We start from the raw sequence: 121,896 nt of genomic DNA on the forward strand, positions 1-121,896 counted from the left end.
AAGATACTATTATTTTGTGTTGATGAGGTCTTCCAGACCGATTTCAACGGCAATTAGAAGCGGCCAATCTCGAGAAATATTACCAATTCCAAAGCACAGGAAATATTGATGTACATACTTATGCATCAGAGTGAGGGAATAGGAGTGCACTTATACGGAGGTATATATACTTATACATACCAACACAAGTGCACGGTTATCTAACACAACAAAGAACTTATAAACAGGAATCGTGACTTTCGAACCACGTGTATACTTTTTTCTATTTCTATAAAATAGTTAGGTGAATTGCAAATCGGCCTATCGGTGAGTAGTGACTCAGAACAATTTACAGACTTACATACATCTTTATGTATCTACTTTAATTTAAAGTACATATACATACATACTTACAGATACAAAGAATGTTTTCATGATTAACGACGAAATTTTTCAGAGTCGATGGTGAACACATCACCATCGCCTACAAACTATTACCTTTTTAAGAGTCACAAGATTCAAGTGGCGAATTTATACGGTGGCAGAATCCGAGGTCCCCGAATCGATTTCCAAATTTCAAGTAGTCCAGAATTGACCAAGTGGGGTATTAACCTGTATTTGGGCTTGCGAAGTATAACACCTTCTACGTAGTTTTTTACTTTGCGATTTCCTACTCTGTGGCAATGGCAATGTCGTAATACGAAAATATTTTAACCGAAGGGTGCTTGGGCGTTTTTTTAAATAAGCTTTAAATTACGCATTATTCATTATTAATATTAATATTTAATTTATCAGGATTCTCAATAAAATCCTGTAGTCACGTTAAAAGTGCACGTAACACGTATCGACCATTTTGCCCTAGAGACTTGCACGTGCCCTCGGTCTTATAAACGAAACCCGAGTTTAAAGTCTATGTTGCGACATTTAATATAATTTTAAAACTTCTTGATTGAATATTGCTTCAATTAAAAAGTTATAGCACAAGCGTTCTTTGTTTAATCTTTATGTTCTAATTTTAAAAAGTTTTTAACTATTTAGCTGAAGATTAGCGTCCTTTTGTGTGTGTTAACTTGGTATTTTAATACGTTTTTTTTAATTTTTAAATTAGATTGGACGATTCTCGTAGAGGCAGGCAGGCAGGGGAACTCGCTAAACAAGGATGCGCAAAAACGGCGTTTGTCGAAGCTATTCTATGAGGTGTTAAGATCAGGAGAACTGCGGATCTGGGACCTTCTTACAGGCTTGGCTACGATGAGGGCAGCTAGTCTCTAAAGTTAAACAAATTGGATCCACAATCCATGATCCACGAGAAAATAAGACGCTACAACTTGTGTCCCGGCCATAGCGATTCAAACCTAAGTCTACCTCTGTATTCTTACCTCAAGTGCGGATTAATGGATTTTAATGTATTAAATGTAAAAGTTGATAAACTCATGGAATAACACTACTTTTTATTTAAGACTTTATTCAAATAAGCTATAAAAATAATTTACATCTTTTGCATCAGATGGGATGGATTTAAATAAAACGAATTGTAATTTGTACAGTTGCGTCGCTTAAATATGTCTCTATATGCTTGGGTGGTCCCACTGCAAGCGGGAGAATAAATGTCAATTTAACTATAATCAATCAAGTTAATAAGTTTATTTTATGAGATTTATTCTCCATCAAAGAGTTTCTATTCGGTTATAAATTTACAAATAAATGTTTAAAAATAAAAACCAAAATTAATTAGAAATTTTATTTTAATTTCGAGCGATAAATACTATTTAGATATAGTCATCGTTGTTATAGTGTTACCAATATTTATTTTATAAAATGATCTGTGAAATTATTAGATGGGCGATGCGTAAATATAAAAAACGCACCTTTAGACGTTGCAAATATTACTTAAATTAAGGGAACTTGTAATATGAAAAAAGGAGACCCTCAGGAAATCAATTTAATCTCTCGCCAACACTACGACCGTATCTCTAGTATAATTAAATACGTAAAGTGCAAATACAGCGCCGTGTGCACGGGACCCTAAAAGGGCTTTGCATGACCACCGTTACTGATCGCTGTATTTTAGGGTTAAGCCCGAAGACCTAGTTTAAATGGATTAAGCTTTCGTTTCATTTCAAATTGGCATAACTGCTTGTACAGCCCTGTTTATCCTCTCTTAATTTGGGGTATCAACAGAATCGGGTATCAGTATTTCGTGTGAAAACTATTTTGGGTCCATTGGTTTATTTACGGTTGAATGCTATTTAAATACATTTAAATAAATGATACAAAGATTTATGTAATAAATAGTTATTAATAACATAATACTCGTATATTTGAATATACAAATACAGTATTCATTTTTATATATTAAATCATCAGATAAACTAAAATACACTTTAAATTGTTAGAATCTAGACTCTTGTTAACACTAATAGTGCTGTCTTTAGATATTTAATTGTCTATTGAAGACGTATCTATCTATCACTTGAATAAGTTTGCTTATTCTGTTCGGTAGTCAGGGCTGGATTTAGGGGAAGGCAACCGGGGCAACTACCCTGAGGCCTCCACAAGAGAGGGGCTCTTACAATAGAGAATCCGACGTGTTAACAATTATAATATAATATATGTTTAGATATCTAGATATAGTCAAATTATAATAAAATTATTAATTGATGTTTTTAAAGATACCGATACAGAAAGTAAATATATAATTAACAAACCTGACAGAAATAAAAATGTTCAATTTAATTTGTAACATAATATGGCTTCCACTCCTCTGTTGCTGCCGGGGCTGCAGGACTTTAAATCCGGCTCTGGGAGGACTCATTAAAATGTGATTCTATAATCATTTAAGATTACAGATATTCAAAGAAATAGGGTAATTAAAATTAATCACTTATCCTTAACTTATCCTTAACTGACACACTTTACATTTTAACTTCTAGTAAAATGCAAAGGCATGCAAAGGTATAAATGCATAATGCCTGCTAGAGACATTATCATGCCTTTGCATATAGACCATTTGTCATGATAATAGATTGAACTTTATACTAGGAGAAAATGCAGTGCTAAACCGCCATCTAGAGGCGAGTCACGACAAAGAAGATTACGAAAAAAAGCAATGAAAAAATACATACATAATTATAAATGCCTGCTTTTATAATGATCGATGAAACAGTGCTCCAAATATTTTCATTCAGTCTATCTTCAAATTATGGGAGAAGTACGTTTTCGTATTAATAATACTACAGACTTATTATAAAACGCTGATAAATATTCATTTTAACCAATACAAAATCTTGAAAACACTTATTTTCTACTGTTCTTGTTAACATTAACTGGTCCAATAGAGTAGTCATATTTAGTTGATACAATTGACAAGTCCAAAAAAGATACATTAATTAAATGGATGTATTACATGACGATGACTGAAAGACATGCATGTGGCGGAGATGAGAATGTTGAGAGGAATGTGTGGTGTTACGCGAATGGATAGAGTAAGGAATGAGTACATAAGAGGAAGTTTGAAGATGGCACCGAGAAGCTATCAGGAAACCGGCTGAATCGGAGGAATGAGGACCATGTTGTGAGAAAGGTCTTGAGCATGGATGTGGATGGACATAGAGATAGGGGACGACCAAAGAAACGATGGATGGATTGTGTGAAAGACGATATGTTTAGAAATAATGTTACTTGTGAGATGACGTCCGACAGAGAAGTATGGAAGAATAAGACATGCTGCGCCGACCCCAAGTAAAATTGGGATAAGGGCAGGAGGATCATGTATTACATGCTTAGAACAGAGTACCATAGAAATGTCTACCTTAATTAAATCAGTATAGCTGTGAATTGGATTCATGTGAATGGCTCATCCAATTGTATCATTTCATTCAGTCACCTTATTTATCTTTTATTTTCAACCACAACAATTATTAACGCCAGAAATGTAAAGTTACCGCCAATATCATAAATATGATGGTCATGCCAGCGGGATCCACGGTATCGCTACTGTTGCAGAGATCGTTGAAGCACTGACAAACGGTGCCCAGGTGGTCACTGTTGTCGTCCTTGTAGCAATCTCGTTCATCTCGCACCCATCCACATCCTCGGGTTACGCGTACTTCGGAATCACGGTGAGGATGGAAAACTGGAAAAATTATACTTATTTTTTAGGATCACTAGCACATCCCATATGCTTATTATTTGGGATTTTAATCTTTGTGTCAAATGTATTGACAAGAGTCCGTCAATACACGGAAGGCTACTTATTTGACGGACTATCCTTCTTTGTTTACTACATAGATTGTTGAGATTCTAAGTCCGTAAGTGAATAATAATTTTTATTTGGTGGTTGTAAAACCACGTGTTAAGTTAGGGTCACGTAGCGAATTTTCTACTTATTTTTAAATGTTTTTTAGTGAGAATAGTTTTAGATTTCTTTTTTAACTATATTTTTATATCTTTATTTCTCCAGTAAATGAAACAAAATTGCACTAATTGCAAAACCGACTCCAATGACCATTTACTATACAACAAATTGAAATTTAATAGCAGTTCTGATAAGGGAAGTTGGCAAAATATGGCACCATCGTGTCTAGGAATGTACTCTATTTTCCGTATCCTATTAAGATATATATTTAAGTGGTGTTATATATCGTAAAGCAACTTAACACACGCCTGCACTGCAATATATCCTATACACCAGACTTCATTAACAATGGCTGCAGTCGAAATCAGATAGACATCATCATTCGAACAAAAAATTAATAAATGTACTTACTAGTTTGAACAATTTTCCTGCAAAAGAAACTGGGGGCTATGGAACTAGGTATAGCACTATCACATACAACGATCGGAATGAGTCGTGACCTGATCTCTTCTTCGTACATGTTGACGTCCAAACAGGCGGTATTATTGGCGCTGTTGCAATAATAGCAGCTGATACACGTGGCTGGAAATTAATTAATAATATAATTATGTTTTAAGTATAAGATCTAGTCCTTATTTGGCAAAAAATAATTAATAAATATGTATAATTAATATCAATTGTATTATATGATTAAAATAAAAATATGAGAATACTTTTAAGTTACACACTTTGACTTTCAAATTCAAAAATCATTTGATATTTTATTTTTTTTAAAAAAACTAGGAACGGTAATTTCGGTGTCATAATTACTTAGTTTAAATTTATAAAAAGTTTTTCACACAACAATAATAAGAGGTTAAAATAAATTTTAGCTATGAATAAAATAAAAATGTAAAATCTGATAATTGCCTACTGCTAGACCTTATTCCAACACGCTGCTCTAAAGTGGATTGGTGAATACACATTTCATCCGAAACATACAGGTTTCCACAAGATGTTTTCCTTTACCACGAGCACGTGATTACACAAATTAAACACATAAAGACCCAGTGCTGCTTGCCGGGTTTGAACCCGCAATTATCCATAAAAAAATATTTACGAAAAGTTCAGGTCACCTAGATTTATGAATGTATGTTTAACATACATTAAATATTAGTATTAAGTTTGATAAACTTTTTTAGACAAAACGAAAATTGATGCAGTATTTGCGAGTCTTTATATGCAACGTCGTTGATCTATTTGCTCTGTCTACCTATCTTAATCCCATTAACCATTCGTGGTATTTATTCGGAAGAAGATCTTTCTATGCTCTTCGCAAATTCATGAAGAACTTTTCACATCGGCAATTGATAAGATATTTCGTTGTTAAAACCAGCCCCAAAACTTTTATGAACTACAAAATGTAGTCTGTATATGATTCTTATAGTGAATACGTAGATGAATAACTAAATATTATAAAGGTTAAAACACACTTACATTTGTATACCAGTGATAACAGTATCACTAAGGAACAGAATATTCTAACCGAAGAAACCATATCTGGAATTATAAACACACAAAATGTATTATTTTCATTTAATTAAAACTATTTAAAATTAGAACATCCGATATATGTGTAGCGAGTTTATATTTCGAATTAAAAAACAATATTATTTGCCTCAAACTTTATTATCTGTAGCAATAAAAATAGCATCCGCTATGTATAGGTAGCAATTTATTTAAAAAAAAAAACAATCATTGAAAAGTTATCGCCAAATTTAATTAAGCAAACACACACATTAAAAATATTTAGTACACACATATGTATGTATAGAATTAAGAACGAAACTAGTAAATATGAAATAATTAAAGAAAAATTACTTTACCTAATAATTACACAAACAATAGCACGAGTAAATTGAACGTAATTTGTTAGTAACTGGACAACTGGTATATAAAAGTTACATATAATAGAGTGTATGTTTACATGTGATGCTATTAGAATGTACAGCGACGTTGAAATCTTGATACTTTATAAAAAAAAGTACAAGTTATTCTTTTGAGTTGGATTTTGTTATGATTATCTAATAAAATGTAAATAATCTCTATTTGTAGAAGGATTACTTGTGTACTTAAAATGGGCATTAATTAAAGATTTCTATTAAAGTTTGTAAATTATATGTTACTAGCGACCCGTCCCGGCTTCGCACGGATGCAATCTGGGTTATCCCTAAAGAATAGACATATACCATCGAGGACTTTTTTAAAGATTGTTTTAAGGTGTACAATACTGTAGTACATTATTTTGATGTATCTCGTAGGGTTCAGCCCACGTTTGCAATTTAAGCGCAAAAAAATGTATTTATAAACTACGTCACATTAGAATCCTCTAAAATTATCAGTATTTCTCAACGATATAATGCATGTGTTATATATATCAATCTTCCTCTCGAATCACTCTATCATTAAAAGAAAAGTTTTTAAGATTTAAGCATACATAGTGACAGACAGCGGGAAGCGACTTTGCTTTATACTATGTAGTGATTTCAGTTTATTGGTAATATAAATGTAATTATTATCAAAGTAAAATGTTAAATCAAATAATTCTATTCAATAATTAATATATTTTTTTATCATATTAATTATTCAAATGTTTTATTATTGATTTTAAAAAAACAGAAAACGAGCAATTTATTTTAAAATAAATGTGTTTTCTTTAAACTATTCTAACTCTCAAGTGTTATTTGATCCCCAAAAGTTTTATCGTTATCATCTCTCAATGACCCGAGATGACATCAACATATAATATTAACAAATTACGCAAGACAACTTATTAGAACGATTCGTAACATATCGTTAAAACATATGAAGAATTAATTAAAACATTAAGTAGGTATTTATTTTCTAAAATCGATTTTATCTTCCCGACTTCGCCTAATAGTTCAACAATAACTTTTTGTGTGTAACAAAACTTTTTTTATTTATTTCCAATTCACATAAAACTATTGATCCGATTTATATGAAAATTACACGTGGTGGTAGGGCTTTAAGCCCGTCTGGGTAGGTACCACCCACTCATTAGATATTATACCGCCAAACAGCTGTACTCAGTATCGTTGTGTTACGATTTGAAGAGTGAGTGAGCCAGTGTAACTACAGGCACAAGGTACGTAACATCTTAGTTCCCAAGGTTGGTGGCGCATTGGTGATGTAAGGAATGGTTAATATTTCTTACATCGCCATTGTCTATGGGCGGTGGTGACGACTTACCATCAGGTGACCTATTTGCTCGTCCGCCTACTGATATCATAAAAAAAAGTTGTTTAAAATTATATATATGTACATTCAGAAATTATCTATATTGTATCTCAATTTATTACATATTTTGTAAGTTATATGATATATGCTAAAGTACTCCAAGAGGGAATTATCGTCCCAGGCGCTTTGAAACGAATGCTGCTTTAAATATAAAACCAAAAACTTTATATATGAGAGGTTTATAAATCGCTAAAAAATCTAAAACATTAACTATTCCTTACATCGTCCCCAACCTTGGCAAAGAAGATGTTATGACCCTTGTACCGAACATAATAATACTAAGTATTGCCGTCTGGCGGTAGAATACTTGATGAGTGGTATCGTTCCAAAGGGGTTTGTACAAAGACCAGTTAAAGTACGTTACGAAATATTTAAAGAAAACACGTGGATAATACACGAAGTATGTTTTACGATGTATTAAAGGCGAATAAATCGATTAGCGAATGTCTATTACTTGTGTTTTTAAAAAAAAAGTATAAAATCCTTATAACAGCCGTACGAAGTTGGGACGGCCATCTTGATAGAATTTAATAGCCAGCTTCGTACCAAATTTTATCAAATTCAGATAGTTAGATTTGGCTGTGAAAGAGCAACAGACATACAGACAGAGTTACTTTCGCATTTATAATATTAGTATAGATAATATATTCTTGATTCATTTTCATTCAAAATTATTTGATGATGAAAGATGAGATGACTAAAAATGTTTTTATTAAATTAACGGAAATGTAAAATAAATAATACATCTAATGAAGTTGTCTTTCAATATGTGTTTAATCCTTTCTTCCTGTAATATGAGCATTTGACTTCATACGGTTTCAGGTCTCTATACAGAACACTATAGTTTTGATACTTTTTCAACGAATGTACTTTATAAATAAATTAAAAAAAACATAAAATATGAATAAGTAAATTAATCTTTTTCCAAAAGTCGAGATGGCGTACATGTGACTTTTAACTTATCTTAATTCGAAGGTGAAAGAAAACGTATTAAGAAAACCTATGTCAATTAACATTCCGCCCAATTCTCTACGGGTTAGATTGGAGCAGTGTCGTGGATTTAGTTCAAAGCGAACTCCTTTTCCCTAAACGAAACAACGTTTTTATAGAAAATGAATTCAATAGTTTCTTGAGAGGAGTTAGACCTTAACCAAAACTTTGACTATTTTTATTAAATTTTATATTTATTTACAACAAGGCTTCATCAATCGTTTTACGTTCCTAATACATTATTAAAAAAACACATTTTCATTTCATTACTGACCCTCAAGTGTTTAATATAATTGTAGCAATCGTGTCATTAGGAAAAGTCAGTGGGTTGGTGTGTCGGGGGCGGTTTAATAGTACATAAAACTGTTTAATGTAAGGGTGTTTAAATAACCACAATAGTGTTAAGTGCATTCAAATGTATTACTTGTCAATTGCACTTTAATACGAAACTACGGTTAATATAGGACACATTTTTGCCCGCGTCTTCTCTTCTCTAGGTTTCCATGTATGCATAATAAGCCATCTTCTTCTTCCAATAAATCTTTGTAGCCCACTTCAAGATTTAGATACAAACCAATATACTTTTTTATTTTTTTATTCATGATATGTTAACGGATAAGTCATAACGCCCATAGACATTGGCGCTGCAAGAAAGATTAACAATAACTATTCTGTATATTGCAATTGCGCTCCAACTAAGATGTTACGTCCCTTGTACCTCGAGTTATACTGGCTCACTCACCCTTCAAACCAGAACATAACAATACTTCGTATTTATTTTATTGTTCTGGTTTGAAGATTTTATCAAATTAGAATGAGAACAAATTTTATCAAATTCGGTTCAGGGAAAGAATAACCGATAGAATTTATAATATTAGGACTGAAGTCGTTAGGTCCGATTTTTTTAGAGATGATTTTATCAAATGCAGCATTTCTATCGATATTGATATCGCTTTTTTTTTTGGTCTCTAAATAACTACATTTACGTCATTGCATTTAACCTTTTTACATATTTAATTTCATACTCAATGTAAAATATATATTGATTGTATATGAGTTGAAATTTAAAAGTATTTGTTTGGTTTTCAAGAAAACAATCTACGATAAAAATTGCTTCTATAAATTCCCATGAAGAGACAAGTATTTATCGTTTGAGTGTATTTAATGGGAAATTGTAAAACAACTTGCTATTAGCGGAAGTGACTTTTATTTAGTTTCGAAGCTCACTCAAGAGCTACAAGTGTTCTCTATGCGCGTAATAATAGCTTTCGTAAAACGAATTAAAACTTAAAACGAAGATGCCGAAAGTTAATAATAAAAATAAAGTCCATTTCATTATGAAAAGAAAGGACTACATAACGGGCAGTCAATATCTAAGAGATTTCTACATAAAGGACTTCAAATACATAAGTCCTGAAGTGTTAAGGAATAAGAAAAATGATACTAAATCATCTGGTAGAACTGAAGCTTGCACATTGTTCGTGAAACTGTGGTTAAGGGAGGTATTAAGAGGGTTCAAACAATTCCTCTATGAAGGATCCCTCCACGGTGTAAAGTGAGTTACATAATACGGAACCAAACGCCCGTAAAATGGTTTCTTGTGTCAGATATCGCTTAATTTGTTGCAAATACTTGGAATTACCTCTCAGGAAATAGTTAGACAATTGAGTTATATTATTTAAGTTCTGGTAACGTCAACATTTTAATAAAAACAAGTATTGTATTGAAAACGCTTTCAGTCAAATATAAGTTTCGTTTAACTATATATAATTGTAATGTATCTAAGTCACCTGTGACCTTATTCAAAACTTTTTGCCAGTACTGTTACACTTCGCAAGTGTGGATAAGGTTCACCAAGCGCAGCTACAATGCTGTAAAAATACAGTTTAATACCGTTTCTCATGAAACAGTCGCATTTCTGTAGTGCTACAGTTATTTCCCTGAATTCTTCTCCATTCTCTTAGCAACAACGGCTTCAGGCAAAGACAGATCCAGTAATTTTTCTATTTAAGCTGCTATCGGCGAGGACCTACAGGTCCTACCTAATAGTGTAGTCTACATCGATGCGGGAAAAATATACATTACATTTGATGTCTGTACATTTTTAAGCCAATCGAACCCATAGTTAAAAATAAAATTTATGATAATCATGAAATTCTTTGCGGGCTTATTAATTTGTGGGTATTTAAGGCTCTTTGTTATTTACTTGACAAAGATAAATCGATACATGTCTTTTTTTATATTCCTATATATTACTTGTTATTTTTAAACCCACACCAGAAGATTATATTATTCCGTCTACTCTAAAGAATCAGATCCCCTCTTAACTTTCCTTTTTTAGTCTTAACAATTTTGTTCAGCATGTTAACTTTAGTTTTATTTATCCACATGGATCTGCAATTGTAGAATAAATATTATAAAATTTGCTTCTCCAAAATACATTGTAGTATATTTATATTTAGGAAGTTCCAATAGATCTTAAAATTATAATTTAGTATTTATTTTAACCGTTTGAAAAATTATAGGTACATCTTCGAACCTTCGTTTAGTCACAACGAGCGAGTAACTTGGATCGTCATCGTTGTTATAAGTATCAGCATCTGCGCCATGAACATCATACAGCTGGTTTGTAAATGGACATCCACTCCCTTCGTCAACGTTATTGACTCTTTGCCGACACCAATATGGGCTGTTCCTTTTCCGAGTGTGGTTTTATGTCCTCACTTGCACATCAAGCTGTCGTTTGCAAACGTCTCCAAGTTAAATGAGTGAGTTGGTTATTTTTTTTCACAAATCATTACACGCTTTCTGTTTTCCCTTTTATTTAAAAAAAAAATAGCTCATCATTACGGCCGTCAGTCCGCCCAGCCCTTGAATGTTATAGGTTATGGACGAGCTAAGTACTACGGCATTGAAAGGAGCCCGTGAAAATATAGAAAGTTGCCGATGGCTTTAGGCCAATTGTCCATGGACACAGTAAAAAATACTTTAATTTGAAATCTTTGTTTTCGTTTTACTAAGTTTTTTACAAAGATTTATGTTTTCATTTGACAGTCTATTAGTGCCGTAATAAAATGTTGTTTAGATTGAAAAGACCAAAACGAGACTAAAACCTAAAAAGTTTTACGTAATTAGGATTAGAAATTTAAAGCTTATAACTATAATACGGTAAAAGCTCTGGTCTGGTTATGTTCATTTTTGGCTGATTATGAGACTAATGTCTTACACAATAAAGAAGAATATGTAAGTATCGTAATATAAACATATTTTTCAGTATGGAAAATTTTTTCGCATCTTTAGTATGCCCTCAAATGGATGAAAGAAAATTCGAAAGAGAGCAACGCCTGAATGTCGTGGAAAATAAAATGTTACAAGATTTCATATTAAAGGTGAGACCATTTCATAACTGGTAACAAGTAGCGAATAACCGGCGTATATTGCAATGCCTCTTATATCCGTTTATTATATCAAAAAACGATTCGTTTTCATTACGGATAGTAGAATTGTTTATGAGGAGTAATTCATAAACTTCTTATTAAATTTGTTTTGAGGTCGCGTATATGTGAATTGCATTCGAGCAGGAGAGAAAATGGTACGTGAAGAAACACTGTAACAATTTGTTATTCGTAATTCAAACCATCTGATTATATTGGTTACTCAAGTTCAATAACATTTTTAAATATAGGACTGGACATATCTAGATATAGACCAGGGAGTGTACGTGAATCGCAAGTAACGCTGAGCTGTTTTGCTTCTCTAGGAATAGGAAGGAATATACGAAACTGATTGCCAACTTATGCTAGTCGAGCAAGCACCTAATGAAAAAGAAGGACATAATTATCTGGCACGACTTTTCATATTAAATTTTATTAATTTCAGGGATCGCCAACATGTTCAGACTTAGTGAAAGTATGTCATTGGCGCTCTGGATACGATACGGCTTGGTTTAGAAATGACTGTTGCGAGAAACTGTTGAAGCCTATCTTTACTGAGTATGGACTCTGTTACACATTCAACAGCCTTCCATTGAATGGAATGTAATATTATTATTTATATTTATATTAATTTAAATTTCATATTTTTTATAAAATTTCAAGTCATTAAAACATTAGTCCTAAATTTTATTATGGGTAGACTTCGATCAACAATACTTGTTCATTGAAGTTATACGGTTAAAAGTATCAATTACTGTACTAATTAATATAAGATATTTTGGTTTCAATAGTTAATTTATTTATTTTCGTATTAATAATAGTGTTAATAATATGACTATCAAATTCTAAAACAACGGCTTTCGCCGCTAGTCTAGTTCGGTAACATGATTAAAAGAACTTCATACCAGAAATATTGCCTCGCTAAATTAAAGATATTATAAATAATATTCACATAAACCTTCATTATATTTATAAGTACTTAAATGTAATTCTATGTATTTTTTGTGCGTGTTGTTCATTGTACGTTTTTTATAACTGAAATGAAAATACTTTTCAACAATGGTCCTGTGACAAATTGAACCTATATTTAGTTCGTTATACAAGAAAGGGCCAAGATAATAATAGACTCGTTGAGTATTTTTTTTTTTTTGTTCAGGACAAATGAAACAATAGCTTGGCAGAAAACCTTCAATCGAATCTCATCTTCCGATCCTCTGGAATGGGATCTCGACAGCGGTTATCCAAAGGTTTTTCCTCCAAAACCTGGTACATTACCCCTCAGGGTTATGGCGTCGGGAGAAGTCAATGGATTAAGTATTGAACTATATTTAAATACAAGTGAACATCAATATGATTGTGATGGAAATAACGTTGGATTCAATGTAACTAATTTATCTACTATGTTTACATTAGCTAATTTACCAAATTTAAGGCAAGAGGTACTTTTAAATTTAGAACTAGTGATTAAACGTCTTATGAAATATTCAAGAAACGATTGTGAATGAGCCACGCCTTGGTAAGTAGTCACCATTACTCATAGACCCATAGACATTGACGCCGTATAAAATGTGAACCATTTCGTACATAACCAATGACCCACTAAAAATAGGAACTGAGATGTTATTTCCCTTGTAGTTACACTGGCTTACTCATCCTTCAAACCGAAATAGGACTATACTTACTGCTTGGCACTAGAATATATTATGATAAATGCTTAGTACCTGACCAGACGGACTGGCACAAAAGTCTACAAAGAAATAAAATTCACACAGCATGATTGTATTGTGTAATATGTATATAAATAGATGAAATTCATTAAATATTTAATTTCAACAGTATTGCAACCATAAAGGTTCTATATATATTTAAATCAAAGTAAAGTAATAGTGAAGTTAATTTACAGGTTTTGATCAGCTCACCGACAGATCACGTTTATACCAGTACCATATTACGCCTACCCATGGACAGGATGACGACTATAGAGGTTTCACCAATAACATACAAAACAGATACGTCCTTAAGAGCACTGTCTCCAGATCAGAGGCAATGTTTTTTCCAGAACGAAAGAAAACTTCAATATTACGAATTTTATACGGATACGAATTGTAAATTAGATCTGAGAATTCGAGAAACTATGAAACACTGTAGATGCGTACTGTATAATTGGCCAAGTATACAATCAATTAATTTAATTATTATTCATAGGTAGACAAGACTGGCAAATTCCTATATTCAAATGTTGGAATTTGCCAGTCAAAATTTCCTACATTCATCCCAATATTGCAAATATGCTATCATCCTTGGGAACTAAGAAGTTATGTTCCTTGTGTCTTTAATTACACTGGCTTACTCACACTTCAAACCAGATCACATTAATACTAAGTGATTTTAAGCGTTTAGATATTGATGAGAATATATATATGAGATGATACCCACCCACGTGGACCTTACCACCAAGTCAGTTATCTATTAGACACCGAAGTTAAAAAAACGACTTATTGGTTAGAATTAATAGGGCGTACATATAACCTATTCCAATCGAAGTAGGAATAAAGATAAACAAACCTTAGATTTACGTATTTCATGCGATTTGCTTATAACTCACTACACTACTTCAATTTAACTTCCAAAATCCCGATCACAGCTTTTTTCGCAAATCCATATTGAATATCTGACCTCGAATGATATCGCATCAATTTGGTGTCAAATGTTGTTTGTTTGGGTTTACTCCTCTTATGATTGGAACAGAGTATATGTTGAAACTGCCTTTTTTTTAGGAAATCCCAGCATTTATTTTACACATCTGATCTTTATATCAGGATATTATTAAACGGTAACTTTTTAACAATAGAAGTTAAATACTTATAAATACATAACATAAGATAGTCTTTAATGCTCTCAAATTAATATAGTTGTCAAATTAGATATAACATTGTCTTATTTTTAGGAAAATACGTATGGAATCCGATATGTTCAACTAAATTGGATTTCCAATGCGTTGCAGAAGTTAAAGGTAAGGGATACTATCCACAGTTTTTTATTTAATATTGGAATTAACATAACGTACAAGGAGTAACTACAGTTTTTCAAGTAAGTTATTCTAAGTAAAATCAACATCCTAAAATGGTGGTAACTTAATTTTAAGCTACCACTTACAATTTATCTTGTGAAATGATGATTCAAAAGTGCTTGTCAGAGCTTGTTTGTACCTTATATAGAAAAAAAGATGTTTGTTCTTCAACGCTGTTTGATCGATCACCATGAAAATACATTTTCATGAAGGTTTTAGTTCTTATAACTTGCCACTAGATGACGCTGTTATACATCACGTTCTATATTGCTCAACCTACATATATATAGCCAACAAAATAGGTACCTATATATACAGACAGAAGCTCTGCCGGGTTTTGCTTTAAAAGTATATTTTTTTATTGCAGTTAAAGTGGGAGAACAGCTAATTTATGCTTATTACGCAGACAGTGAAGAACAAAGGCAACCACACGAGGGTGCAACTTCTTGCTACCCAGCCTGTAATGATATTCTGTACTCCACGCAGGTCTACTATTCTGACCTCATTAGAGATCATAATAGTGGTAAAACAAACGTGGGCAAATCAAATAAGTGAGTTTTGGAATTTTTTTATTGACTTAAAGAAGGAGGATGTTCGGAATTCGTCTGTGTATATTCATATATGTATATTTGCCTCGACTACCTCGTCGGTCTAATGGCTAGATGTAAGGCCTCAGATCCCGTGATCCAGAGCTATAACCCCAGGTCGGGCCGAAAAAACTTATTAGATTTTAGAAGCGATAAATTCTCAGTAAGAGGCCGGAATGTGGAAGTTGAAAGTGTGTAAAATCCCGTGCCTCGAAAAGCATGTAAAACTTTAACTATTTCCGGTCGTTTCGGATTCGCCCTCCTATCGGATTACAAAAGTGAATAGAGATTGCACCTGTGTGTGCTCAAACTCTGATGCACTATATGACATATAATTAATATATAAAAATAAACGACGAATATCTTTCAATATTATAATTTTCAGAGGAGAAAAGACACACATAAATATACACTTCTACGATGACATGTTCCTGGGTCAACATCGTCACGCTCAGTACGATGACTATTATTTCGCAGGTTTGTATTCTGAATATTTTGTAATCAACGGTAACAGTTTTTTTTTATAATGTTATGTCGGATCGGCGTAAGGTAGGGATTGCCTGCAAACATACAGAAAATCTATTGAGGTATATTACTTACCATTTGGAAATGGTAAGTAAAGAGAGCCAAGAAAAAAAAAGGTCAGCCGTCAGGTCCCCATATTAACGCATACCTTAAGGTCCGAAAATAATCAAAGACGGCGGAGCGGAACGGTTACCATAAACGTCAACAAATATTGCAAAGTGGCAAACAGGCATCAACAGAGCTCATTGCAGGACACGATCGAGAAAAGTCAGAAGTGTTAAGCGATTTGTAAAAATACTAAAATTTAAAACATTTTAAGATACACGACACACGTATCAAAATAAGTCAACATTTCACTATTTCGATATTAAATAAGTCATTTTTAAGAAAATTTTATAAATCACTTTTGAAAAAATAGAATTGAAACAGTAGCTCGACAAAATTAAATTAAGTTAAAATGCTAAAAGCGTTATTTTCCACGTAGATAAAATTAGCCAGGAACAAATGTATCGCTGCTGATAAATGGGTCAAAAATATTCAATTCATAACAACGGAATTGCCTGCTATGTCTTCGGAATTTATCCCTACAGGGCATTTTGTAAAATGTGACCGTTTAGTAAAGTCGTAGAGTCTTCAGGCGTAATAAATGTGACTTCCTTTTGTTTTAATCAAATGTTCAATTCATGGAACAGTTTATCACATTTTTATGCATCTTTGTTATTTTTAATAAAATTTTAATAAAGGCTTCACTAGGCTTTCCCGGGTTCCTTTCTAGTTAGGGTGTTACCACATTAATCATATGAGCGACGTCAATAGTTCGTGATAGATTGGTTGGCTATTCGACAGATATTTGTCGATAACAAATAGATTGACGAATCCTCAAAATGTCTCGATGATTTGGTATATTGTACGATAACGATTGACATCGACTGTACCTTTATTGATGAAATCGCCTGATAAATTAAATTTATTGTACACACAGATTGCGTATTTTATACACGGGCATATATAGTTATATTAATTTGTTTTAATGTAATGAGTTAACAAACAGACAGTTTCTTTTGCATTTGTAATATCATCCTTATAAACTCTGTTCTATTTTAAAAGTTATACTCGAGAATATATAATTATATATAAATATTTAATTAAAGACAGAAAATTTAATAGACCCCTTTTTTCTTATTGACAATCATTTATACAGTCACAAAAACACAAAATTGTCGAGAAGTCATAGTATGTATATGTATTGATAGACTACTACTGTCTTCATGTGCATGCGTGCATATATAATTCTATGCAAACTACTTGAATTCGGATTTATTTTTCCAGGGGCCATTGGCGGTCTGCTCAGCCTATTCCTGGGATTCAGCATCATATCGGTTGCTGAACTGGTTTACTTCGTCATGTTAAAACCAATACATATTGCTTTCAAAGATAGTTATTATAAAAAACGATAATATAATATGTTTTTTGAATATAAAAGAATCATCTATTTTATTTATTGAACTGTAATATTTATTATTCGTAGCAATATAAAATTATTAAAATAAAGTCTTTTTATTTATAGTCTATTATTATAATAATATTATAAAGTTGAAAAACTTGTTAGATTTAACGGTAGAAAGGAGAAACACTCGTGTATTACGTCAAGTTATTTTTGTTTACTATAAGGGTTTATTGAATGACATTCTGAACTAGGGACTACAGCTTTCTTATGAAATAAATTGATTCTTATAAAATAGTATATCTTATCTTAAAGTAAAATAATTTAGTTAATATAAACGAACCTGCTTAATCAATTTGACTTTTATTATTTAGTTGTGTTTAGTTGACGTCAATGACGTTACAAAATCTTAGCTTAAAACAAAGTTTCTTATTTAATTTTACAAAAGTAATTAGTCTATTTAAGTTAATAAGATAATGTACAGTGCAGACGCTTGCCTTGGAAGTTCATGTCGATTAGACAAATTAAGGAGTCTCAATGATGTGCTCAATGCAAGAGTTGTCGACGAGATTAACGGTTCACAAGAGTTATTGATGCTTACGAGTTTCGCGAGAGAGTCCAACGAGTATCAGTTCAAAAAGTCTCTTCAAGATAGGTATGAAACGCGTAATAGCCCATAAAGTTCAAACTTTTGGAAAAATATCATCTACTCCTAAGATTTTGTATCATATTCTACCACACTGCAACATTATGAATGTGGCAGTATTTCTCTCGACACAATATGTAGGTTACCTCACGATGTTTTCTTTCACCGCCGAGAACGATATGAATTATAAACTTTAAAAAGTTCAGCAAAAATTAAAGATACCTGAGCGATATCCACTAAAGTTATTACGGCTCCCGTTTTGATTGTTCCAATTGGTTTCTTAGACATAATCCGTAAAATGTATGTCTACGTTCTGTTGCAAAAATTTATATTAATATTTATGTTATCCTTCCAAGCAAAGTTTCTTGTCATTATCCTTATTTTGACATAGTAAAACCTTCAAGCACTTATACTATTTATAGTTTTTTTTATTTTCGAGGTCTTATAATAAAAAGCACAAAAGATACGCCTGACCGTAAAGAGAATAATGTTCTTATAAATATTTACTCGATTAGAATATCTGATGTAGCTTCGTGGCGATGGGTCTTAGAAGATTTGCTTAAGCGTTTAGTGGAAGCGATTGGATCTTTAAGATACGAACAAAACGCATTGCATACAGTAGTACAGAGGATTCGGGATGAATTAAATTGTCATTCTAGAGAAGCGACACGGCCAGGAGCTATGTGTCCTCTAACAGATAAAGTAGAAAAAGCCATAGTTGAGGTAAAGAAACTGTCGAATTATGAACGAGTTCAAATTCACGAGGTGGTACTTTAAAATTAGGTATAGATTTTAGGAGTATTGCTATCACTAATTATTGCTTTTCTTGTTTAACTACTAATTACACTATATATTGATTAATACTACAGACTTCAGGCACAGACCTTGCTCTAATAGCCGTCTGGCGTATTGTCAAATATTATAGAAATAACCAGTCAAAGACAATGAGATTTAGACACAGACAATTTGACTACTTTTTATTAATTGTTATATTCCCAACGTTATTATCATTATGCCTGTAAATTCACATCGACACACAGTTAAACAAAGTAAGAATGAGAATGGTAGATTAAATTAACGAGTAGTACCACGGATTGAACTGCCGACATATTTTTCGCGTCGACGATGTATTTATTATCTTAGTATATAATTTAGTATCGCTTTTTAAGATAAAAATATAAAATGTCTTAATTCATATTATCATTCACCTTGTGTGTTTCATTTATAACGGCGATAATTAATTTCAAGCTATGCAGAGTGAGCGCTAAGATCATCACAATAAATGAAACGACGATTATATAATACTACTTATTTAAATAAGGCTGATAAAACTATCGAATATCTCCGATAGTGTTAAAGGTTGTTATAAATTAATTAAATGAAAAAAAATATCCTGTGGCTAAGTTATTGAATGTATTTGATTGTTTTTTCGTGTCTTAAAACGCTATATATTATATATCAATTAATTCGTTGACGTCACTGGAACATTGTATATTATAGTATATTTATCGTGTGTAACGCACTTTATTCTTGTAGGAGTTTGAATACCTCCGTAGCCAAGAGATAAATTTTCAAAAACTTATTATAGAATTAGATAAACAAACGTCTGCAATAGAGAAAACTAAGAAGAAAATAGAAAGTGATATTCTCAATAAATCACAATCTATATTCGTAGACGAAACGTGCGCGAACAAAGATTACAAGAATGAAGTTGTTCAAACAAAGAAGAAAAAAGGAAAGAAGTAATTTATTATATTAACTTGCAATAATACTTACTTTACTTTTTATCAAATACCCATAACCGTAGGGTGTTGGGCGTCTAGACCGTCTAGATGTTGACTACCCGATCATTACTTATTAAGTCGTCAAAAAGTAGTAAAGGTAGTAGGTACCATGGTACCAAATGAACCATTGTAATTATTGCACACGAGGCAACGTCTTTGATCTCGCCATTGATGGCACATTTCCGGTGTAAGAAGAAATTTTGATAGTGTCGTGGACCTAAATAATAACCTACATTAGAAGACTATTTTGTGAGTCTACCTCCATAAGGTTATTTTAAAAAGATACAAAAATTAGTCACCACAGCTAGTGTCTCACCAGGCCCAGTGTATGGAACACAATTTAACAATGATTAGGGAATCTAGGCAAGTGTCTCTTTATTTTATATTCTCCATTTCTGTTGAATTAGATGAATTCTGGCACATATTTAGCCACTGGCTCACACTGAAGTATCATGTTAAAATTAGCTTCAAATCTTATCCTTAAGAACTTAATATAATTATGTCTTACACAGAGGTTTTCCTGTGGCACGTTGGTTAAAAAGATGCGCTGCTTTGAAAAGAGCTGGTCTTAACGCCCTTTGCAACGCTGTCATAACCCGACATCAGGTGAATCGGCTAGTATATTATTATTAATCACATCTCAATCAATTAAAAAATATCAAAGAAATAATAATATTTCTAATAACCATACTAATGCACCGCATCCCATCTCTTGAATTACATCAACAGTCTCTAAATATTATATAATAACCGTGTACCTAGCATGTACTCATATCGTGACATCAAAACACTTTGTCAGTTATACTTGAATTTTACGGTGATGTTTCAGGTTCGACAAGCTAGAGTACAGCTGTCAATTGCAGCACAAGCATACGCTTCAAAAGTAGATGCTGTTCTGAGAAGAAGATTGTGTTCAAATAAAATCAAGCTGCAAGATCTCATATGGCAAAGAGAAGAGGTAAATGAATAGGTCTCATAATGTAAGAGTAAAAAATTAATTGCACATTTACAAAGTAAAACGACGATAACTACTTTTAAGCAACATTATTATGAATATAAACTTAGACAAACAGGTATATAAGTTAAATGAAAACTTGTACTCAAGATGGCATATTCTTGTGTTCCTCGTGTTTTAATCTTAAAAGAAGTGAATTTTTATCCTTAATTCAATTTGCAAAATAAATTTGCAAATTAGATTGGTTTGCCATTGCATCGCTAGCCTATTTAATCCAACATAGTATGCATAAGCTTTATTGTAAATTATTAAATATTTTAGGCAATACGTGATTATACATTGCTAGAGGAAGAATTAGTATCAGCAGAAAAAACTCTTATAGCGACTATGGATCATGAACATATCGTCGAGGGCAGATTAAACGAACGTACAAAAAGACCAAATTATGAACTTATAAAAGACGACGTCAACAGAAAGTTGAGAGACGAACAAACTCAACTAAAAAAAAATGGAAAAGTATTGAGAAATAATCTTGAGAGAATTATGTACATAATATCTATTTTTTAATGTATTTTTTTAAACGCTAGAAAAAAACATCGTTACCGCGTATATCAGATAACTGTAATTGCATTGTATAGACAGTTAATTCTGAAAAAGAAAAGCATTGTGATTTCATACAAAATTAATGATCGAAATGCGTAAAATAATAATAACAGATCTGGAGATAATGACAGAAAATTCAAAAACATTTGTGATGTTATAAAAAATCTGATACTTTGCGGTTTCTCTGGTTGTGTATCGCTATTTAAAAATATTTTAATAAATATATAATAATGAAGTATTATTTTATGCCATTTATTATTAAGTGTTATATAAGGCCCAAGAGATCAGTATGACAATATATTTTAGCGCCGAATTAATTTTTACCGATCGATAAAATCTACTAGAACATAGCAATCTTCGTAAAATAATCTTTTGTAACCTGCAATTAACGAATTAATTATTTAATCCATCGTATGAGGATTACGTTCCAACGACCATAAATAACGATTATAAACGACCATTATTTATGAATATCAAAATTCAAAGTTAAACATTCCCATGGCATCTACTGTCACTGAGTCATTTACGTAATTATGGCTTTCAGAAATTTACAAAATGAGTTATGCAAGGCAATAGCGCATATAGATGGCAGCGCAGAGGATCTAGTACAAGTAATCAATTTAGATGAACAACGTGTTACGGGCCGTCAAGGAGAGCAAAGGGATTCTTCAGCAATTCCATCTTCACCTACTATTTCAACTTTGAGAGATCATTCTCATGTACAAGAGAATCGGCTAAGTGTCATTCAAGAAGAAGACGAAGAATATCCATTAAACTATTGATTTAAGTTAAAGTTTATAAATATTTGGCACTGACTTTATAAAGAGTTTTTTTTTTATTAGCCAATATCTTCATTCTGATCCAGATAAAAAAGGTACTAATACCATTTTTATACGTTATTTATTAAAATTACATTTAATTAATGTTTTGTTTTTTTTTTATTTCATTAAATTATTCTTAATATTTGTGTTTAAAATAAAAGCTGTATTCAATTTTATTTATTTCCCAAAATATAACTTTAAAAACAGTGTTTGTGACAATGTTCAATCGCCTCAGTCCTAAGAGCCTCTGAAAAGTATTATAACACATTTAAAAAAAAACCACAAACTTTACTTACTATAATTATTGATGGTGACAATATTTTTAATTTAATTCCTGTTGACATAAGACACATTAGATCACATTAAAATTTACAAGCTTAAACATTTTATGTTGAATATTTAAAAAAGTAATTTTTAGATTTCTTGTTTTATTTATGAAGTAAATATTTATGTTTAATTATGTAAAATTAAACAATTATGGCTTTCATTTAGATAATTTGTTAAACAATGTCAATGCAAACTTCTTCATTCAAATGCCAATTTAATGATGACAAAATGAGAGAAATTAGTGTTATAACTTGGGAGTCAGATTAACCAAATTGGAGCATGCAGCCAATGCTTTTTTAAATTCCTTTACTCTATTCTAGCATATTATATATTTATAATAATGTTTTTTTTTTGTTTATATGACCCAGTTATACCATCATCCTAATCAAATAGTATAAATACATACTATAACAAAAAATTCATTAAAAAAAAATTTAAAACTTATTTAATTTTTACCTGCCTACCTCTAGACAATACATTAACCTGCACTGCCTAATGGAAAATCTGACCCTGCTTTAATCAAACCTACTAAATAATATTAATAAGGCAGTTAAATAAACCTTTATTTCTATGATAAATTCCATAGAAACAAAATGTCAAAAAATTATATGGAATGTTCTAATTATTACTTGGGGTAATTAAATATAAGTAAAAATAATAATGTGAAATCATTTAAACTATATTTGAAAGTACATCATTATTCTTGTCCAAGCAATAAAATAATAACAAAACATTTGAAGGTGTTTTAAAAGCATATCCATAAAAATATTAATTTATGACAGGATTATTAAATACACAATTATATAAATAGGATGAATTACAAGCTTTTTTGTAGGTAAATGTTCAAACTTTATAATTTAAAATACATCAAATTAAAAATATATATATATTTTAAAAAAGACCTATTAATATGAGGATTTATTTATGTAATATCATAATATCATTCCCCAGTGCCAAGTGTGTGTGCAAAATTTTAGCCCAATTGTTTATATGAATGTGCTTAAAAGTTCATTTATTTCACAAATGTGCAATGAAATAAAAGCTTGTAAAAATAATTATTGATTCCATTGTAATCGTTATCTGATTGAATTAGCTAATTCGTAATGTTTTTTTGAGTGAATACACTTAGCATGAAACATTAACTAAATTGATTAAGGTGTGCTTCACTGTGGACGTGTTCCTCAATACTTTGAGCATTGCAAAATATTTCTATCTGACATTTATTGCAATATGCATTTTTCTCATGCTCATCTTTAAGAAAATCTTGAATAGATACTTCCTGACCCTCTATTAGGTCTTCAATCTCAATAAACCACTCTACATGCTCGGGGGAATCATCAATATGTTCAAGGACACTTCTTGCTGTATTCTCAATGTACTCATCACAAAGTTTGCACCACAACTCATCATCGTTATCAACGCGAAATATTCCATTTAACGGTTTCAGTTTCTCAGCTACATTGCTACGGTGGACGATGTCGTTAACGTGAATTTCTATATTTTGTAAAGTACAATTTACGTTGCAGTTGCACACTTCACAAAATACTTCTTCACTTTCGCTAGCTAGGTATGAATCAACATTGATGAACTCGCCCTCTATTAAATTGTCCACAGCCGCCATCCAATTGGCGTGATCATCGCTTTCAATATGAGACGCAACAGATTCTTCTTCAGTGAGATTTACGTTACAAGGCTTACAATATAACTCCTCGTTGTTATATATCATTCCATGTTCGACCATTTGATCTATATTCTCTTTATGTTTCGTACCATTTGTGTGCTCTTCAATACATTTGTTAGCCTTCGGTATGTAAACTCCACAAAAAACACATCGCATTCGCGATTTCGAATTCGCAACGATGCCGTATAAGGGTCCCGTTTTCATAATTGTCTATTCAATTCTTGTTACGCAGAAACTCTTATGTACTATAATTGTTGATAATTTTCTAACAAAAAATTTCCTTTTCGTAATTTCTAGCAACTAATTTGTTTTAAATGGTAGAATCAAGAATGTGAACTTGACGAAGTTGACAACTGACGTTGACACTTGACAAATGCAGGGACGCGCAAGTCTAAAATTGTAATTTATACATTCCCTAGCTGTTTAAAAAATATATATTAAAATTTAAATAGCAAATATGTAGTTTCTATTCCATCAGTAAAAAAAATTACAGATGGATTATTAATATTTTGAATGTTTGCTGACTATTCGATAGGATTTAATTATTATATTATACGGTGCATTCATTGACAACTAACTAATCGAAGGTTTTTTTTTGTACATTCTACAACACCAATAGCTATGACTTATTAATGGAATAATCACTTTCTTTTAGAAAAGAAAAGTAATTCTTGAGAAATTACGAGTCACTCTCCAATTGATATTCAATGCTTATGTCTAATAAGGAATAAGTAGGTTCTAATAATGGAATCCATAAAAATAATATTTTTATTACTTTTTAATGTTATTTTTATATCTTTGTCAGCTAAAGTAAACAAAAAAATTATTGAATGAAACTAAAGATTAGTTTTCCTAAAAAATACATAATACTTGAAATATTTGTCAATATTAAAAAATATATATTGTCAAACAATTAATGTAATAAAGTATTTAATAAACAAATATGTACATATATATAATAAAGTTGTTTATTAAATAAATTTTCATTAAAAAACAAGATTAATATTAAGATAGACGAAGAAAACATATTCAGAAAAAGTTCTAATACTAATACTAATAGTACTTTAAAAATAAGTTAAAGATAACTTAACAAGAATGTAAAGTTGTAGCGGTTGGCTTTGTCTTATTGTTAGTCACACTTGTATAAAATTTATGCAGTAATATGCCTTTTCCCTTTTATATGTCTTTCAAGATTATCTGCATTACAGGAAACCTCAATATTACACTTATTACAAGTAGCCTTATCTTCTCGTACATTCGTTAAATATTTATCAATTGTGATATTTTGACCTTCAATCAATCCTAATATCTTTGTTGATCTAGTGTTATGTTCTTTATCTTCATCAACATGCTGAAAAATGATTTCAATGTAATTTTCGAAATAAATTTGGCATATTTTACACCACAAGTCATCATCGCTTTCTTCGACAGAGAATATTCCATTATACGGTTGTACAGCCATAGCTCGAGCTCTTTTGTGCTTTGAACTTTTAATATGGTCTTTTATTGTCTGAAGACTGAAATCTATATAATCGTCACATATTGAACAATGTACACTTGATCCAGTTCCACTTATATTATGGGGTAAATCAAGAAATGCTCCATCCCTTTCCACAACAGTATTTATCTGATAAACTAAATCTTTGTGTTGTGAACATTGTAGGTGAGCTATTAAATCTTCAAAAGTAACTTTACAAATTAAGCATATTGCTTTGTTATCACGAATCATAATATTATTCTGTGTCATTAATCTGTCTATGTATACTTTTTTGTGACTTTTGCTATTAAGGTGATTATCAATTATTCCGTCATCTATTAAATGTGTTTCACATAGGTCACACATTGTTCTGCCATCGTCACCAATTACAATATCTTCGTAATATGCCATTTTTTGTTCATTCAAATAAAATTAAACAATTTGATTATTGAACACAAAAATAAGCACCTTTGTAAACTTGCTTAATATAATTTATTAATGCTTATTTTAAAGGCATATTTTATGCCTTGTTTATACAACACCAGTCACCAGACACCAACAGAAATGAGAAAACTGAAGAATGGATCGAAAAGAAAATTGTCTTTTGGGGAAGTCCCATTATGATATGAGTGTATGACAAAGGTTAAGGACTATAATTATGCCAAAGTAAAATTAAAAATATGTTATAATAAAGAACTCAGATTTGAAAACTGTTTTCTATTGTTCCAATTTATTTTCTGTTGGTATTTACTTATTATTATTTTAATTGTAAATTTAAAAAAAAAATACCAACCAACTACATTTTTCTTATTTTATTTTATACTTTCTGTTTAGTGTTTTTGTGAGTAAAATTGAGTATTCGATTTTAAGTTTTTTTTTACATCAAATCATAATCAAATCAGAAAAAAATATATAGTTGATAATAAAGAATTTTGATCAACTTTTTCCATTCGTTGTTCGATTAACAACAGATATTTTCTAAAAGTAGAAATGCAAAACAATTTTTTTTTATAATACGTGCAAAAATCATTATAACTATGAAAACTTAATAAAAAACGAAAAAGTTCCCCAGCCATAAGCGCTTATTTCTTTCAAACCTTCTAGCTCCAGCAGCGCCATTTAAATTCCATACATTTTAGGAACAGTTTTTATACACAATATACCTAGTTTTCTTTACCTCTACTCTCCGTCATTTTGAGCTATGCATTCAAGTAATAGTAATATTAATTATCGAAATCGTGGGAATTCAATACAATTACTAAGTTAATAAAACAATTATGCCTTGTTATCAATATTCTATAGCACATATTTCACAATATTAAAAGATCACAACACTGATTTACGGTAATTCTTTAAATTAAGTTTTATTTATTTTTTTATTTATATTAGGCTTATTAATAATAATAATAACAACAATTATATGTTTTTTTTTTAATTTATCTTAAGAAATAATATCACTTAGCTTCTGGTCATTTTGTTTTGATCATATTGAACTTGACATTGACAATTTGACATATCGCTGTGAAATGCTTGAAATATACATGTATTGTTTGGTCTTAAAATAAACTGATTACAAAATAAGTAATCGATACATTCATTAATAAATAACTATGTCGGCCGATACAGAAGATCAAGTTCAATTATTAGAAAATCTTCCAGAAATCATGGAAAAGTTAACGGTGAGTAAACAGTTGATGTTGATCAACTTCGTCTTAATAATAAAAGAAAATCACAGATGGTTATAGCTTTTTTTTATTCTTTCTTCTTATTGAACTGTGTACTACCACAACTATATTAATCACAATAGTTATTAGTTAAAAATATGCTTATATTTCTTATTTTCTAGGAGGAACTGAAAGAGCTGTACAAGTATAGAGATTTATTTTTTGAAAATCATCCATTAGACATGGCTTATAAGAAGAATAAATGCGTAGAAGAAAAAAAAGAACTCTTGGTAGAAAAATTTGAAGCAATTGATGGTCAGTTCATATTTAATTATTTTTATAAAATTCGACTTTTAGCTGAATTTTTTTTCATTATATTTTAAAATACGTATAGTCGCTGGACTTTCAATCGCCTTCAATGGCACAAAATAGTTAAAAAAAAACAACAATCCATACTATGTAAATCTAACCTTTGTTAAGTTTGTCTTTATCTTCACAAAAACATAATTAATTAAGATTTTGTGCACTAAATATTGTGTGAATAAACAATTTCAGTGGAAACTCAAATACCATTTTCATTAAGAGCTGAATTTCTCTACATGAAAGGTAGATGCTATAATGTTAGCCCTACCTATGATCCAAGAGCAACCCAATGCCTAAGCAAGGCAATAAAGTTGAACCCCCACTTGGTCGCGGCATGGAATGAGCTTGGTGAATGTTATTTGAAAAATCTCAATGTAAAGGAAGCTAAGGCCAGTTTTGAGGGAGCACTTAAACATGTGAGTTGATTTTAGTTTTTAGTAATCTTTTTGTTATGAAACAATATTTTACAATACATTAAAAAATAGTTGTGACTTGTGACTTTCAATCGCATTTTAGAGGCTGGTCACTAATGACCAACCTGAGTATTTCGCATACAAAATAAACTGTCCTTTCGTGAAGTGAAGAAAAGCATGTAAAATCAGTATTACACCTGATATCATTCGGGGGCATTGTCACATTGGATTTTCACTGAAAGAGTAAATGAATTGTACTAGTGCATATAATATACCCTGTATATTATGCTTATTCTGGAAATAGTTCACCATGGCCAATATTAATAATAAAAAGCAAATTTAATTTGCATTGAAAGTAAATAAATGTGTATTAATTACAGGAACGTAATCGTCTATCATTAAGATGCCTATCTATAATTCTACGACATGAAATTGGAGACATGAAACGGAGTGAGTCAACACCAATAATATTGAAAAGCGTTGATCTCGCAAAGGAAGCGGTTGCGCAAGATATCAAGGATGGTATATCATGGACAGTGCTAGGAAATGCTTACTTATGTCAATTCTTCATGGTAGCTCAAGATCCTTGTACGTTAAAGCTGTGCATGAGTGCTTACAAGCAGGCGTGGACGGATCCTGTGGCTAAGGGACAACCGGATTTATTTTACAATAAGGGTGTGGTAAGTAACATAAGATTTTATACTGCTTTGCTGAAATTTGATTACAATGATTACTTTTGGAGTTAATTATATATACATAAATATACAACGCTCAAACTAAACTGTGGAATATAATTTTGAAATATTACACATTAGATGCCATGTGAATGAATCAATTTAAAAGCACTGGTTCATTTTATTTGTCTAATTTCTCTTCGTAGCTCATCTCATGTTGGGTGATGAAATAAAAAGCTCTGCGCTTTCTCAAACAGAGAGTTGCCTGACAGTGGAACGTTTTCAGGTCCTTATTCGTTTTTACTGTCCAGGCGCTGAAGTATGAAGAGTGCTACGGGGAGGCGCTGCAGATGTTCGAGCACGCGTGCCGCCTCGACCCCGCGTGGGTGCCGCCGCGCGTCGAGCGCTCCGCACTCGCCTCCTTCCTCGCCGCCGCCACCGCGCTCGTGCGCACGCGCGGCAAGCTCAAGGCCAAGCGCCTCGCCAACATGATACAGGTGCGTGTGTGTGCGTGCTCCGCACACACCGCCGCATTCGATGCTCCTTATGACCAATTGATTATTTGATCTTATGATGATTCATATAGACTAAAAAATTATGCATAAATCTTTGGATGAGAAATGACAGATATTTTGGGCAGGGCATTCACTTCCGACTTAGAGTAATTACATTATTACAGACGCAAGAGACATTACATCTTATTGTAAGGAGTTATTGAAGTTTTTACGATGCTAAAGTTTATGTTAAGGTAACCGTTTACCATCATGAGGCCCATTTACTTCTTAGCCTTCTTAAGCTAAAAATAGAAGAAAAACTAACAGTATATATGTACATACATTCATTCTTTCAGTCAATCGATAAGAAAACGATGTTGGGCGATTACGGCTCGGGCGCGTTCCACAATTTCGGCCCCAGGCGTGACGTGGTGTTGGAGCACGTGAGGATAGACCAGTTGCAAGAGGGTCCCAATGAGGGGAAAGTCATACTTGGGAGGGTCGTCGGATCCATACATAACGAAAACGCTGTACCCTTGTAAGTAATTCTATGCTATCATAAAAAGTTTTTATCATTAATTGTAAAGGTACATTCATTTGGACACTAACAATTATATTATATCAACATGTTTTTTTTATGGTTCATTGATCTAGTGCCATTGATGAACCTTGGATTGGATTATGATGAACCCTGGGTTTGGAACTTGCGCAAACAATTATATTATATTAACATGTTTTTTAAATGGTTCATTGATCTAGTGACATTGATCAACCTTGAACACTATTGTGTTCAAGGCTGTTAAAACCCAGGGTTTGTTCCGAAGGGTTCAAATCCTTGGTGGGGTCAGTAAAATAGAACTGATTAATTGCCAAGAAAAACAAGGGTCGGCAGTGTTCACTGTCGCTTCTCGAACAATACGGCATAGAGAGAGAGTCGCGTGCCCGCGTATACTAGTAGCCTATTCCAATCAACGAAAGAGTAAAGGTTAACAAACCTTTTACGTATTCCATGAGATTCGCTAATAAAAATAAATATTTATTATAAATATACTTATGTCCACTTCAATTTTACTCTCAAAGTTCTGAAAGATTAGTCGACGTTAAAACTGGTATTTTTTCGCAAGTAAGTATTCCAATCGAACATGGGATGGAGATGAACAAACCTTAGATTTACGTTTTCTTTACGATATGATAATATCACAGTTATGTTCTGCGTTAACAGCTCTTGATTAATGTCTGTATTAATAATACAACGCCACTCCACTTAACTACTTGTATCCACTATAATTTTACTTAAAGTTCCGATAATAGCTTCGTCGGCATTGGGTCTCGCCCTCGTGGTTGGAATAGGCTATCATTCGAGGTCTCGACCGACGACGCCGAGTGTCGGTTGGCCAGCGTACAGCACGCCCGTGATTGCAGCACGTTCGCGCTGATCGACGAGAGCATGCAGTGCGTGTGCGTGACGGTGTACAACTGGGCGGACGGGCGCGGCGCGCTCATCGGCGACGCCGTGGCCGTGCCCGAGCCCGGCCTCGCCGCGCACCGACACCAGGTGCGCACACCCCCGCACACCTCCACACACCCCCACACACCCCCACACACCCCCACACACGCACGCACACACACGCTACATCATATAATATATAGCTTACAAATGATATGGGTATTTTTTTTTTTTTCATTTTCGTTTTCATTGATGTTTTCTTTTTATTTGTGTGAGTTGATGTTTATATCAATTTCTCGCATACAGATCTGATGTTAGTTGTGGAAGAGCGAGGCCTCGTGCTCCAGACTTTCTATAAGTTATGAGAAATGAATGGATAAACTTATTATTATATCTACATAGAGAGTACCACTGCAAAAGAATTAAAACAAAACAATTTTACTATCTCGGTGTGCGTGACAGCTACGCTTGATACTCGCCTAACGTCATACTACTCTCCTGGTGTGCGTGTACTTACTGGCCAAATTTTGGCAACATTTTGTTTCTCAGCTTTGACAGTCATACAAATGATTAAAAGCTTCGTTCATAACTTTGTTATTACGAATTTTACTTTAAGGTCTGGGTAGGACCCCGCTCTCATCAGATATGCTGCCGCCAAACGGCATCACTTAGCTCAGTGTAGAGCCATTGTAACGACTGACGTACTGACGCAAAGAAACCAATCTTGCAATTGATACATTCGGCTGACTAATTTTCCTACTGCATTCGAAAATCAAGAGTTTCGAGAAGTTTACATTTCAAATGTCAAACAGTATCATACAAGTACGTTTATCGATTTCTCTTTCAGCATTTCGAGTTTAAATCGATCCGCGTCAACAATCCCATGTTTTTGCTGGTGAACGGCAAACGCGTCGGTCGCCACCAGTTCGCGAGCACGCGCGTGACGAGCACGTACGAGATCCACTGACGGTGCGGCTCGCGGCGCTACATGCGCTTTTATTAGGAGTTTGGCGACATGCGTGGACGTGCTGGGCGATTGGGACTTTTGAATTCGTACTCTCATGTTGGTGTACTTGACCGAATTGTTGGAAAAATGTTGGACCACTTTTATAATTTATGATTAATTTGCGGAAATTTTAGTTTGTACATGAGAGCTAGACCCAACATTGTCCAAATATTTTGTCGAACATTGGGTGTGAGTTTAACAAATGTTTGTGTGGTCAATTATAGTACATACCTACATAATTGATAGTATAAATGTTATATCCTAATATGATTAGTGTTTGAGTTTTTTTTTTTAAATATATTTATATTAATATTTCTTAGCGTCCATTCCAATATATATGATATATTTAAAATTATAACAAAGCAAACTTACTAAAATGCGAAATTATGCTCGATAACGTTATATGTATGTATAGTATAATTTTTAAAGTATCAAGATTAGTCAAAAGGACTACAAAATAACTTGTAAATTTCTTACTGCTGTCTATGATATTTTTAATGTCCGTTTGCTAAACTGAAATTATTTATATGTGCTTGTATAAATTCGATTTAATTGCCAGTGAATTGGATAGCTTAATTTTGTTGGTCAATTATTTATTGGACCATGTACTATGAAGACTGGTCTTAAGAAATATTTAATAGGAAGGTATGGGGATGAACGAGGCCTTGACATGCACTGGGAAACCAAAAGGCTACTAGAAATTAAAATATATACATACATACTCAGTTGTAAATACAGTCGTAATGTATATGTTAAAAACTTAATAACTTGATTTTGATTTATCTTTGCTTTGATTAATTTTTCTAAAGTAGATGTAATCAACGCCTTATAAATTGTTACTATAAGATATAATTATATTATGGCTAATATTGATAAATTTTTGTAAAATTATTAAATATATAACATTAGAATTATAACTGTTTTTGGGTCTCTAATGTTTGATAAAAAACGTATGAAAAAATATCGTTTTATAGAAAAAAATTCTTGTGACAAACCTTTTACTGGGGAAACTTTTTTTTTTATAAAATATCATTTGAAAAAAACTTGCACATCTGGTGTTGCGTCTGTCTGAAAATATATTTATTTGATTTTCAGAAACTCGGTTTTTGTTTATTTAACTCTTAATTTATTTATTGGTTTCCTTTAATTATAAATTATTTCAAATATACCGCGCGCGTCTTGTGCGGGTACTTATTTATTTACGTGCGTGCGTACGTGGTTAACCTTAAATTTCAATTAATTAAATATATATGCTCAAACATATATAATCTAACTAACATAATTATTAAATTAAGTGTTTATCAAATGATATTTTATGTGCCGGTTGTTAGTTTAAAGGTAAAAATCTTTATTTTGCTAAAATTTATTGTGATATGAAAATTTTTCATTAGATTTTTATCAGATAACAGTACCCCCTCTTTTTGACTGTTGTATAAGCGTGCACATGTTTAGTTAGTTTTACCTACTATTCACTTTAAAAAAAAAAGTATTTTATGAAGTGTTTTCCTCAAAAAAAAGTATTTTCGTATGAATTTGTTTAGATTAGAAGCTTGTGTGAAACTAATTAGATGAGGCCAAAATTATATGTCCCAATATTATTTAGATATTTAATATAATAAGTATATGTAATTTTTTACGTGAGTCTAAAGATTCCTTAAAAATATTATCTTTGTAATAACTACCTAAAAATTGTCTAATGTATAAATTAGTATAAAATTCGTAAATATATACGATGTCATTTAACTAATTGCGTAATTAATGTCGGAGACAGGGTGCGGGATTTATATGCCCTGAGGCTGATTCGGGATGCTTGTAATTTGTACAATGCACTAAGAATTGGACTTATTTCGCTCTCCGAGAAAAAAAAATGTACTATGTATTCGTAAAAAGGTCGTATGTGAAATTTATTATTAACCTGATTCATTTTGATGAAACTTACTACTCGGCGCCAGAAAGAGATAGCAATATTGTATATTACAATATAAATGTCCGTCAAATTAGTTTAGTTCAGAGATATTTAAGTTGATATAAGATCTCAAAGTATTGTTAGAATCGTATTGCTATCTCAGCTTTACCTATAAATGTTGTACATGGTGTTATTTGTTATTGCTGTCTTCTTCTTACGAATTGAATGTCAATGATGACAAAAAGAGAGGTCAGTATTTTTATTAAAACCTGCTAAAAAACCTTTAAAAAGGATAATTATTTTATACATGCCGATGTATATATATTTTTATATTAAGAAATATCAAGGGAATTTACTTCAAGTGAAATACTCGTATGAATGAAAGCAATGAATTGGATTTTAAGATCTGTGTAAATTAAAGCACTTGACGTTATGATATACTAAGAACTAAGCAAAGGTATAAGCATTTGGAGTTTAATTTTTAACGTCGAAATTAAAAAAAATAATAGCTGAATAAAAACATTTTTATAATAATTTAGTATAAAACGTTTAATAATTTTGTCACTAATTTGTAACTTATATAAATTACACAATGCTTTCATACACTAATAATATGTAATATCAAAATGTAACCAATTGTGTCAATACTTCTAAATGAAATAAAAAATTGTATGTACACTTACTTAGTTTTATTTTTTAAAATACTGGTATTTATAAGTTTGAGGTTTTATTATTTTGTATTAAAAACTATTCCTGCTACGATCTTAATCAGTGCCATTACGTTCCTTTTCACCAATCTTCGGCACCAAAACAATGTCATTGTATTTTTTTATCTGTGGTCTGGTACTATAAGGGCCAAATTTATTGCTTGAATAAAATATTTATAAACGACACTTCAAAATTCGCAAAATTATTAAAAAAAAATCTTGGTAACAAATGGCTTAAACTTACATAACTTAACCAATATTATGCAAAAAGGCATATGTGATATAAAACAACCCACATAATATGTTCATTGTTTCTATTTTGATAACCACAAACAAGGGTTATTAATATTGGCCCTTTCAGAACTAGACCACAGCTGATATATTCATTTATATTCTCAAGCATTTACTTCCCAAAGTTTCATGTCATTCTCCACGATTTCCCTGTATTTTTCTCTCTTGTATCGGTCTTTAAATAAAGGTCCTAAGATTTTCAAATTTAATCCCAAAAGCGCTTCGTTGTCTAGCATTTCGTTGAGTTTATACGCTAGAATGGGATTGTAATGGACCCTCAGTAGGCTAGGTCTTGAATACAGATATTGACTATCTAAGAGATTGTTCCGGGCCCATCGTTCTATCCTTTTATTTCCACTGGCAATCTGAAAAAAAAAATGTTTTTGAACATACTATTAATCAATATACATAAATAAATATCTAGTTAACGTACTTAATTTGTTTTTATCGGTGAATGATAGCATCGTGAGAAAATATCTGTCAGATACATTTCTGTCATTTTAAAATAACTTGTTACCCTGAATAGCTCAGCATTTTATTCTCAACGACTTGTAAAATTGGTAATAAGGATTACAAATTGATTCTACCCAAAAATAACTACCACTGTATACTTTTTTATGACTTTTTGGAGGATACTGGCAAATCTCAGGACTTGGAAGGGCGTGGAAATTTGTAAATCTGGAGCTGACACGTATTCTTTGTTTTAACCATGTATGGTATTCATAAGCAGTATACGTTGTAGATTCTAGACGGACATTCGGAATGTGTCCTTGAAGAGGTTTTGTTTTTCTTTTTGGGATTCTCGATTAGTTAGCCGGAGGGTATTTGGCTCGTCTGTTTATTATAGGCTATACCACCATTTTATATATATATATATATATATAGGTTGTACAGAATCTCTTTGATAGTCGCTATTTGTGCCCTCTTCACCAGAGCTGACAAGTACATACCAGTGTCTTATAAAGGATCCGAAGTTATATTTCTAGAATACAGTTTTCTTGATTACCGTAAAACTTCATGATGTAGAAATATTTTCGGCATTGCGAAGTTAAAATTTAAAATATAATAACATCATACTAACCCTTATTTCTCCAACTTGCTTAAGAAAATATGACGAAAAGTAAAATCTTAAGTTGCCAAAGTTAGATTTGCGTTGCTCACGAACTTTGATATATGCTTTTAGAAGATTATACCCGGGCCTCTTGTACTTGAATACCTGGAAATTTTGATAATAGCACTAATACATATTATTTGACAAAACGTATATTTTATAATTCACTGTACAAAACACAATAGCATTACAATCAAAACTTGAAAACCGTTTCTCTAACTATTCAGATTAAAATAAATATGTATAAGGGGCTCCGAACAAATTTACCACCTTGTAATACCATTGGCACTTATAGAGATATTAATTATACTTTACGCCGCTAAAATAAAATGCAAAACTGGTAGAACTAGAAAAAACATATGTTTGCATTCCTTGTGGGTGTAATAACACTGGCGCTACAGCAAGCAAGCAGCAATACAGCGGTAGTTTTTGGCGGTAGAACGACTGATCTGAACTAACTCTATACACATTTTTACCTGTTATTTGTCGTCAGGCTTACTGAATCGGCTTATTCATGAAACGAAACGAAGCCAATGTTTAGCTAAATCCATCAGTTAGTTATGTATCATGGCCGTAGATGTTAAGTTCTCTGGCAGATGGGAACAGAAACATCGATGGTAAGTAATTATTTTCCATTAACTAAGTAGTTCTGTGCAGGTCTGTCTGGGTGAGGTTATTAATGCAATTATTTACCGCCAAAGATATTTTTGGCGGTAAATTCGGACATTCGGAACATTCGGACATGTGTTTTTGGAGTGATCTAGTTCAATTACAAACACAAGCGACATTTCATTTTAAATCCAATAGTTGGCGGAACGTCAACACCCTACAGAGTAATTTTCATATTTGATGTGATGTTCGCTTATAGACATTGGATGTTCAAATAATAAAACTAATTAAATAAATACATATTGAATTGTATGTATGGCGTAGTGAAAATATTAGGCAATGAATTTTAGAATATGAAATTGGTTATTTCATAGATTATATATAAATAGTAAGAAGGATCTTCACAATATAAAATGTTACTGTCAAACTGATATATAGTACACATACCAAAAGAAACATTAACTACAAAGAAAATATTAATGGTACATAATGTGTCCTAACCTGGTAAATAAAGTTTCCAGTAACGAACGAATCTATATAATGAGTCCCATAGCTCTTCATGAAACGCCTAACAGCTGTTGAGTCACTGGCGTTCAAACTATTGATTTCTCTTCGAACATATTCCTTCGAACGAATATTGTTATCGACGTTCATTTTGACTGTTTTGTGGGTCTTAGACAGCTTGACGAGGACATAGCAACAGTTGTCCCGTTCTAAGTCGAACTCCATGCCGAAGGTTCTCATGATTTCATCTTGTATCCAATCTCCTAAGAACGCCTTCCATGGTATTTCTGTACTAAAAGCAGACCAGTGGTTATTTTTGAATTGTAAATATATATTTTAATTTTATTGTAAAGATAATTTATACATAAGTTACGAAGAAATAATTCGCCAGTAACAATAAAAAAAGAAGATCGTTAAGTCATTTGGTAAAATACATTAAATACTTATATGAAGAGCTGAGATAGCCCAATGGCTAAATCAACAATTAACTGAAAACGACAGGTTTAATCCCATACAAGTACCACTGCCTTTTCATGTGCTGAATATGTTAATAAGTGATTTCGTGTCCGGCGGTAAAAGAAAACTTCCTAAGGACACTAGCGTTAGACAATTGAAATGCTGCCACATTTGTGTAAACTGACACGCATTGAATACGATGTCCAAGTGCAAAGGTGGCCTTACACCAGTGTGCAATTTTATTTTATTTAAAATCTACTACTGGGACGTAGGTTTGATGGTGAGTGGGCACTGCCGGCCGTTGAAATTGACACTGTAAGAAATATAAAACCATCCCTTATCTCATCAATACACCACCCACCTTGGGAACCAATGTGTTATGTTCCTTATAGGTATAAGTATAATATTTACACTACTATGTAGTATTTAAATAAGTTACTTGTTGATTACCCTTCGATTTTGAAGTTCTGGAAGTACTTGGCGAGTAGATCCTCAAAAGATTCACAAAGGAGTATGTTCATATCAATCCCCGGGTCGCCCGGAGTCTCCTTGCTGGTGACATTCTCGAAAACCCTGATGTTCTTCTCGTGGAAAAGTTCTGTTTCCACAACATTATCACCTTCTTCGTAATTGGCAGACACGACTTGTGTTACTTGTGATAGATCACCATAGCTGTTTTAATGATAAATATAAAATATAAACCTTACTATATTCTAATCATAGTAAATTAACTTTTTGAAGCTTTATTAGTAATTGCAATAACAAAAAGCTACCTAACCCACGTCTGCTAAAAAAAATATTCAAGAGGTTCTTGTACTTTGCAAGAGTGTTATCATAAAAATACGAAAACGAAAATTGTAGATCAACTGTATAGATTATTTACCGAACCCTCTGTACCATCAACACATATACGACGTCTTTAAACCGTGACGTTTCTCAGGAATTTTATCGTTTTTTCACAATTTCTAACACATAGACTATATCGGCCTCATTAGTTTAGCGGCTTAGAGTCTAAGGTTCAATGTTCACCTCGGGTCGGTAAATGCCCAATAGCAGCCCAGAGTTACTGGACCAACGTGCCTGACCCAAACGTGTCAGATTTGCCCTCCCATTGGATCATGAGAGCGACGGTGCAGAAAGTATTACACTTGTTCTACACTATCTTGCATGGTTGTCGAGGCTCTTTAAGAATGGTCACTATAGCAAAAACGGTCGGGAAGAAGGCAAACAGTTAATAGTTTAATAATTCGCATGGATCCTCATTAATTCTTGTGTCAATATTAGAACATTCGTTCTTAAGTCGTTTATAATACTTCAGAGGAGGAGGAGGACTTTGTTGGAAAAACCCGAATTTGCCAGTGAATTTTATTTATACTTTTGTCAAGAATACACTTACGAACTAGACGGTACAACTGTAGGTACTTTCAAGTAACATTCTTAGTGCTATGAATTAATCACATCATTGTTATAAAATTATCATTAAAAATGTTGCGCTAAATGCTACAAAGCTATTGATAAAGTGTCAAAGCCGAACTGAATATTAACAAATTTAACTCAAGTGAAACCTGATGAAATTTCTACTAAATCATTTAATGCAAAATAGTTAAATAAATTGTAGCAGAATCTCCGAAAATACACACATTATCTATCTCATTGCAAAACTATAAAATTGTTATCTAATAATCAAAACAAACCAACTGGTTTGGAAACAATAATATCACGAACGAGATATAATATCGAATTATATAAAACTTACTTTGCAAATACATCAATCGCGTTTCCTATATTCAAACTGTAACTAAGGTCTCCTTCCTCGCTCTCACACAAGCCACAACAGAAGAAAACAGCCAAAAACCACAAAAACATCTTCAGACGCAACACAGTCGTGTAAAGGTAGTTTCAGATTGTGCACATAGTACGATACTCGCCGCGTGGAGGCGGCGTTCTAACTGAGATTTTTTTAACATTTTGCTAATGTTTATGAGTAAACAGTATGAACTTGACCCAAGAGATTAGTTATATATTAATGATACAACCCATCGTATATGTAAGCGTTTGAAATTATTAGTCTAAGCTTTGTTATAGTTAATTGGCAGTATTATAAATTATGTTTTTATACGATATCATTCCGACGGTCCGTGAAAATTTAAACAAACTACAGAACAGTGACGTCGATATTATCTATTGGCAGCAAAAGAAATGGAGTGAAAAGTTTATGAGATCTGTCTAGATTTGCATAATTAAGTACTATTATTTCTTTTAATTAAACGTGTAACACATATTATTTCATTTTCATCAAAAGAGAACGCCCTCTTTTTGCTCTTGGATAAAAATTTTAAGATCCTATGGTAATAATATATCTCGTGCTCGACCATATAAGAAAACATCGAGAAACATGCACGCCCTAAAGGACTCGAGTCTTCTGAAGAGTATAGGATGGTTTTCAATAAAATAATCATTAGATGGCGTGGTACTTTATATGTTATCATTTAGACTTAGAGTATATTTCAAGCAAGAAGATCAATTCTAAACATCGGTGAAATAATTTTTGATTCCCCCCCACAGCCAAAGTTATTGAAATAAAAACAATGAAGATTTATAAAAAAAAAATTCATATGTTGGTTAATTATGTTATAAAATACATAATTAGACTCAATTTAATAGTGTAAGTATAAATAAAAGCAAGAATAATTAAAAGTGTCATAATATTATCTGAAAATAAAGGAGAATTATTAATTTGCGGATTATTGAAGGTTCTGGCTAGGTACAATAGAGCCATTTCAATCAATAGCCATCGTAAGGGTGGACTTAAATAATTTTTGTTTATGGCATGAACCAACCGAGTACGTTATACGTATAGATCTCAACTGGAAAGCATTTTCGAAGAAACCACTCCAAAAAAATGAGCAAGGAAATTAGAGCCTAAAGCCCCTTACAATGTCTGAATAGTCTATTTATTCGTACAAGTAATGTAATGTATAATTTCTAAGCGAATTGCTTTAGTCGCAGCCTTTTGCGAATTTTTTAGAGACAGTACTCTGCCAAACTTCATCAATATTATTTTCTGTTTGCTCGTCTGCCGTCTTAATAGATATTTGATTATGTATACTGTTATATATACTAATATTATAAATACGGAAAAAACTCCTTTAATGTCTAATTTCTAATGACCAAATCACTCGAATTTGATGAGATTTGGTAGGATGCAAGCTCGAAAGGAAGACATAGGCTAATTTTGATGCCTCACAGCTGACGACCATCTCCTAAAACGAGAGCGAAAAATAAAGGATGTAAAGTTATTATGATTGGATAACTGAGAAAATAGCTAGATGTGCAAGTAGTAACAATGTGTGGCAATTTTCTTCCGACGCATTTCCGCCGGTTCTTCACAATGTTTTCTATTTCTATCGAATACGATTTGTATTATAAATACAAAAATTCGTCTCGTTAAACTAAGGTTCTGTATATGATTCTAGCCGGAATGTTTAAATATTTATTAGGGACCATGTTAGCGGACGAATTTGATCACATTTTGTTCGTTTCCAAATCCTCGACGATTCCAAACGTCCCGTGACCTTAATTTTTGTGCTAGTTGATACTTAACCTAATAGTATTTGACTATATGAAATATCACTTATCTCCAATTCGACATCTATTAATAATTTGTCCCATTTAAATTGTGTTACTATTGAACAGACGCACAAAAATCAAGGTCTAACATAAACTCTTCTGACACGTTTACCGATAACCCGACGATCTTTTCGCGTGAATTAACATTTATCGCAATGGAATATGGTTTTTTATAAATATTCTGACAATTTATATTGAATAATAGTCATCTAGTTCGATTGTTTCATTGTATAAAATAAATAAAAGTCGCATCCATAAAATCAATTATATATTTGTATAAAGGTTGCACAGTTGTTATCATCTCAGTAAAGTCTATACAGTGTGATGTAATTTGGCAACTTGAAGTTGATGGCGCCGAATAAAATATAAACACTCCTTGATCGTGTGCTGACACCCTATTACATTATGAGGACGAGGGAATCAAGAGTCACTTGCGTTCGCGCACATACTTGTGCACTGCCATGTCACGTCTGTAGTTGGCTGGTTAGTCTCTCTTGAAAGTAGTCGCGGTAACCGAACTCATCAACATCATTATCGGCTGCCATCGACCAATGAAACCTAAGGGTTGAAGGTTGAATTGAATTAGTTGGGTAATCTCACTTTGATCAGCGTTTCAGAAAATTGTTATCTATATAAACAATAAAAAACCAGTTTGATGTGGTATTGTTTTTTGAGGACATCATTCCAGCGCCTAGACAATAGGTATGAATGGCAAATTATTCTAAATAATGGAGTTGAACGACACATTATCAGTCACGCATAGGTTTGCTTTTGATAAGCCCGTGATTTAGATAATAGCCTCATTTCATCATAAACCATAGATCAGGACGGATGTATACATTAATTGGGTCAAGCTAACAGGGGGCTTATATCTGTGTTTAAGTTTCTCTGAGAATGATTTATAATGAAGGTAACTTGTTCCTCTCATTACGTCAAAATGTTAAAGTATTTTCATTAGCATTTCAAATGAGTATTTTATATGATTAAATTAGCGTAAAGCTCATACATTCGGACGGTATTACATACCGGAAAAAACCGGCAAGGAATTAAGAGGTACATGTCGTGAATCATTATGGTATTAATGACTTTGATAACTTTTGTAACTACGCATTGAAGAATCGATCAGTCCATAAGAAAAGACAAAGCATCAAATCTAAAACAACGATATCACTGGATATGTTGTAAACAGTATTTAAACTCTCTGATTAGATATTAATTTGTATATCTGCAAATATATAATCAGAGAAACTTTTACGCAGTTTGATTTTTTGGCGTTCAAAGCCAAATTGTGTATTTTATTTGCAAGATAATTTTGTATAAGATGTTTTGGACAACTTGTTATGTATTAGAGGAAAAACATAAATGCACATTACAATAGGAAATTTTCTACCGAGTACCAAACGTTTGGGAACTCCTTATTGATAGTATCTATATTTCAAACTATTGGTAGATTTAAGTTTAATTAAATCCTTTAATTAATTTTAATACTTTGTTCCTTTCAAATATAGACTAGAATTGCCCAGCAGTGGGACACATCAGGGTGGATAATAATTATTATAACATTGATAATAGGATCTTCATCCCCACTAGAAAATACGCGCGATTTTTAAGAAATTTTCAACTTCGCACAATCACTTTGTCGAATCAGCTTTCGCTGGCGGTTTTTCCGAACAGATACGACTTGGAAACCTTCAAAAAAAGAGCCTACAGATTTCTTAAAGGCTGGCAATGCAAAACCCCTGGTGTTGCAGACGCCCATGAACGTTGTAGTCATTTTCTATAAGATGAGCCTCCTGCTTGTATGCTACATACCTATTCCATGAAAAAAGTTCAAGCCGATTATATAATTATCTAAATGCTGTTTCTTATTATCATTGTAGATATATAAATAAAATTACATATGACATAGAAAAAAATTCAAACTAGGCATGAATTAAGTTCATGTTTATGGGCAGTGGTGATCACTTACCATCAGATGACCCCATTTGCCAGATTGCATACATATTTCACATAATGACTCTATATATATATAAAGGCAAATCTCCATCTCTATTAGGATAGGCCATTTGTGTATTATTTTCGTAAGAAACGACAATTACATAATATAAAAATTATGAGGAACAAAGGCGATTCGTCGCAGATGTGGTAGCGCTTGCCGTTGACTACCCCACAATAATGGCGGCATTCAAGATTTCCCAACTCAAATCTTGTTTCCTCTTAATTTAAAAGATGGCGCTAGTGATGCGCCGTCATATATATAGTCACTATACTGGTTCTATCTAGTTTATACACACAATTTTTTACTTAGACTGGATTGAATGCTTCTGACATACAAGTGAACAAAGCATAGGATAATAACTTTATAATATTATCTCAATTAACAGTTAGAGCTTTGATTATTTATATGTCTATACTCCATTCCAACCATAACAGGAAAAAAGCCAAATAAACAACATTTGACAGCAAATTCACGCGATATCATTGGTTGAGAGCTTGATTTATCAATGACATTCACTATGGATTTGCGCAAAAATGGCGTTTTAAACGACGACTAAATTGTTATCGGAATTTTGTAAGTAAAATTAAAGTGATAATAAGCATTTGAGTGTCTATTACACTCAAATACTTATACGTTGTATTATAAATAAAGATATATATTAATCATAAACTCTTAGTAGTGCACAATATAGTTAAGTTATTAGTAAAACGCATGAAATACGTTAATCTAAGGTTTGTTTATCTTTTTTCCTATTTCCATTTGAATAGACAATAGATAGACTGTAAAAGCTGTGAACGCGTAGAAAAAAAGTGACCAACAGATGGCAAATAACACACGCACACTAGTAAAGCAGTATGACGTGACGTTTGGCGAGTGTCAAGCGTAGCTGTCACACATACTAAGATAATAAAGTTGGCTCGTTTAATTTCTGTCTAAATATATATATATATTCTAAGTTAGAAAATAGGCTAGTACAGATTTAGAAGATAAACTTTACATAATTATAATTAAAAAAAAAAAACAAGTAAATTCAGTCATAAATCGTTTTTATTCTGTCCATCTTATATATCTCAGGTAATATTTACATTGCATTTTGTTTCTGTAAATGCATTCATATTTTGATCCCGCTTTCTAATTTGTACATACTTGGAAATTAAACTAAATATTATTGCACATAGATTATATAAAAATAGTATTACACTGACATGTCACTTTTTTAATAAATCAAAGATTACAAAGTTTTTGTTTTTATTTGGTCCAAAGTTTTAATATAAAATAGTTTTTTTTTTTATTATTAAAATATATAGTAATTTATGTAATTTTTAAAATATATTTTATAGGCACTTTTATGTAAGGGAATAAAGTATTCTATACAACATTTTAATATAAATAACCATGTGTTACTTTTAACTGACATTTAACATCACATACTGAATACTACATAATTAAATACTTATAAACTATTATTTAAACAAATGAATTATAATTATTTTGTAAAATTTATACACCCTTTTCTTATTTTTATCACATACGAGCAAATGTTGTTTAACGTCAAATTTTTTTAAAACTATTTTGTTGCTAGTTTCAAAAATATTTATTTGCACAGATTTAACAAAAGTGATATTAAAAATAATATATTTTTTCGTCTACTTTGAACATTGGAATGAAATTTACGGTAAGAATGTACTTATTAATACTCTTTCTCATTAAAAACAGTTAATAAATAAAATACAAAGGAAATTTTAAATGTCACTTCGACACATTAATATCGCATGATGTTTATTGTCATTTGTCGTCCTTCGAACATTGTAAAGCGACTATTTTACTTAAATTAACTAATTTATCTATCTATCATCACATATTACTTTCCCACAATTTCAAATAATTGTCTATTACTTCTTCGAACCATTTTCTTTTCTTTGTATCTTTGAATGCAGGCGATAGTGTCTTTAATTCTAATTGTAATAAAGCTTCGTTTCCCAGTAACGTATCTAAGTTTCTCAGCAGGGTCGGCTCTCCGTGTAGTTTTAATAAACTGGGATAGGAGAAAATGTAGTAATGTACTCTTAGACGCTTCATAGCCCAGCTTTCCACTGTTTTGTTACCGCTTGCGACCTGAAAATATTCGTGGATCATACTTAAAATTATAATGTTGCTATGCTTATTTGTTTCATAACATAAAATATTAAAAGAACTTACGTTACTTGAAAATGATACTAATACCGGTGTTAAAACGAAATATAAGTTTAATTTATTATTATATTTTATCATTAGAATATATTTGAGATAATATAAATTAAGATAGAATGATCAATGGTTAAATGAATTATGGGAAAATGATGAAAATGGCTTCCAAGTTTTACGTCATGCTCATTGCTCATGCAAGAATTCATAATAATATAATTAAAAGAATGAGTAGGTATGCCCAATAAAAAAAACTACATATATGTTATACCTTTAAATCAAAGTCAAGAATTAAAATAAATTAATTAATATACATTTTTTAGTTCAGTTTGTAATGCGTTCACTTTTTTGCGAATGCTATAATGTTAATTTTACCTTAATCTGGCCAATGTGTTTGGCCTGCCAAGGTGAGAAGTAACCTTCCAACTCCTTAGCCGTTATATCCGCAACGCCCTTGCTTTTAAGTCTTTCTTTGATCATAGAGTATGCGGTTCTAGAGAACACAAACACCTGGAGTGAGAGCATAGACAAGATTCACGTTTTTATAAGGTCACTGTTTGACAGATGTCAGTGAATTCGTTTCGAAGGGCGTGCACTCGCGGTAATCTGTCGAGGTTTCAACCGAACGCAAACCTATTTTCTATTTCGATCACGTTATTTATTATTGATTTTTAAATAATTAAGCATACTTTCTTTGTTCATCTAAAAGTATATATTTGATGGATGTGTATATGAATGCATTTAATGAAGATCAATACGTGATGATCACAAGACACGCTCACATGAAATGTAATGATAAGAAAGAAATAGAAAAAGGTTTACAAGAAGACTAGTATTGAGTCTTCCTTGAAGTAAAGCGTCATCCATGTCAAGCATAAATATAGAATGGACGAAATGGATGCAACTCGTTCAATAGCTTGGTTCTGTTTGATAATATTGCCATTATTAAAAACTCTTTGATAATTGTAGTAGAGTATTAGAAAAAATCATTAAATGTCATAATTATGTTTTTTAATCTGTTCTTAATTAATTTATATAACCTTTAATTAATTATTAGAATAATGATTGTTTATGTATGTTGATTTGATAATACTTTAGCAAACAGAGCCAAGCCGTTCGATTCAAACCTTGATAGTTCCGACGTGCTCGGCGAATAAAGGCGAGAAGTAGTTGCTCATTTCACTGGTCGGTATATCCGACACGCCCCGTGACTTCACTCGCTCTTTGATCCGCGAGTACACGCCACGAGAAAACACGAATACCTAAACAATATTTAGAAAAAAATTATGTTCTGTGTCTCGATTCCTTTGATAGAGTCAATAATTCAATCGAGGTGTTATGAAATCTGTCGGCCTTCGTGCATAGGTATTGTTTGTTGCATTGCAAGACTGCGACGTTTTGTCAGTGTTGCCAACTTGAAAATTTTAATGTGTTTGATCTCTTAATCTTGAACAGCGCAAGAATTAATGTTTGGCGGTAGAATAATTAAGAATCCTTAAATTCTATCATTATACACTAACAACTTTTTTTTATAATGATAAGAACTAATGTAAATTTAATTTAATAATGAATTTATATGTATCGTAATAACTGTTCACTCGGTGGGTTGGTGGTCATGTATATAAATATATTTTATGAATAAGTTAAAAAAATACAACAATTGACATATGTGCCAAATTCTTATATTAAATATTCGAGCGTTACAAACAAACAAAACAAAAAATCTCCCTTTCGCTATATGTAAATACATAAATAATTGTACTCGTATGATCTTTAAGATGAATAACAAAAATAGTAAATATACTATTTGGACTTTTTACAATTTGAAGAAGATCAATTAGTTTTTATCATTGAAAAACGATAATACGACGAGAATTATTTAACTTTGGTTTATATCTGAACATAAACGTGTAACGTAATGATCATGGAAACGTGTTACCGCTAAGCAAAATATCCGCATAATTTGAAAACAATGTCACGTTACTTGAAGCGTTTCTTGTATGACAATATTTACATCGGTCACTGTTTCTTGGTTCATATATAACATAGGAAAGAAAAACGACTATGTATGAAATAACAGATACAATTAAATTAATTAACAACTTTTGACAATAATTAAGAGAAGAAATAATAGAGTTCTAAAAATCTCGTTTTTTATAAAAACAATAACAAAAAATAAGTTTAATTTTCGTTTATAAAACCGTATACACTAGGAAGAGAGGAAAAGGTCGCCTGGAAAACGTCTAACGACTTTTCCTTACGTGACGATATCTACCAGTTCACTCTACCGTAAGCCGCGTAAAATAATTTATTTAAAAAAAATAATTAAATAATAGCTAAAGTCATAGATAGTGGTTCCGTAATAATAATTATATATTATCAACTTGCTTTTTAGTTATATTTTCACAGGCAGGTGTTAATCAACACGTTGGATTTCGGGCAAGGCGAGTTTAGAATGAATCGTTTCTTGCCACCACGCAAGATATATCATACTAATAGCAAACAGAGGTGCACTCTATTCCGTTCATTGGATAATCTAAAGATATCAAGTGTAAATACTACCAACATCCTAACTCCTTGTTCTAATAAGAATTCCCTATATAACCGAACTTTTTAATAGCGTAATCGATTCGAAGGTTTCGAACTGATGAACTCGAAATCCGTAGATTTTTAATATATGAAATATGACATATCTATTGTGATTATAAATAATACAAATCCAGCAAAATTTCAAATGTTTTTATCTTTCTTATATATTCCTCAATATATAGGGAACTTCTGCGTTTGCTTATAAACACTATTACGTTGTTGAGCGCGTTGTGTTCCACGTGATTCTATCCGTTTATAAACGACTTAATCGTTATAGCATTTAAACCGCAATTTATAGTAGCTTAAGATAAAATACGAAATAGTTTTTTTTGGCACAAGCATGAGCTGTATCATCTTAAAAATAATATCATATATAATTAAAAAATTATATTCTCTCAATAAGGTTTATTCTCAAATGACAATTTTTGTATACAAATCCTAGCTATACACAGGAAATTGTTTTATCAAATAATTGCTTATCATTCTCTGTTCATTCTGTCTGGGTAGGTTCCACCTACACGTCTGTTATTCTACCGCCAAATATACACTCTTCATTTCGGTGTTGCTGTTTAAAGTCAGTGAGTCAGTGTAACAAGTGCAAAGGCTGTATGAGTAAGTCTATCTCTTACCTCATTACTACTAAACCACTGGACCGACAGTATAGAAACTTTATACATAGGTAGGTGATTAGAAAATATGGGATCAAAATAAAATATAAAATTGATGCAGATTGAGTCGCGAGGGTAAACTAGTAAGTCTTAAGGTGTCTATGGGCAGTGTTGACCAATAACGATTAGAGCCGAGATGGCCCAGTGGTTAGAACGCGTGCATCTTAACCGATGATTTCGGGTTCAAGCCCAGGCAGGCACCACTGAGTTTCCATGTGCTTAATTTGTGATTATAATTCATCTCGTGCTCGGCGGTGAAGGAAATCATCATGAGGAAACCTGCAGTTTGTGTGTAATTTCAACGATATTCTGCCACATGTGTATCCACCAACCCGCATTGGAGCGGCGTGGTGGAATATGCTCCATACCTTCTCCTCAAACGGAAGAGGAGGCCTTAGCCCAGCAGTGGGAAATTTACAGGCTGATTATGACCAATAACGACGACTTCGCTCTTTTGCCCATTTGCCTTCCATTAATAAAAACGTCTCAATGTTCCACTGCTGGTCAAAGACCTTTTTTCGTTTCCTCTTGAGGAGAAGACTTGGCAAATTTGGAACTTGGCCAAGTTAGCCAAATACGGTTTGGTGTACTAATAGAATTTTATTCGCCACATGTATGTTTCCTTCACCGCCGAGGATAACGCGAATTAAAACCACAAATCAATCACATAAAAACTTTAGATATCAAGCCTTAGGAATAACCAAAAAAATATTGCGAGTGTATTTTTATTAAAATGATATACTAGGTAACATAGTCTCACCTGATACAAGGAGTTACCCGTGATATATGACGCAATGTAGTGCGATCCATATTTCCTGATAAAGTCCGCTACGGACACCGTGTCTCCAATTTTAATCTCTTCTATAGCTTCGTTCACCACGTCCTCGACTACGATGTTTGGAGGTAGATCTTTGAGCTTAGCTGTTTCACGGAACCTGAAATTGAGAGAGGTATGATCAGTGTCCGATTAACCACGTAGCAAGAGTAGCAATTACTAAGCCTCCGCCCCCCCCGCGATACGGGGCCACGCATATTTTATCCCATTAAAAAGCCTAAGCGTATTTTTTTAAATAATTTGTGTAAAATCATCAATTTACAATTGTTAATTTCTTATTAAAATTATTCTAAATTGCCACGCATTCTCGTCTTTGAATTTTTTACTTTTCAGAGCCTGTCCTATAGTCTACTAGGCTATCCAAAACTATCAAAAAAATGTAACCCATAGATGGCGTTTAAACGTATTGAGTATTGGATTGCTTTTTTTACTATTTTATACTTAAGACCATACCAGATCAAGAACTTTGAAAGAATTTGCTACGGGCACCGCGCTTGCTTAAATCCCGCACTGGGTATGATAGGATTATTTTGAATTCAAATGTGTCTTTAGGTGCGATTATGGTAACACTATAGAGGCAGCTTTGATTTCAACGTATTAATTTTTATTTTTCATTAAAATGCAAAAAATTCTCGGTCAATACACAAGTTCTGTCATTTCAGTTAGCATTGATACTTTCTTTTAGAGTAAGTGGTGTTTTTATCATTATTGTATTATTATAATCATATTTATATCATTAATTTTGTATTATAAGTAAGGACGACAGTCACGTCATCACAAAAGATACTGCGACTTGCTAATGTTGAGAATTGAGAACAATGAATAGTTTTACGGTAATTATTGGTATTTAATTTCCATTCGGTAGTAGTAAGAAGGTTTGTAGAATAAGGCGCGTATTATTTCGTGCTATATTGTAATCGAGGACAGCTAATTAAATTAGTCAAACAATAAGGTTTTTTATTGAAACGAATTGACGTCGTAATATTTTCTAATTACGAAAAATCTGCTATGACAATTAAAAGTGATTTTTATGCTGTTAAAATTATTCCTAAAGCACAAAAACGTATTTAAAAAAAAATACGATTTCTTTCTGTAACTAACGGTTATAAAAAATATAAAATGTCATCAAAGCAATCATGATCATGTGGAAATAAAATTAGAGAAATGTTTCCACAATGTATATTACCTAGAAACCCTTACGAGGACGTAGCAATGGTCACCATTGATGAATGAAGAATTGATACCAAGATTACGGGCCATGATATCCGTGGGCCAGCCAGCGGTGAACGCTCGCCATGGACGCTCTAATCTGAAAGGATATTATTGAAATTTAATGTAAAATTCAATTAATCAACGCTTAAGTATAAATAAAGAACGTTCCTCATGTAAAGTATTGGAATATGCGTTTATTAAACAACGGCATATGACCGTTCTATTCTGAGATTAAGAACGTGTACTTTGTTTTTAAATATAATTTGGCTGACTTTTAGATGTCAAAGGAATCTTGCATCCATCTCTACATGGGTTCGAATTATGTTCAAACTTGACATCGCTATTGTAACAGTGAAACAAAAGTATCTAACTAACATTAAAACGACATCAAATAAGTATTTGAATGTTTGTTATTGAATTACAAAAAAATTGTGGACCGGGTGTTTTTTTACCTTTCAAAACTAAAATCCCTAAAATATGCTTGAAGTAGTTGCTTCAAGTTATCGCAAAATTCCATATGAAAGTCTCCATCGAACAGCGTCTTGGCTTGACGCGGTTTTGGCGCGACCACAAAGCGTTCCGTGTCCTGGAACACGCTGACGGTTGGCTCACGGAAAACCCACCCGTCCGTGTCATTCCGCGGAACCACCCGCATGCAAATACTGAGGTAGCCATATCTGAAAAATAACATATGTATATGTAATTGTTAGATATTATTAACTTTAAATTAACTATTTTTAGATGATTAAATTTGTATATTCAGTAGGTTAAAAAAAGTTACAGCCAGTAGTTATCCACTCCACACCCATTAAGGACAAGGGTTGGAGCTTACTTCACGCTGCTCTGTTAGGGGTTGGTAGATACAAAAAAAATAATGAAATTAGACAATAAGTAAAAATTTACACGAGCAAAGCACATTTGAATTCAGTGCAAATGCAAATGAAAAATCATTTAGGTAAAATAACATTGAATTTATTTATTTAAGTCCGGTATCATTAATCGACCCACGATTTCTTTACAATATTTTCCGTCATAGACGATAAACTCAAATAAAGCATACGAGAAACTCGCATTATTTAATAACAATTCAGATGTTTCATCTACCGGGCCTTCAATATCAATAACTACATGCTAAGTGCAGAGATTATTTTTTTTTATTTCCATAATTGTCTTTGGACCTATGTCATAGTGATTGCGATCTTGATAATATTTCCGATATATATGTTGTTTGGACGCGGCTTTATCTCTATTATTAGAAATCCATATTTTTCCACGTTGATAATTGTTTTATAAAAAATATTTGTGAAATATTACATCATAACAAAAACATTTGTTGCCGCTAGAAAAACATATAAGATATGGAATAACTTCTCGTATGTTTTTTTCTAAATATTTCCTGTATTATCGTTTAGTATGCAATAAAAAAATCCAATAGTTTTTAGGAAACATTTTCAATATAACGACTTAAATTCCAACAATATAACGTACTCAACATTTTGGAGTGATTTCTGGTCTCATTCTCGACGAGCTTAGGATTATTTTGTTTAAATACTTATAAACTGACTATAATGTATAAAATTACAATGATAAAAAAAATAACCCAAATGAGCCCTTAAATCTATTAGTAATAAGAGCGTGTTTCGATTGATTTTTAAACTAGTTTATTTCCAAAGTATATACAAACGAATATGGTAATAAAATAGTTGTTATGAAATATGAATACCTAGTATTGCATTGTTTGAATTACAATAACATTAAATAGTTTGTAGCTATTAGCCTTAAAAGGCATTAAGCTCTTTTTATAATTGGCGCTTAATCCGATTAAATTCCATGCACATATTGTTACAAATGCAATCCTTTTAAATGTTTCGGTCGCTTGTCCTAAACGCAGATTTAAAAAAAAAGTAGTTACTTTAACCCATCTTCATTATGACCTCAGCCTTTTTATCATCTATATTGTATTTTGTCGAATAATAAGCCTAATTTATAAATATTTTGATTACCCTGAGATTTCACGTACTATTTACGGAATAAATGAAGGTGAATTAAATTATATATATAGATCAACAAATACATGACAATATTATTATTAAACATAAATATGATCTTTGGCAAGTACTAGGAACTCATAAAAGTTGAGTAATTATCTCATTATGATTGCTGACAAAGAACTATAAAAATTCTCAGGTGCTCCTTTTTCGTTAGTAATGTGAATTAATCCTTCCTGAACGTTACGTTATAATAACTATAAATGAAATAATATATTTATGGGTTAATTAATTAGTTATTATACGTCATAATATTATTTTACAGGATTTTAATGGGTACTTTGTTTTTTTTGTCAAGATTTCTTCAACATCAATCTGGACTTAAAATGTGGGTAGTATTTACAGGGCGAAATGCGAATGTTTTTATGTGTGGACGTTTGTTACTCTTTCACGCAAACACTGCTGAATGGTTTTTAATGAAACTTTACAATAATATAGCTCAAATTGAAAAGATATTGTGTGAGTAATACCTGAGAACCAATATCTGAAGCGAACGAAGCAGCGGGCGAAAACTAGTTCTACTAATAAATTGTCAATTTATCGCAATAAAATCGAAACATATTCGTTGCGGTTCGGTCGAAGTTGGATCGTAGCCGATATTAATAGGTACAATTGGTCCATAGGTACGATTAAGCTAAAATTATTTTTTGTCAGGAATAGTCGAAGTTGGATTTGAATAAAATCTGAAACGTATTATTACCGTTATAAGTTAGTAGAATTTGCCCCCAGTACCTTGGAAAGCACATAAACTTGAACTCTTTAAGCTTTAAGGGCGTGCTGGACCACCCACCGGATTATGAGAGTATACTAGAAGGGATTAGAGATTGTATATACCTATGTTCAGTCTTATATTTCACAATTATAATATATCCGATGCTCGCTATTATCCGTTAAGTATGGCTGCAGTGAATTATATTGAATAAGAAATCACCAAACGACTAACTACAGTGATACAGCTGCATATAACAGGGATACCAATAGAGTAATGGACGCAGAGTTGAGCCGTTTGGCTATATTTTTACCCAATCCGAGTACAAATTTAACAGCATGAGGGATGAGAAGCCACACATCTGCACATGTGTAACATATGAACAGTCGAATGAAACATATAACGTAAGGCAAATACATCCTCGTATAATTGATTTTCTAAGTGACTAATATCTTCCCTTTTAAATTGTCGATTTAAATAAAGTGCACTCCAATGCGCTGAAATTTGGGTAAAGACGGGCCTGATGGGCAGTGTATTTGTGTAAAGTGATCAGAGCCGTCTCAAGCTATGCTGGGCTTGGGCACCCATGAATTTGGGGCCCTTTTGGTAGATATGTACTACCATGTACAAATAATTTGCTTATGGCCAGGCCTTGAGTATAGTTTCAAATAAACGGTGCGGTAATTTTCGTAAATTCGTAGGAACTTGATTGGTTGTACAATCTTATGGCTATTTTACTTATTTCTATTATGAAGAGCACGTCTTTCTACTTTTAATATCGATTATCGTCAATAGCCTTTTGATAAATATGTTAGGTATTTCTTACAAATATATCACTTTCGAAAATATCGAGCAGTCAACGTGAGCACAAACGTGTGAAGGAGATTGTTGGTTCTTCGGGGTCCACGCAGGATGAGGGCACGGGCAGGTGCCGTAAGTGTCCTATGGTAAAGACGGTAATGAAAGTGACGTCTTATTTTGTAAATATCACCTATAATATCCTGAATTATAGGTGGTAGAGCTCCAGATGTGACCAGTCATCTAATACATTATAATATATTATAATATGTTTGACGCAAAAATCACTAAATCATCTGGAAATAATAAAATCTCGAACTCTAAAATTTAGTGAGTTTCTTGCCGGTTCTACTCGGTACATTTTTCCGAGCTGGTAACTTTAGATTTAATATAATTCTGTAAGTGACGACTCAAAAGTGTTATTAAAAACCAAAAGTCTACTTGAATAAAGTATTTATTTTTAATTTTGTTTTAAATAATTTTGTTTTTAAAAAAATGTCATCAAAAATCCAACCAGATAGATACGATATTTTTGTTTAGTCATTACTTTAATTGTTCAAATTGTGGAAGAGAGGGGCAGTATGAAGCATTTGATCTCCTGAGCCCCCTGCTCAGAAACATAAAAAAGGCTGAAAGTGAGGATACCCCCATTATCATAGATTCCTGGACGATTCTTCTATGTTTATGTTTCGTTAATAGTAATAATTATATAGAACGAGACTCGTACCTCATAAATATGTTGATGGATTTGCCCACGCCCAGCTCCGAGTCGAGTGTGGCGGCGCGGCACAGTGCAACCGCCAGCAGGAGCACTGGCAACCGCACCATCACACCGACTCTAAACACCTGTAACAAACAACGCAATTTTTAAATATATCTTTGTATAAATTATATAAAAGTATTTTTTTTGCACACAGATACAAGGCGCTCCTTGTACTACACAATCAGTGTAACATACGCAATAAGGATATTAAAAATACTGTCTTTTTGTATCTTGCAGGTGAGCAGGTTTTTTTTTAAATTCTAATAATTGACATGAAAGAAAAAAATATTTATTTATAAGTAAATAGGAATTTATTGTATATTTTCACTTATTGTTACTTACTACATTTTGATATCAACCTGTTTTTTTGAGGACTAGCACACTTATATGGAATTTTTCGTTTCCATTTTCTGTAGAGTAATAAAAAATAGTAATGTAAATGTTTACAGTGATTAAATATATTACTAATTATGTAATTTTATACGCTTCCATCGATATGCAATTATGGAATAGGTTCAGTCAACATGTACATATGTGTATCCGAAAAAACGGCGATACATACAAATAAATAAAGTCAATTATTAAAATATAATTTTTATACGCAGGGCTGCAAACCATACGAACTGTTTAATTTAATAAAGTTATGGATTCTTTCGCATTATCATCTATTTTTGACTTTGACTTGACTTAGCTGGGGGCCCCTTGAATCCACGGGGCCCTGGGCTGAAGCCCAAAAAGCCATATGGTGGATCCGTATGGATATAAGTATATGTTTTTCTTATATCAATTACATTGACCTGACTTCAGCTATTTATTTTAGTATACAATATTAATTATCCTGAAACTTATTAAGTCATAAATTAAAAAAAAAACAAACAAAACATCGTTTGATGTTGTGTTATTCGATAAGGTTGATGATTAAAAGGTTTAACTTTTCTATTTCATTGACTTTGGTCACGATTGTTTATTGACCGCCGTGACGTTCAACTATCGATAGCATTTTATGCGATTTTTATATTTTTTAAATGGTACCATCGTCATGGTAACATACTTGACACAATTCAAGGGATTATGTAGAGTATTTAAAGTTGCATGATACTTCACACCTACTAACATATACGAAGGCAGCTTTTCGAATAGTAGTACAGTTTGTTTAAATTTAATAGTTTTTTTGTGCATATATATTATACCTACCTAGTAATATAGATCTATTCAATCACGAGGGCGGTCTCCTCCTCGTTAAATTGATTAATCTTTGATAAAATTAAATTAGCAAATATAATTTTGTATTTTTATTATTGCAATTTGTATTTTTTGACGAATTTAATCTTAATCGTTGCACGCACACCAAGATTTTGTCTTGTACACACACTCACTCACTCATTCTAATGCACGTCGATAGTAAAATTTAACGCAAAAATCGCGTGGAGGGGCGCGTCTACATGAATGAATATATATTATATTAGTAGTCAGGTTGCATTTAATATAATCTTGTTAAATGCCGATTAAGGGAGGACAGCAGCCAGGACGACCCCGGATGACCAAGATGCATCGTCGATCTGATGCGCGGTTCAAGATTATTTTCCTCCCAAGGAAATGTTCTGTCGAATGCATTGCAAAGATCTGATGTATTATCTCAAAACGATTCGGAAACCCCTTCGAGCTCGATCAACGGTGTGGTTTTAGAGGGTAAGAATCCGTCTTCCTCTCCCAGGATGCCCTTTACTCTTTGCAGGTAGGTAATCGAAAAACCGAATCACTTTCATTTTTATGAAAGGTTTCTCCTAATTGTTTACGCGTCGACGTTATCCTATCAAATTCTCGTACCTTAACGTGTAACTTAAATTTTATAGTTTAATATTTTTATAGTGGCAACATCGTTTTTTTTATGTATTCTACCGTAACCGTAAAATATCCCGCTGAGTTTCTTTCGCCGGTTCTTCTCAGGTCCGAGGTGCTAAATTCCGAACCGGTGGTAGATTTTTGACAATCAATAAGCAAGTGTAAACACTTCTATATTGAATAAAGATTTTTGATTTTGATTTTGTAACGTAAATTTGGCGCAATCGACTTGCGGTTGTACCGTGTAATTTCAAAGTAAAGTAATACTTCAAAATACCCACTACGTTGGTCTGTCTTGCTATTATTGAATTTACAAATACTGTTAACATTTTTCTTACCTCGTAATTGTATAGCTTATCCAGAATACCTCTAAGTAGGTATGTGGTGTCTAGATCGCGAGGTGTATCATTGTTACAAATAAGAATAGAATTTATTAAGTTTTATTAAGTTTCACTTTTAGAAATTTAGGGATCCTGATGAGCACATAATTTTGTAAATAAAAGTTGCATACATTTCAAAACTGCAACTGAAAGTAATGTAATAAGAACAATTAATTTTTAGACTTGCTTAGTATTAAATTTAACAAAATTGAATATGGAATGTAAAGTTTGAGATTGTTTAATCTTTCGATCGCTAGATGGCGTTGCATATACATTGAATCTCTAGGTTGGATTATTTAATATTTTTTTTATTGATTAAATTGTCTTAGGTATTACCAAAACTTATTGTGGTCAATAAAGTGTACGTAATGTTTTCTTGACTTGAAAAATATTTTACTTAAAGAATGACCCAATAAAATAATGATTTGTCAGAGATTAGATGCAATAAAACACAAATTGTTCACACTTGTAACTAACCCTTGACCCGGTTCCCGCCGAATTAAAGCAATTGTATTCTACAAATTGCATTCAATCGTAATTCATTGAAGACGTCACGCCACTGTAAGCAAGCAACTTAAATAGATTTCTTGTTCGATTTATTTGGAATAGACTAATCGATTCTAATTAAGTTGCTGATTGATTTTTAATATTTCATAAGTACACTTTGGGCCAAATAAATACTGCTATATCTTAAATCTCTTCGTTTTGGTCATAGCACGCAACGAATTGTCTGTGTGTGTTAATTTTGTTACTCAATAATAGATGTCGTTAGTATATATGAAATATTTCATGAGATTTCGGAATAGATAAATGTGTTTGTTTAATCTGTTTCGTAGTTCGTGAGGACGAGATAATGAAATCTTAATTCGAATTATAGGTTAAATATATTTGTTTTGTTATTTAAGTTTCTTTTTTTAATAACTAAGCAGTTCCGCATATCAATACCAGATGTCGCTAGTTTATTCATTAAAATAACTACGTATTGTATATGCGATATACAATAACAAGTTTATCTTATTTAAGTTTATCTTATTATATATTTCAAACTATTTTCGAAATTACCTGTTTCTTTATAGAAATATAAATATTTACTTATATTGAATGCCATTAAATGTATTTAATCAACGGAAAAGTTAAGATATTTATATTTCTTTTGGATCACCAAAGTTTCCACTAGTTTATTGGAGAGATCTTTTAATTTTATTTGGTATCTGATGACGTAAACGTTAGTTAAATCCCAGTCTTGCGAACATAATATTTACTTAGTATTTAACGAGTATTATAACCTATTCCAAGGAGTTAAGATAAACAAACCATAGATTTACATATTCTATATTTGCAATTCGCTAATAGTTTTGCTATATTATGCACTACTTGATTAATATATCATTATATGTTATACCTGCTACGCTTTAGTTATTTAATTTTAAATTTATTTCCGATGACAACATCGCCAAAATTCGAAACTTATTTATTTTTCGATAATACATAATAATTATAAATTATTCAAGTACTCGACCGATGTTTCGTAAATTCACTGTCACGAGTTGATTATTTTTTAATTCCTTAAGTTTAATTGGGAGGGAAAGGGCTGCTTTAATTAACTTTTTTAAACAAGACTGTCTTGAATGAACGAATTAATCAATTCATCATTTAGAGCCAGTGTCGCTCGGGATGATCTAAGGATTGTAATGACAAGCCATACATCCAAATCTGTTCAAGTATTAAGTTAAGGTGGAATAAACTCACATAGAGACATGAATCCTAAACACATAACACTCCTTTTTTAAATAGTCGAGTAAAAATGCATTCCATATGCATACAACCTGCACGTAATCATTCCGGAGCAATTATGATTTGAATGTACTAATTAATCGTGATACGCAGGCACTTGAATCCACTCTTGCAATGATGCAAGCCATCTAATGTTACCAAAATACATACGAGTGCTTCAACAATTAGTAACAACTTTATATAGTATGTTATGTTTATATGTGTTGTTTTTTTAAATAATAAAAAGGCGAAAGTTTGTATGAATGGATGTTTGTTACTCTTTCACGCAAAAACTACTGAATGGATTTTAATAAAACTTTGTTATCATATAGCGTGTACATCAATATAACACACACATATGTTTATAATTTATAAAGATTGTTTGTACCTGACAGCCAAAAATTTGTATTCAAATTTAAAAAAAATTACTTGTTCTTTTTTTTTTGGTGAGTTTTATGTCGAGGACATTACGAAGGAAACTTCAAGCTTCAAAACAATGAATAATGATATAAGAAATCACTTGCACACTATTTGTTCCGGATTAGGATTTCCTAAACCGTTGAGTTATTATGATACGATAATATTAGTATTATTCCTAATAATTACCTATATTTACACCGAGCGTCATTTGTTAAAATTATTTTTAAAACGATTTGAAAACATTTAAGTTAAGTATCTCTTGTCAAGTTAATACCCCTTGGGTAAATATTTTCTTGGGGGTATTTTTAACTTACTCTATAACAACAACGCCACGCATCTGTTGTACCGACAGCAAAACATATTATGTTCACTTTTTATATTAGTAAATTTATTACTATGTTTATGAAAATACAACCATTTTGAGTTGTTGTTTTTGAACAAAAATAAATTAATTATTAAATTTATAAAGTCGAGAATAATTGGATAAGATTTTGATTTCGATTCTCTGTGTGTAAATTTTTTTTTTACGATACTGTGCTTTTAGAATATTCTAATATATTTCAAAGAAATATTAACATATTAGACCATTTTAGTTTTGTATACACACATTTTCTATTCGTGTGTATGTAACTGAACTCCTAATCTATTTGGATGATTTTTTTGTGAGTATTTTAGTGGTGGACCCTGGATGTTTTAGTTTGCTCGCGGAGGTGGCGATGAGATCGCATCGAAGTAAAAAAAAAACGTGTTTCACCCGGACGATGTCTGGACCGGCAACTAGTATTAATAAAAAATTGAATCCTCAATTATTTTGCTTTGCTAAAGCGCTCATAATAATATCCTAAAGCGCTCGCATCATGAATACAATGTCTCGGAACAATTTTCGGGAATTTCTCCCTATGAACTGTATATTTATTTGTTTTCTTATTTTTAATTATAAAATTTAATCTTTTAATTATTAAGTTCTAAGTTATATTTCTGTGTTCAGTTATTCATTAGATAAAAAAAAAACATAAATAATTCTATTTACAAATATTAATAATTTGTAAAATAATTATAAACAACACTCTTTACGACGCTGCAATAAAATTAATGACCAATTTCAACTTCATCGTGTCAAGAGTTCAAGGAATAAAATTGTGAAGGTGTCGTTTGAAATTATATGATTATTTAGGTATGTGAAACATTGAAATTATAATAAAATGTCATATATCACGTTGCAAAATAACGTTGTAACGTCATATTCGTTCTAATGATTTTGACTACTACATATATTTATACATTATTAACATAAAGATAAATTTAAATGTATATCGTATAGCCACATATTAAAAGATATATGAACTCTAGCAGTTCTCCTGTATATACAGTAGAAGGACCCAAACTTGCAAACTTGAGAACATACATTAATTTTTCATGCTAAAACCTATCAAATTTATAAAATACTTCATTACAATCCTATGTCAATAACAGTTTGCCACGAATCAAAAGATTGGTTTGATTTAAAAAAAAGCAGCATAAAATAACTTTATTTGATGATAAAAATCAACTTGGTGGAAGATTATATATTTTAGATGTAACACGGTTGCTGTTATTCTGGAAACTTCTGAACATATTATATTGTGTTACGATAGATTAGGACAATTTTTATTATTTTTTATGATAAAAACAGTGTAATTTATAAAAGTATCATGTTTATTTTAATATTTCTGAACGATCGAATTCACATGTGTTTTTGTTATCATTTGTTGCCTGTTTATAAGTGGCGAGATTATTAATCCATGTCTATCGATATTTTTTTATAAACTTAGGATAACTTATGTAAGTCTTGTTAGATATATTTGTCGTTAGTTAGTATTTTTATTTAGAATAGAGGATACAAACCAACTTCACAATATGGACTAGTTGCAAGAACAGTATTAATATATAATAGTTCAAGGAATAAAATTATAATATAATATATAATTATAGTTGACAAATTATTAAATTCTTCTAAAACATAATTCTTCTGTATGTGTGTATGACACTTAATTACTCTTAAATTGCTGAACCAATTTTGATAATATTTTTGTAATTGTTTAACTGGTTGGGTAGTTTATATAGACCCGGTAGGTGGCGTTCAAAAAACGAATATCTTATTTCATCCGTACGAAGTCCGGACAGGCATCTTGTATTTTACAAACGATTTCGTTCTCATAAAGTGTGAATTGCGCCATCACTTACAAAATTGGTAATTAGTCACGTTTAGTTTCTGTTTCACTGGCACAGTCTTGTCTTCCGCAACGCCTCCAGAATCTAGATTAGTGAAACATTGACGTCTCAATGTTTTTATTATGAAATAGTCATTTTGTATTGTATGTTTGTAATATTAATGCCGCTCGGAAATCTTCGTGTTTCCGAATACAACCGATTACAAATTTCTACATCTATTCGATATTACATTTATTACCTTTGTCATTAAAACTCGAAACTCGCGGCAGAACACGTGACATCGTGAAAGTTTAAAAATTGAGATGCGAATTTGATTATTTTCTTCTGTATTAATAATTTCGTGCAGGTCTACGATAGACCCGATCGAAAACTATCTACAATTATAGACCGTTAAAAAATAATTATTTCTTAGTCGACAACATATATCAGCAAAATTCGTATAAACGAGATATTTCGATAATTAATCCATAAAATTCAATGAAATGACAGTTCAACTTCAAAAACGAGGCGGCCATGTTTGACGTTTACGGGTGCGTTCAGAATGTGCGTTCTAAATAATAATTTTATGCGTTACGGTAGACTCGATGGAAACTTATCCAAAATAAATTTTAGATCAAAGTTTATGACAAAGTACATGTTTTATGAAAAGTAATGAATAAACCTTTAGTTTTATTTATTTTACTCGAGCGAAGCCGGGTTTTCGTCTAGTAATAATAATTGATGCATGCATATCGTATCATATTAAGTCGGTTTTCAACACTTCACGATTGAAATATGAAATGATTTCATACGGAATAGTAATATAGTACTATGTCGTGATATAGTTACTGTTTTTTATATTTCCATATGATTAATATATACCTTCTATATTAAAAACAATCGATGAAAATATATTTGAACTTTTAGTTATGTTTTTTTATGTATTTTTTTTTTTATACAACTTTGTTTTGTCATCAGTACTTTACATCAATGTAATCGGCGCATTAGCGTTTACCTCCTAATTGAATCTCATGTAAACATGAGATGTTTTACTTGTTAAAATAACTACAAAGTTAAGTTAACCGACAAACGTTAACAAAACAGGTATAAATTACTCATCTAATTGATTTAAAAATAAAAGAAGCTGGTATTACATAATAAATAAAAATCTTTCTATTTAACGTAAACATTTTAGGTGTGAGGTACAAACCACTTACGATTAACATATTGTTTAAGCACAAATATAAAATATATGTAAATTAAAAAAACAAACAAAATCAGTATATGTATTATTCTGTATTGTAGTGTGAGCCCAAATAGAGATTTAATCTATTTAAATATTTAATGATGATTATTGAGAGAAATGGAACGAACTTTTTAGACACGCAAATTAAAAAAAAGACATACAATATAGAAGTACAAGCGGTCAAATCTTCAGTGCACGGCCGATTAATTACATAAAAAAAAAAAAAATACAAGCTCTAAGTTCAAAAATTGTGCTCGTATTGTTTTGTAAGTGTAATCAGTCTTCTTTTTCTCTTCCCAATTGCTTTTTTATTTTATAAACTGAAGTTAAATATCGCAATTCAATTAATTTTAAATCGTAATTTCATTGATTGTATACCAGAAGTTACAATATGTAATTAATAAATGTAACGTTAAGTCTCATTTTAAATGAAACACTTAATTGTCATCCGAAATAAATTCTTCAAAACGAACCCTATAATCAATGTTTGACAAAATAATTATATATAACATATATTATATACAAAAATATAAATAAACATTATATTCGTATTATCACGTGTAACTTTGTAAACATAAAATGTAACATAAATAATTAAATAGTCAATTACAAATTCATTTAATTTATGCTTCACAGACATAATTGAGTTGATTGAATAACAGAAATACATAAGTAATTACGTAATATAATTATGTACATATGTATGTGTTTATATACTAGTTATTAAATAGGGTTCATGGTCGTTAGAATTGTAGTACCGTTCTTTGCATATATCTTTATAAATATTTTTGATCAATCTTAATAATATTATAGATATTAAAGTTCAAAATGAATGGATTTTTGTTACAAAATCACGCTAGAATGGCTGAACGGATCTGAATGAAATTTCGGATAAGTTATAGGAAACCGGAACAGTAAATCGGTTACTTTTTATCTCAGGAATTTTACCTAACATCTATTAATTTTTTATTTGTTTATTCTTTATTGTACACGGTGTGGAGTATGCAACAAGTGAAATATAAAGAATGCAAAGGCATGCCTTATCTCTTATAGCGATCTCTTCCAGGCGACCTCTATTAAAAGGTCAAGGGAAGGGAAATACCGAGCATTGTGTGCACTAACAATTATCTTTTAATAATATAAAATTTAAACAACAAAATTTGAATATAATTCAACCACTCAAATTAAATTATTTACCAAATCGGTTCATAATTGACGGAGTTCTCCGATAACAATGTGAAAAAAGAATTGTGATGACTCTACAATTCCAATCCATAATCTTTGGTAGTGATTAAAGAATTTCATTCAGTTACCGCATGCTAACTTTGATTTATTTAGATACTAGCTACCCGCCCCGCTTCGCACGGGTAGAATAATATGGTAACCCTTTTTTTATGATATCGGCAGGCGGACGAGCGAATGAGCTACCGGATGGCAAGTGGCCACCACCGCCCATAGACAATGGTTTTGTAAGAAACATTAACCATTCCTTACATCACCAATGCGCCACCAACCTTGGGAACTAAGATGTTACGTCACTTGTGCCTGTAGTTACACTGGCCCTTCAAACCGGAACACAACAATATTGAATACTGCTGTTTGGTGGTACCTACCTAGACGGGCTTGCACAAAGCCCTACCACCAAGTGACCCATTAAAAGTTTACAAAAATCGTAATCGTTTACGCTCTTTTTAATTGAATTTTTCTTAAACAATCATCATCATATTAACATGCACTTATGCCTCGTCGCGGTGGGGGGACTTTGTTTTATAATATGTAGTCATAGAAGAATAATAAGCTTATTAATTCTTTAATATTAATGACGTCATATAAATTTACTTTGAGTTGTTTTAAATATCAACTTTATGTATTTGGGTCAGACCTTTTAATCCTTACCTCGATAATACCTTGACAATAGATATGTTCTGTTTTCCCAGTAAACTTATTTTAAATAATTCAATTGATACGCATATTTTTTTATTAACATATTGCGCTTAGATTTTTTTTTTAAATTTAAGGTGAATGTGGGCATAAGTGCTAAATGATGGTAAGTGGTCACCACCACCCATAGACTTAGATAGCCTTATATTCCCAATGCGACTCAACGCTTCCTTACAACGCCAATGTGCCACCAACTTTGGGAACTACGATGTAAGGTCGATTGTGCCTGTTCACTCTGGTTCACTCAACCTTCAAACTCAACTTAACAACACTTACATATTAAGTATTGCTATTTAATCTGACGAGTCGGTGGTACCAACCCAGACGAGCTTGCACAAAGACCTACCACCTAGTAAACTAATTTTGACAACACGCTATGACTTAAGGCTACGTAAAATAAATATATTTAAATGATTATACGCACAGACAGCTCTGTTACGGTTTTATTATATGTATAGATGAGTCAGTTCCTATGTAGAGGTGAATGTCTTAATGAAATGCGGCAGAACCTGACTATAATTTGCAATTATATTAATGTCAATGCGAGAATAGATGATTGCTTTGAGGACTATAGAATTCGAATTGGCAACAGGTGTGTCGTAAGCATTATAGTGCTTTTTTGCATTTGATATCTTATATGGGCTTAGGTTGAATGTTGGAAATTTAATTGAAAATAATAATAATATGCTTTATTCATAAAAAAATGATTTACAGATAAAAATGAGTTCCCTGGTTCTTGTGATAAGCAAAAGTCTGTGCCACAACGAACCAGTGTGCTCTTCCATTACTTACTTCTTAAAGCTAAATTATACATATGAGAACTTATGCAAATTATACATAATGAAATAAAAACAATGAAGGATAAGGAGGATGAATGTGTATTTGTGTGTGTGTGTATGTAAATGTGTATGTTGGTTGTAAGTTTGATGTTTGTTGGGTATGTATATATATATGTTTGCGTATAAATTGTACGAGACGTGCATACGTGTAAGAGCTCCTAAAGCCATAAGGGGGGTACCCCTTATGGCTTTAGGAGCTCTTCAGTTTTTGGTAGTCTAGCGAGGACAGTCACTTGAGAACAATCACTTTTAATTCTTTAAGGGATAGAGAGTAGAAGTTTAATAATTGAATAATCTCAGACAGATTTTTTACCCGTGATATGTATTTATGTAACCATAATTATATTTTGTAAAGTGTTTAAGATTACAATTCTTAATAGTAAAAGTATTTTATCTTAATATATTGTTTACTGTAAAATATTCGGTACAAAACTTGCTCATACGTTTGGTGTACTGACAAACTATGTAGACACTGTCTAATCAAAGACATTTAGATGTTCCCATATATTAGGAATATCATTAGTTCATTATATTCCTACCATATTTATTTAAGATATACGTAAACAATAATATGTACGAAATACAATTAATTATAAAAAGTGTTGATTTGTTAGAATGGGGATCAATTCTACGAATTTATCACGATTACGATACGTCTCCGATTACTATCCCGATAGGGATCCGAACAGCAATTTTAACAGTTACGATGTTTAAATGTTACCTTATTATTACTAAACCAATCAACTGATCGATTTAATTTCCTATAGTGGTGCCCTAGGATCTAGACAAGCTTAAGAAAATTCATCACGAAAATTGCAGATGTTAAGGTTGAAAAAACATGGACACTAACGGATAGGTCATATGAGGAAAACTAATTTAGAAAAATAGATCTAAAAAGCTATGGAAAAGTATGCGAGAAACGAAACAAGTTCCACGAGCATTTTTCCTATCATTTCTTTGTAGAAAGGAAAGATCGATAGAAATAAAGATCTAAGGATGATCTGCTATGAGGTTGAGGAAAAAATAGTTCGAGACAATAAAAAAAACAGAGGGACACAGAGACTTATTTCCAATCACCTATTTAGGTCAGCTCCCTGATAAAAATAGTTGAGGTAAAGGTTATATAAAAAATATATATCTAATATAAGATCAGAAGAATAAAAACTATTTTAATTTTATTTAAATCAAGAAACATAATTATATAATAAAATAAATTACAATAACATAAAAATGAATTAAGCTTTGTTATTAATATTAAGGCAGACAAAAAAACGTATTATCCCCAAAGATTTTGATTAGTTTTAAAAAGATTAAATTGATAAATTATGTTTATTTCTGAACGAAACAATGCCACGGTTTTTATGACATTTCTCACGGGAAAGAAGTACACATAAATTGATATTTTTATTAAATGATAGTTATATGTAATTAAACAATATAAAATTAGATATTATAGGTAGTAATTCTACTAGAGAAGTTAATATGAAAAAAACACTCCAAGCACAGCTGCAGTTTCACGTGCTTCATTTGCATTTGTTTATATTAATATTATAAACGCGAAAGTAGCTTTGTATGTCTGTTGCTCTTTCACGGCTAAGCCACCGAAACGAACTTGATGAAATTCGGTATGAAGCGAGCTCGAACTCCAAGGAAACACCTGATGAGCAACACTTAACGTGAGCGGAGCCTCGGGTGACAACTAGAAATTAAACACAAAATTTCCAACCAACCAGCGTTGGTGCATACTGGTAGCCCTTAAGCTATATCACAAAAGGGGAGAAGGACTTTGTCCACCATACATTAGTGTACTGTTACCCTTTTACTTATATCGGGAAAAAAAAAACATTAATTGGCCAAGAAAAATAATTCCATTTGCAACAAAACAAACACTTTAAGCAAGAAGAACAAATTAATTAAAATCTCATAATGTTATGCAACAAATGCAAAAATAATAAAGTCTATAATTATAGTGTTACCATTCAGCTACCAAATTGAGTATGGACCACCAACGCTGACAAATACTGATTCCGTAGTTTAAAGTTTAAACTGAACTACCTTATTTATTATAAATGATAGCTAGTCGCTTTGTACATATTTCAAATTAGTTTAGTTCGATGTTATACGTTAATGAAATAGCGAGTTCGGTAGATCTTATACATAAAATCTATACTTATATTATTAATGAGAAACTTTAGTAAGTTTATTTAGTTATGACACAAATTTGTAAACATTAAACTTTATGTTTAGTTGGAATACACATAAATCTAAATGATACTTAACTTCAAGTTAAATAAAAGCATAATTTACAACTAGTAAAAATTTAATGTCAACATTATTGTAGATTAAGTAGTATTACTACGGTATATAAGCCCTAGTAGTAATGAATAACAGTACTTAGAGGTCAATGCCCCGTCTAGCTCGATCACCGATATCCTGCTTAATCAGGGTTGCTACTTATAAAAAATATAAATAATTTTCTGGATCTTTACGCCTCTTTCACTATTACTCGATTCAGTCAATATAAATTGTTGCGTATATTTATTTACAGTTAATATAAGATGTTCGTAATTTGAATATTATATTCAAATTACGAACATCAAAATCGTACAGGAAAACCAATCGTGTTATGTTGAAATGTTCCAACCCATAGAGGAACTAATAAAGGTTATTGAAGATTTAAAAAAAAATCGCTTGTATATGAGAATTTATAGCTTATTCGAGCACACTGCTCAGATTTACAAAAATGTATGTACGTGTTAAAATTTATTCCAACACGTGCAGGTTACCTAATGATTTATTGCGGCACTGCCGTGCACGGAAAATTAATAAACACAATTTAGCTAAAGATAAAAATTGTATATAAAATATCATTATTTCGATTTGAATAAAACTAACAAAACTTGTTAAAAAATAGTGAATCACTAATATTATCTCGGAAGGGGGATTTTTTTTATTCAGATTGTTAGGGAATTACTGTAGGTTTAGTGAAATGGATGTTCGTTCGGGTTTTGACTACCCTGCACGACATATCAGGTAGTCCTATTGCGGTGAGCTAGGCCTAAACTTGTTTAATCTATCCTAGGCATGTGGGGTGCGTGTGCGCACTCGATTACTCGAAATACTTGTTTATCTTCACATTTTATCAGCTAACGGTAAATGTTTTTGAGAATATTTTTCACGCTGGACCGTATCTGTGGGGGGTTATGCAAGAATTAAGCGAAACTAGATATATAACTCGATCGTGACGTCAGAGGTTGACAGGCGACATTGAGCATTTACTACAACAATACAATAGTACTATTTAAAGTCAACGCAATCTGTAGACTGCATGGAAAGGATTTGGCAGACATTTGAGGAAGGCTACCTACGCCACCCTCTTTGAAGAACGCGTTTGTTTATTTTGTTAATGCGATTGACTCATCAGCTCTCACGACACTTACGTGTTTCGATAGGGTATCTCTATTAATTCTAGTCTGGCTGAACCACACGGCTTAACATTAATTAAAGGATACACGCAATAAAAATTGTTCATATTGATGCCCTTCATTGCCTCAAACCGTTGTGTTCGAATACCATAAAACCACGATACAATTTTTATGATTAGCGTTTATAGAAAAACAAAGCAAAGTAGGTACGTAATAGCATGGGAATGATTTGCTGGAGGGTTTAAGTCCACCCTAGTGGGACCCACACCAAGTGGGTTTGGATTTTATTTCACCACGCTGTTCCATCTGGTTTGGTGAATACTCTTGTATCAGAATTTTACGCGACACAGGCGTCTCCCGTAGTTTACCTTTATCGCTACAAGATTAATAAACTCAAACCAAACATATCAGAACTCAATCATGAACCATTATTCGGTTAAGATTTACGTATTCTAACAACTGGGTTATTTAGCCATGTAGAGGATTTAAGGAAACCAAATCGCGTTCTGAGCGTCTTTATCTCAAGAGGCGTTTTCGAAAACAAGTTTATAATAAACGGCTTAAATCATCACGGCTTAAAATGCGTCGTTTTTTTTATAATAAACGAACACCGGGTCACGCGGTAAGCACTACCCAGACATTGGCGCTGTAAGAATTATTAAATATTCTGTACTCTCATTCTTAATGCGCTATTAACCTTGAAAAATAAAATGTAATATCCTTTGTGACTGTAATACACTGGTGTAGTGTACACTGGCTCACTAACTCTAAAATCGGAACACAACAAAACTAAGTATTGCTGTTTGGCGATAGAATATGTAATGTCTCACAACGGTCTACCATCAAGTTAATAAAGTAAATTCATAACAACATATCGTAAATCTGTGTATCTACATTTCTGTGCAAAGTTGTGCATTATAATACTCTAAAAATTTGTCTCCGTTGAGAACGCCGTGTTCGAAATCGGTCAAGAGGACATAGTTATATAATTGTGTATTGATGATTTCTTACCGGTTATTCGCGGTACGCTGAGCGATTAATCTTTCAGAATATCGATTCAAAAGTGTCGAGCACTTAAGAGACTGCTTGAAAGTATAGTATTTTCACTTAACAATATAAATGCAAAAGTGAAACCTTTCACTGATTTTTTTGCAGACATATTGACAGGGATACCGAGAAAGACCTACTAAACAGATTATATTAAACCTGGACACCCCCCCCGCATACAAGGTTAAGCCGCGTAGAGAAACTCGTATTATATTCTTATATTAAAATATTTCTTCTCTTTTGTAGTACGCTAATACACGCACTAAATAAATGCTACGCATTCTTATCTTTTGAGATATGTCAAATGTCAGCCGACTTCTAAAACAAACGAGATTTTGTACTCCTATTGAGATCAGAACACGTATGCCAGCGATCTTTACTATGTTAAGATAAATGTGATTCACGATCACTTTAAACGTTTCACCGCCGATAGTTTATTGTTTATAATTACGATTTTGATATAAGTTTCTGTCAGTTTTATTTTATATGTCTTCGTACAACGTATTAAACAAATTGAAAAAATCTTAATATTTTTGGGCCTACATACCTCTGAGTAGGCAATAAAACCACCAAAGTTTAATTACAATTGGATTAATGATTAAGAATAGCATAGATAACGAATATATTCGAATGAATAATTATATTTTAATCGAATAAAATCTTTCGAGTAAAAGGGAATACGTTCGTAAGTATTCTAAATTTAGTTTAATTTGTTCGAATCCTGTTGAAGTTTATCTTGAATTAACTGGAGATAACTCTCAACTCGAATTGCACCGACTAACAACTCGTTGGTTGGTATTGTGTTGTGATTTATCGAAGATTTTCTTTATTAGTATCTGACGTACTGTTATGCTTGCGTTATAATTGAACCTTGTGAAATAAATGTGAAAACGTGTCATGTTTGGAAACATAATAAAGTATTCATATTCGGCGAATAGTACAATAATTATTAGGTAAGGTGGAATCAGAAGGTGCCTGTTTCGTTCGTTTTTTCACGTGCTAAATTTTTATCTATTTACTGAAAGTCACGACGTATTGTGACTTGTATTCAAATAAAATTCGCTCATTAAATATTCAACCGCTAACTTGCAGCAATATGTTGTTTGCTACGGGAGAGTATCTACTGTAATTACAGGCACAAGGGACATTACTTCATAGTTCGAAGAAGTTTTTTTCTAGTATTCTTTTTATTAGGACGACACAGTTAATGAAACACAATTGAGTCTCTCTGTAAAAAGAGATTTATTTGTTTAATTTTACAATAAGAAAGAATAAAATAAAAGTTTGTATTTACTTACGAATTTTTACAAAAATAATATTTACATACTTGTAAAAAGAGAAACGACATTTAATGTTTATTTATTAACAATGTCTGTTCCTAAATCACAAGATACTTTATACTTTAATTTTTACAATTACGAGATTGATAATATTTGTGGTGCATAAAGTAAGGAATGATTTATATTTTTTGGATATTACATATCTATGCCCAATGATCACTTTGCACCAAGTGATACATTTAACAGTCCACCTACCATTTTAAAAAATACAACAACAAAGGTATTTTGATTGTCATTTATATTTTATATTTATTCTTAGTCACTTAAATCGCGACCAATAGGTAGTTATTCATACACGTGAGTCGACCGGTTCAGAGGAATTAATAGCCATAGAGAATTGAAATAGCATGAACATTTGAATATATAAATAGATGTATTATTAGCATTACCATAGTGCCAAGGTTAAACAAGCGTTTCATTAACAATATGAACCGAGACGATTCGATAGCGAATTCTTAATCCGATAGTTTATTAAATCTATTTATTAAACTGTTAAGAAATGGTGATGGATAATCGGATAACAGTAAGCGTGACGAGACGTACCTTGTACTTGAACTTGCATATTAACCAAGAAACCTTTTTTTATGTGATAGGTAGGCAGACGGGAAAATGGATCACCTGATTGTAAGTCTCTTCCGCCAATAGAAATTCGAAAGAAATAAAAACCTACATCATACCAATTCACCACCGACCTTGGGAACTAAGATGTTATACCCCTTGTGCTAATAGTTACACTGTCACTTCAAACCGACAATACTGTTTTTATTTGTATTCAACGATTGTTTGATCTTGCGTGACGGGTTAAAGTCTAATTATTTAAAAAAAAAATAGTCATTGCAATGCAATCATTAGTTATCAGATATTGTATAATAACGTTCAACACATGGCCGCCTTGGTTTTATTTTATTAAATACATTTATTTCCGATATTTGTTATTCACGCAATTTACATTTATATGTTCTGTCACTAGCAATCAAATCAAATCGTTAGTGACATACCTAACAATCATTTATACGTTATATATATTTGAATAAAATTATATGTTTATGAAAAATATTGTATACATTTCAGAGCAGGCCTTGGACATTTTTTGTCGTTATTGGTTTAAAAGCTTGATATTGTAAAAAGAGCTTATGCCTACTTTTGATATGAGACTAAAAGAGGTAAAAGCCATCCGACACTTTTGAAAAGACCAATAATGTTACATACTTAGCGTGGCACGGGATATCTTGCCAACATTCTAACTGTTGGTTGCTACTGAAATCTTTTTAATTGAAAAAATCTTATAATTTTTTTGTTGGTCCCAATCAGGACTTGGCCTTGGTGTTGGCCCTATAATTACTACACCAATCTGGTAGTCATGTTGTTTGTTACATTTGAGTACTAAATAAGGCATAAGGATTTTGCTATTAACATAGTTCACCGAAACATTAAAACATAAATAAGACGTATTTCATTGAAACCGCATCCGATATTCTCAACAAAGGCGACCTTTATTGTGCGCCGAACGTTTGTTACATATAATCACTTGACATTTTGCGTGCGTGTCTCTATTTGATATTTATCTATGGAATTTCAAAGTAAGTAGAACGTCAAATTTACAATTTTTGCTTACTTTTAGTATTTAAATAAATAAATATAAAAAAATGATTTTATTTATATCGATTTTATCTGGAGCCGTTGTTAAAGGCCTTAAGTATTTACCTACGACTGCACGTTCGTGACGAATTACTCGTAAGGTTACGTCGCGTGTAATTTTAAATCGGCCAAACATAATTTTTAAAATTGAAAATATTAACCAATAAAACAGCAACAGAAATCGATTTAGTGACATTGTTATCGGTTAATCAAATGACGTAAATTTTATGGATTTAAGATGGAAATTACGCAAAGAGGCTTATTTGAATATTAATAAAAACTGATGGATAAACCAAGATTTTATTGATCAGGTCATTATCATCAGATCATAAATACATTTTGCATATATTATGTCAATATTTATATTTACACAATATGCATGCAAGTTTGGGACACGTGAAACACGCTGCGCCTGATCCTTCATCCATCCAAGAGGATCACATGTCATCCCATAAATGTGCCAACTGTTTTGAACTATAATATATCTTGCGACTTCTTTTATGCCTTGAAAATATATTAAAAGTCTCCAAAATATAAGATTAAATATCTCATCAATCTTAGCACCAGGTTTGGTGTAAAATACAAAGTAATTTAATATTAACTGTAATTTGTGTCATGACTGTTGAATAGTTGTGGTTGCACAATGGTAGTTAAATTAAGGTATCTCGTAGTCATTAGTTTTTTGGCGGTCGTCGATTATCGCCGAGAAGAAGTGCGGAGCTCGGAGCTATAGAAATAATATCATAGTTCAAAATTGCGTTTGATGTTTTGTACGCTAGACGCTAGACGAGCATATGGGCCACATGATCGTAAGTGGTCACCACTGCCCATGGACGATGGCGCTGTAAGAAATATTAACCATTCCTTACATCGCCAATGTGCCACTAATCTTGGGAACCAAGATGTTATGTCGCGTGTGCCTGTAGTCACACTAGCTCATTCACCCTTTAGTCTTCGTTTGAAAGCCTATGGAAGCCTAGTACTCCAAACTTTTCAGTGTGTTCCATTGCAAAGTTTTTGCATATAAGAAGTGAAATTAAAAGTGCACCAATTAAAATCAAAATGACATGGAAAATTATTGGTTGTGAAACCGAAAGAGTCAAAGATAACATTTCCGAGTTTAATCTAACTGACAATATGAACCGGAAGATGTTCAAATATGATCAACGTACTATTGACAATATAAAAAAAGGAGTAACACGGCACCAGTCCTACTAACAAACTAACATTTAATCGTCATCGAATCGAAACCTAATATTTGCCGTTCAACTGTTTCTCTACTCATACAACGATCTAACGATCAAGTTGCAATCCTGAGGAATAATCCAAGTTGGATCATAATAGTATCAGAAAATCATATCCGTGATATATTAGTAAGCAAGCAAGCAGTAACAGCATGTACATATATACCGCATTGTTATACATTTATTTATTTACATGAGAATTATTAACATGAAGTCCTTAAATATATACAAAAATGAGTTTAGTTACTGTATAAATCTTGAATACATGGAATGGAGGCAAGAGTGCTAGCAATATTTCCCCGTTGAATTCCTATCATCTGGGCAAAAAACGAACCAGCCCTCCTGTCACCAGTGGAAGCAATAAGGCGAGGTGTTATACTTCCTAATGAAGCCATTTGCACTACTACTCCAAGTGACAAGTGTTTCGAAAGCATATGGGACAAAGAAAATAATTTGATATATATGTGAATCGTTAAATATCCCATTGTTGAATTAAGATTTCGTCTACAATGATGGAAGAGAAAAAGGTTTTATATACATGTAGTATCTTACGCAAGATTTTTTCACGATTTTATCCATCACCGCTAAACACAAGATGAATTATAAACGCCATAGGGCCCGTGAAAACTCCTGCCTACTTATGCAGATAAATGTAGACATTTGTTAAGCATTTACATACTTAATAGAAGACTTATGTCGTATTTTCTGGGATTTCCGACAGTTGATAGAATTAATGGAGAGGGTGCTCAGATCGTCACAATAGCCTGTTTTGCCTTACAATGGTTAATTTCCATTTCATTTTTTTAATTCGCCTGACGTTGAAACAGAGTTGCATTTGCAGTGGCGACGAGCTCCTCATTATCGCTGTTAAAACTCAAATAAATATTATACAAGATGACAAGACGATGGACTTTTTTTTTAAAAAAAAGCATAAGATATTACTTAACGTATGTGAGCCGTCTGTCACGTCACATCTGTCTTATATTTTGAAAATTGTCGACATTATTATAGACAGTTTCCATCTGTTTGTGCATCAGAAAATGTAATCAGATTCGTCACACATAGTAAAAATGAAAAATCATGTCCATAAATGTTTAAGTGTAATTTCAATGTAACCTCTAGAGATATTCAATATCAAAAAACTCGAAACCAGCCGCAGAACACGATCGTGGAATGTCAGAAAGTGACATATGACACTATAACATTGACTATAATAAATAATTACTAGTTTTTCGTACCGACTTTGTACGGATAAAATTCATTCAAAGATTCCTCTCCCAATTCTCTTTGAAATTAAAATTTCCAAAAATTCTTGCAGTGCGATTCTATTTCGCGTCCACTTTTCGATAGGAGTAATTATGCTAAAATTCAAGCCAATCAGATCTATGGTTTTGGAGATCTCGTGATGGGTCAGTGAGTATTTCACTTTTATACTAATATTATAAAGCTGAAGATTTTGCTTTCTTCTTTAATTGAACGCGCTAATCTCAGAAACTACTGGTATACTATATAAGACTACAGTGCCAATGTTTGAAGGTAGTGATGAACAGTTACTAACAGGTGGCCTATTTGACAGTCCACCTACCTAAGCCATAAAAAGGACTGCAATAGGTTTATAACAAGATATGTTATAAAAATGAAAAATATGGGGGCTTGATGTATTTTTAACCGTTTTTCTCAGAACTCCGACATTTATGAACAATTTATATATTTTTTTTGTTTAGGTTGGTCGTTGCTTCAAAATGCGAATGGGTTCAATTGGGAAGTATACTCTATAGTAAAAATACAACCCCAATTGATGAAAAATACAGGTTGAAATTTTTTGAGCATATCAAATTTGATTCATAATTTATTTTCTCGAGGTATTGTTTGTCGTCCAATTTATGTCGTTTATATTCAATATGATGTATTAACGCAGTGCTTGGCTGCATACTGATTAGGCATACATTAGTTACGATGTAACCGAAGTCGGGACGAATAACACGTTAACTAATAAAGCTCGGTTACACTTGACACTGCAGTATATGGCAAATATTCCTAGTATCATCACGTTCATAATGTACCCTCTAGTCGTGTGTCGTGATCGTGACAGACGATCCATTGTAACATGAGATACGTTTGAAGTGTAAGGCCCTGAATACACTAACAGTTAGATGTTCTGCTTAGAGGTTAAAGGATTCAAAGAAGGGAATAACAAGTAGTTGAAATGTAACGGATATTTAATGTTAAATACGAAATAACTGGGTTGAGGTATTTAGCTCAGTTCAAGAATGTTGGGAGTCCCTTAGTATGCTATGGAGCTATATTACGCTTTTTCTTATTAATGTAAGTCCGAATTGAGACTAAAAGAGGTTTTACGAGACACCCTTTTAAGGCAACTGGCCAAAAAATGTTTTTTTTTCAAATAAAGTCTATAAAAATTGTTGGCATTTATAAAATTAATTCAATAAATAATCTTGTTACCTCGGTTTTCGTATTATACATGTTAGTAAATATTTTGTAAGACAGGATTATTTTTTTTTTTACAAACCACTAATACTTAAGTGATACCTATGGAATGATAAGATAATTATAAATGGATTTTTTTTTTATTAAAGTGTGACACATTTCTAAACAAAACCATTCATCAAGTATTGAGCCATCCTCCATTTTTACTCTCCATTTCTACGCGATGATTTTTGACGATCAATAATAAGGTGTATGTTTGTACATTGTTTATTATATATTGAACGAGTTGCAACCACAATTTTATCCGCTTGAAATTCCTTTTATAACGAAAAAAACTTAAAAAACCTATAATAATATAGATTCCAAAAAAAAAAAATATCTTTATAAACAATTACATGGTTCGCCTAGGACAAAAAGTCATAGTCATCAAACGAAACACAGATCAAGTACTGGCTTTCCTAGCTAGGCTAATTAAATAGCCTGTGTTAAGGATAATCAGTCCTCTCGCCGAAAGTTGAAATAATTAAAATCCATTAGAAATATCGCCTAGGTAATTACAAAATATATCTTGTGTAATTCTTTTGTAGGTAAATAAAATAGAGATATGATTTTTTTTTATGTCGGTGTGTGTGTGCTTGCGTGTTACTGTACTTATGTAGGTACAGGCCATAATCTGACACAATAACCCTCAAAGGATATTAGCCTATGTCCGTTCTAGGAGCTTGCTATGCACCAAATATTATAAAAATTGATTCATTGGTTTAGCAAAGAAACGTAATAGATAGACAGACAGAGGAACTTTCGCATTTTTCGTATTAGTACAAGATATACTGCGTACAACAGTGGCAAGAATACTAGCAGTTTTTTTTTTAATATAACCTTATATTAGGATTTATGCAGTATATTATTTTAAATGATAATTTTTGAAGTCTAGTTTCAAAATATTAGAGTTTAAGTTAAAATTGTTGCCTAATTTGGTTCATGGTGTGCTAGCGTTAGTGAAAGTAGCTGGTTGGATAATTGCTACGGTTAGGTATTGCCAAATGTGCTATAATACTATACAAATTTATCGAAAGCTGAATTTGTAACTGGATTGCGTGATCGATGACCATTTATTTGTTTGATGAAAATATATTCACTTAAGCCTGTATATAATGATTTTTACAATAATTCCAAAAAGAAATCCAAATTTATTAAATGAACACTACGAAGTATGAAAAGTATATGAACAAACTAAACAACTGAAGTGTTTGTTTGTATGTTTAAACACGTTTACCTCAGGATGGAAAGGCTGTATGCTATAAAGAATCACTACGACATTACTATTTAACGCCTGCGACGCTGCGCTCAGAAGGATGTATAATATAATTAATGTTACATTCTCAACAATTTAGTTAAATAAGCACTGCTTATGTCTATCACAGATCTTTATACAACAATTATTCCACCTATTGTTGCAGAACCAACATACATAACATAACATAAACAGCCTGTAAATTTCCCACTGCTGGGCTAAGGCCTCCTCTCCCTTTGAGGAGAAGGTATGGAGCATATTCCACCACGCTGCTCCAATGCGGGTTGGTGGAATACACAGGTGGCAGAATTTCGTTGAAATTAGACACATGCAGGTTTCCTCACGATGTTTTCCTTCACCGCCGAGCACGAGGTAAATTATAAACACAAATTAAGCACATGAAAATTCAGTGGTGCCTGCCTGGGTTTGAACCCGAAATCATCGGTTAAGATGCACGCGTTCTAACCACTGGGCCATCTCGGCAGAACCAACAACATTATTAAAATTATATTAACATATGAAATGTTTATTATGAAAATATTATACGTAAATGTTAGATGTTCGTAAATAAGAAACATCTGTTGTTTTATTCAATATTTTCGTTAACAACAAAACTTATTCTATAGAGGAAGTCACGTAGGACCTTGAAAACTGCTTCTATAGACTTTTTGTCACGTATCTTATGTCACAGTGATATATAATGCAATGTTTATGTGTGTTAATGAAAGTTGTGTTTGTGTGTTACGTATTATTTCGATGAATCAAATACAGAAGAATTTGTAACGGTTTTAATTAAACATTTCACTCGTAGCGTGGTTTACTACATAGGTATTATTATAATTATATATTGTATTTCAACCATACGAGGACAAAAGCCAAATAAACATTTCACATCGAGTTCACGGGATATCATTGGACGAGAGCTTAGCTTAGTTATTTATTATGGAATTTAGAAAAAATAGAATTTTGAACATCGACGAAACTGTTATCGGAATTTTGGAAGTAAAATTATAGTGGATATAGGTAATTGACGAAAAACAGAATACGTAAATACAAGGTTGGTTTATTTTTATTCCTTCTTCGGTCGGAAAAGATATATAGGTATATTCTACATAGGTATAGGTATTTTTTTACCTAGGACAGGTAAAAAAAAACATTCACTCATTATTAAAAAATAACTATCTATTAGTCCGGGTATATACGTAATCTAAACAACTTAAGCACTTGATATAGTTATATTTGTAGTGTCAGATAGTAGTTAATAAACTACCTTCTAAACGCTTAATAATAATAATTTTACTCTCGTATTCAACAGTGAATTATTTATTTAGTGATTTGTTTTTTGTCAATTACTTATTATACACAAATAAATATAAAATTGATTGACTATAGTTCGGCATTTATTTTGGGATAAAAAACGATCTGTCTTTGTGCCTATAACTTCATTTAATTGTATATATATATATAGATACTAAAACATGTATGTATAAATTAACGTAAGTTATTTGTTTCTAAATGAATATGTCGGAAATAGTCGTCGAGATTCATAACGAGTTCCGTTTTATTTTCAAGGTATTTCTAGTAACCTTTTAATGTGTTTATTATTGCTTATTGTGTTAATGAGTTTGAATACATTTTAAATTATGATATTTATACAAGATTCAGGCTTTTAATAAATAAAACAAGGCATTAAAAAATACACTTTTTAATTTTGTTTGTTAATCTACCCACAGTGATACACTACATATAAATTAAAAGTAAAAAATAAATAAAGATAATCTCCAATATAACTTATATAAAAAAAATACTTTGAAATCCGTCTCATTTCTCGAGTAAGATTGAGTAAAAAGAAATCAAGTATTCATTCAATACTTGAAACTTCGAAATAGAAGAACTATTTGGCATACTAAATATATTTCATCATCAGCAACAATCACAAACATTAAATACTGTAACGTTATACTTTAGTGCGAGTGGAACAAATCTTGTGTCTGAATTTTTAAACTGTTGCAATCGATTGAGGTGAAATTTTGTACACATATTTAGTACTGGATATGTATGCTATTTAAAAAAAAAGAAAGGGATGTATTTGCATACATTTTGCTTGTTAGGGCTTTGTGTAAGTCCGATGTGGATAGGTAACACCCACTCATCAGATATTCTACCGCCAAACAGCAGTATTGTTGTGTTCCGGTTTGAAGGGTGAATGAGTCAGTGTAACTACAGGTACAAGGGACATAACATCTTAGTTCCCAAGGTATGTAATGAATGGTAAATAACAGCGCCATTGTCTATGGTCGATGGTGACCACTTATAATGAGATGGTCCATAAATAATGTTTTTAATCTTGTTTTCGTATCGCGTTGTGCAGTGTAGTGGTTACTATACCACTATCTATACTCTAATATATAATATATTTTATCTAACAATATACAAGCTAGTATTCGATTCTACTATGTTTTTTGACTAGACCGTTGTATCGAAATAGTGAAAGGCTGTATGAAACCGATCAGTTAAAGGCCTACATAATGGTAACATGGAACAGGTGTACGATATACATAAGTTGTCTCAAACGATTCTAGATTGTGTATTAATTGTACAATAATTAGTGAATGGACTAAATTAGTGAAAATTGTTTAAATGTATTCTTATATTAGGCTGATCAACCTGAATCACGCTATCAATATTTTCTGTGGCAGTTGCTATATAAACAACTATTTCAATTAAGTAGAGTCCGACCCCACCGACTACGTTCTGAGCCGAGGTGCGATCTCATAGGAGACACCCTCAGGACGAACGTCAACCCCGAGCCCGAAAGGGCTCAAACTTCAGGGCTGAGTCTAGTACTCGCCCGAACGCCCGGTGACGCTGTAAAGGCCAGTAGGGTCAACAAGACTACTTCACTCAGGAAAAAAAAATTAAGTAGAGTAATTATATAGTTACAAGTGCGCTTTACCAAAATTGGTGACGTCATAAGCCGAAGACTATATTTACAGGGACACTGTCAGGACTTACGTATTCTTAAGTGAGTTTTCAACATCCGGTTTGAGTCATAATAAGTATGTACTCAACTTCACTCTTGGTGATAAGGTCAGTAAGGCAAAAGTGGCTCCAAATAGCTCGCCAGTTCTTTTACTTGAACTTGGCTTGACACGCTGCCGCGTGTCTAGATCTTTTGAAGTCGAGTAATATTTGTAATAAGCTTATGCTAGTTCTTTATACTAATAGTATTACTATATGTTATAGCTTAAACTATGTGCTTATAATCATAAAACTGCGTGATATTATGACAAAATTGTTATTAAAGCAAACAATAAAATTAGTAAATATCTCTATTATTAAAATTAATTTGTCCTTACTGTTAAAGCGTTGGGCAACATATTAGTGAAAGGAAGAAATCAATATCATTCGGAACGGGAGCAGTTTCTAAACTCGTAACTTTGACGGTTGCATTTGACGAGGGCAATAGTATCTTAACTTGAGCCGTGAATTCGGTTCATATGACACAAAATCTCATTAACGATTGACAATTGCATTCATATGATATGTATAAATCAAGTATCTATCTAGTCACTATCACTATTCACTATCTAGTCACTATCTAGTCACTATCTAGTCACTATCTAGTCACTAGACCAATGAGGCTTAATGCCTCATTCGTCTAGTGACTAGATATAAGGCCGCGGAAGAGGCCTCAGGGCAGGGGATGGGCGATGAAAGTTATTGAATTTTAGTGTCGAAAAATTATCGGTAACAGTCCGGAGTCATACATCTGTACATCTGGAAGATGGGAGGGTGTACACTCACCTGTGTGTGCACACTTGGTGCCTCGGAAAGCATGTAAACCGTTGGTTGGAGTCTGAACTCTCTACGGTCCTGTCAGATTTGTTGTCTCATCTGTTTATGAAAGTGAGGTAATAGACTGCACCAGTATTTGTGCACACACTTCTTCTTCTTCTGCCTGGCATTTGTTAATCCCAGCTATTGCCAGGGTCGGTCGGTCTTTCGACTAAGTTTACTCTACTTTGCACGGTCTTTAGTGTCATTCTGTGTGAGTCAATTGGCTCTCATATCTTGCTTCACGAAATCCAGCCATCGCTTCCTTGGGCGCCCGGGAGGACTAGTTCCACGTACAAATAAATGAAGGAACTTTTTCCCGACATAGACATCGACATCGACGACTTCATCCCGACGTCCTGCATAGTTGATTGGTATCCCTCGAGATTAGACGCAGTGGGAAATCGATTAGGTCGACATCATCATAATTCCAAATCTAATATAAAGTACAAAACTCTGTGAACAAATACTATGCACGGTTTGACGTGCATACATTCTTCAAAGATAAGCTGTGTAAGCTAAATCACTCTCGCCCGTAACGTATCTATAGTCTATTCCAACTAAAAGACTACAAAAGCCAAATATAGAACATTTGACATTGATTTGACGCGATATCATTGGTGGAGAGCTTGAATAATCTATGACATTTATTATGAATTTTCGTAATATCGATGTAGCTGTTATCGGAACTTTGAAAGTAAAATTAAAGTGGATATAAGTCGTTAAGTGGAATACTCTTGTTTTATAAATAATTACATAACAATCAAACATATGTTAGTAGTGCACAAATAGCCGAGCTATTGGCAGATCGCATTAAATAAGTAAATATATGGTTTGTTTATCTTTATTCCTTCGTCCATTCGAATGGACTATATATGCTTTTGCACATACAAAAGCCAGTATATAATATATTATTCGACAGATGTCGTTCCGTAAATCAGTTGCTCTCTTATTGATTAAAAGGAGAACAACCGACAAACACTCATTCACATTTAATAATATAATAACAGTGTGATCCTAATCGAATTTCAAATAGCACGGCACACACAGTCATGTGAAATAGTTAGATAAGAAAGCGTAACAAAAAAACAAACTCGCTTACCCATTTATAATATTATTTATGATTAGGATTTATTTATTTCACTTTAATCTCGACATGCAATTCTAATCTCACACGTGTCAATATAATTATTTCAAGAGATTACTGTAACAAACGAACAAACTACTAATGCTTTACCTTTAAGTCCTCATTACCGTTAAAGTAAAACAAAGCGAATTTATGAAAATCCTTACCTTTTGTAGTTAAATCTAGGTTATGACATAATTATATGTTGTTAAAGTCCATATTGATAAGTCTCATTGAAGTTATTTAGTAACAGATAGGAGTTAAGAGCGTGGGTAAATTGTTTAGTGTTTGCAATGAAGAACATATCCCACTTCACTTGGTAAACTATTACATTCAACGTAGCAGATAAACCTTTAATTTATCATAATAATATTAGAACCAGTAATATATAGTATAACTAGCTGGACCCGCGGCTTTACTTGCTAGAAATGTACAAACATTATTTAAGTTAACAAAAGTTAAATTATAATGAGATTTTTTCACACCCTTTTCCACACCCTTAAACTTTTATCGGTTTTGCGATGAAAACTATCTTCACACCGAATTTCATCTAGATCGGTCCAGCATTTGAAGCTTATATTATATGATAGTATAATAAAAACACACGAGCCGTGGTAATAAGCAACATTAACATAACCTCTCGGATATTAGTTGGCACCATGATGGCCAACACACCGCGCGCGTTCATTGGTCAAATCAAATAGCGCGCGCTTCTCCCTGTTACACACTTCCGTCCCTTTACAAGAAATCACTCCCACAGCTTTCAGAAAAGCGAGAGGAAGGTGTTACACATCAAAAAATATACCGTACATTATATGGGCATTGTTTCAACGTACAGCATTCAACATTTTAACGGTAACAAATCCAACAATGGTAACGGAATTAGTGCAGCGCTCTGGGAAAACTACACCTAATGTTATTATTATGTTGACACGCAATGTTATCGGTCTATATCTATAACGACAGTATATTGTAATCGGTTTTTATACACTAGACTATATTTATTTTTTAATAAACATTACTTGTTTTACAAAATAATATTATTGTACTATTTAATAGTACAAAGGTGTAACAAGATTGAAAATTCAAATTGTGCAATTATTTAATAAATAAAAATTATATGTTATAAATATAATGTCGCATTCAGTAATAGTAGCTTTCTACAAATGATTTTTTTTTTAGAATTTGATCATTAGTTGCCGATATTATTTCTACATACGAACAAACAAATTTTACCTTTTTATTATGTTAGTCAGACTATTATAGATGACCCAGTAGACGTCTTGCATATATAATTAAATACCGATAGTCATGTAATTAAAAAGCAATCTATTAAACGGCACATGAGACGATATGATAAAGCGCCATTTAGTTCACGAGTAACAAAAAAAGAAACTAAAATCTTCTTAACAAAATACATAAATATATTTAATTGTAATCAGTCAAACGGTTTTGACGTTTATTAATCTCAAAAAGATCACTACATAACATATTTTTTATACATAAGATATTTGATTGTCTACATATATCTCTTACTAGATATACTGTTAAAAAAACAGTTGGCCACTATCTACACGCACACTAGCAAAGCAGAAGGTATAACGTTTGGCAAGTATCAAGCGTAGCTGTCGCGCACACCAAGATTATAAAGTCGGCTCGTATATTTTATGTCTTATGTACTACGACCCTCTAAATATATATATATAAATAGTCTAAGCATAAGATTAATTGTATGAAGAATATATCTTAACAAACGGGAATGCTCCATGCTTGACAGATTCCGCAGTTAACGGCATTATAACAACTGTGTTCACTCACATAACGTTGAGAAAAATAGTGACATCATAAATGTTGTGATTTTTCTTTTATTTCAATATGTTTTAAACGAAATGTTGGTATTGCTATTCATCGATTTTCTTTCCAATTAAATAATTAAAAAAAAAAAAGTCGTACCTACTAACTGTTGGTGACAATGACACGACAACATGACATTGTTACCAACACCAAAAGTTTGAGCGAAACTAGAGATCGATAACTTTGATATTTCAGTTTGATATCAATCAACTAGTTTCTAGTTTAATAAATACATACTAATAGACAAAGTCAATTCATCATTGATGTAACGATGCTTCTTCCTAGATGTAGAAAACCTTGTCTAGTACCCAATGCCACAAAATAACTACAATCGTGATCACTCAGTTACCATCGTAGTCTTCCTCGTGTTCTTCACCTTGATTTTCGTATTATATATGTATTTGTATATATATAGTATACATATTTTTTTCCTTTGTACGTCAATCACGTGTACTACTGAACGGTAGTATCACACAGAACAGTAGTAGAATGTGTTACCGGTATGACACTTATGACCAATCGCCGCGGTATCGTACGTTGATTGTTATAGGCAAATATTTTTTTAAATTCCGTTGATCTTTGCTCCTTTTGTCTGTTTACTGGTGTAAACTGAATTAAAATCCGTTGAGTTATTTAAAAGATCTAAGCGCACAGACAGACGGGAAGTGATTTTGTTTCATACTATAATGAGATATATATATATATTTGAATGTAATGTATTACTTTTTCACTTATTATCGTTACTGTATTTAAACATTTTTGCTTAATAGTGCATGCTGCGGTCTCCTATTATTGAAGGAGCAAACAACTCGTGTTCATTAATATTAATTTGTAATATTAAGTTGTTGTATTAATATGTATTTTATACATCCTAATCTTTTGTTGGAGACTCATAAATTATATTATAAATATATTTATGTATCTAAAATAAATTAAGACGAAACAGTTCGTACGCTTATAATGCCACGGATTTTTTATCGATATTATATTATAATCAAGAATGTATATTACCTATATGTGATGGCTATATTATAACACTTATTTACTACTGGTTTTCGCCCGCGAATTCACATGCTTGTTTGGTGGCAGGTGTTAGGTGGTAGGTGGTAGGTATCCTGTTTTATTTCTGTGCTCCTGACGAGTAAGCACAATTGCGCGATGATTGATAGATTAGTTCAGATATGAAAGCGTAAATAACCAAATCCTTGTAGCGTTTATAATATCAGTTGCAGTCAACAGTTAATAATGATTCAGTTAAAAAAAAACTCACTGGTGCCAACTACAAACTTATTGTATAAACTGGATTAACAATAACGTTCATTAGTCCTTATAATTATTTTTTTCATCATTACATAATTTTTTTTTTAAGTTTTTATTTTTAATTAAATATCAAATTTATGACGACGATTTGGAATTTTAAATATCGGATCTACTAAAATAGATCCAAGATGATATGTGCCAAGGATACGTGAAATATTCCAATTGATATAATTTTAACTGTTCGTCTGTTAGTAAAAGTACTAGCTTGTTAATGTCTAACGCCTGAGCATAGATCTGGAAGATGCCCAGCTCTTTGTAGGGCTTTGTGCAAACTCGCCTTGGTAGATCCCGACCATTTCTTACTCATTTTACAGCTAAACTGTTATTGCTGTTTTCGATTTCAAGGGTAAGTGAGCCAGTGTAATTACTAGTGCAAGGACAAAACTTCATAGTTCTTAATAGTTGGTGGTGCATTGTTGATGTAAGCGACTACTTACCATTAGGTGGACATTATGCCATGTAGAAAAAAATAACAAAAAAAATATTTGACCCCACTGATTAAGCCTTTGCACCACTAAAAATATATCTAAAAATACCTCTAAAAAAAATTACGAACATGTGTGGTCATTTTTACGTCAGATATATTTCACTCTAACGTTACATATGAAATCGTTTCATAGTTTAACCTTGAAGCTCGACTCTCACCGGGTGTTTGAATACGCTTCATTAATAAAGATTTTAATCTTTCGTGGGTAAATAAAACTTAATCTTCCTTTTTAATTTTAACAAAATGAAATTTATTGCATTTTATTTGTAAACCAAAAAGAACAAAAGCTTACGAAACGTGTTAGATAGCGTTTTTATGACAGATAATAGTTACGTCAGATACACAAGTAGACTCTACATTGTTGTGAATTGAAAGTGTGCAGGTACGAATATTTAATAGTCTGTTTTGAATTAACTACTACTAAATGTAACTATAATAATATGATGTTTCAGATAATAATAACAAAATTAATGTCAAAGAGACTTATCCTCCAATGGTTACAGGAGAGCTGTATGAAATTGCGATGCAACGGGGATTGGTGCATTCTCGCCAACATTCCACGAGGTCATGATTTGTTCAGTAAATATTTTAATTTTTATTTGTGATCAATTAAGGCCTCTATGTTGGCATTTGCAGCCTGTAAATTCCCCACTGCTAGGCTAAGGCCTCCTCTCCCTTTGAGGAGAAGGTTTGGAGAATATTCCACCACGCTGCTCCAATGCGGGTAGGTGTAATATACATGTGGCCGAATTTCGTTGAAATTTGACACATGCAGGTTTCTTCACGATGTTTTTCTTCACTGCCGAGCACGAGATGAATTATAAACACAAATTAAGCACATGCAATTTCAGTGGTGCCTGCCTGGGTTTGAACCCGAAATCATCGGTTAAGATGCACGCGTTCTAACCACTAGGCCATCTCGGCTCATTCCTATTCTCTACTCCGATAATCACGAAAGTTCTCATAGTTGTGAGGAGTCCGGAATAGGACAAAGGATTATACCTTACAAGCCAACGAAGTCACGGGCGGAAACTAGTAATGGTACAAATAATTAACTATTATCTTAAGGTAAGACACCAGACGATATAATAATGAAGTATTTTTAAAAATTATATGATTAAATTGATAACCGCCTTATTTTTGGAGTCGGCTAAAATAACGTTTAAAAATTAATTCCTACATCCTATGCTTTTTATGTTTATAATTATTTTATATTCATTGTGACTTACAGAATAAATAATATATTTAAAGAAGTTTGTTATTTGGTTGAGAACCTAGGCACAATAGAATTACATCTTTGCCTATAAATCATGACAGAAGACATTTATTAAATTTGAAATTCGTTGCATACGTGGAATCTATGTATGTGTAATACGTTCTTATTATCTTGTCACCGGTTTATACATCTGCGCGCGAATATATTTTTTAACATTTTACAATTATTATATACCGTAGAAACTATTGTAAGTTTACTAATTGCTGAAACTAATTATAATTATTTTTCTTTAAACTTACATACATATATTGATTACTATATTGAAATGGCACTGAGTAATTTATCCTTAAAATAAACAGAAAAACAAGTTGAGCAAATAAAGCCTTGTCCTTCTTTGATGATTTAAGATGCATGGTTTTGCATGTTAATGTAAATCCTATACGAATGAGGACACTCGATATTATGTCACATTGCGCCAGCGCAATTTTGTCAATGTCTCGATCCTTTTGTAATGTAACTCGTATATATAAAAAAAAACTAAGTATAAATAAATTTATTAAAAATGCAACAAATGAATATTATTTGAATTTTGACGTGGGTTCAAATATAAGACCGTCCGCGCGTCCTAAGTTTCTGTACTTAACGCTTACACAATATACAGACAGACGCAATCGGTGACTTCAATATGGGAATAAATAAAATTAGTAGTGTTTCACAGTCTGATAAATCATATTAATAATTATTGTAGATGTTAAATTTTATATTATTAGTTCTTTGTAAGATTTAAATTATCGCCGATTCCTGTGATCGGGTAGATCTTACGAGCTCGTACTTACTCGTAGAAACAGTCTGGAATGGATTTGTTTACCTTGAATTGAACGGCCTTTTTGGCGTCATTATGTCGTATCTCTTCAATCTTATCTGATGTTGTTGAGTTTTTATCTTTTAAATATTTATTCCGATATAGCACATGAAAATTAGAATATAAAATCAACACGTTTCGTTATTTTAATAAATTAACATCTTTAAATCGTTGATTTGTTTTCGATTCAATAAAAACTAATTTTATACATTTAAATATATATGTTAAAAGTTTACGGTAAAATTCAACGATTTTGAATCGCCTTCCAAAATAATGATTCCTTAGATTTTTTTCCGACCATAGCCTTCACGGGCATACGCCGAAGAAGCCACAGAGGTTCCTTTTGAAAGTCTACCCCCTAGAAGGTGAAATAGATCGCATGTTTGTATTAAAGTCTGCGTTTTGAAATTGGAAACACAAAACTTGATATTATGACGTGGAAAACCTGTCGATGTTACTAAAACAATAAAATTTAAATATTTTAGTATTTTTTAAAATCACCCCCTGAAGTAGATGTGTACTCCTTATAGACTAACATCAGAGGAAAGATTGTGTTGCGATTTTCATTATATTATTCGATCGTTTGCTGGTAAAATTGTAAAATGTTAACAAACTATTAGCAATTACAGAAGCTCGGTTAAGTCTAATATAACTCGTGTTTAGCGTATTATATAGCGAATGTATAACATAGGCATCTATTTCTAAAATGCAAGTAAATACTCACTAGTCATACCGTTTCCTAATAAAGTAATAATAATAATATAGTTATGTATAATATGTTTTGATTATTAGGTTTAAATAACGTATTTTAATAATCTCTATATTTCCTTTATTATTATTATATTATAATATTAGATACCTTCTTTAAAGTACAAATACCAATAACAAGTATGTTTTTTCTCAATTATAACAATATTGTGTATATATTATATATAAATATATACAATTTAAAATAAAGTGTTTGTTTGTTTGTTCTTTTTAAAAGGATCTATAATTGTTAATTTCTGATGTAATTGTTAGAGAAACTAAACTATCTTATAAATTAGCCAATGATATCAAGGACTGCAATTACTCGAAAACCAAATTACAAAAGTGAATATTTCCACGCGTATACGTGTTTGAAATAAATTTCTTGCAGAATATCGTGTAAACGTGCATGTGCAGAATGGTTTCTCGAGAATGCCCTTTCCCAGCTGTGGGACTGTGTGTAACTTTAACTTTATATAACGTTAAATCCTACACCCCTTACCACACAAAGAATTTAGTTACTAGAATGTAAGCAACTTCGAAACCACTTAGATAATAAAACAAACATAGATATTATTATGTTGTTGATTTTTGTCATCTTTTAAATGATAGATAAGGCAGACTAGTTGTGAAATGGAGTCAGACGCATTTACTACATGCTTACGAGTACATTATGTAATGTAACGCGGTCAATGTCTCGTTCACAACAAATGTTGCTACGTTTTATATGACGCATTTTCGTAAGAGATTTAAGTCGGTCTGTTACTATGATTTAATTTTTATCATTAAATATTCAATTAAAAGTGTGTTTATATATTTCTTAATATTAATGGTTATTATTTGTAAATTTTAACAGTCTATCTGTATATATATATATATAATTAAATGCAGTATTGTGTCGGTAAAAATAAACCTGTAGCTGATTCCATTTGTTTGTTCCAGTGGGCTTTGTTTACTAACATGTCGCATTTGACACGAAATGAGGTTCAAATTTTGAGCATAAAATACATTATAAACACATAAAAAAATTCGGTGTTGGCTGGATTTAAACACGTGACCTTCGTTCAAAGTCCATGTAAGTCTATCCGCAAGGCTATAACTTTCTTCGTATTTCTTATTTTTGACAATATGAACACATTTGACAATATTTTTGAAAATACGAGCAGAGCTTGTTTTCTGAGTATGACAAAAATCTGTTGATGTACATAGCTATGTATATCAGGTTTTTGTCATAGCATACCTATATAAAGAATATTATATATATATATATATCATTATAATATATACATTATTTATTAAAATCTAATATAAAATAATAGTATTATCTTTCTTGAACCATAATGAACGAAAACAAGATTTTACAATCGCAATGTAAATTCTTGAATTAATAAGATAATTAATTTTAAAAAAATATATAAAATTTACATTTACAACAAAAAAATATTTTTAAATTGTATTTTAAATAATTCAACATATATATATTCTTAACACCTCAATGTATTACGGACACATAAACACACTCACGCACACACACACACAAACACGCATAAATATAAAAATAATTTAACACTATTACAATAAACATATTTTTGATTTCCTGGAATGTGATATATAATATTTGTATACATCTATTGGCGCAATTCGGGGTGAGAGCGTCTCGTATGCCGTGACGGGAAACGGCCTGACACTTACCTCTGGTATCACGCCCCCAGTCCTTATTCGCTCTCTATGCGAGTGTGCATGGCGTGTATACTATTCACTCCGTTACTGTAACTATATATTATTAACAAAACTGTAAGTTATAAACTCACATATTTTCATTATTTTTCTTTAATACCGCAGCAAGAGCGTACTCCTTCCTTACAGACCGGCAACGAATCTGCAAGCCCCCCGGTGTTGCAGATGTCCATGGGCGGTGGCAGTCACTTTTCATCAGGTAAGCCTCCTGCTCGTTTGCCACATATCACATAAAAAAAAGCAAAACGTCCTTGTTTTTTTTAAATATTTTTTCTCTATTAATTTCGCGCCAATTTTGTCCAAACCTAATCACATCATATAATCGCACGATATAGGAAACAAATAGTGTTGCCGGTACTAAAATATAATTTACATTGCGTCAACCTTGAAATGTGCAAATGCAATTCTCATCATTAACACTTACTCAACAACCTTGCTGTCATAATTATTACATAATTTTATTTACAATTTATTTTTTTGTTGACAACCCAAATAATATATTAATAAGAGCTTTGTATGTTATCTGTGGACTAAAATAATAGCACAATTATAAATGATGATTATTTTAGTATAATACTAATGATATTTTTATTCATTTATAATAAATCATGACTACGAATATGGTTATGTTAATTAATGTAATTAAAATGTAATTCAAACTTAATTAATGAATCAGATTTACGTGGAACAATGCTAAAGATGACTAATGTCATTTAATCTGAGTTAGAAACTAGAATAAAACGGATATTACAAGTGAAAAAACCAATATATTTAATTTAAAATACAAAAACGAACATACTTTATTGTATATTAAATAATAAGATATCATCAAAGAAGTAGCTTTTACAAAATATGTTTGTTATTAATAATGTTACATTAGGATTTAAAACAGGTTGCAAATGGGTCACTTGATGGCAAGTGGTCACCACCGCCTATAACCATTGGCACTGTAAGAAATATTAATTATCTTATACATCGACAATGCTACCAACCTTATGAACTAAGATGTTAAATTGTGCCTGTAGCCTCTCCCACCCTTCTAAGCGGAACTCAACAATACTATTGCACTTTAGCGGTAGAAATGTGATGTGTTACCTGGTTGAACAGTCTTGTAGAAAATTCTACTACCAAATGATACCATTTAAATAGCAATCTCTTGTTGCAAGGTTGTCTGGAACAACTTTAAGGTAGATGACTTCAAATAGAATGAAACGGCGAAGAGGTACACATAAATTAATTAAAATAAATACATTAATTTTATTTAAATGTTAATTACATTTATTTTTTTATAATTATTCATTTAAATATCATATTTAAAATTAGCAACAAAAATATTCTGTTGTAATAACTTGACGTAAAGGTCATATAGATGCATCGTCTAGTTAGTACCTTTTTGTTAAAATTTTATGAAGTATAAAATTAATTGGAATATAAAATAGTTTTTTTTTTTATGTCGGTACACGTAATAAAATACGTAAAGCGTGATGGAATTAGCAAGAGGTATCATAACACGGAACCCAAAAAAAAAAACAAGCGTTTATGTTAGAACTAAATTATGAGAATCACCGATTAAGCACTTATTTTTGACCTTGATACGTGGTGTGAAGAACGGATCTTGATGACGTAAGATTGTTTTTTCTCTCGCTGTACTTAACTTTTTTGGTAGCGTCAATAACGAGGCTTACTTTATATCTACAAAATATATCTTGGGGATGATGGATGTCGTAATGTTCAAATGGGTATGTTATAAGCGGAATGCCGAGAGGTGACGAGAATGGACAGAATATGAAATAAATATACAATTGAAAGTGTGAAACTCTCGTGGCAGAATAGCTTTAAGAAAACTTTACCACGACCTTCATAATATAAAGGTTGGTGGCGATTCGGTTGTGTAAGAAATGGTTAGAATTTCATACGAGCCCAATGTCTATGAGTAAAGTTGACCACTTATTATAAAGTCATTACAGATAAGCATTTGAATTTAATATTTGTTAACGCATGCGTCAGTTATACTAAAGTCTTTAACCCCGAATAGGTACTTCAAAGGAAGACAAAACATCACCATCATTATTTTAATTATAGTTATGAGTTGTCGGTATTTGTGCTTCGATTTTATCGCTTTTGAAGAAAATATGATCACATGGATTTTACTAGGAATATAGACAAATAAAAATATTAATTCTAAGTATATTGTTATTACCTATATATTAAATTCGTGATACAAGTAAGACAAAACGATCAGCCAGATAAACAATGTTGTCAAAAAAAATTGAAGGTCATTTTTTTTCGACCGGCTATAATGCAAATAAATTAATCTAACAAAGCATTAATTTTCAGTCAATATTTAATTTGCCAAGTTTGAAAATCAACCAATGTAAATTGCGAATCTAGAAAAACATCCTAAGTAAATATTTATTCTTAGACTAAATGTTAGTAGAGTAAATCTCACTCTAATTAATTATTTGTAAACATCGTTTACAAATATTGACCTTTAAACTTTAAAAGCTATTGGATAATGTATTTTAGGATACTAATAAACTAACTGTCAAAATCACTCTCAAACATAAGTTAATATAGGAAGGTAGACTACCGAACAGATCACCTCATGGCCATACCGCCCACTTATAACTTATAATTCCAATTTAGCTAACCATGGCAAGTAAGACGGTGTGTCTGGCATTGCTTAAACTACCGCATACCCCTTAAACAGCATCAGTAGTAGAGTAAGGTAGTTAAGCAAATTAATAGTCAATTCCTTTATCAATAAAATTTCATGTCTTTTCTACAAGTAACAGAATTATTTCAGATTAATGCTAAAATACAAGACAAAAGCGCCCTGAGATCAGATGGACGGCGGACCTGAAGATGACAGCAGGACACATCTGGATTCGGGTGAAAATGGTGTCAATATACTGAATATTGGATCTTTGAAGGCTGATGGAATTATTATTTATTGAAATGCCATATTCAAAGACGTAGAGCATTAAATAGTAATTTTATAATGATATCACCGAGGCCACCTTTCGCTATCGGATGGATGGACAGAACAGATGTAGGTCTGTGTTATAGAGTGGAGCAAGGTTAAACGGCAGGTGCTTATTGACTGATCGGATGTCGTAATAACAGATATTTGCAAATCGTTGGATCATTCATTGTCATTCATTGATTATAGATCTACTTTTATTGACTTTGTAGGACAAATGAACGAGTATATTTCTTCTAGTTAGAAATGGTGAATTCTATAAATCGGTAATAGAGTTTGTTTTTTTTTTTTTCAGAAGGTTTTATATGTATCAGACGGAGTCCTACCATCTCGTACCGTTTACTCAGATTTTGTGTATGAATGTCTTTTGGATTTTGGTGTCTGGGAGTTTAATTAGCCGTCAACTTTTCAAGACTGTGAAATATTATGTGTTTACTAATTTTTTGAACCACGTTTCAGTAATAAATACTTAGTTATATTAATATTAAAAATCATAATTTAAAAATTATTGGCGTATTTCTACATGGATCGAGGAATGCATATGCTTTGTAAATTGACAATACGACTTTTATTAAAGCAGTAAACAGAAATACCAATCAATCTGACAAAATATAGGCTGTCTGGATTTGATTTAGTTCATAAACAAAAATTGGCCATAAAAACGAAGAATAGCATGAAATTGTTATTTTGCAATAAGCAACAATAACATTATTAGAACCATGTCGCTATCACTTTTAGCATTAAAATGTTTTAGTTTTCCTTACAAAGAATATGAAATGTTTAAGCAAATATGGTCATTAAGAACTTAACAAAAAAGGCAAATATAGTAAATCCGACACTTTTAAGTAACACTCGTCAAAAGTTGGGACTGAATACGGTAAAACTTGATGCAAGGTTCAACTGATTTGTATTCAAGATGTGATGACATAAAATATATATGTAGAACACCTTGAAATCTATGTCCTAATGCATAAGGACTGTATTGGGTTAACGGTTCCTTGTAAACACGCGTCCAACATATTCAGAAACCCTGCAATAACCTTTATTTTAAGTATTAAAATATTCAATACCAAGAAACTGGTGTTCCGTTTAAACTTAAATTATTTTGTGGAAGAATAATTACGAAGGTTTTGCGTTATTCGAACGTTTAGAAATTAATTGAAAAAATAATGATTCTTCTAAGAACCCAAGATTGCTCTAAGAAGGATCTTTTAAAAAAACTAACAACACATTAAACAAAACTATACGAGTGAACTGTAAGTAAATTATCCGACTGAATATATTTTTGTACTAAAACTAAACCCTATCTGCATCATACGAAGTGCAGTTAGAATAACTTTAATTGTTATTCAGATTGTATTTTTCTGTTTATTAAGATCATTTTGTCGTGATTAAGACGCAGAGGTCGTGACACACGGACACGGAAGATTATATTTGTTCGTAGAACTGAATGATATATTTAAATTATATTCCAAATTTAAAAATATATTTTTTTTTTATTATAAAATCCGAAGTATTTTTTCAAATATATATATACATATGTTATATATAATATTCACATGATTTATAAAATATGCAGTATGTGGTTTACAGTTATATATATATTCCGTCTTACTTGTATCCATTTTAATTTTACTTCAAAATTTCCGACAGCAACTTCTTAGACATTCAAAATCCCTTTAAATATTTTCGCGAATCATGACGCGTATAATGACTACCATAGATTATTATTCAAAATTTCGACCAATAGTATCACGACAATTCAATGTCAAATTTGATCATTTGGCTTTAGTCCTCTTGTTGTTGGAATAGACAATAGTTTGTAGAACGTACAACCTCACTTGTATATGAGACTAGTTTGTGCCCGTGGCTTCGGTCTCGTGTGAGAGACGGTGGCAGAGTTACGTTATATTATTTTCCGTGCTTCTGATGTGAATGCTAAATTAAAACTCGAGTAGTTAAGACGGGGAAAAACAAACAAACAAGCTTACTTTCGCATTAATAATATAAGTTAGGATTGGGTCAGATCAATCGATCGATTGATGACGAAAGGGTACAGTAGACGTTGATCGAAATTCCTGTATCAAATCATCGATACATTTTAACAGCCTATAAATGTTGGCCTATAGCCTCCTCGTTTTGAGGAGAAGGTTCGGGGCTGATTCCAACTCGCTGCTCCAATGCAGTTTGGTTGATAAACATGTGGCAGAATTTCATTAAAAATTAGACACATGCAGGTTTTCTCACGATGTTTTCCTTCATTGCCAAGCACGAGATAAATTACAAACATCATATAAGCATTTACATCCTATATTTGGTAAATTCCTACATTAATCAGTCTGATTTTAGGGTCGTGTGTTCATATCGATTTTGGGAATAAATAAGTACCAAATGAAGACATTAAAAAAACTTTTGAATCCAAGCACTTGTTTATTGCACTTAAAAATATATATATAATTATACATATATAATAACACAATTCGTTGAATGGAACTGGTTTGAAATTCAGTTGCAAGATTTGACCTCACAGATACTAATACGAGTAGATGAAGTTAAAAATAAACTTGTAAAATGCTGGTACTGATGTCAGTTAGAAACACGAATACGCTTAGTTATACAATTACACTGGCACTCACCCTTTCAACTGGAACACAATATAATATAACTCAATATAGAATATGTTCGTATTTATATTCGTTTTTTTTTATTACGAAATTACATCTCATAAGACAAAAACTTGCAAGGTCGAATTGAATTATGAAATAAATATAACGCATTTGGTTAATTCAATGTAAATAAATTATGTATTTATTTTGACTAAAATATACATTAACAAGTAAATTAATTCAACCATTTTATTTCACCAATATATCATTATATTGAAAGAAATATTAAGCGGCTATTCGCTACCATTTTATCATAAACTTGATAAACGAGTGTCCGAATGCAATTTGTAACGTTGATGCACGCCGATGATCAGATCATTATATCGAAACAATTTGACCTTTACCGCAGATGAATATGAACGGTGATCGGCCATCTTTGCTAGTACACTGCTTATCCAAATATGTGTAAGAATAGCCTAGCCTATTCCAATCAAAGATGGGATTTACAGCCATTTAGCTGAGCTATATGGTGGGTATCAGTTCTTTATTAATATGTCTTTATTTATAATACAACACTTTTCCACTGAAGTACTTATATTCAGTTTAATTTTAGTTTTATTGACACTCAAAAAGCCTGGTTTCCCATTGTGAATATCATAGATTATTCAAGCTCTCGACCAATGATATCGCGTCAAATCGATATCAAATGTTGTTTATTTGGCTTTTGTTATCTCGCGTTTGGAATAAACTTATGTTAATTCATAATATGAACAATTCCTTTTTTGAAATAAATTTGTTTATCAATTAGATAGACAGGCTGACAGGTCCAAAACAATTTCGCTAGTTATCTATATGATGATTCGATAAGTTTGGATGTTTAAGTATATTAAGATTAAAGTGAAGTTTTCACTGAAGAAAGCGGGTTCAAGCTGATGCAAACCTCAAAAGGAGAGTCTTACTTACTCACCTTACTTTACTTTTAATAATTTATTTAGAAAAATTATGCTGGTTATGAGTAATATTTAAAAAAAAAATGAGCTGTCACAAATAATATTCCACCAATAATGAATGTCATTCAATATGCGGTCGTGACGCGAGCGTCTTAATCATATAATTGGCTCAATGATTCTTTTATCGTTCTTCGATACATTTGGTCTACATATAACATTGTCTATTACGAGATAGTGTCGTAATCTATAATGATGTCCTCTTGACCGATTTCGGTAAAGGCATCTATTCTCAAGAAACCTACATAGAACTTATTGCATTTCAGAAATATGTACGCAGACACATGTATACTCATATTCTTTTTACACTCTGGAAATCGACTGTGAAGATTTCAGACGCAGGACCAACGGCTCTACATACTTTCCAAGACTCGAAAGTATACAGTGTAAGCTTTTGTAATAGCACGATACTGGGGTCTGAACCCTGAACATATGTATCTGATGATATCAGTCAGTTACTAGACAACGAGGCTGTCATGTAATACGTAAAAATAAAAGTGACCGGTAAAGTTAGGCGAAGAGAGGCTGCCGAGACGTTTGCGCATGTAAAACAGTAAGAAAATAACGATAATAATCACCTATTTACGCAATTTTAACAGCGTAATAAGGGTCTCCGCACTAATATACGCCGTCATTTCCCGATGTTGGGTAGATTTAAAAGTAATTATGCGCAAACTTATCGATAAAATATTATTAACCAAGATGACGTAGTGGGGAGAACGAGTGATTCTTATTCGAATTACGAGTTCTAACTCACGCGAGTGTCACTGAATTGTCTTATTGACACATGCGTATTCAAAAATCACAATCAGGATCAGTATTATGGTAAAAGTTCCAAACCTGTGGATGTTATTATTTTATTTATTTTTTTTTTATTTTTTTTTTTTATGTTAGAGGTGGCAAACGAGCAGGAGGCTCACCTGATGGAAAGTGACTACCACCGCCCATGGACATCTGCAACACCGGGGGGCTTGCAGGTGCGTTGCCGGCCTTTCAGGAAAGAGTACGCTCTTTTCTTGAAGGTTCCTAAGTCGTATCGGTTCGGAAAAACCGCCGGCGAAAGCTGGTTCCACAGAGTGGTTGTGCGAGGCAGAAAGTGTCTTAAAAATCGCGCTGTTGTGGATTTTCGGACATCTAGGTAAATTATTTTTCTTTCAAATGTTATCAACGATAGCCTAATTTTAGGTAGTAGGTTAGTTTAAGGAGTTACAAATACATAATGTTATAACTACAAAACGCCGGCGCCAGGTTAAGAAGAGATCAAACAAATGAGTTTAGGAAGTGTGCAGTCCACATGAGCGTCAATTCCCGAACTCAATCCAGTTCAATTGACCCCGAACGGTCAGGTCTGTCGTAAATTACAGCTTCCCGTCCGTCTGTTCGCCTGTACCACAAAGCCATATTGGTAGTTGATCCTTTAACCCACATATATTATTCGGTCACCAACAATGGGATGATTACATCGCTTTATGGACTAAGGTAACTGTTGACGGGAAGACTCACCACCATACACTTAGCGACAAATATAAAAATTATTTATCTAAACAGTTCTTTGAAGATTCCCATTTTATGTATCGTTACTTTATAGTTGTACCAAGAAGACTTCGCTGTTCCATTAAAAAGTTTATTGAAATTTCGAACACACATGAACACACGCACAATCTTGCAATAAAATCTTAAGAGTTATAGTCTATAACCTCCTCAAGTATAGGATATATAGCTTCCTCAAGTATAGGACCAACCTATATTTTCTTATACAACCAAAACGTCATTACTTTATGCTGTCATAATCCTATTTAGAACCTTTTGTTATTGTTAATAAAGTTGATATTCATAAATATATTATTTCGCATTAACAACAATATTACAAAACTATTTTAAATATTTATATTATAAGTAATTTTAAATCGTTTGTATGCCCACAGTCTAATTCAACAAACTGACACACGTGGATATTGAGAAACGTTGTCTTAATGCAGAAAACCTGTTTGAGATGCGCAAGCGCTTGAGAAATTTAACCTTACCTTTTTCACCTTGGAATGCGATTTTGCACGGTATCTTTGGGTCAGTTAAACATTATTGAGATAAAATTAAATACCCGTAAATTTATCTGCTGAGATATACAGTTGATTAAAGATGTGAGATTAATTTTGTAACTTCATTCAAGTTCAGAAATTAGATTTATAATAATATTTATACTAATATTAAAATTCCGCAGACATTTTATAACTTTGCCGTTTCATAAATTCAAATCATTTGTAAAAAATACATTGGTAAAGAAGGCATATTATTCGATACAAGAATATATAGATGCTAAAAAAGGGGTGGAATTAATGCTTGTTGACTTCCAGGCAGGATATATAACATACATATATAATTGTATTTAACTAACATTACTGTATTTTTAGATGTTGAAAAAGAGTGGCTACTGAGTTTCTTGCCGGTTCTTCTCGGGAGAATCTACATTAGCTTCACTTAATATAGTTCGTTAAATGACGATTCAAAAGTGCTTGTAAAAGCCTACTCGAATAAAGTATATTTTGATTTTATTTGATTTGAATGCGCAGTTAATTCTGTCTGTATGTCTGTTGCTATTTCTCGACCGAACTGAATCGAATTTGATGTAATTTAGTATGCAGCAAACTTGCACCCCAAGAAAAGACATAGACTTTTTATGGCTAACACCTGACGGCTAATGCGAACAAAGCCGCGGGCGATAACGATTATTAACAAAAGTAAATGTCCCTTTGCTGGGCTAAGACGGACGTAAATAGCTTACCGATTTATGTAATGTGACGATTATAATGATTGATGATTGTCCTTAATTCAATGAAGTGAATTGATATAAATGACAATAGCATTAAACTGTTACAATAACAAAGAAAATCATGTTTACAATGACAACAATATATACTAATATTATAAATAGGATATTAAGTATGTCTGTTGCGTCTTTGTTGTTGTCTCTCGCGTTCAAACACAATAGGATGAAGTTTGGCATGAAGCGAACTTGATCACAAGGAAGGACATAGGCAATTTTTTTGATGGTAGTATTTAGATGTCGACGATTCAGAAACTCTTCATTGTGAAGTTTACTTGTAGGCCAGTCAATAAAGCCCGTGAAGGTCCAAGGAAAAGATTGAACGTCGACGAAGTTTTATACGAACCTTTGGATATATATATTTATAATATATATTCACACTGGTATTTATTAATTATACACGATGCTCCCTTGAGACCCTTGTCACCAGTATTTAGAAAGTTTAAGTGATAGAAATAGAGACTGTAGAGAAATTTGTACCGCCATTGTTCACGTGTCTGTATAGCTTCAAAAGAAAAATCGAACAAGTTCCTTTTTTTAAATATATGAGTGTATAATAATTAAGGCGTGTTTCCAAATTTAAAATTTGAGACATTATCAGTAGTAAAAAAAAAAACAATCTGACGTAAAACACGAAACTGTCGCTAAATTCTTCGAAGTTCAAACATGTGTTTGTGAATCCACTTAGCGTTTCTTAAGTGTTTCCGATATTATGTTATATTGGTGTGTTTTTTATACATTTCAGATAGTTCAAAGGTCAAAAATATTCTTCCTAAGCAATTTTCATACTTGATGTTAATTTTTATTATATAAAGATTTATTGTTTATACTTGTATTTAAATATACAAGTGTCACCATTCGTTCGTCCGTTTATTGGGACATAAATTTAATTGTATTTTTTTAAGTAAGTTTTTTTTTAGCTCCACATAACACAGCTACCTCAGTTGGTGGTTAGGATACCCATTATATTAATCTAATTTATTATCTGTGGTAATGTATTAGTATAAAAGTATTTGTAAACTCTTCGACTTATAGTTACCAGAACTATAATATACCTATGAAGCGTAAAACAGATTAATAATAATTAAATATTCGTAATTAAGTTACTCGATGTCGAATTGACATTTTATCTCAAGGATGTCGAAAACCTGTTGATTTGATGAACATAGACCACCGGTAAATCACGGAAAAGGAACTGGTTTTTGGTATACTGTTGTTTTTTTTAATTTGGCTGTATCGTACAAATGAAACTAAAACTATTGATTTTTTGTTGATACTTAAAAGTTGTCTCACAGAATTTTAACTCAAAATAATACCCAGTGAATGAACTGACCGATGAAGACAGACTATACTGGGGAATTATTGAAGCCAAATATTTTTCCTATTTGAATAAGTTGACAGTATACCTTCGTCATATTGTAAAAAAAAACATCGCAATGCCTATTAATATTATAAATGCGAAATTAACTCTTTCTGTTACCTCTTCACCCTTAAACTGCTGAACCGATTTGGATGAAATTTGGTATGAAGATAGATTGAGTCCCGGGTCAGAATTATAAATAAAATTGCGATGTGGTCTTAGTGGGAGCGGTACCTATGTACCGAATTTTACCCCGTACGAAGTCAAGAAGGGCTGCTAGTTAGTACTATACAAGGTGAATGATGTCAAATATTGACGTGGTGTATTTGAGATGAAAAGAGGCGTAAGTAATTTATGTTTTCAATTGTGCACCTTATTATTAAGTTAGTACGACATATATTGAATTAATTCAATGTTTTTTCTAAATATTATCATCTACGAAATATATAAAAAATACTTTATTTTTGAAGTTGACTAAACATAAAAAGTGAAAGCCGAGATGGCCCAGTGGTTAGAACGCGTGCATCTTAACCGATGATTTCGGGTTCAAACCCAGGCAGGCACCACTGAATTTACATGTGCTTAATTTGTTTATAATTCATCTCATGCTCGGCGGTGAAGGAAAACATCGTGAGGAAACCTGCATGTGTCTAATTTCAACGAAATTCTGCCACATGTGTATTCCACCAACCCGCATTGGAGCAGCGTGGTGGAATATGCTCCATACCTTCACCTCAACGGGAGAGGAGGCCTTAGCCCAGCAGTGGGAAATTTACAGGCTGATTATGTTATTATGTAAACATAAAAACTATATTAAAACAATGTCACGTCACATCGCTTCGTGTGCATTCAATAATAGAAGTGAATAGTAATTAAAATAAACGCCTTGGTGTGTATATGAATTGTAAATGAGGAAAGTGTCAAGGTGTGTGTCAGGTACTAAGTCAAGTTAAGAATCAGTCACTGAGTATCAGTCAAACACATGCAGAGATAAATTATAAATAATTGAGCACCACGGGGTCATCTTGTCATGTTGCCAAGCAATATCCCAACGGGTCAATTTTTTTATTGCGTAGATAGGCAGACGGCCAAATGGGCCACCTGATGGTAATTGGTCACAACTGTCTGATAGACATTGGCGCCGTTAGAAAAAATAATTCCTTACATGCCAATACGCCACTGAACTTGGATATTAAGATGTCATACTGTTTCTTGAGCCTGCAGTGTGCCTTTAAACCGGAACATAGAAATACTAAGTATAGGTAGCGGTATTAATGAGAGCCAGAAATTGTAATGTACGTAAAAAATATGTAAAGACTAACCAACAACCAAAATCAACACACGTTATAACTAGACTTACCTATAACAAGAGTAAATAAATTAATGGAAGTTGAAAAATCTGAAAAAATAAAGTACTAACCCATGTTTCAAAAAGTAACCACTAAGTTTACGTGGCGGTAGGGCTTTGTGCAAACCCGTCTGGTTTGGTACCACTCATCAGATATTCTGCCGCCAAGCAGTAATATTTGGTATGGTTGTGTTCCGGTTTGAAGAGTATTTTAATAAGGTTTCTTAGTAAGGGATGGTTAATATTTCTAACGGCGCCTATGTCTATGTGTGGTTGTGACCAGACATCAATCCGAAATAGTTTTGAAAAATTAAAAAAATAATACTTAAATCAATGTGATTGAATAAAAAACATCGAAACGTACAAACTTTCACATTTGTAATATTTCTAGGAATATCTCATGTGAAACTGACACTTGTAAATTATTAAATCACGCTACGTGAAAGAAATATGGACTTATTAAGTAACTTAGTACTATCAGTCCTATTAATTATTAATTACTACGGTGTAACAAATTTAAGACTAAGTACTTTTTCAACAACACATGTGGCAGAATTTCATTGAAATAATATACATGTATGTTTCCTGACGATGTTTTCCTTCACCGAGTACGAGATGAATTATAGACACAAGTTAGGCACATGAAAATTTAGCGATGCTTGGGTTTTGAACCCGCAATCGTTGATTAAGATGCACGCGTTCGAATCACTGGGCCATCTCGGCTCAAGTTTAAATAATTTCCTTTATATTTCGAATTTGAAAACATAACAGAATTTCATTAACATTAGGAACGCGAACAAATTGATTTTTTATAATAGCTTAGTCAGTTTACAAAGTTATCGGACATCCTGAAGATTTACAAAACTATCTCAGGCTACCAGCCCTTCATACTCCTTGTACAAATTGATTTACATGATGTTTATAACTAATAGAAGAAAGAAAGCAGAAGAACTTATTAGACTAGTTACCCACTACTACTGCGCCGTCAATGCGTTGCTAACAATACACTGGCTCACTTAACCTTGAACAGGAAGACAGCAATACAGAGTATTGATGTTGGGCGGTACAATAATTGACGAGTGGGTGGAACTCACCCAGACACGCTGCACAAAGAACTATCACCGGTTACAAGATAATACATGCATACAACGATATCTACGAATTTGAACTGCCTCGTTGATCTGTATGTCAGGAGAGAAGGTTCTGTGCACAATCCCGGGCCAGGCCAATAGAAAGTTATAGAGCTTTTCTGTAAAATCTCAGAAGTATTCCAATGTTTGGAAATTTGCAATGTTTATGTAACGTGTCTCGGAAATCGCGCACAGGATTTGGCCTTGTACCCGAACTGTCTCCAGTCGTATAAGATTGCCTTCCCGCCGAAACGTGCGAATGAGGGGATAGAGAATGCACCTGTGTGTGAGAACACACATATGAAGTATCACTCTTGCGTTGTCGGCTATTCTCCGTTAAGAAAAACCACCGTATACGAAATCGTTTATAACATAATCATTACTAGTTAAATTTGTTATAAATATCTGAATTTCAAATAAATGAAAATAAGTGCCTATAGCATATTTCAACCACAATATGAGTAACCAATAAAAAAACTATGACATTGAATTGACGGGATATCATTGCTTGAGATCTAAAATAACCTATGATATTTAATCGTGAACAAAATGGCGATTTAATGTCGGAAATTTTATCGGAACTTTTGGAAGTAAAATTAAAGGCGATATAATTAGTTTAATAAACACAAGCCATGTTGAGCCGAGATGGACCAGTGGTTAGAACGCGTGCATCTTAACCGATGATTTCGGTTTCAAGCCCAGGCAGGCACCACTGAATTTTCATGTGCTTAATTTGTGTTTATAATTCATCTCGTGCTCGGCGGTGAAGGGAAACATCGTGAGGAAACCTGCATGTGTCTAATTTCAACGAAATTCTGCCACATGTGTATTCCACCAACCCGCATTGGTGCAGCGTGGTGGAATATGCTACAAACCTTCTCCTCAAAGGGAGAGGAGGCCTTGGCCCAGCAGTGGGAAATTTACAGACTGCTAATGTAATGTAATGAACACAAGAACTATGTGTGGTTTGTAATATAGCAGAGATAGCAAATCGCATGGAATATTTAATTCTATGGTTTATTTACTTCTTCGATTGGTATATAAGTCTAAGAAAGATTATTACATAGTAAATTATGTAATATCGACTAGACAATGTCGTCGCGCTTCAATGAATCCGTTTGGTGGCGAAAAAACACTCGGTCAATTTTAAGTTATGACATAGTTAGTCTTAGCTAATGTAGGTTAGTTTATCGTTTAATAAATGATACTTTAATTTTATATCGTTTTTATGCAATAGTAGCAAATATCCTTGACATTATATGCGTTGATATTTATACGTATCGTAATGTATTATAGGAAGTATTTCGGTTTTGTTTTAACAAAACACAAGGCATTTAAATAATATATTCTTATTTTGATCATACGAATTATGATATATAGATAGAAGGACTGGCAAATGGGCCACCCGATGGTAAGTGGTCACCACTGCTCATAGACATTGGTACGTTAAGAAAAAAAATAATCATTCTTTGCACCAATGCACCCTGGAAGGTAATATGTTATGTTCTTATGTCTGGGGTTACACTGGCTCACTCACCCTTAAACTGGAATACAACAATACTATTGTTGTTGGACGATTAGTTGGCACTTACCTATACGGGCGTGCACAAAGCCCTAGCAACTAGTAAATATCATATATACAAGCAAAATCGTTGTCTGCCTTGTATTATAGAACTAAGAACTTCTCCGAAACGAGATACATCTTCTGGTTTGAGGTTTATGTATATTGGTTTAGCAGTTTAATTTTTTTTTATGGGCTTGGCTGGCGGACGAGCATATGGGCCACCTGATGGTAAGTGGTCACCACCGGCCATATACAAAGGCACTGCAAGAAATATTAACCATTCCTTACATCACCTATGTGCCACCAACCTTGGGAACTAAGATGTTATGTCCCTTGTGCCTGTGATTACACTGGCTTATTCACCCTTCTAACCGGAACACACCAATACAGAGTACTGTTATTTGGCGGTAGAATATCTGATGAGTGGGTGGTACCTACCCGGACGGGCTTGCACAAAGCCCTACCACCAAATAATACTAATACCATCAGTTAGGAAGCACAAAAAACTATCTTTAGTTGTAAACATTTATTTAATTGAATTGACTTTGGAGACGAGATGGCTCAATGGTTACAACACGAACTTAACCTATGGTTTCAGGATCGAACTATTAGACAAGCGCCACTGAATTTCCATGTGGTCAATTTGTTTTGGCGGTATCGTGCGTGGCGGTTAATAGGAACATGAAAATATGGCATATGTATCTACCAAACCGCATTAGAGCAGCATGGTGGAATAAAATCAAAAGGATAGGAAGCATTAAACCAGCAGTAGACCATGTACAGGTTATAAATTTTATTTGAAATATTAAAATGGTATTCAAAGCGTTAACCTATTTCACAGGTTGCGCTCTTTTTTGTCATATCACGTAATTTCACGTTTTTTGTATATTTTTTGGTCACACTAACGTTTGTTGTAATAATAAAATCTAATGTCAAGGTCAAATTATGTTAACCGACGTCATCAGCTATCTTGTTTGAGCTTTTTTTTTTTCAATAATGCAAAAGTTTCGTAATTATGACACTTACAAAATAATACAGATAAACAATTTCGACTTTGATTTATTTACCGATTCATTCTAATCGCAGGTTTAATCGACGACCTCAGTGGTCGTGTAGTGTGTACACCGGTGTTCATGAGTACGCTACTCCGAGGTCCCGGATTCGAGTCGATGTAGAAAAAGTTCATTATTTTTCTATATTGTCTTGGGTTCGGGTGTTTATGTGTTGATTCAAAAATGCTTCATGTAAAGTTAACTTGAATAAAATATATTTGATTTGATTAAAGTCAAGAATCGGCTGTTTCTAAATCAGCAGTCATAAAATACATGTCATATAATTTTTATGTCAGTTAGTTTTAATTATATTTTAGTATTTGGTAGTACAATCTTGAGGTTTAGGCTATTTTTCATAACGCTATGATCCACGGGGGAAGAGTGGGTAGTAGATACGTGTTAAACGAGCGCAACCGCATGGGGAAGCTAGTATGTTCTAAATTAAATGTGAAAAATACAATAGAATCATTCACTTAACAATTACTTGAAAATCGGTGAGGTTAAACGTTTATGCAAAAATGACTTTTTAATATATAATAATTTATATGTAATCCACTAAATTTATTATTTTTACAGTTTATTAATAGACATTTATTTTTACTCTTAGTTTGTATATTTTGGGAAGAGGGAGGAGCACCCGGTGAGTGAAGTGCGCCACCTGATGATATGCGGTCGTATTATATATACAATTATACATCATTAGGTATTATATATTAATAGCGTGAGCCGATTTTTGTCCCAGTGATTATGTGGCAATAGCTGCATATAAAAAAAACGGTTTTGGTTGGTTTGTTACGAATTAACAAATAATTTCTTTTGAAAAATGTTATTGGCCGTTCAGAGAGCGGCGTTATGGATCTATAAGAAAAAAATTAAAAACGTAAACAAATTTAAAGTAATTTGTTTTCGACAAACTCCAATTCTAACTGAACTAATCATCATTTTGACGCCAAATGTAGATGAGTGGCCTGCAGTTTACAATGTACTGAAATCAAAATAAAACCTGTCATAGGTTTCGAACTTCCTAAAAATCTTTTGAATAAACGCGAAGTTTCGCAGGAGACCTTGTACATATTATTAACGTAAACATTTACCTTGTCTTTTTTTCTGTATTTTCTTTAAAACGTATTTACTAACGAAACGTAACGAAATATACTTGATGCGTATATATTTGTACATAAATATTCATTATAAGTGCCTATTATTGAAAGTTTATTTTCGTGATTCAAGTTTCAATCAACATAAAAACAAATATTAATTAATGTTAAATATTAAAACTTAACATTTCATTAAATGAAATAATCATTACTAATATTAGTATTATTTAGATTACTTTGAAAATAATAGCCACACTAAACATTATATATTTTTTTTTAATTGATATCGTGTATTTAGTATTTGTTGATATACTTATGTATAATTTATTGACATTAACTTTGTAAATAAAATGGTGGGAAAGAGTAACTAGTAACTACTGAGTTTATTTGACGACCTCTGCGGTGGAGTAGTGTGTACACCGGTTTTCACGGGTACGCCACTCCGATGTTCTCATTTCTCATCACTCTGGGTTCGATTCCCGACCGAGTCGATGTAGAAAAAGTTCAATAATTTTCTATGTTGTCTTGGGTCTGGGTGTTTGTGGTACCGTCGTTATTTCTGATTTTCCATAACACAAGTGCTTTAGCTACTTACATTGGGATCAGAGTAATGTATGTGATGTTGTCCAGTATTTATTTATTTGCTGATTCTTCTCGGTAGACTTTTTTCCAAACCGGTGGTATCTTAACTCAAAAGTGCTTTTAAACTAAATAGAATATTTTGATTTTGACGTCACAATATTCATCCGAAGTGAATTTATCATCTTCGAAAGTATAAGTATAAAAAAATCGTGAGTAAATAATTGTTCATTTAGCTTTGTTGTAATTTGTATTGTTAAGAGGTGACTGATCTTCGGGCAGTTGAAACTTTCATTTTAATTGTTTACAGATTTAATAAGTCAATCTTTTATCTATTTTAGTCGTTTTGTAGAAAATTAAAAAACTCAGTTGGTAGTAAATATGGTTTGGAAGATGGCGGTTTTAAATCAGTACATCTGAGTTTCCACATATTAAATTCGCAAAAAAATTATTAATTGCTCTTGTGCTTGGCGAAGAAGAAAAACTTCTTAAGGCAAACTTTTTGTGTTAAAAATATCCGTTACATATACATCAAACTATATGTATAAAGGCACATAAGAATATGGAGCCCCCTGTTGGCGAATAAAAAATGGACCAAGTACGAGTCAATTTCGTGCACTGATCGTTCAGTACCACAATATATATGGCGATATCCAGACTCGTACTTACCTGTTTTTATTATTACCTCACTCTAAATATTTTTCTTTAAACATAAGAGAATAAAATAAAATTTGTTTTAATGTAAATTGTAAGGGAAACAAATTAACCAATGTTTAATAGAATTTAATTCGCTCACGTAAGCGTTAAGTAGATCACAAACATTTCACGTCAAAACATTGTATATTTTTATCATTAATTATATCTCTAAAATACAGATCGAACGAGTAGAGTGTTCAAGGCTGTTGTGGCGAAAATTATTGCAAAACAAACCAATTTTATAATCAGTAGGTACATGGTTTAAGGTGTTAGTTGCGGTTTCAACCAAAACAAATGTTAGGTATTAAAATTTATAAATTAAATATATTTAAATACAAACATTATTTTAGGTTAATATTTGTATTTAAACCAAATAATATTAAAATATATTTTTAAAGTAAACAAATTCGTAAATACACATAGTAGGAATAACTGCATCGATTGCAATCATGTTAAATATATTATCAATAAAGATATTCTCAAGGGATGCACGATATAAATAGACAAATATCAACAGACCAACTTAACAGCAACTTAGCTTAAGTTATTTTAAGTAAGTAAAACATTTGCTTACCAGAAGTGCAATCCCATCAATTTTCAAATATCTATTAATACGGAAATTTTGTCAATAAGCACTAACAACATCCTTTCATAGCTACACGGGTTTTTGATGTTCCATTCACAAACTACAGGACGACGTAAATACCGCGAAATCACAGCAAATTAGTAAATTAACTTATATTTAACAAATCATAATTGTTAAACCGACGCGCAAGGCACCACAGACTAACTCGATTTTATTTCAAAGTTGTTTCATTCTTGTCACAGAAATCCAAGTAGCTTTTGTTTTTTAAAAACGACAGTTTCGATACCGATATATTTAGCGTAAAGGAGCGACACTCCAACTACAATTCGATTCGGTCACTGACTGCGAGTTGCGACTAACTGAACTCGAGAAGTCGAGACTCGAGTCGGCACTTGACTTGTTTGACTTGATTTTTTTGGAATGATTGAACTGTAGAATGTAATTGAATGAGTGATAGTCAAAATACTTAGGTACTAAATAATTTATTAAATTAACTCATAAGTAATTAAATGTAACCGAAGTAAGAATTAATTATTTGAAATGGAAAAAAAAACATAATCCTTAAAATAATTAATAAGTATATTCGTTTAAAGGCTTAAAACTAGGAGCGTCATCTTGTGTTCATTTGTGGAACTAGATTACGTTTTTGAGAACCCCAACAATTTACAACTTCATCGATAGATGGCGTGCGTTCTTAAATAATAAAATAAAAAAACATTTTATAATAGTATAGCTTATATTCAATAGATGGCGCTATATCAATAATACATATAATTATTATCTTGGCATGTTTAATTTCCAGTATAACGAAATCATTATTCCTTTTTATAAGTATTTTCGTTATATGGGGCTATAAATCCTAAGGTTTTTTAAAAAGAATTTACAGAAATACCATAAGAGCTGTTATTAGAAAAATGTTTTATTTTGATTTATATTTAAACATCTGTTCAAACGAAACGGTGCAAAATCTACATTTCTTCCTCGGATTCAGATACGATTACAAATATGTTAATTATTAGTTATTTTAATGGCGCTCTTTGTACTCTAAAGTTAGTGATTCAAACATGAAAAGTAAGTGTAACCTGTATATGTACTTTTAGACCAATTTCAGATAATCGACTATGAATGAAATATAAGTATAATTGCTAACATTTTATTATTAATAAAATTTGCCATAAAAGTACAAGATATTAGATATTTATTTCAATTTAATTTTAGAATCAATCGAAAATCTGTGCCGATCTGCCCTTGTTTTGGACAATTACGCCACTGCTTACTGCCGGTTTACCTCCAATAATCTTTAAATCCAGTGAATCGTCATGGTCTTCTATTTTATTATTTTCTAAATCATCAGGCAATATAATGGTCTCTATAGACGGGGTACTTTCGCTGATTATGCCACTCTTGATCGAGACGTCTTTCACATCGTCCTTCATAAATGTATTGAAAAGATTTTTGGTTTTTGGCTTTAAGTAAACTGACGTACGGGTTTTGTCTAATAGTAAATTTATTTTGTCTTTGTTACATTGATTACCCCGACAATTTTGTTTATTTCCACGATACTTTCCGATATTACAAAGTTGTTTAGTCTCATGTAGTACTTGTTTAAAAGTCTTTCCCAAAGGTACTATACCCAAAATTTTTGGTGGATACGTTAGAGTTACAAGAACTGCTTCTAAATACGGTAATTTGTGCGGTATGACACATTTTTGCGCAGCTACTAATTTATTGTATTCTGTAGGATCTCCTAATAAAATTGGACGTAGTTGAAGGTTAGTTAAATCTAAAAAATTACCATTGGTATCAACTAAATTGCCATCTTTGTTTACAATTATTCCGTTTTTATGTAACGCATTCAATATGAACGATCTTAATTCGTTTTTATTTATCGCTTGTGATTTCGAATGTCTGTTTTGTTGTATTAATGCGATTTGTTTCTGAAACCACATGTCGAATCCTTTTCCAGGCAATGTATTTAGCTGATTAGAATGTTGTTTATAGGGAGTATAAATTGCATCTTTTTGGGGGCGAAAGGGAAAATTGTCTGTATTACTTACATCATCTTTATATTCTTCAACTACATCAGGGGTCGGAACATTGATAATATCATTAAAAAAGGAAAACTTATCGTCTTTGTGGTGCTGCTCTGAGGGCCGATGAAGATTTTTATTAGGTGTAAATATAACTGGTAGTTTTAAAAAAAAATTACTATCACTTTCTGGAGTTTCAAAGTTTAAATTTTTATTGTTTTCATTAAGTGGGTTTCGTATATTCGGCATATTATCAAATGGAAGCACTTTTACTAAATTCTCATTCTTTCCAGCGGGTTGAAGTTTATATGCGTTCAGATTCGCATTTCCTAGTAGATCATTTGTACTTGGAAAATATTGGTGATTTGGTACATATTCAGATACGTTAGGTATATCAGGTGTAACGCCTGGTAGTCCAAAAATCATTCCGTTTCCACTTGTATCCGGTGAACTAAGAGCGTCAGATATTGCTGGGAACGTTTTATCAACATCGGGATGAAATGAAATACGATCGTTTGAATTTGGAAATTTGTTTTCTAAATTAATATTAATGTTATTGCCTGGTTTAATTAGTGGCGTTATTCGTTTTCCTGGCAAGAATGTTATCTCATTTTTGGAAGGATTATACATTTCAGGCATAACACCTTCTAGATTCCCAATAATAATTGGTTTATACGGAGAATTAATATTAGATGGTTGAGTGCTGTCAAAAACATTTTGCAAATCTGGTTTTGGTTCAACATTGGGGACAGTTAATTTTGAATAAATATAGAACAAATCAGCAACTCTTTCTGTATCAATTAGATCTAGTACATCATCGTCGTCGAGTGTAAGATCTGGTAAGAGAATTTGTTTTTTTCTGTTTGGGATGTATACAATAACTTTGTTATTTTTATTTTTATACAAGTAAACGACCAATCTGTCTGGTTCACCATCAAATGAAAGATTTTCTGAAACATGAATTCCTTGAGGACTTTTCGGTAAACAAAAACATTCTTCAGTATTGGATACATCCGTTTGACCATTGTCATAATTATCATAGTTGATTTGTATGCTACCCGTTGGGTCAAAACCGATCGATTTTGATTCTCTGAAATAGTCATTATATTGATTTTCTAACGTTAATATTTGAAAGCATAAAAATACAATTAAAATAACAAAATTTTATTACCTCGTGCATCCTAATAAAACCGCCAATAAAATTTCAAATATCTGAAAAATGAAATTGATAAAAAAATGTATTAATATTATAAATGAGAAAGTAACTCTGTCCGTCTTTCACGGCCGAACCACCGAACACATTTCATGAAATTTGGTATTAAGCAAACTTGAACCTAAAAGAAGAACAGGGGCTTATTTATTTATACCTAAAATCAGACAACATCTAGTAAAATAATATATCAATAAATAATGGTACTAAATTGAATATCTTTTGTTATATAATATGCTAGGGATTTAAATTTTAATATAACCCTAAAGACAAAAAATATGTAAAACACGATACCTTAATTGTTTTCATATTTTAAAGTCCTAAGCAACACTATCAACCCAACTGACTTAAATAACACCCCGCAATTATTTATAATAATGGCAAAATTGCAATTAGTCAACATGAACAATTAACTGAGACAAATGAAATTACTGAACGTTAAACTAATATAATTAAATAAACTTGTGAAACAATATTTTAATGACTAGAGTATATTAGTGTTAATTAAAAAAAAATATTAATTAAGCCGTTGGATGCATGGATGAGATTACCGTTATATAAAAATATATATTTGAAAATGGAATTGTAAAATATAAGGCGATCATTTTTGTAGAATAAGCATAGAATGATTTTAATGTTATATCTCTTATCCTTGCCTTCGGAACAGTCTAGGCCGATGTAGGACGATTGCATCATCATAAATGTCTGTATATTAAAAATATATTTTCCTGTCTTGATATATTGTAACGATAGCGTGAGAAACGTTATCGTGAAGCTATAGCTTTTCTGTTGCTACGCATAGTTACCTCCATGTTGTTCTTGAGTCTCTTTGCTTCGTTTATGGTTGGACTACGTGACCTCTATCCGCGGCGAAACTGCTTTGCTTTTTCAAATAAAATTATAATAATTATCCTTTCGCTGGGCCAAACATTTTATGTAATAGAAATCGTCAATGATTTCTTATTCTGCAGCAAAGAAGAACTTTTGAATTTCTAATATCGTTGGAGATTATTGACCTTCTTTGATAAAAGTATTAAAAAAAATAAACTAAGTACTGGTTGTTTCTTGAATCAAAAATACCTGTCATTTAAAAAGTCAATCAAACCAAAATTAACAAAATGTTCGTCCATGTATTTAGCAGTTTTTCGAACCAAAGTGCTAAAATGAGGTCTTATCCTGTAATTTCAAATATTTTTCAAAGGAAATGGCACGAAACTGGTCTTAAATCTATATTAAGAAACAAGAGTTTATCGAGCCTATCTGGAACACCCGGCAGTGGAGCAGGGAAGGGTGGTGGGGCTGGAGGAAGTGTAAGAGAATCTGGTGGAGGTCTTGGACGGTATGGAGCTGCACAAGAGGAACAGTTCTTCTTCAACAAACAAAGGGAGCAGTTGGAGAAGCTCAAGAAGAAACTGAAGGAAGAAAAAGCAGGTGAATTATCCCAAAAGAAAGAAAAGTAAAATGCTCATTTTATATATAAATGTTCAATGACGTACAATACTTGTATATACATATAAATGTTTGACATTTTAAATAAAAAAAAAATTGTAAACTTATTTATAAATTTAATTATTAATTTATTATTTGAATATAATTAGCTCTGTTGCCAGTATGTATTATCTATCATTATCTAAATTCTTCATAGCCCATTTGAAGTAAATAAAAGCCTGTATAGGTCCCACAGGACTTCTCTCTTGAGGATAAGGTTTTAATTTCGGTGGGCCAGGATTTTATTCAACACATGGACGTTTGTTCACGATGTTTTCCTTCACCGCCAAGCACTAGATAGATAATAGTAAGCGCAAATTGATAACGTGGAAATCCGGTAGATGTAGCTTAAGTTGTAGATAAACCGGACATATATTCCACAATACCAAGTTTTGCTGTTTAGCTCGTGAATTGTAGCTTTCAGAATATGTACTGCATTGAATTTAACAATTTGTCTATTCATGAAACACCTTTTTTAAATTAAATATAGGATCTTTTTAAAACGTACATCATTTAAGATGTCACCTACATTTTAAAGCATGTCAGATAGTAACAATGTCAACAAAAATTGGTAAATTCATTATTTAATCTTCATAATGAATCTTATATTATAATTTGGATATTTAAGTAGTTTTTGAAGAATGATTAATGAAAGCAAATAATATGCCTAAACAAATTCCACTTCGATATATACATTTAATTGCCCGAGATTATGGAAAAAGTATTTCCATTATAGGACCTTTAACTATCCAAAGTACTGCCAGGTACTATACAGAAGGTTCAGGCAAAAAGTCATCTAAAGAAGAACTAGGCTCAGTAAAAATGCCCGGTTTCGTTCATCCACAAACGATACACGAGGAGGGTCATTTTACTCAGAAAGCAAAACAGCAATTAGAGGAATTGAAGAAAAAAGTGGACAAACCCGCGATAGAAAACACGGAAAGGAAAGAATAAACGAAAAGTTGGTCGACGAATGAAACTGTTTGGACATATTTGATTATCAAACATTGGTATCTAAACGGGGTAAAAAATTATCTTCACAAAGTGAAATAACCATTATTATAAAAAATCGCGTGAAATCAATAATACTTTTAGTTATAATATACAAATCGGAAATATATTATCATTAATCTCTATCCAAACATATTTAGACAACCAACAAAGTATACATATCAAAGGACCGCATAAATAATAAACTCAAATTTAGGACGTGAAAGTTCAGAGGCACTTGCTCGGATTTGATGTGAGCCCTTAATCTTTGGTTAAGACTTATATATGACCTCGATGTCATTAAGGTTCGTTTGATAAAAATATCAAAAGAGTAAAATAAAAAATGGATATCATGAATAGTTTGACCTTTGAATAAAAAAATTGTTTGAAATGTTCAATCTGAGATTCGTTTTGAACATCCGCCTGTAGTCGAGTCAGTTGTTTCTACAATGTCGAAATTCAATTCATAATAGGTTGCACTCTGTTATGATCAGTTCTCATACACTAGTGAAATGCTCGAATCTGATATTTAACGAATATTGGTGGTGTCCGTCCAATAGTTCAACCGGTGATACTTTGTGGTTGTGGTGTGACAAGAACTAGACTCTCAGGGCCACTCCCTTTAGCAGTACATACATTCATTTACTAATATTAATTTTAATGCAACTAACGGAAACAAATTATATTGAAATATTGTATATGTTTACTGGGCAACATTTAATATTAATTTCTTACTGTAAAAAATTGCCAGCAAGTGATATTGTTTAAAAGTTAAATCAATAAACTAAAGTAATTATTAGTTTTTTCAATGTGCGTGTACATCAACCTTCATGTAATAAATCTGTTGGATAGTCCAATGTATAACTTTTATTCGGTTGTAAACCTTTTTTTCTATGATAAATGTAGGAGGACGTACAATTTGGTCGCGTGGAAAGTGGTCACCACCGCCCATAGACATTTGTATGTAAGAAAAGTTTAAAATTTCTTACATAGACTATACGCCACCAAATTTGGAAAATAAGATGCTATGGCCTGTCACCTCCGCATTTGTGAAAGTTGCTTGAGAAAAGAAAATAAGAGAATTAAATAATTGACAATTCGAGTTTAATTGTATTACTGCTTACCGTCCGACATTACACGGATACAATCCGGGTCTATGTATATATTTAGATTGAAGAACAAACGTAAAAACAAAAATTCTTGATTTTATTCGGCTAGAAAAGTTGATTATGTCGGCTTTTCTCTACTACAATATGCATGTATTATACATATAAACCTTCCTCTTGAATCACTCTGTTAACTGTTAAAATCGCTTTAAAATCATTCGCGTATTTCGGATCTACGCGCACAGACGACGGGAAGCGACTTTGTTAAATTCTATGAAGAGATGAGTACAAAAATTTTAATATTTTACAATTTATTGTCATTACATAATAATAGCAATTAGTCTTCGTCGTGGGAACAGTGTTTGCATTAGATTGATTTAGTGCATAAAGTTTTAAATATTTTGTGACATGAAACAAAGTATTAAATAACATATTCAAGGAAAATATTAAAAAACAAATGTTAATAGATGGTATCACGAAGTTTATTTAGTTGATCAAGTTGCGGGGAAGTGATTGTAGGGAAGACAGTGAGATCTCACAGATTGGCCCCACGCTGCGCACGTCATACGCGGCTTCTGGGCACTTGCAGTTGCGCTTGCGCCGGTACCGTTACCAAAAACAGAATATGTTATTATCTAAATATAATGTAATTATAAATTAATGATAATTAACCTTAAACATTGATTAAAATCGTCACTGTCCGTGTTTATTTTAAATTGCAAATTTATTTATTTAAAGTAACTTATGTAACGCGTTTCCAAATTGAATAATATTTAATATTAGTATTCCAATAATATGAAATTAAAATGTGCTTTATATTCAATGGAACTCTTACAAACATTTCAAAATCCTTATTTTAGAAGATTAATTAAACGTAAATTTACTTTGATTCGTATTGTAGATATAAACAAAAAAAAATGGAAAGGAAATCAATACTTATTCTTTATTTTTTTGTCATCGGTACCCTGATCTTAGTGACAGTGAGGTCCAAACCTGAAGCGGTGTACCGACCCGTCCCGTCTCGTCCGGACCATGAGGAATGTGCTTGAAATAAATCAACAAACTATATTATATTGTATAAAGTTTTAATTGATCACGCTGTATAATAAATCAAATACTATGACTCAATTTTGTAGATTAGTAATTTCCTAATTTATTTTAATGTTAAAAGATTCTCAATAACAATCACGCTATGGTTATCCATAGCGAATGATTATCGTTATTAAATGACTATTTAATATAGCAAATTGAATTATAATTTTATTAGTTAACTTAATTTCATTAAACTTAACGGATATTCTTATAGCTGTGGTAATTCCGCGTTAAAAATTAAATCAGATATATGTTAATTTTCTCTGTTAAGAGGTATAAATATAAAATAAATTAAAACATTAATATAGCCAATTATGGCTACTCAGAACATATATCACTCATTTAGGCCATTTGACCTTTAGGCCAGTTCTGTTATTGTGACGTGAGTCTATTATTTATTCCCTAGACAATGAAAAGAACAGTCCAGATTCTCGCTAAACGTACTCAAGGTCTCATAGTCGGAGATACACAGCCGACTCCAAAAATATCTGATTCGTAATCTTATAATCGCAATAAATTCTGATGCTTTGGTCTTAGCAAAATCTTCAATGAGATTCAGTGCCGTTTCGACTTCGTGAGAATATCAGGCGTCATTGTAATATATTCTGTATGTGTTCTTGTCCACAAGGCTGTTGAATATAAATACCTAATGAATTAAATATGGTCTAATATTTAAGAAAAGTAACACCTTTACTATGTGTTTCCAAAATATTAGCTAGTATGCGTCTGGCAATTATTAAATGTAATATTTTATTTTATTTAGATACAAGATAAAAAGATATGACAAATATAATTTATACCCTACGATAGGGAGGGAGGGACGGTCTACGAGTAAAATACATTCAGAAGATGATCATGTTCCGGAGATGACCCCTTATATAAATACAAACAAATTTTCCCTCTTTATAACATAAGTGTAGATATAAATTTATGCTGTTTAAGGTTAATAAGCAAATACATTTCTACAATTGTATCTTAGTCTGATTCTTCACAGTATATTCCTCTTTGATTTTGCAATTTCGATCGCACCAGCTCATCTCCAAAATTAACTTTGTCCTTTAGGTAAATTAAAAGCTAAGAAAACAATAAATAGAAGTAAAGAATAAATATGTGTTCGAGGTAAACATTCACAGTAGTTATTAGTAACAAGTATTATTGTCGATGAAAGGTACCGCCTCTTTTATAACGCCGAAAGTGCTTTACAGAACGCACTCAGAACTTTAGGGTTGCTTAGTATTGGGTATTTTAACATTAATAAAATTTTCACGTGTCGACTCACACCAAACTCTCTGAAGATTTGATAAATTTTTCGAATACGAATAAAACGTCAGTGGGCCTTCTTCGTCAAGTTTGTGTGCCTGTACTTATTTCCTACGTATTCACCATTTATTTGGTACGAATATGTGTCAAAACTAAACCTACCATGAGTTATTTACTTTGAAAATGATTGGAATAAATTCAGTCATTTTACCATGATATGATGTTCTAATGAAAGCAGAAGGAAAGTAAAGCATTAAGAAAAGTAGCCACTGTTAATATGGATACTGCATTTTGTATTCATTGAGATGTTTTTGTAAATTACCTTGCTAGTCCAGCAAAATAAATTAAATCGTAATGGAATAAATCTACAATCTTTGGTTAAGATATTTTCGTAACACATAACTGATGAGTAATTGATATCTCAAATGATTGGCAACCCTAAGCGTTAATTACATGAGTTTCAATTGATAATAATTAACTTCACATTACTTTCTCCGATGAAAGAGATTCATTGTGAAAAGTGAATCAACAGCATTTGTTTTGTAGCGATTCAAGAGTAGATTTTTCTTTGAAATTGTCCGATGTATGTTCTTTTACATACTTAATGTTGATTGGAACGTAATTACAAACATATTCCATAAACAATTTTGTTTTATTTTCCGTATCGTTGTAATAGTCATCGTCGTTCGCTTGCTCCACATTCTCTCATTTATTTAAGGCTGATGCCGTATCATGGCAGGTTTTCACTTGCATTAATACTCCTTAGGAATTGGCTTTGTTTGTATGTATCACTTGGTGGTAGGGCTTCGTGCAATCCCGTTCCAGTAGTAGTAGTAGGTACCACCCACTCATCAGATATTCTAACGCCCTCCTGTTCCAGTAGTAGTAGTAGGTACTCATCAGATATTCTAACGCCCAACAGCAGTACTCAGTATTGTTGAATTCCGGTTTGCAGGGTGAGGGAGTCAGGGAGAGGAAGGATCTTAGTTCCCAAGGTTGGTGGTGCATTAGTAATGTAAGGTATGGTTATGTAAGATTATCAAGAGCACTATATAAAAAATAATATTGGCTTGTGATACGACAATTCTATTCTGGTAGCCACAGTATCGTTGGGTTATGAGAAAACAATTTTTTTGAGAACTGACAAACCAAAAATTTATTTAATTGCTGATTTATTAAAATGTCAGTTGACAATATATATATATATATATATATTTATAATAAGCTTGTATTGGGTCGAAATCAATAAGCGTAAAGGTCTGTTACCGAATTTGGTTACCCAAACAGTGCATTCTAGCGCACACTGGCGACAACAGCTCCGGCGGTACGGATAACTCAAAGGTTGGATAATGTATGGATTATCCGTCAAAGCGCCGAAACCTCCCAGGACGAGTGGCAAATTCCATTTGTATTGTTGTTGATTTTGTCATATACGCCGATGACGGGACAAAGTGTTTTGTTGTTAAATATCGACTAAAACTTATATACAAGTAACGTTACAAATAAAATATTACAATGAAACATTACAAAGAAAATTATCCCCAATGAATTTGATTGTTTTTTATTCCTATAATATATGTATATACTATATTCTAACCTTTATTTAAATAATATCATAATTAACTTAAAGCATAAACTCTGTATACTGAAATGATGCGTTATATAAATATTTTACTGTATAACCACTAAACTGAAATATTGTCAGTTTAAAGATTTTAATGTAGCGTCAACAAAAACATGTAATCTTGTTCAACGCATCGTCGCTTTACAAACAAAATAGATACATATATCTGACAATAGAATTCTTTTTCTTTCAAAATAAGCGCAAGGCATGTCAACTGAAGGCGTTTTAGTTACATTGCTCAAAAAAGATTCAAAATCACTGAACGGTACTGAAAGCATCTTTCTTCATCCCGTTTATTATATAACATTTTGATAAAACTTTTTTAATTATAATTTTTTCGAATATAATATGTATTATTGAAGATTTAAGAGGAAAATTAATTAAATCTTGTTTGGTTCACAGCATGTATGAAAAGACTAGGGAATAGAAATATCTTGGAAGTAATGGAAAAATATGCTCAGATGTCCATAATAAGTATGTCAAGTGACTAGAACACTTGAATCTTAACTAATTGTCAGTTCAAATTTGGTTATCATGTGTTTAATTTGTGCTTATATCGGACATCTGCAGATGATTCTGCTTGTATCGGACGAAAATCTGTCCCACCATCACCATCAATTGTGATAAGCTCATTATCTTCTCTTAGAAGTAAGAGAAGGCCTCTGCCTGGCTAGGATTCTTAGCTTTTTAAACAGAAAATGTTAATTATGTTTTGAAGATAAAACACGATTTCAGGTTGTTTCATCCAGTTTTAAAATCAAAATCAATTCATGCTTACTAACCGTTAAGTCATTTGCATCTCTGTCAATTTTTACATCCACAACACGCGCTGGTGGAATACTCAGACCATGTTATCATTTTATAGAATTCGGCGCCATTTTTTTCAGTGAAGGCGGCAAAGCATCGTTTTCAACAGCCAATATTGCAAGGAGGTTTTAAGCAGGATTTAAACATTGT

At 32.1% G+C, this 121,896-nt stretch overlaps 7 protein-coding genes across 8 annotated transcripts; 3 read left to right on the top strand and 4 right to left on the bottom strand.

The window, feature by feature from the left end:
• Nucleotides 1-9,960: 9,960 nt before the first annotated feature.
• On the top strand, nucleotides 9,961-17,696 carry LOC113397646 (pickpocket protein 28-like). Its single transcript, XM_064218401.1, has 10 exons — nucleotides 9,961-10,178; nucleotides 11,149-11,391; nucleotides 11,898-12,012; nucleotides 12,503-12,660; nucleotides 13,214-13,439; nucleotides 13,961-14,228; nucleotides 15,005-15,070; nucleotides 15,495-15,678; nucleotides 16,100-16,191; nucleotides 17,569-17,696. Exons 1-10 carry the CDS (start codon nucleotides 9,961-9,963, stop codon nucleotides 17,694-17,696), a joined length of 1,698 nt encoding a protein of 565 aa, XP_064074471.1.
• A 402-nt stretch (nucleotides 17,697-18,098) lies between these two features.
• Nucleotides 18,099-22,473, top strand: LOC135193932 (uncharacterized). The gene is made up of 7 exons (XM_064218484.1): nucleotides 18,099-18,338; nucleotides 18,845-19,052; nucleotides 19,866-20,071; nucleotides 20,626-20,719; nucleotides 20,943-21,071; nucleotides 21,390-21,613; nucleotides 22,216-22,473. Exons 1-7 carry the CDS (start codon nucleotides 18,160-18,162, stop codon nucleotides 22,451-22,453), a joined length of 1,278 nt encoding a protein of 425 aa, XP_064074554.1. The 5' UTR covers nucleotides 18,099-18,159; the 3' UTR covers nucleotides 22,454-22,473.
• Nucleotides 22,474-23,482: 1,009 nt separating this feature from the next.
• Nucleotides 23,483-24,912, bottom strand: LOC113397653 (uncharacterized). Its single transcript, XM_026636074.2, has one exon. It carries the CDS (start codon nucleotides 24,702-24,704, stop codon nucleotides 23,958-23,960), a length of 747 nt encoding a protein of 248 aa, XP_026491859.1. The 5' UTR covers nucleotides 24,705-24,912; the 3' UTR covers nucleotides 23,483-23,957.
• Nucleotides 24,913-27,476: 2,564 nt separating this feature from the next.
• On the top strand, nucleotides 27,477-32,381 carry LOC113397649 (tetratricopeptide repeat protein 5-like). Its single transcript, XM_026636069.2, has 8 exons — nucleotides 27,477-27,656; nucleotides 27,824-27,956; nucleotides 28,197-28,420; nucleotides 28,798-29,097; nucleotides 29,403-29,588; nucleotides 29,942-30,123; nucleotides 31,008-31,140; nucleotides 31,880-32,381. Exons 1-8 carry the CDS (start codon nucleotides 27,588-27,590, stop codon nucleotides 31,997-31,999), a joined length of 1,347 nt encoding a protein of 448 aa, XP_026491854.2. The 5' UTR covers nucleotides 27,477-27,587; the 3' UTR covers nucleotides 32,000-32,381.
• Nucleotides 32,382-34,915: 2,534 nt separating this feature from the next.
• LOC113397650 (torso-like protein) lies at nucleotides 34,916-39,615 on the bottom strand. Its single transcript, XM_026636070.2, has 5 exons — nucleotides 39,379-39,615; nucleotides 38,073-38,294; nucleotides 37,164-37,458; nucleotides 36,024-36,158; nucleotides 34,916-35,307 (listed from the first exon to the last, which is right to left on the bottom strand). Exons 1-5 carry the CDS (start codon nucleotides 39,486-39,488, stop codon nucleotides 35,047-35,049), a joined length of 1,023 nt encoding a protein of 340 aa, XP_026491855.1. The 5' UTR covers nucleotides 39,489-39,615; the 3' UTR covers nucleotides 34,916-35,046.
• Nucleotides 39,616-44,569: 4,954 nt separating this feature from the next.
• On the bottom strand, nucleotides 44,570-110,543 carry LOC113397652 (torso-like protein). Of its 2 annotated transcripts, none has more exons than XM_026636073.2 (7): nucleotides 110,128-110,543; nucleotides 55,022-55,140; nucleotides 51,192-51,416; nucleotides 50,714-50,836; nucleotides 49,453-49,627; nucleotides 46,563-46,697; nucleotides 44,570-45,366 (listed from the first exon to the last, which is right to left on the bottom strand). In XM_026636073.2, exons 2-7 carry the CDS (start codon nucleotides 55,120-55,122, stop codon nucleotides 45,106-45,108), a joined length of 1,020 nt encoding a protein of 339 aa, XP_026491858.1. In that variant the 5' UTR covers nucleotides 55,123-55,140; nucleotides 110,128-110,543; the 3' UTR covers nucleotides 44,570-45,105. The 2 variants fall into 2 exon arrangements, with proteins under 2 accessions (XP_026491858.1, XP_026491856.1); XM_026636071.2 differs by lacking the exon at nucleotides 46,563-46,697 and adding an exon at nucleotides 45,811-45,945 and having other exon boundaries at nucleotides 44,571-45,366.
• Nucleotides 110,544-111,278: 735 nt separating this feature from the next.
• Nucleotides 111,279-113,726, bottom strand: LOC135193927 (uncharacterized). The gene is made up of 3 exons (XM_064218457.1): nucleotides 113,674-113,726; nucleotides 113,341-113,381; nucleotides 111,279-113,259 (listed from the first exon to the last, which is right to left on the bottom strand). Exons 1-3 carry the CDS (start codon nucleotides 113,686-113,688, stop codon nucleotides 111,360-111,362), a joined length of 1,956 nt encoding a protein of 651 aa, XP_064074527.1. The 5' UTR covers nucleotides 113,689-113,726; the 3' UTR covers nucleotides 111,279-111,359.
• Nucleotides 113,727-121,896: the final 8,170 nt, after the last annotated feature.

This window comes from Vanessa tameamea, chromosome 22 (assembly GCF_037043105.1).
Source record: "Vanessa tameamea isolate UH-Manoa-2023 chromosome 22, ilVanTame1 primary haplotype, whole genome shotgun sequence".
Lineage (NCBI taxonomy): Eukaryota > Metazoa > Arthropoda > Insecta > Lepidoptera > Nymphalidae > Vanessa > Vanessa tameamea.

Bases quoted from the DNA above. Each gene is read 5' to 3' on its own strand.
- LOC113397646 (XM_064218401.1), top strand. From the start codon at position 9,961: ATGAAAAGAAAGGACTACATAACGGGCAGTCAATATCTAAGAGATTTC. The intron at 12,013-12,502 runs GTGAGACCATTT...TATTAATTTCAG, and splicing joins TACAAGATTTCATATTAAAG to GGATCGCCAACATGTTCAGA. The intron at 12,661-13,213 runs GTAATATTATTA...TTTTTTGTTCAG, and splicing joins AGCCTTCCATTGAATGGAAT to GACAAATGAAACAATAGCTT.
- LOC135193932 (XM_064218484.1), top strand. From the start codon at position 18,160: ATGTACAGTGCAGACGCTTGCCTTGGAAGTTCATGTCGATTAGACAAA. The intron at 20,072-20,625 runs GTAATTTATTAT...TGTCTTACACAG, and splicing joins AAGAAGAAAAAAGGAAAGAA to AGGTTTTCCTGTGGCACGTT. The intron at 21,072-21,389 runs GTAAATGAATAG...TAAATATTTTAG, and splicing joins TCATATGGCAAAGAGAAGAG to GCAATACGTGATTATACATT.
- LOC113397653 (XM_026636074.2), bottom strand. From the start codon at position 24,704: ATGAAAACGGGACCCTTATACGGCATCGTTGCGAATTCGAAATCGCGA.
- LOC113397649 (XM_026636069.2), top strand. From the start codon at position 27,588: ATGTCGGCCGATACAGAAGATCAAGTTCAATTATTAGAAAATCTTCCA. The intron at 29,098-29,402 runs GTAAGTAACATA...TTTACTGTCCAG, and splicing joins TATTTTACAATAAGGGTGTG to GCGCTGAAGTATGAAGAGTG. The intron at 30,124-31,007 runs GTAAGTAATTCT...CCGTGATTGCAG, and splicing joins AACGAAAACGCTGTACCCTT to CACGTTCGCGCTGATCGACG.
- LOC113397650 (XM_026636070.2), bottom strand. From the start codon at position 39,488: ATGTTTTTGTGGTTTTTGGCTGTTTTCTTCTGTTGTGGCTTGTGTGAG. The intron at 38,295-39,378 runs GTAAGTTTTATA...TCATTAAAACAG, and splicing joins GCGATTGATGTATTTGCAAA to CTATGGTGATCTATCACAAG. The intron at 36,159-37,163 runs GTTAGGACACAT...CAAAATTTCCAG, and splicing joins CTGGAAACTTTATTTACCAG to GTATTCAAGTACAAGAGGCC.
- LOC113397652 (XM_026636073.2), bottom strand. From the start codon at position 55,122: ATGGTGCGGTTGCCAGTGCTCCTGCTGGCGGTTGCACTGTGCCGCGCC. The intron at 50,837-51,191 runs GTAAAAAAACAC...ATATCCTTTCAG, and splicing joins AGGGATTTTAGTTTTGAAAG to ATTAGAGCGTCCATGGCGAG. The intron at 46,698-49,452 runs GTGAGACTATGT...AATATTGTTTAG, and splicing joins CGGGTAACTCCTTGTATCAG to GTATTCGTGTTTTCTCGTGG.
- LOC135193927 (XM_064218457.1), bottom strand. The intron at 113,260-113,340 runs GTAATAAAATTT...TGACTATTTCAG, and splicing joins GTTTTATTAGGATGCACGAG to AGAATCAAAATCGATCGGTT.